The sequence below is a fragment of the Euleptes europaea genome, chromosome 7 (assembly GCF_029931775.1).
Source record: "Euleptes europaea isolate rEulEur1 chromosome 7, rEulEur1.hap1, whole genome shotgun sequence".
In the NCBI taxonomy this organism is placed as follows: domain Eukaryota; kingdom Metazoa; phylum Chordata; class Lepidosauria; order Squamata; family Sphaerodactylidae; genus Euleptes; species Euleptes europaea.
Genome location: NC_079318.1, coordinates 80,233,579 through 80,375,330, shown reverse-complemented (window position 1 = coordinate 80,375,330; position 141,752 = coordinate 80,233,579). Strand labels below are relative to the sequence as shown.

The 141,752-nt window shown below is 47.2% G+C and overlaps 6 protein-coding genes and 1 non-coding gene across 7 annotated transcripts in view; 1 reads left to right on the top strand and 6 right to left on the bottom strand.

The window, feature by feature from the left end:
• The window catches only part of LOC130480808 (uncharacterized), an 18,101-nt gene extending 14,199 nt beyond the window's left edge, over positions 1-3,902 (bottom strand). Inside the window, exons 1-2 of the mRNA XM_056853431.1 lie at positions 3,742-3,902; positions 897-1,052 (exon numbers count right to left, since the gene is read on the bottom strand). Coding sequence (XP_056709409.1) covers positions 897-1,052; positions 3,742-3,902 — 317 coding nt within the window. The remainder of the gene's footprint in view (positions 1-896; positions 1,053-3,741) is intronic.
• A 21,870-nt stretch (positions 3,903-25,772) lies between these two features.
• On the bottom strand, positions 25,773-42,638 carry BRMS1 (BRMS1 transcriptional repressor and anoikis regulator). Its single transcript, XM_056852931.1, has 11 exons — positions 42,566-42,638; positions 39,487-39,672; positions 38,021-38,111; positions 35,890-36,017; positions 35,550-35,629; positions 32,198-32,294; positions 31,817-31,909; positions 31,500-31,564; positions 30,255-30,294; positions 27,046-27,184; positions 25,773-26,010 (listed from the first exon to the last, which is right to left on the bottom strand). Exons 2-11 carry the CDS (start codon positions 39,611-39,613, stop codon positions 25,893-25,895), a joined length of 978 nt encoding a protein of 325 aa, XP_056708909.1. The 5' UTR covers positions 39,614-39,672; positions 42,566-42,638; the 3' UTR covers positions 25,773-25,892.
• Positions 42,639-44,757: 2,119 nt separating this feature from the next.
• B4GAT1 (beta-1,4-glucuronyltransferase 1) lies at positions 44,758-46,241 on the bottom strand. The gene is made up of 2 exons (XM_056852924.1): positions 45,178-46,241; positions 44,758-44,949 (listed from the first exon to the last, which is right to left on the bottom strand). The coding sequence occupies exons 1-2, from the start codon at positions 46,234-46,236 to the stop codon at positions 44,758-44,760; spliced, it is 1,251 nt and encodes a 416-aa protein (XP_056708902.1). The 5' UTR covers positions 46,237-46,241.
• Positions 46,242-47,062: 821 nt separating this feature from the next.
• Positions 47,063-47,144, top strand: TRNAS-GCU (transfer RNA serine (anticodon GCU)). The gene has a single exon. It is a non-coding gene; the product is annotated as a tRNA-Ser (tRNA).
• Positions 47,145-55,338: 8,194 nt separating this feature from the next.
• On the bottom strand, positions 55,339-97,262 carry SLC29A2 (solute carrier family 29 member 2). Its single transcript, XM_056853430.1, has 16 exons — positions 97,236-97,262; positions 93,725-93,832; positions 92,074-92,088; positions 86,289-86,530; positions 78,858-78,902; positions 72,230-72,311; positions 70,050-70,234; positions 68,446-68,585; positions 66,985-67,119; positions 66,145-66,242; positions 64,098-64,182; positions 62,498-62,673; positions 60,590-60,695; positions 59,421-59,506; positions 56,857-57,056; positions 55,339-55,450 (listed from the first exon to the last, which is right to left on the bottom strand). The coding sequence occupies exons 1-16, from the start codon at positions 97,260-97,262 to the stop codon at positions 55,339-55,341; spliced, it is 1,842 nt and encodes a 613-aa protein (XP_056709408.1).
• Positions 97,263-102,420: 5,158 nt separating this feature from the next.
• On the bottom strand, positions 102,421-107,638 carry NPAS4 (neuronal PAS domain protein 4). Its single transcript, XM_056852921.1, has 8 exons — positions 107,394-107,638; positions 106,862-107,013; positions 106,389-106,491; positions 105,598-105,847; positions 105,320-105,429; positions 105,057-105,195; positions 102,788-104,106; positions 102,421-102,537 (listed from the first exon to the last, which is right to left on the bottom strand). Exons 1-8 carry the CDS (start codon positions 107,566-107,568, stop codon positions 102,509-102,511), a joined length of 2,277 nt encoding a protein of 758 aa, XP_056708899.1. The 5' UTR covers positions 107,569-107,638; the 3' UTR covers positions 102,421-102,508.
• Positions 107,639-135,732: 28,094 nt separating this feature from the next.
• Positions 135,733-141,752, bottom strand: part of MRPL11 (mitochondrial ribosomal protein L11) — a 17,330-nt gene continuing 11,310 nt past the window's right edge. Inside the window, exons 4-6 of the mRNA XM_056852781.1 lie at positions 140,572-140,665; positions 138,230-138,389; positions 135,733-135,841 (exon numbers count right to left, since the gene is read on the bottom strand). Of these exons, the coding sequence (XP_056708759.1) occupies positions 135,733-135,841; positions 138,230-138,389; positions 140,572-140,665 (363 nt within the window). The remainder of the gene's footprint in view (positions 135,842-138,229; positions 138,390-140,571; positions 140,666-141,752) is intronic.

Below are 141,752 nucleotides of genomic sequence, written 5' to 3'. Positions count from 1 at the left end.
TAATAAGGATTAAAAGGGATGTAATTGACCAGGTGATGTTACTGATTTCCATGCCATACAATGCATCAAGGCATATTTCTACATATTAAACCCTTATTAAAGGAACAGGACACTTTTCTCCAAGCCAGTTGACAATCCTCCTTGGGATCAATATAGGGTCAAGCTTCTGCTGATGGCAGAAGAACAAGGGCAATGAGACGGCAACCAGAGGAGGGATTCCTGGTGTTTCAGGGGATGTGAAGGCTAGGTGATTCCATCATACCCAGTGAGGGATGTGAGGAATTGCTCATTTCTGTAACCCAATACTACGGCCTGCCTACCAAGTCATATCTTGTGAAACTGTAACTCCCGTGAGCAAGATCGCTGGAGAGACTTGTGGAGATGTGCTTTGCACAAGATCAGAGGCCCTGCTCTGTTAATTGCTACTCAATATTGGATTAGGATCCAGGAGACCCAGGTTTGAATCCCCATTCTGCTATGGTAACCTGATGGGTGGCCTTTGGGCTAAGAACTCCCTCTCTCTCAGCCTAATCTACCTTATACCATTGTTAGCATGAGGAAAGAAGCAAGGGAGAGCAATATTGTAAGCAGCTTTGGGTCCCCATTGGAAAGAAAAGCAAGGTATAAATATAGGGTTGCCAACCGCCAGGTACTAGCTGGAGATCTCCTGCTATTACACCTGATCTCCAGCCGATAGAGATCCATTCACCTGGAGAAAATGGCCACTTTGGCAATTGGAATCTATGGCATTAAAGTCCCTCTCCTCCCCAAACCCCACCCTCCTCAGGCTCCGCCCCCAAAATCTCCCACCGGTGGCGAAGAGGGACCTAGCAACTCTATATAAATCTCTAAAATAAATCTGAAATAGAAGTGAGACTCAGCCTCAATCAGCTCACCTCTGGTTTGGCAGCTCCAAGCAGGTTACATCGGCCTGAAGAAATACCACATTGGGTCGGTGCCCGTTCTCCTTCTGGTTATGTGTGACAAAGCTCTCCATGAAATCCACAGCTGTGGTGTGGTGTGCCAGATCTGCGAGAGGCCCAGTGAACCGCCTGGAGAAAATAAAAGGTTGAGGCAGGAAGGGTCTCAGGAATCTGATAGGAACATCTCTAAAACATACACTTGGACTGGGCGATAGAGTGTGGGAGGCTGATCACCCTCCAAAGCCACCATTTTCTCTAGGCAAACTGACTTCTATGTAAGTCTGGAGATCAGTTCTAATTCTGGGGGAAAACCCAGACCCCACTTGGGGTAGGGTTGCCAACCTCCAGGTACTGGATAATAGGTTTATGATACCTCTTGATCAGTAGTATTGCACGGGTGGGCTTGGAGGAAACCCATTGTGCAATGGCAGGCTCCTGGTTCTGAAGAAAGCTGGACTCAGTCCTAGACCCTGTTTTCAACATAGGCTTGCCAACCTCCAGGTACTAGCTGGAGATCTCCTGCGATTACAACTGATCTCCAGCCAATAGAGATCAGTTCCCCTGGAGAAAATGGCCACTTTGGCGATTGGACTCTATGGCATTGAAGTCCCTCCCCTCCCCAAACCCAGCCCTCCTCAGGCTGCGCCTCAAAAACCTCCCGTCTGAATCCATGCCTCTGTTGGGGGCTCCCGTCTCCTCAGTGGCACACAGTGCCTTTTATTATCTTTGGCTGGTATGACAACTATGTCTGTTCCTCAAAAAAAGCATGTCTGGGCTACAGTGATCCATGACCATCCAGGTTAGATTAATGTGCTTTGCGCTGTGCTACCTTTGAATAGGAGCCCCGTGGCGCAGTGTTAAGCTGCAGTACTGCAGTCAAAAGCTCTGCTCACGACCTGAGTTCGATCCCAACGAAAGTCGGTTTCAGGTAGCCGGCTCAAGGTTGACTCAGCCTTCCATCTTTCTGAGGTCGGTAAAATGAGTACCCAGCTTGCTGGGGGTAAAGGGAAGATGACTGGGGAAGGCACTGGCAAACCACCCCACAAACAAAGTCTGCCTAGAAAACGTCGGGATGTGACGTCTCCCCATGGGTCAGGAATGACCCAGTGCTTGCACAGGGGACCTTTACCTTTTACCTACCTTTGAAAAGTGACTGGAAACTTCAATTACTTGAAAATGCAATGGCCAGCTATTTTGGGAGAGATATACAGAGATCATAATCACCACTTTGCTGAAAGATCTGCGCTAGCTGCCTGTTGGTGCCTGGGCACGTATCAAAGTGCTGGTTCTTAAGGCCGTAATTGGCTTGAGGCCAGAGTACTTGAAGGAGAGCTGCCTCCCAAGAGGTTAAGATCCTTTCCTCAAGCCCTGCTCTCCACGCCTTTCCCTGAAGTTGTAGTCAGGTGGCAAGCAGATGCAGGACTTTTGCAGTGGTGACACCATACCACTGGAATGCCCTTCTCCTTGAAGCTCATCTGGTGCCTATGTTACTGGTGCCAGGCCAAAAAATATATGTATTATTTTTTTTAACTCAGGCTTTACCTGAAGAGTCCCATCATATTTCAGCTGTTTTTATGATGTTTCTAGCCTGAGAATCGTTTTATGAATATAATTTTAGGCTGCTGAATATTGTTGTTTTTATGTCTTGTTTTATTATTGATAAATTCTCATACTGTTGGTTTTGTGATTTTATAACATTATTTTTTGCTTTGTGAGGGGCCTAAAGCAGGTCTCTGGAGAGGCAGCACAGTTATCTTCTAAAACATCTAATCTACTACTGAACTACAGCCACTACTGAAGCATTACTCAAAATGACAATGCCTCTGTACATGTACAGAATATGTTCCCTTCCCCTCACTACTGAGAAATATCAGCAAAAGCAAAATATTCTAAGGCTGCAACAGAAGTTTCATGGATACCGTCTGCAGGGCCAAATCTACGGGGGGCAGGGGGGCAGCTGCCCCAGGTGCGGGCAAAAAACGGGCAGCGGTGACAGCAGCCAGGTCAGAGCATGCAACATGCACACAAGCCGTGTGGCTCCTAGCAGGGCCCAGCTGGGTGGCAGAGGAGGGCCACTGTGAGGTTCACGGCATGCCAATCTTGGCCAGCGCGCTCCCCTCTGAGCCCCACCTCATCACCGGCAGCCCCACCCTCTCACTTTCCGTTTCCCAGTTTGGGGCAGCCCAGGGATGCCGCTGGGCAGGAAGCAGCACAAAAGAAGGAGGGGGACGCTTCAGCTGCTCCCTCGGCAGCGCCACATGATAGCTTGAACGGGGTAGGGGTGGAGGCAGTGATCTGTGCATGCGGTGCAATGATGTCACTTCTGGGTATACCCTGGAAGTAGGGTTGCCAGGTCCCTCTTCGCCACCGGCGGGAGGTTTTTGGGGCGGAGCCTGAGGAGGGCGGGGTTTGGGAAAGGGAGGGGCTTCGATGCTATGGATTCCAATTGCCAAAGTGGCCATTTACTCCAGGCAAACTGATCTCTATCGGCTGGTGATCAGTTGTAATAGTAGGAGATTGCCAGCTATTACTTGGAGGTTGGCAACTCTACCCAGAAGTGCCAGCATTGCACTGGGATGTTCTAGCACTGTCCCTCCTGTCCCCAAACCTCACCCTCCTCAGGCTTCGCACCCAAAACCTCCCGCCGGTGGCAAAGAAAAACCTGGCAACCCTAGAGGCATCTTTTTTTTTTTTTGCCACCTTTAAAAAATAGGTAGATCCATCCCTGACCATCTGGGCTTCTCTGTGCAGGAAGCAGGGCCTACTTGTTGATAGTACCAGCCAGAATCTCCCTGCCTAGCCCCCTTCTACCTCTCACCCAATCCCAGCTCCCAGCTCCAACACGACTAGCCCTTCCACACAGGGCAAAAGGGCGAGGATCTCCGCCACATCCTCCTGTGTGAGCTGTTGTGCGCTTGAGTCCAACATCATTTCTTCCAGCGAGGACGCCTTTGAGTGTTCTTGCCAGAACCGGCGCATCAAGAAGCGAGGGGAGGTGGATTCTGTACTGTCTGTGCATAGAGAAAGAGGCAAAATTCTTAATATTACAATGGCCAACTCCGCCGCCTTCACTTAAAAATCTGATCCAAAAAGTTAATCCAAACATTAGGACCAGATCAGCCCCAGCCAAGCAAAATGCCTGTGCAAAACAAGTTTTCCAGAACCTGGAAATTAAAAAAAAAATTATTCCAGAGTTTTCCAGCATCTCTATTCTGTCGTGACATTTTTATTCTCCTGTCAACACCCTACCACCACTGCTTCTCCATGCAAACAAATGCTTCATCTTTTGAATTTCTGCCTAGGCAGCTGCTGCTAATTGCACATGTGCCCAACTAGGCAAGTTTCTGGAGAGGTGCCATATCCAGTCCCTACCGCCTTCGCTGACTGTTACGGTTCAGTTGCGGAGTAATATGAGGTGTGGCTCAAACGACTTGGCTTCCCACATCTAAGGGCTCAGCTCCTGTCAGGGTTCAGATCAGTTTTCAGTGCCAGGGCTTAATGCTGGACCAGGTGAAATAACTGCACAAAAACAGTAACCTCTGAGCGTGCACAGACAGTATTTTTCCTTTCCGTTTCCCCCTGCAATCAGAATCAGCAACAACCTAATGTGGGAAGGGAGGGCAGGGCTCCCTGGCTATGGAAGGGGGGTGGGTGGGATGGGACCCTTAAAAACAAAATCACTGTGCTATTAAACAGGCACAAATTCAAAGCAACCACTGAGAAAAAATAGGTACAATATAGTCTTGGATCGAGGGTTACATTTCCCTCTGTCCAATATGTCCTTTCAAAGAAATTAGAAATATCAACATTTACAAACCATAAGTGAATGAATACTATATAATTCCATAGTGATGATACATATCTATATCTAACCTTACAAAAAATTTTAAAAAATAAAAGAGAAAGTTCTCTCCATGCAATTATTATACTGCCAAAATATTAAACATTCCTAATAAGACTTTAAGATACATCTCAAAATTGCTATTTGAGTTTGGTTTGACTCTAACCCATTAATTTATAAATGGGCATCATCTTTGAACAAAGAGAGCCCGTGGAAGTATTTCCCTGTTTTTCATCTGCTGGGTAACAATGATTTTTTAAAATAAAATAACTGTCTGCAAGTAGATGAAACCTGTCCAGCATTTCTGTGAGGAAGGCGATTTCCTCGCACAGACCTTTCAAAAAATGTCCTAAGTAGTGGACATTCTTGCTTTCTTTCGTAACCCTCAGCTGTTTCCCACCTGGGCTTTACCTTTGCCTATATCCTTCTTACAGATTATCCGAAGCCTCCCTTCTCTCAACCGAGGGCATCCTAAAACCCTCATTTCTTTTGGCTGACTTGGGAGGTGTACGAGAGACAGTGACCCTGATGCTATTACCGAGGGTTCTCTCTCCCTTCCGAGCACAAAGGAAATCAGCGCGAAAATCCCATAGCCTCATTCTGCCCCCCAACCTGGCTTTCCCCCAAATAATTTTAAAAGGAGACCCTTGTCCATGATGGCACCCCCCTCAAAAAAACAGCTGACCACCCCCAGCAGCCTCCACTCACTCATCGCCATGAGACCGGTTTGCTCCTTCTGAATGCTCCCTGACCCCCCACAGATTAATCATTAATTAACAATTATCCTGATAAAAGGGCAGGCTCGCAAAAGACAGAATCACCCGCTTATCTGAATGATCTTGCCTGGAGATCAGTTGAAATCCCAGATCTCCAGCCACCACCTGGAGATTTGGTAAACAAAGGTTAGCGTGCTGTAGGATGCTCAGCAAACTAGAAACAGCACTTCACAAAGCTGGACACAATGATTATAAAGTAGTGGTATTTAATAACATATCCACCACTGGTGGATTAAATACCACTACTTTATAATCATTGTGTCTAGCTTAGTGAAGTGCTGTTTCTAGTTTGCTGACCACCTGGAGATTGGCAACCCTTGGGAGGACAGCGGTGTACTCGGTTGCTATATTGACTATTTTCCTCTTCATAAGAGAGGAAGCCAGCACTGATGTCCTATAGCCTGTTCCTTCCATGCTGCTTCTCCAACAAAAATAATTTGAGCAGGCAATTTTGGGGCCCTTCAGGCTCCTGATTTCAGAATTGTTCAGAGGTTAGGGTTGCCAAGTTCCTCTTCACCACCGGCAGGAGGCTTTTGGGGCGGGGCCTGAGGAAGGCAGGGTTTGGAGAGGGGAGGGACTTCGATGCCATAGAGTCCAAATCATAATTGAATTGAGATTCTGGCAAATTGAATTGTTTGAAGTAGAGTGAGGAGAAACTCTTAGAGCTTTTATTTTCAGCCTGGACCCCCCCCCAGGGTTGCCAGGTCCCTCTTCGCCACTGGTGGGAGGTTTTTGGGGCGGAGCCTGAGGAGGGCGGGGATTGGGGAGGGGAGGGACTTTAATGCCATAGAGTCCAATTGCCAAAGTGGCCATTTTCTCCAGGGGAACTGATCTCTATCGGCCTGAGATCAGTTGGAATAGCAGAGATCTCCAGCTAGTACCTGGAGGTTAAGATAAAAAAAATACCTGTGCTGTAATTAGTTTTCTCTAGTACCTGGAGGTTGGCAACCCTACTCAGAGCAGAGGTTCTGCTTCCATTTTTCTGATTTGCACCTCCTATATCTGCTCAAACCCAGCAGCCCCTACTACAGAGTGGGGTCAGCTTGCTCCTTCCAAATGCTCCCTGGTACCAGAGATTAATCATTAATTGACAACTGTCCTGGTAATTGGGAGGGTTAACAACAAGTAGAATTGTCCCTTAATCCACGGTAAAAAAAAAAACACATTCCAGAGGGATAGCCACATTATTCGTCTGCAGCAAAAATAAACAGTTTTATGGCACTTTCAAGACTAAGCAGATTTTAGTCCAGTACAAATGTTTGTGGACTACGACCCTTTTGACAAGATGGGCTCTCATCCACAAAAATGTATGCCGGAATAACATCTGTTAGTCTTTAAGGTACCCCCAGACTGCTGTTTACCACTAACACGTGTGATCTGCCTTCCATCCAAATGCATGGAAAATATATTTTTTGTTGTGGATAACTTAACCAATCATTATTATAACTGTCATTATTTAGTTGCATTTAAGAGGGGGGGGTAGGGTTTCCAGGTCCCTCTTTGCCATTGGCAGAAGGTTTTTGAGGTGGAGCCTGAGGAGGGCAGAGTTTGGGGAGGGAAGGGACTTCAATGTAGGGTTGACAACCTCCAGGTACTAGCTGGAGAGCTCCTGCTATTACAACTGATCTCCAGCCGATAGAGATCAGTTCCCCTGGAGAAAATGGCCGCTTTGGCAATTGGACTCTATGGCACAGTTCCTCCCCTCCCCAATCCCCGCCCTCCTCAGGCTCCGCCCCAAAAACCTCCCACCAGTGGCGAAGAGGGACCTGGCAATCCTGGGTGTCCAGGCTGAAAATAAAAGCTCTAAGAGTTCCTCCTCACTCTACTTCAAACAATTCAATTTGCCAGAATCTCAATTCAATTATGATTTTTAACAATACTCCAGTTTCTGGTTATTGCTATATTAGGTAGATGTCAAAAGTACAGATTCTTCTGGCAATCTGACATGTGATATCATTGCCTTTAAATTTAGAATGCAATGTTTTAAGCAGAAGAAATGTGTAAGGAATGTGAAACTCCAAGGCAAAGGAAAATCCCACAAAAGAGGAGGGGAGGTGATGATAGGTATTTGGCGAGAAGAGATCCCCCCCCAAAAAAAAATATATTTTTCAAACACTTTGTTGTGCAAGGCTGAAATTAGACCCAGAACCTGTTTGTAAAAGAAGGGAACATATGAAGTTATAACAACAATAATAGTTAGCATTTACTTGGCTGAGAGTGTTCAAAGTACTTTATATATGTTACCTTGCAACCTTACAACAACCCTGCGAGCTAGTTTTTTCCCCCATTGCAAATTGGTAAACAAGTACAGCTTGCCAGAGGCCCCTTGTGTGTCAGTGGCAGATGTAAGATTCGAACAAGGGATTGAACCAGCCACTACACACAATTAATTAAGAATACCTCTGAATGTCTCTTGCCTTGAAAACCCTACCGGGTCACCATAAATCAGCTGTGACTTGATGGCATTTTCCTCCTCCTCCTCCACCATCTCTGAACATGTCCACGTGCCCCCCAAGTAACAGAAGCTATACGTGGGACAATCCTAATGAGTGTGTTATGGGGGTTGGGTACCATTTGGATTTTACCCATTGGGTCCCAAAATTGTTTGAGCCAAGCTGGCTCAGGTGTCCTCCAGACACTTCTTTTTAGGAAAAAAAAATTGCAGCCTGTTCTTCGCAAAAGGTTATTTTTAATTCAAACTAACTGTATTGCTCAGCACTATCTGCACTATCTGCACCCCTGATTGGTGAGAAATTCCAGAGCCCAGGTCTATGGAGTTTTGTGGCACAGTGGTTGGATTAGTGGGCAAGGATCTGGGAGACCTGGGTTCAAATCCCACCGTGCCATAAAACTCTCTGGGTGACCCTGGGCCAGTCACATACTCTCAGCTGTTATAATGTACACTTGGGAAGAAATATGTATACTACATCTCTGAATCAGGTCCACTTCTTACTTGGGTCCAAATTCACTCTGGAAAAGGTATAAGGGGGGGGGGGAAGAGAACCCAATCTTCCACTATCTCTCCTGTTCTAAAGGAGCCACAGGTTTACATTTTAAACTCCAACTAAGTGGTATGCCATGTATACTTTGAACGGATCTTTAAAGGGGGGAGGGGTGAAGCTGAGGCAGGTGTGGAGGTAGGAATTAGCAGAATAATCAGATAAAGTTTATTGAGGGAAACCGGGGGTACAAGTATGTAGTCAAAGTAATATTGAAATACCGGGGAGGAGAAGCCAAGGACAAAAAAATACTGAAATACGTTACAGCACTGAATAACAAAATGCCTGCAATACCCATAACATAGTTCCAGTGTCCACACAAAACAGCTGTGCAACATGAACCTCAGAGAACGGCAGGGACAGGGAGGAAAGAACAGAAAGCAAGGAAAGTAGAAGGAGACCTATACAAAGCCAGAGTTCCAGAAAGAATTGCTTGGCAAGGGAGCCAAGTAAGAATCTGGATAGTGATCTCCAGAACAAACAGAAAACTGAAAAGCCCCAGGTTTACTCCCAAGAATTCAGAGAGGATCCAGGGAATTTTTGTTCCCACATCTCTGATTCCTGCTTTGAAGAAGAAGAAGAGTTGGTTTTTATATGCCGACTTTCTCTACCACTTAAGGAAGAATCAAACCGGCTTACAATCACCTTCCCTTCCCCTCCCAACAGACACCCTGTGAGGTAGGTGGGGCTGAGAGAGTGTGACTAGCCCAAGGCCACCCAGCTGGCTTCATGTGGAGGAGTGGGGAAACCAACCCGGTTCACCAGATTAGCCTCCACCACTCATGTGGAGGAGAGAGGAATCAAACCCGGTTCTCCAGATCAGAGTCCACAGCTCCAAACCACCACTCTTAACCACTACACCACGCTGGCTTTTGACCTCTAGACTTCCATCCTTCTCAGGGGAGTCTTGGCCCACCTCAAAAAAGTTCTACAAAAGCCCAGCTTTTGCAACTGCTCAAGAAGGCTCAGAGGATGAAAAAGTGAAGCCTGGTACTCCAATGCCCGCCATGCCCCTTTCTGGGGCTGGGATGTCCCGAGAAGGGTGCCGGCCCAAGTCAGAACCCTTATTGTGCAACTCTGTCTGTTCCTCTTCCGTAACACGTAGCAGCTGACCCAAGGAGGAGACAGGGGATATATTGAAGGAGGCCCCAAACTGATGCCCGGCTTCCCTCTCCTTGGTCCCACCATTGCTGCAGGGCACGTGGTAGGCCTCTGACCACACAGTGGCTTGTGAGGAAACTTGAGGTGAAGGGTGACAGTTGGAAGACCAACTCCCCCCACAAGAGACAGGAACCTGGGGTGGTTTGGGTGGATTCTTCTTCTTCCAAACTGGAATAGGGGGTGGTGGGGCAGCTGGGGGGGACAGGGGACTGGCCGCCTCGGTGGACACTCGGACCTTGATGCTGCTTTTGAAGTGTTGACGCCGGGCACCCACATCCCTGTGCGGCATTCCAGGAAATGACAGGTCTCTGGTGGGATCTGCAGAAGGCAACTGCTTGCGGTTCTGTCCTTGAGGGTTATGCCGAGAAAGCAGCAAAGGGTCTGTGCCCACACTCAAAGGGGACACCAGTAGGGTTGGCTGGGCAGGTTCCCTAGTATTGAAGGATGAGCTCCAAAATTCTGGAAGGTGAAGGGAAAAAAAGCAATAAAGGGTTGTTAAGACTAGAAGAAGAAGAAGAGTTGGTTTTTATATGCCGACTTTCTCTACCACTTAAGGAAGAATCAAACCGGCTTACAATCACCTTCCCTTCCCCTCCCAACAGACACCCTGTGAGGTAGGTGGGGCTGAGAGAGCTGTGACTAGCCCAAGGTCACCCAGCTGGCTTTACGTGGAGGAGTGGGGAAACAAATCCAGTTCACCAGATTAGCCTCCGCTGCTCATGTGGAGGAGTGGGGAATCAAACCTGGTTCTCCAGACCAGAGTACACCGCTCCAAACCACTACTCTTAACCACTACACCCCGCTGGCTCTCAATTACTTCTAATTACTTCTTTGGGACTAATTACTTCTATGGGAGGAGGGGGAATGGAGGCAACTTATCCCTTGCCTTCCTGTTGCCCTTTTAGCCAGGCCAGGAAAAGGAAATGGAGAGTGCATGGGACATGGTTGCTAGGAAATCACCAGAGAGCATCCACCCTCCCCCAAAACCCATCTGGTTCAATCCCAACATGCGGTGTGTTAGGAAAAATGTATCCCAATCTCCTGGTTTTACTTGAAACAAGAGTAGAGTCTTACTGATCAGGAGAAAAGCAGGATACGTATATTTTAAATACAATTAAATAAATAATAAAAAACAAAATAAAAGCATTGTGTGATTACGGTATGTATAATTCTGTGTTATTAATATTAGTATTCATTGTAAATAGACTTGAATGTTGATGTATCCAGACTGAGGGGAAGGGGATAGTTTGTAGGCTATTTTACTAAGTCAGACCACTGGTCTGTGTAACCAAGTATTGTGTACTCTGATTGGCAGAGTAACCAACCACGCTAAATCAAATCTTTTTTACTGGAGACTTAAATGCAAAGCACATCTTGTTCTACTGAGTTCTGGTCTATTCTCACAATCTATACACATTACAATCCATCTAGATCAGTACTGTGGCTCGGTGGTAAAGCATCTGCTCTGCATGCACAAGGCCCCAGGTTCAATCCCCAGTATCTCCAGTTAAAAAGATTAGTCTGTAGGTCTAAAGACTCTGAAGAGCCGCTGCCAGTCAGAGTAGACGATACTGCCATTGACAGACCAACGGACTGTCCGACTCGTATAAGGCAGCTTCATGTTTATGTTTAAATGAGCCTGGGGTCTTCGGCATGCAAAGCAGGTGCTGTACCACTGAAATGCAGACCACCTCCACGGTGCCCGCCAACATCTTTTCCGGCGCTTGCCAAGTGTATTTAGGAAGTAGGTAGAGCTAGGTAGGGCTTTTACCCAGCAAGGCTTCTGATTGGCCGTGCAGATTATTTAAAATGTTGCTTTGGCAGCAGCTGCCACCACATCACAAGGATCTGCACTGTGTGACTGAAGCTAAGCTGTGGCAATCATTTTGTGGCTGGCTCTGCCTCCTGAGGCAGCCATTTTGTGGCAGCCATTTTGTTGCTGCGCCCACCGTGCCGTGTCAAAATTCCAGATATGCCCGCAGGCTCAAAAAGTTTGTGAACCCCTGGGTTACACAGTGAATATGTGAGAAAGTGTAAGGAACTGTTACAGTCTTATGACCAGGTCTTGCACAAAGATACCTACCAAGTCCCAAATGTGCGATGGCCTCCAGCTGTTGGCAGGATGAGGCCTTCCGGATGGGCTGGGGAAGATGCAAAGGGAGAGGGAGGATGTCCCTAGGGAGGGAGGGCGGAGGGAGGGGGAGACAGAGAGAGTCTGAGATGTAACCTTGACAAGCAAACATACACAAACTAAAGTTTACACATGTGATATTTGTTCAAAAATCCAAAATTTGAACTGCAAATTAAAACAGGAAATTGACACACACACACAAAAATTCCTAAAGCTTGATTTTGGTGGAAAGCTTTTTGGTTTTTTAAATGAATCTTGAGTCACGTTGGTCAACATATATGACAAGCATATGAATAGGGTTGCCAACCTCCAGGTACTAGCTGGACATTTCCTGCTATTACAACTGATCTCCTGCCAATAGATATCTGTTCACCTGGAGAAAATGGTTGCTTTGGCAATTGGACTCTATGGCATTGAAGTCCCTCCCCTCCTCAAACCCCGTCCTCCTCAGGCTCAGCCCCAAAAACCTCTTGCCAATGGTGAAGAGGGACCTGGCAACCCTACATATGAAATCAGAAATTGCCAAAATCAGCAGTGTTTTTAATATGCTGGTTTATTTTTTTAACAAAACACCTTAACCGAACAGCATTCAAAACGGCACATCGCTATAAAAACAGCTTTGTGGAGACCAAATGCTTTCAGTTTTTTCCAGACTTTGGCCAAAAATGCATGATCTCTTAACCCACTTTATTCCCCGTTTCAGCCAGGATAACATTTACCCGGGCTGGGGGGGGGAAACTGTACGCATTACCTTGAAAAGCAGGGATGCAACTGTGTGCAAATCCATCCATGTAAACAGAAAGTGCGGGAGACATGAAGTTCCTGTTTAGTTTGGCACACACCTCAAGCCCCCAGTGATTGGTCATTTCAAATTAACCAATGAGAGCCTTCCCTGCCCCAGGAAATGACCAATTACCGGGGGCAGGGGTGTCGCAAGCTAAACAGGAACTGTGTACCTCTCCCGTACTTTCTGTTTACATGGATGGATTGGCACACAGTTTCGTCCCTGCTTTTCAAGGTAATGCGTACAGTTTCCCCCCAGCCCGGGTCAATTTGATCCTGGCTGAAACGGGAAATAAAGTGGGTTAAGGGACCACGCATTTTTGGCCAATGTGTTGGAAGCAGCACTGGAAAAACTGGCTTGAGAATCCCCACTCCCTCTCTGGCCCCTGCGTGCCCAGTTACAGCTATAGCCAAGCCTCAGCCCTAGGGAGGGATGGGAAGAAATGGCTCCAGGTAGCTTCAGGGCTGGGGCTGCTCGACTGTTACTCACTGTGTTGAGCAGTAGGTGGCGATGAGATGCAAGAGGCTGGGAAACTTCATGTCAGAGCCCTCTAGTGAGATGACTGGACACAAGAAGAAGAAAGTGAGCAGGTCAATCCTATATGCCTACATTCCAAATTGACTGTCAAGTGCAAACTGTGTGGTTAACAGGTGCTAACAGGTACACATGATCTGCCTTATACTGAAAAGTGAAAAAGCCTCATGGTAAAAGTGCTTGTAAAAAAAGCCAGAGAAAAGCTGAGGAAAAAATCGAAGCTACTTCTTTAGGGGGCAAAACACGTGCGGAAAAGGGAAAAAAAGTCAAAGTAGTTTCAGCCCAAAACTGACAAACACCACACGTGCGGAATAGGCCAGGATTTACCCGCACTCAGACCTTAAACTAGCACTAAAACATATACGCTAACCGAAATTTTCTTTTGAGAAAAATTTTAAATATTCACTGAAAATGTGAATACATGCCCAGTTACCAACTATTTGATATCTGTCTATGATATCCTATAACATTTCTATCCTATATGACACGTTTATCCAGCCATCTTCCTCCCAGCACACAGTTCTCCCGTCTGCCATTTTATCCTCAAAACAATTCTATAAAGTAGGCTAGGCTGCATCATGGTGCAGTGGTTAAAATATGAGATTAGGATCGGGGAGACCCAGGTTCGAATCCCTGCTGTGCCATGAAAGCTCGCTGGCTGACCTTTGGCCAGCTACCCTCTCTCAGCCTAACCTACCTCACAGGGTTGTTGTTAGGATGAAATGGAGGAGGGGGAACAGCATTGTAAGCCACTTTGGGGGACCCAGTGGGGAGAAAACTAGGATATAAATATCTAAATTAACACATAAGGTGACCAAGTGAACCTTGTGGCTGTTTGGGTATTTGAACCTGGGTCTCTCAAAGCCTAACCCAACACCCTCACCGCTGCACCACACCAGATTCTGCCCCAATTGAAACTGTACAGTTTGATATCTGACAGCACTTAACAGAAATATATAAGCATATGAAGCTGCCTTGTTTACTAAGTCAGACTTAAGAACATAAGAACTGGCTCAGTTCAGTGGTCCCTCTAGTCCAGATTGGCTGCGCTGAAATTTTTCCTATGACATACAGGAAGGAGCCCTGTTGGTTTTAAAGGCGGATACCCTTGTAAACTTTTACAGGCATCTTCTTCTCTTTCTGCCCCCAAAAGACCACACAATGACTCCCTAAAGACCATGCTGTCCTTACCTGTAGGCTCCTGGTGGAGACAATAGGTGGTCACGAAAACTGGAGATGAATTGTCTGGGAGACGTAGGCAGAGAACCTGGCATTGACGTGTGTTTGATCTGCGCACCAGAAAGGTCTGGGGGAGGGAGGGAGAGGAGCAGAAAAGGGTGTGTGTAAGGTATAATATGAGGAAGAAGCAGAGTCGGCAGAGCGCATAAAGAACAACGTTGTAAGACCTGCACATAGAAGATGGGCGTCTAGAGTGGAAAAAAACAACGGATTCATTCTGCTTTGCACACACCCTTAACCTTCCCAGATTAGGCCAGCTCTGCAGGGGGATAAAGAGCCATTGAAATGGCAGAGTGCTGAGGTGGCAGAACGGACTGTCCCACTTCAGAATGGAGGGCTGCATTTTTCAAAGTTCCCCTTCATCCATAATTGTTTGAGAGTAGAAAACTAGGGCAGCATGCAAAGGACTAGGTTAGACCCTTTCTCACTGATGCACTTAAAAAAATAAAACCTGCAGGGAGTTTTTAAAAATGTGATCCCCCCAGCCTGCTGTCTGAAGTGGAACAGCCCTTTCTTCCACTTCAGAGTTCTACCATCTCATTATGCTGCATGCGTAGATCTGGCTTGAGTTAATTGGGCACAATGACTCCTCCCTGGCTCCATAGTCCTGATCTCTTCCATCAATAAGCAAACCTTGAAAAGAAGAAGAGTTGGTTTTCATATGCCAACCTTCTCTACTTTTTAAGGAGAATCAAACCAGCTTACAATCTCCTTCCCTTCCTCTCTCCACAACAGACACCTTGTGAGGTAGGTGGGGCTGAGAGAGTTCAGAAAGAACTGTGACTAACCCAAGGTCACCCAGCAGGCTTGGTCTGTAGGAGCGGGGAAACCAACCCGGTTCACCAGATTAGAGTCCACCGCTCATGTGGAGGAGTGGGGAATCAAACCCGGTTCTCCAGATTAGAGTCCACCATTCCTAACCACTGCACCACACTGGCTCTTAATTGTATATTCCAAACTGTCTGTCAAGTGCAAACGGTGTGGTTAACAGGTGCTAACTGGAAAGTACACATGATCTGTGTTATATTCAGGCCCTTGGTCCATCAAGGTCAGTCTTGTGTACTCTGGCAGTGGTTCTGCAGGGTCTCAAGCAGAGAGAGGTCTTTCACATCATCTTCTGCTTTATTCTATTTCCTGGAGATGCCAGGGATCTTCTGTGTGCCAAGCAGATGCTCTGCCGCTGAACCATGGCCCCTCTCCTAAAGTAACTAATCTACATTAAGGGACCTTGAGTATGCACTTTTAAATGGGGAAAACTGTGCTTCATTTCCAAAAGGGAGGATGTTAGAGCCCAAAGCTCACCATGCAAGCAAGGCCTTCCTAGCGGGCTGCTTAGGCAGGGGAAGACACTCTGCACATGGTCTGTTATTTACATTTTTAAACTGTCGGTTCTTGTTCTTGTCAACTGCTTTGTGAAGTCTTGTAACTGTTCCACTGTTCTCTTTTAAAATAAGCAAACCAACACAAACGGCTCTAGGGTTGTCGACTGACCAGAACCCCAGTCCGGCTTGCCCTGGCACCTTTAACAGCGGCTTGAGGTGCCCAAAGTCAAGCAGGGAAAGCTTTTAATAAGGATAGAAATAAGCCGTGCCCCCTGCCAATGTCCATTGATCCAGCCACTGCAGCTGCAAATGCAGAGGCTGGTTATAAAAAAACAAACCAAGAGCAACCCAAGAGGGGAGAAATTTCACCTGCTGAAACTTCCTTTTCCACAAATGTTTAGAGGCGCAGAACTCTTTGCCTGGTGGTTGCCCAGTTTCCCTGGCTTAAATAAAGGTCCACTTGCAGGGAGCAGATCCAAGATTTGCCACACTCCAGTTAGCAGAAGTCCTACAGACATTACTACTGTCCCACTGTTAACTTCTAGGTTGATACTTGCACAGTGTGGTGTAGTGGTTAAGAGCGGTGGTTTGGAGCGGTGGAGTCCTATCTGGAGAACCGGGTTTGATTCCCCACTCCTCCACATGAGCGGCGGAGGCTAATCTGGTGAACCAAATTTGTTTCCCCACTCCTATACACGAAGCCAGCTGGGTGACCTTGGGCTAGTCACAGCTCTCTCAGCCTCACCTACCTCACAGGGTGTCTGTTGTGGGGAGGGGAAGGGAAGGTGATTGTAAGCCGGTTTGATTCTGCCTTAAGTGGTAGAGAGTGTCGGCATATAAAAACCAACTCTTCTTTTTCTTATATGGGAGACATATACAGCCCTGTATAAAAACTTGAGACAGTCTTACCAGATGTTGGTGTAATTGGTAATATATACAACTTATTACATGCCTGGTCTGTTTTATATTGCCTGTATATGTATATATATATCTGTAAATGTGTGCATGTTTTACATGGGTTTCAAATAGAACACTGAGGAAGGCCATATAGGCCCAAACGCGTTTGGCATGTGGTTATAGATATTAGCCTTAGGAAATGCCATTGTGCTGTTTTAACGTTTTAAAATAATTTTAATCTTGACATAGCGCTTCTAATAAATTATATATTTTCATTATTGATATATTTTTTTCATCCCACCCAACCTTGGGTACCCAGCTTCTAAGGCTAGCCAGGTGTGCTGAGCTGGCCAGTGGAAGCCTCACACTTGGATTCCTAGAAGGCCTGCCTCCAATTACAGATTGCTGTTACCAACTTTTTTCTGGTAGGGCTCCTGTGCCCTCATGGAGTTTCAGCTTACTTGTCTCCTCCATTCTATGGAAAAGGAACATGAACAACTTTTCTGTCTGTCATGTGACATTTAAAAGGCGCAGGAGCCCCAATTGGAAAACAAAGCAGCAACCTCCTCCAAGTGGTGCCTAAAAGCTGGTTGTGGCAAGGCTGGGATAAAGTTCCCACCATATATTTAACCCCCTTGTGTTTTTCGTAGCTGTACAGGAATGTGAAGTTCTGCAGGCAAAGTTTGCTCTGGGAGTGCATCATACACTATGGGAAGTTTTAGTTGTTGGGTTTTTGCCCATCCCATGGCTATTACATGCACAAGAAACCTGCTGAAAAAAGAAGTGACAGCCCTACTCAATGGAGACAGGATCAGCAGTTTGCCCATGTTCAGAGGCACACTTTACTATTACTATTCATCCCATCCCCAGGCCTCGCCCACACTTGCTAGCCAGAGCTCTGGCATAAACTGAGGGCTAGTGCAGTGTTGTTCTTGGGAGTATTGGACTAGGAACCTGGGTTAAAATCCAGATTCTGCCACAAACCTTGCCAGTGTAACTATCTCACCGGGGTTGTTGTTAGGGCAACACGTATACTGTCCCGAGCTCTTTAGGGAAAGGGCAAAATAAAAATGCACTAGAATCTAGGTTGAAAAAATTAGCCCTGTCCATCCTCACCCCAGGAGGTTCACGTTGCAAAATGTGAAGGGCTGTAGCCGAATTGATGCCCATCTGGAGCCAAATGGGCTGGGTGAGCCGCAGCCGGCCCACCAGGCTGATGTTCCGTGGAGATGACTGTGCCTCATGCCGGGGATTGGCATAGGGCTCAGGATAATCATAGATGGGATTCCGAGTCATCCTGAATTGGGAGAGGAAAGGGAAAAAAACGTCTTCTAAGCACAGGGAGGAGCAGTAGAAAGGACAAATTAGCACTTGGAAAATGGTTGTTTACGTTCACTGGCTGTCAAGCAGACAAGCAAAGGCTTGATTTCTCTCTCCCCAGCCCCCCACACTCTAGGCTTGATTCGTAAGCATTGCAGGCAGAAATCCAGCAGATGCAGATTTCTCCAACATGGAAACATCATGCAGGCAGGAGTAGGACAGAAAGCACCTGTTGCGTATTGTGCAGGCCATGGGGCTTATTAAAAGGCACAAAAGCCTCGCTGGCAGGAGTGGGGTGGCTGCCACCCTAAGCATGGAGGGGGCACAGCTGGAAAGAACATGAAATGAAAGAGCCGGCCCCGAACTGTTATAAAACACTGCGGGGGCGAGAAAGGTGGAAAAAAAAACAGGGCATGAATCAGCTCCATGGCAGAATGCCATGGGTGGCTGCAAGATGAGAAGAAGAGCGCAATTTTAGCACATCGCAGCCTTGCCCATTTTTGCCCCAGATAGACAGAATGTGCCAGCCTCCTGTAAAAGAGGAGAGGGGAAAGGCTAAACTCCTCTGACCTCACCCCCCAAAAACAAAACCTACTTACCTGAAACTATGTCCCTTATTTCCCTTGCCTCCCCCACAATCCACCTTTGGACTAGTAGGTTCCTCGGGGCACAGATCTGTCATTTCTGCTTATCTAAACCTCTCGAGTGGCATGTGCATGGATGGCCATGTGGCTAATAATAATATTTAAGCCTGCCTGCCTCTTGCACCACATGGGCAGCACCTGCCCGAGAAAGGTGGCTTCTCCAGAAGTAACTGAATTTTCCAGCCAAGAATTCTTGACTCAACCCACTGGCATGCCCTGCTGGCACCCCCCCCCCTCACAGGGCGAGGCATCAGACCCAGCCCAAAGGTGTCATGCAGAGAAGCACATCAAAAGAGAAGGGGGGAATTTCCTCCCATCACCATGTTTGGGGGTAGCAGGGACAGAAATCCCCAATAATAATTAATCCCATTTCCTTCTCAAGAACCCAGAAATCCTACTCCCTCTCCTCCAAACCATAGCCACTAGACCCACCATCAGAACCTAGAGCCCCCCACCTCTGCAAATTATTAGATCCCACTCTTGAGAAATTTAAAAATCATCTGGTTTCTACCCGTTCCTACTATTCCATACCAGGAGCAATCGGGATACTTAAAACAACAGACGATGGGAGAAACAGAAGAAATGGAACTGAAGACTAAGTGGAACCCATACATTAATTGGGTGAAAAGAGGAGAAGCCAACGAAGAGACTTTAGTAAAACTAAAAAGGCTATGCTCATGGCTGAAAATATGAAAATATTATATTATGGATTGGTCCGTGGGGGGAGGGAAAGGGGGGGGAAGGGGGAACTTTGTATTGGAAGAAGGAAAGTGTAAATTGTAATTATAAAGGTATAGAGATGTAAAATGACCTCCAATGCAATAAAAAATATATTGAAAAAACAACAACTAGGAGCAATCTGCCCATAACGACCCTCTAAATTTCACATTCACCATCCCTGCACTGTGGGTATTACACAACACCCTTCTCCAGAAACACGTGCAGGGGGCAGGGAAATCATAAATAATACGCAAACCGACCCAGGGTCTCAGCAGGAGTAAAGGCTCCCAATCCTTCCCGCACCCCATCAACAATCAGTACCCCCCCCCCCAAACTCACCCACCCAACCGGACACTCACGCTCGTCTGCTCGCGGCAGCGCTTAGACCCCCGGACTCCGCATCGCCAGGCTCCTTCGGCTCTAGCCCTTAGGCGGCACTGCCCTCCCCGGAACCAGGATGCGCTCAAAGGGGAGACCTGCCGCAAGCAAGAAAATCGGCCGCCCCGGGAAGGAAACCGGCCCCCGCTCTAAGGGAGGAAGTTTGGTAAGTCTGCAGACCCAGGTCAGGAGTTCCTCCTTTCCAGCCACCCCCCGCGGGGGTTCCCCTCTCTGCCCCAGCCGCTCCCTCTCTCCCTCCCTCCGGCAGCGTGCCGCTTCCCTCCCGGTCCCTTCCCATGTGATTTCTCCGCCTTTGCCCTCCTCCAGGCTGCGATCCAAGCGGAGGGCGAGGCCTGGCTGAGCGCCGGGAGGGACAGGGCACCTGGCGGCGGGGGCTCCCGGTCCCAGGGCTCGTTCGCTTTGAAGGCTGGGCCACGGAAAGCGCCGGCAGTGCGTGCATCAATAGAAGAAACAAAGTATCCACAGTGCTCAAGCACACCACGTTCATCATGACCCCAAACCAATAAAGATCATAGATTTCTGATACCTCTTGATCAGTAAATTCACAGTGGGTAGTCCTGTTAGTCTGTCTGCAGTAGTAGAAAAGGGCAAGAGTCCAGTAGCACCTTCAGGACTAACAGGAATATTTTCTGGTAGGGTATGAGCTTTCGTGAGCCACAGTGGACTCTTGCCCTTTTCTACTCTTGATCAGTAGTATTGCACGGGTGGGCTTGGAGGAAACCCATCGTGCAAAGGCAGGCTCCTGGTTCCGAAGAAAGCTGGACTCCGTCCTAGACCCTGTTTTCAACATAGGCGTGCCAACCTCCAGGCAGTGAGCTGTGGCACACGAAAGCTCATACCCTACCAGAAAATATTCTTGTTAGTCTTGAAGGTGCTACTGGACTCTTGCCCTTTTCTACTCTTGATCAGTAGTATTGCACGGGTGAGCTTGGAGGAAACCCATCGTGCAAAGGCAGGCTCCTGGTTCCGAAGAAAGCTGGACTCCGTCCTAGACCCTGTTTTCAACATAGGCGTGCCAACCTCCAGGCAGTGAGCTGTGGCACACGAAAGCTCATACCCTACCAGAAAATATTCTTGTTAGTCTTGAAGGTGCTACTGGACTCTTGCCCTTTTCTACTCTTGATCAGTAGTATTGCACGGGTGAGCTTGGAGGAAACCCATCGTGCAAAGGCAGGCTCCTGGTTCCGAAGAAAGCTGGACTCCGTCCTAGACCCTGTTTTCAACATAGGCGTGCCAACCTCCAGGCAGTGAGCTGTGGCACACGAAAGCTCATACCCTACCAGAAAATATTCTTGTTAGTCTTGAAGGTGCTACTGGACTCTTGCCCTTTTCTACTCTTGATCAGTAGTATTGCACGGGTGAGCTTGGAGGAAACCCATCGTGCAAAGGCAGGCTCCTGGTTCCGAAGAAAGCTGGACTCCGTCCTAGACCCTGTTTTCAACATAGGCGTGCCAACCTCCAGGCAGTGAGCTGTGGCACACGAAAGCTCATACCCTACCAGAAAATATTCTTGTTAGTCTTGAAGGTGCTACTGGACTCTTGCCCTTTTCTACTCTTGATCAGTAGTATTGCACGGGTGAGCTTGGAGGAAACCCATCGTGCAAAGGCAGGCTCCTGGTTCCGAAGAAAGCTGGACTCCGTCCTAGACCCTGTTTTCAACATAGGCGTGCCAACCTCCAGGCAGTAGCTGGAGATCTCCTGCGATTACAACTGATCTCCAGCCGATAGAGATCAGTTCACCTGGAGAAAATGGCCGCTTTGGACATTGGACTCTATGGCATTCAAGTCCCTCCCCTCCCCAAACCCCACCCTCCTTAGGCTCCGCCCCCCAAAAATCTCCCGCAGGTTGCGAAGAGGGACCTGGCAACCCTATTTCAACACCAGCAACGGTGTAATGATTGAGAAGGTGTTTAGGGACACTGGCCAAAGCCATAAGTTGGCCAGAGGTGCAAAAATTTATTTCAGAACAAAAATTATTTATAGTAGTAAAAAAACCAAACTATCTATCTGCAGAGGCTTGATGTGGGCAGCAGGCCGGGCACAGCAGTCTCATTATGGCCACTGGATGGCTCTGTGTTGCAGCTCTGCTAACCCCCCTCTCAGCCATTGTACTTGGTTACCTGCTGATGGTGGGGGGCAAATTGGGCACATAGTACTGGATTTTCCTGTAAGCTTCAGCTTAGAGCAGTCTATCTGAGCAGGCAGATTTTGAAATTTCAGCAACAAAGACCTTCAAGATTCATAATCATTCTTAACTCACTTTGGAGTTGATTCCCACATGAGAACTGGGAACTTGCCACAAGGATAGAAAAGGCTAGTTATAAGCCATATTCTCAAACTGTTGAATCAACACAGAAGTTTCTGAGCATGTGTAAAGTGTTTTCCTCTTAGTGTAAAAAAAAAAGGCTTACACCAATCTGGAATTAGGGGGAAGGCCTTCAGGAAAGCTCTAGTCTAGTGCCTTTTGTTTTGGAAATTCAACACCAGCAGTAGCTCACTGCATACCCTGAAGGCAACAAAACAAAAACCCTGGTGTTTTGACTTATAGAATCCTCTAAAACCTGTTTAAAAAGTTGGGTGGGATGCATGGAAGAACTGGAAAACAAGCAGGGACTTGCTGCTAATTAAACCACCCCACTCTGCTAACACCTGGCATTCTTTTAAATACCATGACTCAGCTTGGGATACAGTGAGAAGAGGTTATCCCTGAGCATGTGTAGAACGTGCCTTGTTTCCATCACAGAGGGACTGCGTCAGGAATTCAGGGTTCTTACAGCACAAAGGGCGATTCTACACATATTTAGGGCCCCATTGCCTTTTAGAAAATTAACTCCTTCACAGTTCCTCTTCCATTAAAAAACAAAGATCACTAGAATTGAAAAAGAAGAGGAGTTGGTTTTTATATGCCGACTTTCTCTACCACTTAAGGGAGACTCAAACTGGCTTACAATCACCTTCCCCTTCCCCTCCGCACAACAGACACCCTGTGAGGTAGGTGGGGCCAAGAGCTCTAACAGAGCTGTGACTAGCCCAAGGTCACCCAGCTGGCTTCATGTGTAGGAATGGGGAAACACATCCAGTTCACCAGATTAGCCTCCTCCGCTCCTGTGGAGGGGTGGGGAATCAAACCCGATTTTCCAGCTCAGAGTCCACTGCTCCAAACCACCGCTCTTAACCACTGCAGGGAAAGTAGGAAAAGAACCCAAGTATCGCAACACTTTTAGCAGCAGCAGCCAGAAGGCACTGCCCTTTCCACGTTCAATGGCTGTCCCATCCGTGTGGCAGCCTCTTCCCCTGCAGCGTATCCAAAGCCCCTCTAAAAGTGACTCTAGGGGCAGCTTTTCAGAGTTAGGGATGCTCCTCTCTTCCACTCCAACATACTAGAACAATGCAGTCTGAAAGCAGGGATCTTTGATAAGTACCTTGGGAACAGATGAAACCTAGCATGTAAGTGTCTACAGTGTGGGAAATGTTCTTTAATTGTTCTTCAATGATGCCCATTGAGAGCTAGCGAGGTGTAGTGGTTACGAGCAGTGGTTTGGAGCGGTGGAGTCTGATCTGGAGAACCAGGTTTGATTCCCCACTCCTCCACATGAGCGGCGGACGCTAATCTGGTGAACTGGATTTGTTTCCCCGCTCCTACACAGGAAGCCATCTGGGTGACCTTGGGCTAGTCACACTCTCTCAGCCCCACCTACCTCACAGGGTGTCTGTTGTGGGGAGGGGAAGGTGATTGTAAGCTGGTTTGATTCTTCCTTAAGCAGTAGAGAAAGTCGGCATATAAAAACCAACTCTTCTTCTTCTATGCCAACCTACAGAAAATGCTAAACACTTCACTGCTTCCCTAGAGAAGTTTTCATTTGCAAAAATGAATGGGACCTTTCCCATGCCAATATGTTACTGCTAGCTGGGGCAAAAATGTGAAATTGGTTGATTTTGGAGGGGTTGTTTTATATCACACTTGCTTTTCTGCTTACAGGAGGAAAACAGCCAGTGGCTGTACTTTATAGATATTAGTAAACAATGCACCACAGTGTCCTAAAAGCCCTCAAGCCACATTTCTATAATAATAAAGTGCCATCAAGTCACAACCAACCAGTGGGGTTTTCAAGGCAAGAGATGAGCAGAGGTGATTTGCCATTGCCTGCCTATGCGTAGCAACCCTGGACTTCCTCGGTGGTCTCCTATCCAACATTACCAATGCTGCTTAGCTTCTCACTCTGACAAGGTCAGGCTAGTCTAGTCAGGCTGCCCACAGCACTAAATATTCCGCCAAAAAAAGCACAGCTGGCAGGGATGACTTCTGTCCCGGAGATCTGACTTAAGGATGGACTGATTTGTATCACTGTTCCCATGGGTCCCTTCATGTTTCCTAAAGGGCAACGCATACTAACTGGTTCATCTAAGCCACGGAACTTGGTGTTCTGAAACCAAATAAAGCATTTTTTTCCGGAGGGATAACATTATATAACCTAATTAAAAACAATTTAAGAAAACGCAACATCCTGCAGCACTGTCCATTAAGCAAAAGGCGTTAGTTACTGGGTAGAAGAGTTTATTTTCAGAGAGGAAAAGAAAAACGTTCCTGTTTGTTTAGAGAGTCAGTTGTTTTCCATTTAAGAACTGAGCAAAACGGTGGCACTTAGTAAAAGACTGTATAAGCAGGAGTATGTGAGATTGTTGGGGTAGCAAACAATCCTTTTAGGAATAGACAGAAGAACAACTGTAGGCCCTGGGGGCTAGATCCCTGTCGATACGTATTTCCCCCCATGGTTCTTTCTGGCTCTTATCCCAAGGGGGGAAACTAGCACAGTCTGGGAAAGGCTGCCAGGAGATGCCAGGGCTTCCTTCCTTCCCCAGCTGGTGCCCCACAAGGTTATCAAAGGACCATAATTCCTTGAGATGAAGATGGGAAGCCAGACATAGACCTTGCCAGATTTAATTTGAGTTAGAGAAGATGAATACTGCATGGTGTGGCGGTCAGACTGATTGGGGGGAAGGTTTGGATCCCTATTCTGCCATGGAAGATTGATGAATGGCATCCTCTCACAAGCAAGGCCACCTCACAGGATTGTTGTTGTGAGCAAAGAAAACTTTAGCTGATTCCATTGAGGAGAAAAGTGGAGTATAAATATCTAAATACATTAAGTTTTTGAACCCCATGGTATATGAACACAAGAGGCTTGTGTTCTGAATCAGACCATCAGTCCACAAAGGTCAGTATTGTCTACTCAGACTGGCAGCAGCTTTCCAGGGTCTCATTGAGAGGTCTTTCACATCACCTGGCCCTTTCAAGTGGAGATGTCCGGGATGGAACCTGCATGCCAAGCAGATGTTCTGCCACTGAATCATGGCCTCTCCCTGCATGGATTGTTAGGGGGTTGGATCCTATAGCATGCACAGAACTCAAAAGAGGCATATCTTCCCTTGCCTTCACCCAGCAGCCCCTAAGGCTTCTCAAAAGGCAATTCGAGGGGTTCCCTTGTAGATTCAGTCTCTCAAGAGGGTGCCAAAGTGGCTGTGCCATTTGCGAGAGGCTCTGCAAAGATGGCATCCATTAAAGAAGACAGGCACTCTGCACATGCTCACAGCACTCTGGTTCAATATAACCAAAGCTAAATGAAATACTACTAGCGCAACCGACAGTCTTTTTGGGGGCGGGCCCTAGGAAGGGAATGGTCTGAGAACATCTGCATGTGCTATTTGGCAGAACAGGTAACGGACTGGTAAACGGCCTGTGATCTGCACCCCTGGCTTCCTCCTCTCTCTCCATTCCCAAAGTGGCACTCCTCATTCCATAATACACAAAAACAGCAAAGTCTGAATGAAAAGCAAAGGGCAGGGAGAAGAAGAAAAATCTCACTTTGGTGTTTTATTGGAAGTCTCTTCAGAAAGAGGAGCTGCTGCCGCACACAAATCCACGCTCCTTCCCAAGCAGAGGAAGAGCACGCTTGGCAAGCACAATGAAAACTGCAGCAGGAATGGCAGGGGGGGATTCCACACCAGGGGCTCGATCCATTGCTGCGGCCACACTGGTAACCGCAGTGTGCTACCGGCTGTAGGGTTTCTCTGTTCTCCCCAGCTTGGACAGGCACAGGGAAGAGCATCTTGCTGCTTCAGGATCCTTTGGTTTCCTCGGAAACGCCTCACTGGTTCCAGGAGAAAGAAGGGGGAAAGCGCAAGTCCACAGCCCGATTGGGTGCTAGGCTTTGTGCACGGAGTATTTACCCTTCTGGAGCTGGGACACGTAGATCTTGGTTTTGCTGCCGTCTTCCCTGCGGAGCCAGACTTCTCCAGTGCTGATGGCTGTGATCACAGCCCTAGAGGAGAGGGACAAGGGGCAGCGGAGGTGAGCAAAAAGAGGGTCTCGGAGCAACCCAAACATCAGCCTGTTCAGCAGGAGGTGACTCTTCTTTCTTCAGATTCTTCTACTGCTTCTCTGAACCCTTTGTTCAACTCCCCCACCAGGCAAGTTTTACTTTGTGCAGAGACCGCTCTCTGTCTTTCTGGCTCATGCTATGAAGTGCCATGGAGAAGAAGAAGAAGAGTTGGTTTTTATATACTGACTTTCTCTACCACTTAAGGGAGACTCAAACCGGCTTACCATCACCTTCCCTTCCCCTCCCCACAACAGACACCCTGTGAGGTAGGTGAGGCTGAGAGAGCGTGACTAGCCCAAGGTCACTCAGCTGGCTTCGTGTGTAGGAGTGGGGAAACAAATCCAGTTCACCAGATAAGCCTCCGCCGCTCATGTGGAGGACTGGGAATCAAAGCCGGTTCTCCAGTTCAGAATTCACCGCTCTTAACCACTACAAGTAACAGCTGCTCAGAACTGGCAGCCCTCTAGACAGAGGAACTGTTAGTAACTAGAAGAAGTTTTAAATGGAGGGCTGATTGAATTCATGCCTGTTTGAAATGATCCATGCTTGATTTAATTGTGCTTTCTTTGAACCAATGTGCAGCCCTAGCTTGCGCCCAGCGTAACCGATCGGTATTTCATGAAATGCTAAGCTGAAGGCACAAGCGTGTGGACGTGGCTGGGTGTGACTGTGTCCACTCGAAGGCTGTGCAAAGACAAGCTTCAAACAAGCAGAAGAGTCTGTCCCACTGTTTGTAGCGAAGACAGACTATGAAATATTTTTTCAGTCTGCAGAGAACTCAAAGGCGTGATAGACTTCTCCCACCTCAGCCCTTCTACTGTGGTGACTTGGTTATTTTGCAGTGGTGGATCGGGCCCCTCTTTGGAATTCTCCTCCTTCCGTGTGGAGGCAGTCTCAGACCCAGAGAGGCTTTCTGGCTGATTTAGCCCAGCCTCCCCCTCCCCACTTCAGCAGCTCCCCTTGGTGGGCACTCACTGGATGGGCGCCTCCTCCCCAACCTGCAAGGAGATGCTCTGCCCTTTGATGTAGACCTCACTTTCGTAGTGGAGGTGGCCGTCTTCACAGTGAGCCGAGAACAGGGCCGGGGACGGCAGCTTCTCCGCCTTCACTGAGCCTGGAGGAAGGGAAGGAAAAGCAGAAATCGAGGCTGCTAAGGTGGTGGGCAGAGAAAGCAGCAGTAGGTTCTAAGGGATGGGGAAACTGGGTGCAGTGGGAAAAGGAGAACGGAAGAGGAGAACGGAAGAGGATGCCAGAAGGTGGGGGGGTGGGCAGGCTGTTTGGTACTGGAATATGACAAGTAACTCGTTAACCTTAGTTCTGCTTGTTTAGTTGCCAGTTGAAAAACTTCCATTACAGATGTGAAGCATCTGGATGCCACAAAGAGACTCCCTCCGGTGAGAAGTGCCAGTTGTTAGTGTGAACACAAAAAGGAAACTTGTGGCATCTTAACAAAATTAAACAAGAAAAAAGGAAGTATTTCTTCACACAACACATTGTTAAATTGTGGAAGTCCCTGCCCCAGGATGCGGTGATGGCTGCCAACTTGGAAGGCTTTCAGAGGGGAGTGGACATGTTCATGGAGGAGAGGGCTTTTCATGGCTACTAGTCAAAATGGCTACTAGTCATGATGCATATCTATTCTCTCCAGGATCAGAGGAGCATGCCTATTATATTAGGTGCTTTGGAACACATAAGAACATAAACATAAGAACATAAGAAAGGCCCTGCTGGATCAGACCAAGGCCCATCAAGTCCAGCAGTCTGTTCACACAGTGGCCAACCAGGTGCCTCTAGGAAGCCCCCAAACAAGACGAGTGCAGCAGCACCATCCTGCCTGTGCTCCACAGGCAGGATAATACTGCAGTCGTCTTGTTTGTGGCCCTAGAGGCACCTGGTTGGCCACAATTTGAACAGACTGCTGGACTTGATGGACCTTGGTCTGATCCAGCACGGCCTTTCTTATGGTCTTAAGAGTCCAGTAACACCTTGAAGACTAACAATATTTAGTCCAGCATAAGCGTTTATTGCATCTGTTGAAGGGAGTTCTGACTCAGGAGAGGCTCCTGCTGCAATCAGTTTTATTGCTGGTTAAGGTGCAACAAGGACACCTGTTTAATTTTGTTGCAATGGACTAATATGGGCCGCCCCCTCTACAATGAACGACTAAAAGATTCGTGGTGGTGGATGCTTTCATGGATTAGGACCCACTTCATTGAGAAACACAGACGGCAACCCTAAATGGGCTGACTACAGAATTAGTTTAAAACGAGCTATCTTGAATGTCCCGTGAAACATGCAGAAGGCAGCATGCAAGGACGTTCGATTAAAACAGCATGTAAAAAGATCAGCGCTGACAAGCAGTGCAAGAACTGTTTAAAACCAGCAACCACCCAAATAAAGCAAAAATCTAAGATCGACAGTAAAAGAAGCATCCAGCGCTGTAAAAAAGCATAAAAGCAGCATCATGCCTTTTAGAACAACTGTCAGTCAAGAATCACGAGCTGTAAGACTCCCTTAAAAATTATGTAAGAAGATGACTATTTTTTCTTTAAAGCTAGGGAAGAAGAAACATTTCTTCCTGGTGCCAAATATAAATTGCAATTTGCCACTAGGCAAACTGCTGTGGAGAGCAAGTTCTCGAAGTCTGGGTGCCACAACAGAGAAGACCCACTCTCTGGTTCTCACGCATGTTGCCACAAACAGTGGGGGGCACATAGAGCAGGCCCTCTGCAGAAGGCAAAGGCAAGATGCCCCCCTCTTGTTTCACACAGTGCAGGGTTTTAAAAAGATCAAACTTTTATTTAAGTTGAGAAGCAAAAGAGGAGCCAGTAAAGATTTTATATCCTGCAAGCAACCGCACTGCTGTGGTTTGAACCAGATGACATTTCTGGACTGTCTTCAAAGGTGGCTCCATGTAAAGTGCATGGCAGTAGTCCAGCCTGAATGTAATTAGCCGATGGATTAACTGTGGCCAGTCTCAAAAAAGGGCCACTGCTGCTTCAAGGCACTATACGCTACAGAAGAGACATGTGCCTCCATTTGCAGACCTGGGACTAATAGCACTAAGCCCTGAAGAAACAGAAGCAAATTTGCTGATAAATTTTAGTTGAGCAAAATCGCTGAACTAGAACTTACTGGCAAGCATGATTCTGTCTGCTGAAGTTGTTCCTTTCTATTACTTGCCCAAAATTATACTAAAGCGAGAAAGATTGTGTGCGATCACCAATTACTTCTGGCATGAATGGTGCTACTGTTTTGTCTTGTAAACATCTGAGCATTGCATAGAAACGATGCAGGCTCAACCTCTTGCCCAGTGTTACAATTTTCTCTCTCCCTACCCATGTACAAGCATTTGCCAACTGAGCGTAACACTTTTTATATCTGGTAGTAGATATATCCTGCATATTTTTCCTAAAAATGTCTGCCACAATAAATCTATTACTCTTATAAATGCCACAATACTCCCTTTTTTGTTTTTGCCAAGACAAACATGCTTAGTTCTTTGGAATCCATTACTCCAGGAATCCATCCACCTTCAGAGGACAGGCTTCCCAGCTAATGAATTCCAGAAATCATTCTCGCTACAGACATGGGGGTGGGACTCAGGAACAGAGGAAAGGATGGCTTTTAGGTGGCACGGTACTTAAGGCGGTGTGTGCTCTGCATGTCTAATACCCTCCCCATCTGCATACCAAAATAAATCCGGTAAACTAGCCTTGTTCTCTTGTGCATAAATTTACTTTGCTTCCAAGAACTGTCATGTTCCAAAGGACTGGGCATTTTTGTGGAGAAAGGAGTAGCAGGAGCATAGGACGGAAGGAAGATTTGGGGTGCACACACTACGATGGGAGGAAAAGCTGCACAGGGCCCCCAAAGCAACCTCCCATCCATCTCTAGTCATCTCAGAATTCCGCAGACACTGTCCACAGATTTCCCAAGTTCACCTTCGTAACCATCAGGACTAGAGGCTTGCTTTAACAAAAGAAAAGAAACCCAAGACCCTGAGGAATACTGCATTCGATGCCAAGATAAACCATCCAGAGATGGCCCAAGAGACCTGTGGGAGGGCAGTTGCAACTGGGTCACTGCTTTGGTCAACCAGAGCTATGTATTCTCCCAGACATGCTAATGCTTGGAGCAATACCTCGCAAACCAGGGAACTAGGGAAAGAACAAAGCACTTGCCTTCTATCTTCCTCTTCGGGGGGGACGCTGCGGCTTTAGCCTGGGAAGGAAGAACCAGGTAGTGAGAGGGAAACCCTTTGATGCTGTGCAGTTGCTACTGTCCTCCGCTCCAAGGCAGAGACCCAGCCTGATGAGTCAGATAAAGTGGAAGGGGAGGAAACCCAGACTTCAGATCGCTTCTGCTAGCATTAGAAACGGGCTATATTAAGAGCAGAGCATCAAAGTGTAGCTGAGGAACTGGGAAGCCCCCAATCTGAATCTCATTACAGCCCCAAATTCACTAGTGGGCACTTGATCTCTCTCATCCCTGTAAGGATATTAAAATAATTAGAGATATGCCTGGAACAAGCAACATATATCCTCACTATTATTATGTTATATATATATATTAGAATCCTTACTGTTACATTACATATTATAATAACTAAAAAAACGATTTCAAGCTTCACAAAGAGATTTGCTCCTCTAACTGCACGTTTAAGCTTCCTTTATACGAATCCTCACTGGTCCAGGAGGTCCTTTCAGAATTAAACATAGCTGAGCTGGATTTTTCTAGGCAATTTCCCAACTGCAGACAAGAACACACACAAAGCTACCTTCTATTAAATAAAACCGCTGGCCTACCAAGGTCGGTATTGTCTACTACTCTGACCGGGAGTGGTTCTCTAGGGTCTCAGGTAGAGGACTTCTTCACCCCTACCACCTGATACTTTTTAACTGGAGAATCTGGCCACTGAACCTGGGGCCTTCAGCATGCAAAGTCAGATGTTCTACCACTGAGCCATGGCCCTGCCCCATGCTGCATTTCATAACAGAAGAAGAAGAGTTGGTTTTTATATGCCGACTTTCTCTACAGCTTAAGGAAGAATCAAACCGGCTTACTATCACCTTCCCTTCCCCACAACAGACAATTTGTGAGGTAGGTGGGGCTGAAAAAGCTGTGACTAGTCCAAGGTCACCCAGCTGGCTTCATGTGGAGGTGTGGAGAAACAAATCTTGTTGACCAGATTAGCCTCCGCCACTCATGTGGAGGAGTGGGGAATCAAACCCGGTTCTCCAGATCAGAGTCCACTGCTCCAAGCCACTGCTCTTAACCACTACACCATGCTGGCCCTCTGGTCATCATTTTAAAAACAAGTATACAGACCACTGGGCCTCCCTCCTCCCCTCTCACAGCATTTAGAGAAGTTCAAAGCCCTGTCCCCCACCCAACGCTGCAGAGAAGCCACCCATTTTCCAGCTCACCTTTTTGATGGCCGTCCAGTCCTCCATGATGTCAATATCGTGCAACATGTAGACAATGTACGGGCGTGGGAAAGGTGGGTTAAGGGTGTGCCACTGCACCAGTTGCCATGATACATCTACTGACTCCCCCTCCTCAAAGCTGTGGCCAGTCTTCTAGCCACTGCAGCTTCTCTCACCTTCGGCCATGATAAAATCCCCTCTTCCAAACAAGCATGGAAGTTGCCCAAGCCCTCTGCCCCACCTGATCCGGAATAGTGACCATCAGCAGTGGCTCCAAACTCAAAACCATCTTTTGGAGTTGAGGTACAAAAGGATATCAGATACCAATGGCGGCTTCTTCCTCTTGCCAGGCCGGAGAGGGTCCCATTCCTTCGTGCTGTGCTTTGGTCGAAGTTTGTCATCCCACCATTCTAGGAGAAGGAATCAGAGAAGGGTTAACCGGGGAGGGGAGAGAAGGAGACACCCCAAAAGGGACCCGACTGTTTCAGAACTCGAATGCTCATTCCCATATGCCTGGGAATCCCGGTAATTGTAATTCTGTAAGGGGGGGGGCTATGAATCCCCAATGGAGAATTCTTGCCACCAATATGAAACTACAATTCCCTGGGTTCTTTTGTTATCCCTTTATTAATTGTATTTATTTATTTATTGGGGACAGTGTGTGTTACTGTGAATAAAGAGGGCATCCCCTTACTGACCTGAGGTCAGGCCCACACTGTGCCTATCATCTTCCAAGCGCTGGATCCTTTCCAAGAGGTGCTCCTGAAGGGTGTCGAACAACAGCAGCTTTTCGCTCTGGGTGGGGAACAAAACACAGTTCGTCTTTTCTTTTTTACTCCTCGTTGTGGCTTCTACTGATTCAATGCCCTGTGGTGAAACATCCAAAACTGATCTCCAGCTGTATTAAAGTAAGGACTACCCAGTGTTTCCTTTGCCTAGGCTTCTTGCCATTCCAGGGGACATGTGAGTTCCAATCAGTGCTAGAATCAGATTCAACTAACTGTTACTACAGTTACCAACAGGCCTGGAGAAAAAAACATCCTGTTCCTTTAAGAGAGTCTTTAATGTGTAGAAATGGGCAGCTTCAGCTTTTAACAACATGGAAGAAAATAATGTCACCTGGTAAATAACATCACATTGAGCCTCTATTAAAAGGGCAGGATATGTTTCTCCAGGCCTGTTGGCAATCATGTCACCTTGTCTACTGCATGAGCAGCTATTGCTTTTTTTCTCTTGGATACAACCAGAGAGCTTTTGCACTAGAGGATAAATCGGCATTTATACCCCTTTACTACGTTCTTATATCTGATAGGATTGGACGCCTATGGGCAATTTGCCTTTTTACCCAACCTTTCATCTCCCCTGATCCATTTTGAACTAACAACCCTATGAGGTAGGTTAGGCTGAGAGATTAGCTCAAGTAAGCTTTGTGGCCAAATGTGGATCTGAACCCATGATCTCCCCAGTCCAACATTCCAACCACTCTACAACAGGGGCTCTCTGACAATCTGGGTCCCTGGCAGAAAATCCTTACAGCAGGGGTGGGGAACGTCAGGCCCAGGGGCAGTATAATGCCCGCGAAGTCATTTGGTTTGGCCCTTCGTGGATCCTGGCAGATCTCTAGCTCAGAAGGATTTAAGATTGGTGATCCGCCCCCTCCTGAGGACAGGAATAGCCTCTATTCAAGGCGGATGTTTGTTTTGCCAAGAAAAGGAACCTTTTCCCCCCTTGCGGAAGAGTTGTTAGCTATGTAGCTGCTAGGACCGCCCAAGAAACTGTGTTAACCCTTTCCCACCCGGGCCATGGAGAAACGTATTTCCTCTGTACTACAAGAGGGCTGGGGGCGGAAGTGGCGAATGGCCCGTGAATAATGCTATAAATATCCAAATGGCCCTTGGCGGAAAAAAGGTTCCCCACCCCTGCCTTACAGAATGCTGACACTGGAATTTCTGTGGCGCTCACAAGACCCCATTCTCTGTGTAATCAGTTTACTTTAGCTGGGCATCCTGCTTGTGAAAGTTTACAGCAGTTGCTCTTGCAAAACGTCTCTGTGGTGAAGAAACCAAGAAGCTCCCCTTAAGTCGCACACTGACCAAAGGTAGTTTCTGCTCTAATCAAGCTGATTACAATATGCATTGTACCTGTGCATCCTGAGTTCCTTCTTTACAACACCCCTCCCACCTTCTGACTGGGATATGACCCATGGAGCTGCTTTATACTGTTATCAGGCCCTTGGTCCATCAAAGTCAGTATTGTCTACTCAGACTGGCAGTGGCTCTCCAGGGTCTCAGGCAGAGGTCTTTCACATCACCTACTTGCCTAGTCCCTTTAACTGGAGATGCCGGGAATTGAACCTGGGACATTCTGCATGCCTATATAAAGACTCAGGGATCTCCATTCCTACTCGTATCTGACCAAGGGAGCTTTGACCCCCAAAATCTTGTTGGTCTCTGAAGTGTTACTGGACTTGAATCTAACTGATCAAAGGTATATTTCAGGAGAGAACTTGAAACGGGAAGATCCCTCTCCCCAAACCCAGGGCTTTCCACCCGCTGAAGAGCTGCGGACTTTGCCATTGCCATCCTTCATTGGAAAAGACGCTGGTCAACAAAAAGCAACGCTCAGACTTCCTACTCTACGAGATCCTTCTTATGTGTTATATGCCAAAGAGTGTTTCAGGTGAGTAGCCGCATTACTCGGCCATAGAAGAGCAAGATTTGAGTCCAGCAGCACCTTAAAGGCCAACAAGATTTACAAGGTATAAGCTTCCGAGTCAAAGCTTCCGAGTCAGATATCTGATAAAGGGAGGTTTGTTTCTCAAAAGCATATACCTTGGAAATCTTGTTGGTCTTTAAGGTGCTGCTGGAGTCCAATCATGTCAGAGACTGTTTGCCAAGCTGACTAAATGTATTCTGCATGCTCACATGTTTACATTCCAGCCTGGTGGTTGGTGGTTCTTGCACTCACTTCCCTTTGGGCTCAGATGCCCTCCCCAGTGTTAGCCTCAGATTGGGAAAAGAGGAACTTCAGTGGAACAGGCTTCCTCGGGAGGTGGTGGGCTCTCCTTCTTTGGAGGTTTTTAAGCAGAGACTAGATGGCCATCTGACAGCAATGCTGATTCTATGACCTTAGGCAGATCGTGAGAGGGAGGGCAGGAAGGGATGAGCCAGTGCTTGGCTCTCATAGCCCTTTCATACACGCCCAGGGTAATGCCGATTGCCACTTTGGGGTCTGGAAGGAATTTTCTTCAAGGCCAGAATGGCCAGGGATCCTGGAGGTTATTTTTTTTTGCCTTCCTCTGGGCATAGAGCAGGGGTCACTGGGGTGTGGGGGGAGGTAGTTGTGAATTCCCTGTGTTGTGCAAGAGGTTGGACTAGATGACCCCTGAGGTCCCTTTCAGCTTTATGTTTCTGACTAAGCTTTATCTAAATGAGCCTCTGCCTAGCTGTGTTCCATGAGTGGGGAGGTCTGTGGCAACAAACTGGGTGCCTTCAGGCCACCGGCTGGGAGACGGATACTACTCCTTTCTTACAAAAGTGACCTGGTTATCCTGCACAGAGCACCGTGAGTCGCTGCCTTCAGAAGATGGTGGCAGCTGGGCCTTCTACTAAAAGCTTCTGTGCTTCCCATGTGTTTGCAGGGAGGGGAAGAGCCCTGCTGAAGCAGGAGAAGAGGCTGTCTGGTCCAGCATCCTGTTTCCCACCGTGATCAAACAGATACCCTGGAAAACCATCAGTAGAGACACAGAGGTCAAAGACGACCCCTCCCCCTGGGCAAATGGTTTCTCAGCACAGAAGTTTTCCTTTTTCTGGAGCCTCCAGAACAAGTTCTGTGAAACATGAAAGCTAGCCCATTTTAATTGGTCCTAATGAAGAAACCAGGATACCATTCCTGTTTGAATTTCTTTTTGGCTACACCTATCATCAACCGAGAAAGGAGAGTTACCCCCACCTCGCCCCTGAAAAAGTGATAATGAAATAACCCTCCCTGCTTTGCTTCAGAGGGTCTGAGAAGAATTTTTTAAAAAGACAAGAAGGGAGGGGGCCCAACCTCCAGATGCTGCTGTGCTCCCTGAAGTTCACACCGATGTTTGTGATTAATCACCTCCAGGCAGAGGTTTCTGTAGATCCCTACGAAAACAAGAAGGGTTAGAGACAGGCTGACTGGGGCCATCCCTGAAACCTTTTGCCAATATCACGTCCCAGCCGTGGAAAGGAACTAGTTCCTCTGAGTGCAGGCAGAACATATACACTTCCATCACTGTTACATAACAAGACCAGCTTCTCTCCTTTCAGAAATTAAACATGGCCTCCATTCTCAAAGGCCACCATCTAGAGCTCCTGCCCCCATGGCCGCTGCCTGCCCCATGGCTAGCAAGAAGACTGCTCACCGGCCACTTCGATCCGGATCTGCATGTGGTTCTGTAGGACCCCCAGGGGGTCCAGATACTCCGCTGCTTTCCCAAGCATCACATCCTCCAGTTTTATCTTCACTTGACTCAGGCGCTCCTTGAAAAGCCTGCAGAAGGGCAGAGACACATTCACCTGACCATCTTATGGAAAGGGTTCCAAGGGGTGTGTGTATGGGGAAGGGGCGTAATACGTAGACTTGCAGGGGGGAAAAGCTTCACCTGCTTTTCTGGTCGGCTACATGCCTCTGGGAAGCTCATAAGCAGTACATAAAGGAACACCCTGTGGTCTGTACCCATCATCTTGTGCTCAGAGATATTACTGCCTCTGAACATGATGGCCCATAAAAACATAAGAAAGGCCCTGCTGGATCAGACCAAGGCCCATCAAGTCCAGCAGTCTGTTCACACAATGGCCAACCAGGTGCCTCTAGGAAGCCAAAAACAAGATGACTGCAGCAGCACCATCCTGCCTGTGTTCCACTGCACCCAATATAATAAACATGCTCCTCTGATACTAGAGAAAATAGGTATGCAGCATGACTAGTATCCATTCTAACTAATAGCCATGAATACCCCTTTCCTCCATGAATATGTCCACTCCCCTCTTAAAGCCCTCCAAGCTGGCAGCCATCACCACATCCTGGGGCAGGGAGTTCCACAAGTTAACTATGCATTTCTAACTATCATGGATAGTAGCTATAATCCACCAAAAATCCATCTAATTCTTTATTAGAACTGAGATCAAACCAAGATTCCACCTAATGCAGGATTCAGTGTTCCACAAGGGGCAGCCAGGTACCCAGATGGGCAGGTGGGGGGAGGGGAGCTTAAACACAGGTCATGGTTCTGACAGTTATCATTTGTAGTTCACCTCTGGCTTGTGGTACTGCGGCCTTTGTACAGGGAGTTTCCATTATAGATACTTAAATCCCACATTGAACAGCGTAGCCAATACCAAATTGTATTTATGAGTCCGTGTCTTTTAAAGGATCCACAACAACAAAAAACGAGGGGGGGAAACCACCCACGCGAGGAGAACGACTAGTTCTTCTGAACACGAGGGAGAAGAACAGACGGGGCAACTCTGAATGAAGCCAGGAACAGATGTACAGTGGTGGGTCGTTGCCCGCCTACCTGCTGGCCACCCTTTGCTGATAGATTCACCCTCTGTGAACATATCTAATCCCTAAGTCAGAGTCTGAGCACGGCTGGCAGCACTGCTGAGACCTCCTTGTTTGGGTTGCCTCTTGGGGGGCTTCAGCAGATAAGCAATCAATTGAATTCCAGTCAGCAGCACAGCGTATCGCAGCTTGCACAAGCCCTTTGCTAATAATGGCCATCAAAATAAAACAGGTTTTATCTGTGATTTGCTGAAGATGGAACTTTGAATTAGAAGGAAAATGAAGGACCCCCAACTTCAAGTTGTCATTAGAATGTGAATGTATGTGTGGACCTTGCAGGGGAAGACTGGTAGCTGAGACCTAACTCCTTTCCCTGTCTACGAGTTCTCTCCTTTAAATGAGGCCCTCTCCACCCATTTTAACTGATCCCTCCCTTGCTGGGCTAAGATAACTAGAGTAGAGTGAAGATTTACAGGGGAAAATGGGCAATTCAAGCAGGGCTTGGGGGCCAGTTGTGGCCAAGACTGGTGTCCTGAGTAACATAAAAAAACAGTCATCCCTTTTACATGGGCCTGCCCTGAACCTGCAGTACAGATTTGTTTTGGACCCTATAGAATCCTTGGAGATGGCATCTTGTTTGCACACTGAAGACAGCCACATTTTTAAAAAGCATGTGCACACTGAGAATAACTGGGGTTTTATTATACTCGGTATGTTTTTTCATTTGGAATTGGAAGCCACAAGAGAAAGGCGTGGTATAAATATTTTAATTAACAAATATGGGAGAAGCGCTCTCCTTACTCACTGCTGCAGGCCCAATCAAAATCAGGCTCGTTGTAGGGCCAAAAGAAACCTCAAGAGTTCCAATTTAAAAAAATCCAGGATCTGGAGTAGTTTGACCCTTCCTTGGAAAGGGGGATAACTCAAAGTTGTCTCTGTTAGGAAGCTTGGAAGTTAAATCGTGAAGGCTGGAGAGAGGGGCCACTCACTTTTCTTTGATTTCAGAGAATTCCTTCTCCAAGTGCATCATCTCATCCACGCACTCCGAGCGACGTCTCTCACAGTCCTCTTCGTCCATCTCTGCAGACAGAACAGATGACACGTGGAATCCTGTCTGTTCTCCCACTGCCCTGGGCTTGGGGCGCAAGAGAATCCCCCCCCCACTTGCTATTGAGAAATTTCTTTAAGCACGGACAACAGTGAAGGCAAGAAAGAGGCAGCAAGCTTTTGAGTGACACAGAACTCTTCCCACTTCAAATACGAAGATGACTTCAATGTAATCTGGATGCTTACTAAATTGTGCCCACCAACACAGTTGACCCATTTTGATAGTTATTGTTTGGACAAAATGAAGAAATGAAGAAAATCACAAATACCATTTTGCCAGTCCCAGTGGATGAAACATTACAGTTAGTTAATGGAACGTTCCTAAGTGAACACAACAAGGGAGTTTTGAGAGGTGCTCTCAAACATGGCAACCATGGGACATGAAGTCCCTATGAAGAAAGACTACCCATCACTCCCACAAGCTTCTAGTTCTCATAGTTATAGAGGCAAGAGGGCAGTTCCCAATTGAAGTGGAGGGGCTGCAGCAGCAGCTGTCCTCAAAGCTAGCTGGTAGAGAAGAAGGACATGAGGGAAAAACAAATCTCTTTTTTTCCTTCCCATAAATGACTTTTGTAGGCCTCAAGTTGTCTACGTGCATATTTGAAAAACCAAAGGCAGTCTGGGTAATCTTTTAGGACACTTCCTAGTGTTGTAGAAAGACCAATAATGTAACAAGCCAAAGCACAAAACAGCCATTTTGCAGACAATCAGCAGTTTTGCTTAATCCCAAATCAGGGAAGCTCAATAAAAGTGAAAAACCCGAGTAAATACAGGCTGCAGACTTCTGAAGCCTTAGCAGGTATTGGTCATAAGAACCCTGACTGCTATTAACTGAAATGAGTCCTTGATACAGGCTTGGATTCTGCTGCCAAAGCGTTATGGAAGATTTACAAACATTACAACTTCTCCGAAGTTTAAAACAAAGTGCCCACAGACAAAGGCTGGGAAAGGTGAGGTTGCATGGTTGCTGGGAGGGCTCAACAGAAGAGACACCACTATCAAAGCCAAATCTTAGACTGTACAAATGAATAGGGATGTTTTGATATGAGAACAGTAGGGGGACAGTATGGGTGATGTTGTTTTTGGATGATTACGTTGTTACTCTGCCTTTCTCCCGTATGGTTCTCATGGCAATGCACAGGGTAGGGGGATCATCCCAGGAAGTCTCCATTCAGGTCAGCTAAGACGTGCTTAGTTTCAGCAAGGCTGCATCCTGCCGCTTCCAACTGTACCCTAGGAATGAACCTGGGATCTTCAGCACGCAAAGCAGGTATTCTTCCATTGAGCTACTACCTTTCTCTTCATTCCCAAGAAATTAGGCTGAGGCTGTTTTGCCCCTGCCAGATACCTGAACTCTCCTCTTCTGATTCTGACTGGCTGGCGCTGCGCTCATCCTCGCTCTCTTCTTCGCCATTCATGTCAGCTGCTGAATCTCCCTCTGCCTCCATCTCCTTGGGCAGGGGCTGGACAGGCATGGTGCGCCACGGAGGCAGGGTGCCGAAGTTGAAGCAAAGGAGTAGAGAAAACAGCCAACCTGTGATGGAAAGGGGGCGTGAACAGAACTGAATTATTATCCTTACAACAAGGTCACAATGTACTGCATCTACAAGTGGACGGGACAAAGTGCAGGTATGGGCCCTGTCCACAGCATTCAGCACTCTGAGAATATCAGCTTTTGGTTTGTGCTTTTTAAAGTTTCTAGTCCTTAAGGCTTCCAAGGGTGTCATCATCAATACCTGGTAAGTTATCTTCTGGCAGGACATCAGAACAACTTTTTCCGTTGTAAAAAATGGGCCTTCAGCATCCTGCAAAGTCTTTGCCTACACATCTCACCTGCATCTAGCACAAACATATCTGCAAACATCCTTAATGTGGAAAACTTGTGCAGCCAGCTTTTCTTAAGCCAGAATTTGGGTTTTCATTCTGAAGGATGCATGGGCCTCATTAAGTGTCTGCAGGGCAAATGAAAACAGATGCAGAACTGAGCCAAACAACACCCATCTCTCTGATGCAGGCTGATGCTTAGAGAACAGCTGAGCATGACACTCACAGGATAAATGGCAGGCCCACTTAAAAGCCCAGCTCTGCCTCCTGAGGCCTGATTTAAACATTATGCTGGAGGGAAGGAGAACATTGCATGTGCAAGCATCCTACTTAAACTGCACTGCTATGCACAGTAGCTCCATGTGCAAGTTTAACAAGCCAGTTCAATGCCCATCCAGCCTGTGGATCTCTGGAGGGCTAACATACAACAGCTGATGGGACACTTATAGCAAGATGCTGCCTCCGTGCAATGTCCCAAGTATGTTGTCCTTGCCTCTCTACACTGTGTTTAAATTGGACCCCAGGTTTCTCCAGAGAAAATTGGAAAAGAAACAGAATCATCATAGAATCATGGAAGGGGGTCATACAAGCTGTACAAGCTGCCAGGGTGCAGAGGTCCAAGTCTCCACGCTGTTTTTGCCCCCTCCCACTAGTAGGTATCTTTCGTGCTCCCAGAGATTAGCCTTCTTCCTCTGCAGTAAGAAGTATAATTAAGCAAAAGCAACCCCCCTGCTATTCGCCTAAATATCCTAGACTCTAGTCTGCAGTCCTCCAGCTTACCTATCAGAACATCATGGGGGACTCTGTCAAAAGCTTTACTGAAATTGAGGTAAACAACGTTGAAGGATAATAAAACAGAAGTCCAGTGGCACTTCAGAGACTAACAAAATGTATTCAAGCATAAACTTTGGTGAGTCAGAGCTCACTCCATCAAAAGCCCTTCAGTGCAGCTATTGAAGGAAACTCTGGCTCACAGAACCTTATGTTGCATTAAAGTGTTAGTCTTTAAAGTTAGCCTTTATTTTGCCACTACAGACTACGCATTTGGAAAAAGTAAGCACGAGCTGCCTTACTTTTTCCACCATTTCTCTCTACTCAGCAGCTGTCTCTAAGAGCTGGCACAGAAAGAGTAGGGAAATTAACTGCTAAGCAGAGAGAAACAATAGCCAAGGGCCAATCTACTGGTCTTGTGGGAGATTCATGATCAGATTTCCTGATGTGTACTTGAATATTAAAAAGGAGCGAGGGCAGATTGAGGATGTGGATCAGGGCTTCCCTTTCACCACACACCAGTTCCTCGACAGAAGTTGACTGTTCCCCGCCCCCCAGCTGCTTACGTTGAACACATGAAGCTGCCTTATACTGAATCAGACCCTCAGTCCATTCAACTCAGACCTCCAGGGTCTTAGGCCGAGGTCTTTCACATCACCTACTTGTCTGGTTCCTTTAACTAGAGATGCTGGGGACTGAACCTGGGACCTTCTGCATGCCAAGCAGATGCTCCACCACTGAGCCATAGCCCCTCACCCATGTTAAGGAAACACTGGGCAAATGCCTGTGCTTGTCTCTGTCAGAGGAAGACTTCCGAATTCTAAGCAGGCAGAGCTTGGTTTCTAGGGATGTAACACGTAGACTGGCTATCCCTCCTTCTAACAGTGCCACCCAAACAGCAGAAAAACCAACCCACCTGTAGGCCTACCACTCTGCGAACCCTCCTGTTTTTCTCACTGCTTGGAGGGCTTTATGGCAGAAAAGTAAGGCTCTACCTTTCAAGCCAAAGAACTAAACCAAACAGCTGCATGGCCGCGGGATTTAATCCAATAGAGTGTCTCTCCCAGGAATGGGGCGGTGGGGGGAGGGGGAAGCTGCCCCTATTACATTCTTGCCAGTCAGGCAGCTGTTCAAAGCCCGGGTGCTTTGGGAAGTGCAAAGGATGGAGATCCTCTCTGCTTTTCTTTTACATTGCACATAGATTTATGGAAATTGGGCTGGGGCTCACCGAAAGAACCCGAGAAAAGCCCTGCAGGATCAGACCATGGGACCGCATCTACCTCCTCGGAGCGGCCAGGCCATGAGGACACAGAAAGCCGGCGGGTGCAGAGGTCAAAGTCTCCCAGCTGGTTTTGCCTCCCCCCACCGGGGTATGTATCCTTCGTGCTCCCAGAGACTAGCCTTCTTCCTCTGCAGTAAAAAGTATAATTAAGCAAAAAGCAAACAGACGCATAAAATCTCGTCCCCCCCCCCCCAGCTTGCTTGGGAAGAGTCGTTCAGCTTAGGCAGGAACCAAGGACAAAAAACTTTTTCCAAGCTCCTCCCTCAGATTGCAATGGATTCAACCACTCCCCGGGGACTTCCACGGGGAAACTCGCTACTGGACACCTGGAAGAGAGGAAAGGAACTCTTTTCCCATCTACATCGCTCATACAGCTTTGGGCTTCATAGGGAAGAACCAAACACAGGCACGCCTCTCCTTCCCTTAACATCACAATGGTCTGACCCACAGCTTTCCCTCCAAATCGGAAAACGCATAAGACTGGAATGGGCGGGACCATCCTTCCCCACAAAAGGGGGGGTGATAGGAAAAGAGTCTAGACCCTTCATACCTGGGGGAGGGGCTGAGGAAGGCACAAACCCCGCTCTAGCTCTCTTTAGCAACCGGAAGTAGTTCTCCTCAGCCCCGCCTACCACCCTCAGCCAATCAGAGCAGAAAATGTGTACGCTTAATCGGCTCGGTTTGCTTCGATGAAACTCTGTGGTCTCCGCGAGCGGTATTGTGGGAAACCGGAAGTAAGGGGCGGAAAGGGTTCCCATGGCGACAAGATACCAATGAGGTTAGCTGTAGAAATGCAAGATTCTAAACGTGTGCTGTAGAGTCATCGCTATGGTAAATAAAAAGCACATGGATGTAAAGAACAGCAGCCCTCGGCCGTTGTTCACAGCCTTGTTCATTTATTTTAATTTGTACATATTTCCTATTATACCGGAACAAAAAGTGAGGTTTCCAAATGTGAGACGTGAAGTCCGGTGCACAAAACCCGCAAGAGTTCCAAAGGCTTAGCTGAAATAAAGAAGAAGGCTAAAAGAAGGGCTAATGAGAAAACTGGCGAGAGTCCTGAGCACCCCCACCCCACAAGAAGGCTGTAGTTGCCATGGAGACCAGGAGCATCCTCATTCTATCCACCCCCACACCATCTGTGATGCTGTTATAGCCTACCACAGTGCTTCAGCAAATCAGTGCTGTGTCCTGCTGTGAAATTACTAGCTCACCCAAAGCCCAGCAGACAGAGTAGGCAACACAATCACTCTGAACATGGTTGAGAGTTGCAAGGACATCATTGCAGGTTTTGAGCCACAGATTTCTTACCCTTCAGTGCTGGTCAGCTGAACTGGATTTCTTCTACGTTGCAATTCGGAAAGAAGGAAAGAAGAGCAATAAGCTGCTTCAGTGCTGTGGATGGTGTTTGCCACCACAGATGTGTGGAAACATCCTTCATGCACATTTCCCCAAATTCTAGGAAATGGATTAGATTTTTCAGAAGAGCTAGCTCTGACAACAGCCCTTTCATTAAAGTGTATATCCTCACCACTGCCAGCTGTTTATAACACTATGCCATAACTACTTATGCTCTAATACTTGGTATAAAGTTGACAGGAATAAAACATTTTAAATCCAAGTATTTCAGTTTAATTTGTTTGCAAACTGCAGTTTTTAGTGGAAATAAATTATCCCCTCCCCACTTCCAGCCTCAGGAAGTACATCAGTGTATTTACTCCCATTATACAGAAAAAGAAGCTATCAGCTTGAAAAGTAAAGTCAGGGACAAAAATCAACAATCTTGAATTGTGTTTCAGTTTCTCCACTTCCAAGTCACCACACCTCACTCTCCAGCACTTTGACCCAAATCCCTATGGCCTGCCCCCATCTCTTAAGCACCATAAAACATCAGACCTCATTCCACAGGAAGAAACCTGCCTCTTATAGAGGAGGCCAACCAGGCAAAAACAGACAGAAAAGAAGCATCAAACGTCTGTAAAAGCTAGTGAGAGGAAAGTGTGGAGCCTGGTGTTTGTTCTCACAATCAAATTGCAGAGGTTGTTAGCACAGATTTCTTGTCCCAAGGTTTGTTATCATAAGGAATGAGGAATTCCAGAGTGAATTAGCCAGAGTCCTGTGCTGGGTATTTCACAAGTAAATGTGTTTCTCAGTGTAAAACAGTAACCACCCAACAGTAACAGTCCTACAGTTGTTCATCCCAGATGTGAACTCACAGGGAGGTGAACCAATCTTAAGTCTTGTCTGGGGTTAATTCCCAGTACAATCCTATGCACAATTAACTTCAGTCTGATTGATTTCAATAGGTTTACACTGGAGTAACCGCATTGGACTGGTATGTCAGATTTCAATTCTGATTTACCCCTGTAATGCAAAGCCAGCATAACTGATCTGTAAACAGGCTCTACAAAGTCAGCTGGGGTATTCTCCAACCTGACAGAAACCAAGATTCTTATGTACGGAAGGGTCAGGGCGTGTGTATGTGCGCAGACACAGATTCCCCAAAATAAAGCACGGATATATTCAAGCAGCAACAAACTTCACTGGAGAAAGTGGACAGCCTGGCAACTAGGCCTCCTCCCTCCAACTGGCACGGGAGTGGTTCTGCAGATAAATACTGACAGTTAGCATCAGCATCCTGAGTTGGACATTTCTGTCGAGGCAGTGTGCAGTGCTAGATTCTCTCCCCCCACCCAGTCCAAAACAAACTCAACACAGTCCCCCTCAGAAGTAGATACAAAGTCAGCACCGCCTTGGCGAGGTGGGGTATCTGTTCTTGAGTTCCTGCTTGAATTGTCGAAAGAGCACCTTGTTGCGCTGGTTCTCAGCATCCTTTTGCGCATGGAACTCACTGGCCACCTTGAAGCCCTTGTGCACCAGAAACGCGTTGCTGAGCACCAAGAAACGGTACCCAGCCACGTGGAGCTCACAAGCCTGGTGGGAAAGGACAAGATAACAGCAGCAGAGTTCAGAGGCTCTCCCCTAATCAAGAACATGCAAGAATAACCCGCATGCACTCTAAAAAGCTTAAGAAGTGTACCTCAGGCTGTTCATATAAGGATCCCCCTTCCCCCTAGGTCTGGCTCAAATTAAGCTTTGCCACCATCCCAACCCCAAAACTACACTTGGCCTCTTCACCAAGATGACCACTGGGGTAGATACCTGACTGATGCGGTTGAAGCCATACTGCTTGAAGCGTTCGTCATAGGGGGGCACAGAACTAGCACCAATGTAGAAGGGTTCCCATGGGTCCCTCCACTCCACTTCATAGGCCACACGTAGGGGGCTGCCCACCGGAAGATTCAGCCAATGGGAGTAGTTGGTGGGTGCTTGGCATCTGGGGCAAAGCTCTTCATAGAAAGGCCGGATCTCTCCCACTTGGTACAGCTGCAGCAGCTCCATTTTGGTTTCAGGGATGCGGCGAGTATGGCGGATCTCAAAAGCGGGCACAACGAGGACCCCTGGAATCCCCTCATCAGCGACTCTGGGTAGTGCCAGAAAGGCCTCCCGTAGCCCCTCGCTGGGCACCATGTCCACATCCACCACCAGCATCCAGTGCCCACCGACAGCTCTCCGTGCCACGTTGCGAAGCAGGTTATTGGGATAGGAAGCGTTCACAACATCCATGGCATAATTACGCTGCCCAGCCCCTACCCGTGCCAGCTTGGTGAAGACATCGCCACAGGCTTGGAGCCGGGCAAATTCATCATGATCGTCTAGCTCAGGGAAGGCAGCCACTTGATCGACATGGCACACCAGATGGAGACGAACCAGCTGACGGATGGGTGCGCATAGGGCTGCTAGCGCATATACCATCGCTGTGGCGAGGCGGACTTCGGTGGAACTGGGAGCAAAAAGGGCCACGGAAAGCGGGCCTCTCCAGCGTTCCACCAGTTGCTGAGCATGATGCAAGTTGCTGAGGCTGGTGTGGGTGACCAGCACCACATCCTGGCTGCGCTCACCATCCCAGGTGCCACGCAACATGTCCTGGTAGATGCGGTACTGCCCGCTGGCATCCAGGCTGCCCCGGCTGGCCAGCACCTGCTTGAGTCTCTCCTTGTGCCCGTCGCTGGGCAAGGACTGGCGCCCTTGGAAAAGCTCTGCATAGCGGGACCGCTGATCCTGCCCATGCAGCCCCGACAGCAGGGCCAAGTACAGCAGCTGCAAGCCGGCCACCAGCGCCAGCGCCGCCACCAGCACCTGGAAGCATGAGCACTGCATGGGCAAAGGGTGTATGTACACAGTGTGTGGCCGGAGTCGGGGGGAGGAGTCTCAAACCTGGCCCCTCAGCGGTGGCTCCTTGCCTTCATTCCCTTTGCAGCGCTGCAGGGGTCCCACCCTGAAGAGTCTGCAACGCTGCATGAGATCTAGCTGGGGAAAAGAACCTTGCAAAGCAGGTGACTGCACCGGCGGGCAGCTGTTTTTCTTCCTTCGGAAGGTCTGCGAGTTTCGGCACCAGATCTGCCCGGGAGGGGGCGTCTTTCTCTAGCGCCCTCTGCTCAGGAGGAGGACGCATTGCAGCGGAGGAGGGTTGCGACCTCCGCACACACACGCGCGCACGTTTTTGCACCGCGCCTCCACCCCTCCTGCACAGTTCTTCTGCACGGACAAACGCCGTCCCTTTGCTCAAAGCAGCCGCTTTTCAGGTGCAGAGTTTCCCTCCGTCCCGCCCAACTTTCTTTTTCTTCTTTTCATTTTGAGGCTTTGGTTGGTTGGTTTGTGCGTGTTGGACATTTGCAGAAAGTGTGGCGGGGGATGGTGGTGCGTGGCATCTGCGTTAGGGGAAACTGAAAGTCGTCGCAGGAAGGGGCCAATACTTGGAAAAGGAATTTCTCTACCAACAGGATAATAACTGTAGACTAAAAGAGCAAGAGTCCAGGAGCACCTTAAAGACTAACAAAAATATTTTCCGGCAGGGTAGGAAAATATTTTTGTTAGTCTTTAAGGTGCTCCTGGACTCTTGCTCTTTTCCACTACTGCAGACAAACACGGCTCCCCACTGTGAATTAACTATAGACTAGGTTGAGGGAAGCGCCTGCGCCCGTCCGACGAGGTGGCCGAGTGGTTAAGGCGATGGACTGCTAATCCATTGTGCTCTGCACGCGTGGGTTCGAATCCCATCCTCGTCGCGCTCTTTTGAGTAGCAGGAAGTTATAGCCCGTTTTCCGAATAAGGGAGGGGAAACGAGAAGGAAGCGCCCCCCTCCCCCCCTATTCCTTTGAGCTTTAAGAGTCATTCACTACGTTTGGTCAGCTCAAGAAAGAGAAAAGGTGGGGGCGGGACCGCTCTCAGCAAAGGGAGACTGCGGTGCGACCCAAAGGAAGTTGGTCCCCCAAATCTCAAAACTCAAGAGGCGGGGGGAGCAAACGCATTTTCCGCAGTAGTAGAAAAGGGCAAGAGTCCAGGAGCACCTTCAAGACTAACACGAATATTTTCTGGTAGGGTATGAGCTTTCGTGAGCCACAGCTCACTTCTTCAGATCAAGAAGTGAGCTGTGGCTCACGAAAGCTCATACCCTGCCAGAAAATATTCTTCACAGTGGGTAGCCGTGTTAGTCTGTTTGTAGTAGTCAAAAAGGGCAAGAGTCCAGTAGCACCTTAAAGACTAACAAAAATATTTTCTGGTAGGGTATGAGCTTTCGTGAGCCACAGCTCACTTCTTCAGATACAGCTAGAATGTGAATCCCTTGGTCTTTAAGTAGAGGAACAGTATGTAAATGTGAATAGCAGGCTTGATTGGATTAGGTGTGATATGCAAAAGAGTCTGTGATGTCCAGGGGAGAGATGGGTGTGGAGAAATCAGCATTGGTAATGGGCCTTGAATGCAAGGTCTTTATTCAGCCCAGGTAAATGCATTGACTTTAGTTTGAATATCAACTGTAATTCAGCAGTTTCTCTTTCCAATCTCCCTTTAAAATTCCTTTGTAAGAGAACTGCTACTCTTAAATCTGCAACAGAATGTCCTGGAAGGTTGAAATGTTCACCCACTGGTTTTTGAATATTGTGGTTTCTGATGTCAGACTTATGTCCATTTAATCTTTGTCTAAGAGACTGACCTGTTTGTCCAATGTAGATTGTGGAAGGGCATTGCTGGCATGTGATGGCATAAATCACATTAGAAGATGAGCAGGAATATGAACCAGGTTTAAGGTGCTACTGGACTCTTGCCCTTTTTGACTAGAAAATATTCTTGTTAGTCTTTAAGGTGCTCCTGGACTCTTGCCCTTTTCTACTACTGCAGACAGACTAACACGGCTACCCACTGTGAAATACTTTTGCACTTATGTAGTGCTTTTAGTGGACTCAAAGCACAGCAGCCCCATAAAGTAGGCGATATCAGTTTGTGAAAACTATGATTAGTTGCTTTTCCCCCTCTAGTCCCACTTATTTCCTCCCACAGAATCCTGGGAATTGTAGTTTTCTTTTGGCAGGGTGTACTAAGCAGGGTCAGCCCTGGTTGGTATTTGGATGGGAGACCACCAAGGAAGTCCAGGGTTGCTGTGCAGAGGAAGGCACTGGCAAAACCACCTCTGTAAGCCTCTTGCCATGAAAACCCCAAAAAGGGGTCGCCATAAGTCAGCTGCGACTTGAAGGCACTTTACACACATACACATACCATCCCCTTCAGGAAAAACTATGATAAGATTTACATTTGTAGAGTAGACAGGCTGTCGTTTTCAGGGTGTTGGTGTTGTTCTAGGGCCCACGTTTCTGCATTTTTGTAAATCAGGCTCTACAGTAATTACTAAATAAACGGGATAGGACTACACTGTTATTTCTAATGCGTTCTCCTCCAAAAGGACGGTCACTTGTAAAAAAAGGGTGCCAGCGCTGGAACTGGGAAATTTCCATATATAGACTCACTACTAAACCTTGTTGACAGAACTGGGGAGAGACGTCCTTTTGCTGTGCTTTACTTTCTGAGACATCCACCGTAGAAGTCAGATCCTGGATGCCAACCTAGACAGACTACAGGGCCGACCCCCACCCCACCGGAGATTCTTGTGCTGGAATGAGAAAAAAGCAACCAGTCAACTTTCCAGTGTCCCCCCTTCTCCCCCATTGAACATGGAGTAGGCTGAGAAGGGAAGCATTTCTAAGAGCTTGGAGATATTGTTAGGTCTTCTATTGTTTACGGATGCCCAAGTGGTGTCTTCAACCAAAGCCCTTGCTTTATGCCAGCATGTGCCCCTTTGTGAAGGTATTTACATACTTTCTCCACCTTTTAAGGAGAATCAAGCTGATTTACAATCTCCTTCCCTTCCTCTCCCCACAACAGACACCTTGTGAGGTAGGTGGGGCTGAGGGCTCTAAGAGAAGTGTGACTAGCCCAAGGTCACCCAGCAGACTTCATGTGTAGGAGTGGAAAACAACCCAGTTCACCAGATTAGTACCCGCTCTTGTGGAGGAGCGGGGAATCAAACCCGGTTCTCCAGATTAGAGTCCACCACTCTTAACCACTACTCCACGCTGGTTCTCATGGCTGCCCATGGTTTACTGACATCTAGGCTAAACAACCATACCACATATTATACAAGGGACTGCCTTAGAAATGCTTTTGGAAATTTCAAGTGGTCCAGAATGCAGCCACCACCTTATTAAGGACTTTCATGAAAGACTGGAAGTGGCTTCCATACAAAACACCACCAGGCCACAATTCAATGTGCCAATTTTTAACTACATGATCTGGGAATCTTCTCCTGAAGAACTTGCCCCACACCGCTGAGATCTTCATAGGAGGCCTTCTTCCCTAAATAAAGGAGATGCCTCCAGAGAACGGGCCTTTCTGTGGTTGCACAGAAGGAACGGTTGGTTCTGCAATCCAAATCCTATTTCATTGTTTATTGAATGTCCCATCTGGATTGTATTGACTCACTCTGTGCAATCACCCTTGAGTCCCAAAAAGATGTAATGTAAATAAATAAATGCCTGGCTAGTATCCTGTCCGTTAACATGTTCAGTGCCAGGCAAACACTGTCCTGCGTCTTCCCCTACTCCCAGCCTTTGATGTCAGGGGTTTTTGTTTGCTTTTCCAAAGAACTTTTTTTCTTTGTATAGGCTCAGGCTGCCTCTCTTAGGCGTATTTTATATTTTTTGAAATCTTCTGATTGCAGTGTATTGTTTTCACTTCTGCCTGCTGCTTTGTACCAAGTCATTTTGAAGACTTATGGATAGAAGTATGGCAATATACATTTTTAAACATACATTTTTCTCCTAGAGCAAAGTTGCTAATATAGTAGGAAGAAAAAGATGTTTTTTTTCCTTAAAAAAACAGAAAAGGTTTATTGAATGGCAAAAATAAGCTAACTAAACTTCTTGGAATTGTTCCACATTTTACATGCAGCAATTTTTTTTTAAAAAAAGGATGAACACAACCTTAGAATAGAGGTTTACCCTTAGGACTCTTCTTGGATTTCCCCACCGCCTAGGGCCAGGCTCTTAATACAAAAAAAGTCGAAAAGAAGTTGTTCCACAAATTACAGACGCTGCAAACAGTAAAATACACTAAAGATAAATATTTTCACAATTGCTCTGTGATCGTTCATAAAACTAGTATTAAAATCAATTAGTTATCTAAAGGAAAGTCTATTTACAAATGAAATGTGAGCAATTCAGTAAGTTTTCTTTTCATAGGATTAGGCTGTTTAACTGATCCCATGAAAAAAAAATTGCACCAGGGCCTATTTTATTTTGGAGTCCAGGGGAAGGATTACAACATGTGAACACCATAGACATTTCCTCTTTTCTTGCAAAGAGATTTTTGTTTTGCATAAATCAAGGCATGAGCAGTTGTGCGAACTCCACCAAAAGAGGTCAGGAAGTTATCTAAATCATAAGCCAGACCTAAGCACCTTTTACTCAGAAGCAGAACTCACTAATGGCTGGTTCTTAGATGAGATTTGAGATTGCACTGGTGAAAGAGACAGACAGGTATTACACAGACACATTCATTGGAGCCCAAGATGCAGCTTCTGTCAAACTAAGGGCTCTTTTATATATCACACTGTTTATGGATCCACCCCAGGTCCTGTCAAGGAGACATGCACTGGGAATTCCCATCAACAGTACATGTATAACCCGCTGGTTCATGAAAGTTTTCCCAGTGGGAAAAAGGTGGCTCCCCAGGGGCATTTCAGGTCAGGAAAATGGGATGGAGAAGGTGCTGTGGTCCTGATGTGCTGCTCATGTGCTGTGGTCCTGATTCAAATCAGGCTCCAACATGACTGAGAAAATAGAGTTGCATACCTGTAACTGTTGTTCATCGAGTGGTCCTCCTTGCAGGCACACGTGGGAACTGTGCATGTGCATGCCAGCTGGCTGGCACATGCACAGTTCCCATGTGTGCCTGCAAGGAGGCCACGGAGATGAATCTTACATTTCAACAGGAAATCATAATCATGAGTGGTTAAGCCCTTGAGTTTCAGCTACAAACCTGGGTTTGCTGTCACAATGTGTGGAGGCCCTTAACTCAATAGGATTTACTCTCAGGTTGCATTTTAAGCAGCTGCCTTTTGTCTAAAACAGGGATCACTTTCATGTCAGGGAGATTATACAATTCAGCAACCAACTGCTCAAGGGCCAGCTAATTCAAAGTGGTGAATATTGTATTGGAGGATATTTAATCAAACTAAACCAGGGGTCCCCAATACGGAGCCCCAACATGCACCCACCAACACCTTTTTTGATGTCCGCCAAGTGTTTTTAGGAAGTGGGCAGGCCCAGGCGGGGCTTTTGCCCACCAGAGCTTCTAGGAGGCTTTGTAGATGTTTAAAAACATTGCTCTGTCAACATGCAATGTCACCACATTTTCAAACATGTTCATTTAAAAAGGTGCCCTGTCAAGCAGAGCTTCTGCCTGAAATGTTGAAGGATTATTATTAGAGTCCTGTATACCTCACTCCTTGACATTTTGTGGTTGGCTTCACTTCCTATAGCAGCCATTTTGTGGCTGCCACCACCCTGTGTCAGAATTCCAAAGTGCCTACAGGCTCAAAAAGGTTGGGGACCTCTGGACAAAGCATTGCTTCTACCCATAACCGACACCATCCTCAGCAATCCAATGAACCCACGTACCCATCGGAGGGGCTGTGGCTCAGTGGCAGAGCCTCTGCTTGGCATGCAGAAGGTCCCAGGTTCAATCCCTGGCATCTCCAGTTAAGGAAAGTCCCCCCACCTGAACTGCTGCTAGCCTTGGTAGACTTTGATGGACCAAGGGTTTGATTCAGTAGAAGGCAGCTTCATGTACCATGGACCTGGCCCCTTCTATTACAGCCACAGACTTGGAAGGGTCTGTGAGCTCATCTGCAGAACACCTGCTTTGCACACAGAGAGTCTCAAGTTCAGCCTCCAGTTAAAAGAATCTCAGGTAGCAGGGTTGCAATTGGTGAGCTGCTGCCAAGCCAAGTCAAAAGGGCAGACACATGCGGGCCATTCTGATTTTGTACCAGGTAGCTCCAATGCCTGCATCCTTCCAAAGCCAACATGTTCACACAGTGCTTTGCTAAGGATTTAAAACCGATTCACGTCTTTGTGTAGCTCCGTGTTAACAAAAGAGCTTTCACACTTCTTCCTAGCGAACAAGCCCGGGGGTGGGGGTGGGGGATGCTAGACACTGTTATAATATGGCAATAAATGAAACGTAGGCACTGAAAAATATTATGAGCTGGATTTGACCCATAGGCCACTACTGGTTAAGTCCTCACCTAAATAAAAAAATGTCCAGTGGCACCTTAAAAAGACCAACTTTTATTCCAGCATGAGCTTTCATGTGTCAGAGCTCATTTCTTCAGATGCTCTGCCTCACGAAAGCTCATGCTGGAATAAAAGCTGTTAGCCTTTATGGTGCCGCTGGACTTCTGTCTTATTTTGCTGCAATAGACTGATATGCCTGTGGCGAGAATTATTTTATATTAAACATTGGTTTGGCTTAAGAAGAACCAATTTTATTAATCTGTAGCTTATTAATCTGTAGCTTAGAAGCCATATGAAGACCTGACTTTTAGCTGACCCCAGCTCCAATTAGGATCTTGACCCTAAAGGGCATAGGAGATTGCATTGCTAGGAGCTAGTCACCCAAAGCACATTAAGTGCTCCAAGTCATGCTTAGAGTAACAAGGTCATTTAAACAGGCAGCAAGATTTTCTGCTTACGAATGAAGGAAATTGTTTTTGTACACTGGGTGATGGGTGGAACAGGCAGTTTATCAGAGACCTGTGTAGAAGATTCTTGTATGTATTTTGCATGACCAGAAGGGCATGCCCTTGGCACAAAAGGAATTGCATATAACCGTTTTCCACACCCTCGCCATTTTAATATTAGTTCCACTGAACCCTGAATCTTGCCTTATTGAAATAACGGTTTGCAACAAGCTCTAGGCCTCTGGAAATGCTCCTGGCCAAAAGTTCACTAACTATATGATGACCTCCTTACCTCAGTAACCTTAAAGGGATTAGCTTCGAGTAATCCACTTATCCTATGTAACAAGACAGCCAATGTTTGCTGTAAAGATGCTGTCTCCAAGATAGAATGTATCATTGTCTCTCTTTCTTTTTTGATCTCATTAATCTTGGTATACCTTGCTTAAATTCCATTGTCTAAAGTATTGATCAACCTTGCTATTCATTATGTGTCTTTCATAATAAAAACCTGAGAGCTCCACTCAGATGGCAGAGCTGGTTCTCTCACCAATCAAAATACACTTGTGTGTGTTTTCCCTTCAGACCTGGACATGGAAAACTTATTTTGGAACAGGATATTTCCAAAAAACCTATAGCCATGATTTGTGAAAATCATCTCCTGAAGAATTTGGGAGGAGGGGGTCGTTTGAAACCCTCTCTCACTGTTTAGGCTATAAAAAGCTAGTCCAGTTGTCCAGTCGGCGTCCTTCCCAGGGAGAGACCACTCTCTTCTTTGGAACGACCTCAGAGCGCTCTGATTAATTGTTTGTTTGTCTGTCAAATTGTATGTGGGTCTGTAAAATTTTGTCTTATATATTTAGTCAAGTATTATTTTTCTCTTTGCCTTATAACTCTTTGTAAGTTCAAATAAACCTATATTCTTTACTGTTATATGTCTGAGTAGTCTAAGAGTACAAGGTATGTCTTTCCTATCACATTCTCTGGTCCTCGCTTTTGGTGAGTAAAGCAGGCAGAGAAATTCCAATTATAAAAAGAACCGAGAAAAGGGAGAAGCAGGGAAAATTCTCCCATCAATGCCTACCCCTAGGGATAAATCAAAACAGGCAGAGAACATCTGTGCTATGAACCTTCACCTGGAGTTTTATGGGACACCCAAACCTTGCTTTCTATTTACACTTCAAAACAAGACACTGTCCCTTGCCAATTCTAGGCCTCTTTTTGAATCAAGATTTCACTCCCCTTGCTTCTTTCCATCTAAACTCTGAATATTTTACTGCTCTTGATGCACCCTACAAAGCCATCCCTGGGCGATGCAGAAATGGTTTCGCTTCTGGACTTCCACCGGTTCAAACTTCAGTGAGGAAAATTATACCAGGAGCCCAAGATGTGCTGGCCTACGACCGTAACAACAATAAACTAAACTAAACTAACAGGAGCCCAAGGGCACTGCTTTGCTCATTCATTTGTTCAGAACTGGGAAAAGCTGCCATAGGATTTGCCTTTGTCTTGAAGACAATTTACTTTTCATTCAAGTAGGGCACGTTTCTAGTTCTGTGGTTACAATAAAAGTGTTTATAACTGCGATGGCTCAGTAATAAAACAAGCAAACAAACACACACACACACAGGTGAGTGGGTGAGGTTTTGGGTTGCCACAGATGGGAAGGAGTGCCGCCTCCATCCCTTATTTTAACACTGACTTCATTATACACATCGTTAGCCCTTCCCTGCCCAGAGTCATCCTTCATCACTGCACTCCACATAGCAGTTTGTGCGTTAGAAAACAATACTTCCTCAGCTGGAAAGCAAAGAGAAAAGTCCGAGATGGAGATATTTCTCATGAGGTCTCCCAGTCTCACACAAGAGGGAGTAGCCTCAGCCGCCGCCTTCTTCCCTGAGCAAATCATTCCCCCTTCCCGTCTGAAAAATACAGGGCTCTGTCAGAAAATACATTCAGGCTCCTGGTGTAATGAGAAGGTGGCTGGGTCAAACACCCCTCCACACACACACATACACATTTTCCCTTTTTTTGGAAGACTGTTGGGTTGCCCCTCTAGGGAAACATTAGCTGCCATAAAGAGGGGGCCTGCAGCAAAATTGGGGGTGGTGGTGAGGAGAGCTACCAGCCTCTCCTCGAGGCTTCAGGATGAAGAAATGCCAGGCTGCGATGGGATGGACGGTGCCCTTTCAAAGCAAGGCTCTCAGGACGAAGGACAGCCCAGCCCCGCAGGAGAGGCCCAAAGCCAGGAAGAAGGTCATTATGGCACCTGCCAACTCACTCTCGTGCGGCTGCACCTGTCTGAGGAAAGAGAGAGAAGGCATTAGTCTCACGGGAAAGGCCCCACCCTCTCATTCCACACCGGAGAGGAAATCAGTGCTGGAATGGAACCCAAATGAGAGTTATTAAAAATAATGTTCTGCTTTTTGCCATTGAGTCACAGCTGACTGACAGCGACCCCACAGGGTTTTTAAGCCCCTACCTTCAAGGATGGCACACATGGTTCTCCCGTCCTCTGTTTTGTCTTCACAACAACCCCATGAGGCAGTCTACACTGAGGTCATGATTGGCCCAAAGTCTGCCCAATTAGCTTCATGGCAAATGAGTATTTGGACCTGGGTCTCCCCAGATCCTTGTCTGGCATGCTAACCACTAAACCACGCTGGGATAACTAAGCATCAACAACCACACATTAATAAATAAAACTTTCCAAATGCACTGCTGACCAACTCTTTTTAGAATTAATAAAAAGTGGACAGCCTGCCTGAAACAGGAGGGGAGGGGAAAAACTAATATCTGAACCAGCATCCTATTTTGTCAAGTATTATGGTAGTTTTACTGACAGACCCAACTCCAAGCCCCACACATAAAGATCACACAGCTACTGAGCTGACCTTGAGTAAATCAGTCGCCCTCAATCTCTACCTTAGTCAGCACAAAGGGCTGCAAGGAGGACAGAAGGTTTTTAATGCTTCTAATTGCTTATTACAATTTCTGGGGTAGGGGAGGAACAGAGCCGATCAACCTGCTCTGTCCAGAACACTTGGCCACAGCTCAGTTGCTCTGTGCACGATGCTCTGCAAAATATCAGCTGCAAGTCCGCTAATGCTATTTAGTTAGCTTCTGACACTCTCCCTGTTGTGAAGCCTCTGAGTGAATTGCAATAGATTTAAGCTCTTCTGCAGGTTAATATACTGTGGTTATTATAAAAATACATCTTTATTAATCTTGTCTATAAATTTAAGATAGGCAGACAAACCAGTACCTCTGTGTACATGGCAGAATGCAGTCCTTTCCCTACTGAGAACTACAACCTAGAGTCTGATCTGGAGAACTGGGTTTGATTCTCCACTCCTCCACATGAGTGGTGGAGGTAATCTGGTGTACTGAATTTATTTCCCCACTCCTACACATGAAGCCAGCTGGGTGACCTGGGCTAGTCACAGCTCTCTCAGCCCCACCTGCCTCAAAGGGTGTCTGTTGTGGGAAGGGAAGGAGATTGTAAACCGGTTTGGTTGTTCCTTAAGTGGTAGAGAAAGTAGGCTATCAAAACCAACTCTTCTTCTTCTACAACCTGTCCCAGCATTTCCAAGCACATACACAACCCAGTGCCTTTCTTCTTTAAAGGGAAAAAAATAACCATTGAGGCCCCAACGTGCACTTCACGTTTTGTCTCTCCCTAAAAGACTATTCAATTCTTCACTCACCTGGGTGCCAGGCACATGGAGAGGGAGACGAAGTAGCCATTAGAAAGCGAGAAAACAACCATGAAGAGGATGAACCAGGCGTCTTGGTGGAAAAGCACAGGCAGGTAAGAGCGCTGAGGGATGTTGCAGAGCAGGAGCAGCGGGATGAGCAGCAGACGCAGCCCCACCACGGCAGGGAGCAGGGGCAGGTTCTTCTCGGGCTGAGGAGGGCAAACACATTTGGCGCCGATTACTCCTGTCTAATAGGCATCTGTGGCCGCAATTCACTTCTTCAGAAATGGGACAAGAAACAAAGTACAACCCGCCGCAGAGTAATCGCTCCAGTGCAGATCCTGTCCCTGAACAAAGCCATCACTTAACCCCACAGGACTACAGCTGAACATCAAGAAAACAAAAGTAATGACTACAGGAGAATTACTCAACTTTAAGGTTGACAATGAGGAAATTGAAATTGTTCAAGACTTTCTATTCCTTGGCTCCACCATCAACCAAAAGGGAGACTGCAGCCAAGAAATCAGAAGGAGATTGAGACTGGGAAGGCCAGCCATGAAGGAGATAGAAAATATTTTGAAGTGTAAGGATGTGTCACTGGCCATCAAGACTAGATTAATTCATGCCATCATATTCCCTATTACTATGTATGGGTGTGAAAGCTGGACAGTGAAGAAAGCTGATAGGTAGAAAATAGATTCCTTTGAAATGTGGTGTTGGAGGAGAGTGTCACGGATTCCATGGACTGCCAAAAAAACAAATCAGTGGGTTATAGATCAAATCAAGCCTGAACTGACTCTAGAAGCTAAAATGACTAAACTGAGGCTGTTGTATTTTGGTCACGTCATGAGACGACAAGAGTCACTGGAAAAGACAGTCATGCTAGGAAAAGTTGAGGGCAGCAGGAAAAGAGGAAGACCCAACAAGAGATGGATTGACTCAATAAAGGAAGCCACAGCCTTTAACTTGCAAGATCTGAGCAAGGCTGTCAAAGATAGGACATTTTGGAGGACTTTCATTCATAGGGTCGCCATGAGTCGGAAGCGACTTGACGGCACTTAACACACACAAACAACATACATGGCTGTGGTCAGGCATCATCAATCACCATGGTTTGTCCAATAAACTTGAATTAATCTATCCAATGTAAAGTAACACAATCTTGCTTGCGTGTAAAACCCAGTTTTTCTGTCTATCAGTCATGTGTTTATTGTGCATGGCCATAGGCCTTTACAATCTAGACAATATTACAAGTTAAAATATAAAATCCCTTAAAAGTCGTAAGATTAAAATACATCAATTTGGCTCCTTTCCTCATTCAGCGGCTTTCTTTGCCCTAATTTTCCTGGCTGCTAGGCCGTGAAGAGCCATTTTTCGGGAAACAAAAGGGTCGATATCAGAAAACAAGAAAATTAGTTTGTCGGGATTAGATAATGAGTGTAAAACGGAAAGAATATTTACCAGGAACTTATTCCGAGGTTCGATGTAGAGGGCAGGCCAGGAGGTAATGGGGTAGATCTTCCACTGAGCTACCACATATATAGATACATTGAGCCCAGGGTTTTTTCCAAAAGCAACCAGCAAGAAGCTCCGTGGGCATAGTTTGAAATCACAGTGATGTGAGAGCTGCTCTAAGACTATAAGCTGTTATATCTACCAAATAAGAAGCTCTAAAACGATCTTTTTAAAAATCATTTTATACCATGGGGCCAGTTTTTCTGTTTCTTGCCTCCTCTCCCACCTTCCACCAGCTGGGCGGACTCTGTTCCTATAATGCTGTGTATGTGATCAGGTGCTGTGTATGTGATCAGATCCTTCTTGTATTTTATGACCCTTTGAACCCTTTTTATTTACATATCACTTTTCCCCCCTTCTGTACTCTGTGTGTGATGAAATACATTCTCGTCCACATAAGCATCTGCCACAATAAGCCTTTGAAAGGTGCCCTGAGCCTCTTTCCGACTTCTGTTGCAACAGAAGATTACGTCTCTGGGATTTTTGCAGGCTTTTGGCTTACGCTGCCTATTCCAGCCTGAAATGGAACCCAAGTTGGGACTGTGGCTCAGTGGTAGAGCATCTGCTTGGCATGCAGAAGGTCCCAGGTTCAATCCCCGGCATCGCCAGTTAAAGGGACTAGGCAAGTGGGTTATGCAAAAGACCTTTGCCTGAGATCCTGGCAAGCCGCTGCTGGTCTGAGTAGACAATACTGACTTTGATGGACCAAGGGTCTGGTTCAGTATAAGGCAGCTTCATGTGTTCAAGTATGGAAGTTCACTGGGTGCTTGATAAGCATGCACTTTTCTGGGGGAAGGGGCTGTGGCTCAGTGGTGGAGCATCTGCTTGGTGTGCAGAAGGTCCCAGGTTCAATCCCCGGCATCTCCAGTTGAAGGGACTAGGCAAGTAGGTGATGGGAAAGACCTCTGCCTGAGACCCTGGAGAGCTTCCGCCGGTCAGAGTAGACAATACTGACTTTGATGGACCGAGTGTCTGATTCAGCATAAGGCAGCATCATGTGTTCAAGTAGGGAGACGCCAGCCCCACTCACCCACCCTCAGCACCGCTCCATCACTTACCCAGAGAAAATAGGATGTAGCGCTACGGCCTAGCCAGTCCATGACGTTGAAGAGAAGGAAGCAGCAGACCGGTGTGAAGAACTTTCCTGGGTGTGTGGGAAAACAGATGAATCATTAAAACAGGGGAGTGAACCACAATCTTTACATGAAACTGAAATCCAAATCTAATCCGGGAACTGGCTCGCTTAAAGACACGGTTCCCTGAGGAGGAGTCTGGGCCAGCAAAAACAAGCACCTCTATTGGTGCAGGAAACTGTCGCTTCCCAGCATTTAAACAGGTAGATGCAAATCACTAGATAGCAGAGATTTTTCTCCCAGCAAACATGCCTGCTTCCCATGCTTGGCTGTGGGGATGGCATTAATGTGAATACTGCAGAAGACCAAACTACCAGTTAAGCTTTTTAATAAGTCTGCTCGGGGGTAATTAAGCCCCTTTCTGGAGTTGCACATGCATGGGGTACTGCAGGTGGAACTGCACAATGTGGCAAATAAGCCCCCCACCCCCAACTCATTAGAAAATGTAACATGTAGTTTGTTCCATCTCACAGAGAAGGAATCTGTTAGAGGTTGTTAATGGGCCTGTGTGTTCTCTGTGTTTTAATGCCCAGGCATGTTGGATTGTGCAACTTGGATATATTTACGCAAAATATATATATTTGCATCCCTTTGCATATTTCCCTTCCCTCTTTGCAGTTGCCTCATGAACTCTCCCTCCCACTGATTTTTGTCACTTTCGGTCATTTTTTCCTGAAAAGAGCCCAAAGTGGCAAAAACCGTGAGATGAGGAGGAGAAGGCTTCCATTTTTTTCATCCTCACACCTGTTTTATCACACATTTGGCCCTCAGTTAAGGTCTTCGTGTCCCACCAATAGCTTGGAAAACATTAAGAACTAAAGTGAGTAAGCCCTCTGAGCTTTCTGAGGTTACTGCTGAACTTTCTTATCGTTTTCATTTCTGCCATTTTCTACTGTGACTATAATTATCTTTTTACATGTAATGGCTTTTTGTTTGTTACCTCTACACTGGTTTATGAAAATGGAAAGGAAAGGAAATTAGAATTCTTGGCTCTAACCCCTCTGTACCACCCCATTCCTTTGCAGAGACGGGGTTGCAGCTCTCTGGACCAGCCCTCTTCATCCCACCCCCCTCAAAAGGTGCCCATCACTCACTCCAGGTTTTGTTCTCGGATACGCTGGCCACGCTGGCGGTCATGGCAGGAAACACAGACAGGGTGGCAGAGAAGACCAAGACAATACACAGGGCCAGCTGCCAGATCTAAAAGAGAAGGCAAAGTTAGTCCTGGCTCTCACTGAGGGGGCCCACCAGAGTTTGGGCTGCACCACTTCAGATGGCAGAGAAAGGGCCAAACTATATGAGACAGAAGTCCCTGGGTTCACCCCAGGGACGCAGCACCATTTTAAAAAGTGAGCTCCCAGCTGGGATCTCCTTTAAACTGTGCTGCAGGCACCCCTGGTGCCATTTTGGGTTGGAAAAATGGCATGGGGGGGAAGGATAGGACCTCCCCCCGCCTCACACTACAGTGGTCCTGACCAGAATCAGGCCCCCACAGCACAGCTGAAAGGAGTTCCTGGCTGGGCGCTCACTTTTGAAAATGGCTGTGCATCTCAGGAGTCAACCTGGTGGGGTGCCTATCTCTTATAGTTTTGCACTGGGGCTCCCATAATCTGAGGTTCCTTCATACAGTACCCCTCATACAGGAAACCAGAAAATCAAGCAGAAGGGCAGGGATGGAGGTGGGGAAGTCCCTGCTAGGTAGCTTGCAGCAGCTGAATAAGATGCAGCCAAGTTTGTTCTCCTCTGCTCACTGGTACTTAAGGCCTGGGTTGGCTAGAAGCTTGGGCCAATGGAAAAGACCCAAAGGACTTGTGCCTGGAGTTGGACACAAGATCTGCTGAAAAAAAGAGGGACAGTAACTTTTTAAAAATTGTACATTACTTGGGGTCCCTATTGGGCAGAGAAGTGGGATATAAAAAGTAATAAAAGGGCTCTTACCCAGACAACATGGCATTTTGAAAATATATATATATTTATACCCCGCTTTTCTTCCCAGTGGAGATTCAACATCTTTCTTCTCTTCTGCACTTTACCTCAACCACCCTGTGAGGTACAGTTAAGTTGAGAGAGAAAGCGTGATTGGCCCAAAGTCACCCAAGTGAGCCTCCAGGGTAGAGTGGGGATTCAAACTCGGTTCTCCCAGATCCTAGTAGAACATCCTAACCACTGCACCACACTGGTACTTTTCTGAGAATTGTTTTTCTATGGAGGAGCCATCAAATTATATAAGCCCATACCTGCTGTGTGAAACGGTGTACCAAGATAGAGGCTTACTAAGTTGGAGACACCTAGAAAGAGCCCTACCCAAGCAAAATGCTTCATTCTAGCCCCACCTTCACCAACCCAAGAAAGAATCTGTTCGACGTTTCAGCTGAGTAACATCCAGGCAGTGAGGCCCAGGTCTGGAAGCTATCGAATCTGCAACAAGGGTTCCCTTGTCCCAATATAGTTTTGGGAACAGATTCCATTTTGGTGGCAACTAACTGATGCAGGAGTGAAGCAATTTCCTCATCTATGATAAGACAGCTTTCAAACATGAACGGGAAGTTGTGGCTGGGAGATAATATTTTTATTTTCTCTGCAATTATACTTCCTGGCTAATGGGAAATGCACTGAGTGCTACCTGGCTGCTGGAGTACAGGCAGCATTCAGTGGTCTTCAACCTTTCCAGACCACTGAGCAGCAAGAACGTGTCTTCAGAGTCATGTGGCAGAAAGAAGAAGCACAGCTAGACCAGTGTCACGGCCAGCACTGTGAGCAGCAGACTGCCAGGAAACACCAGCTGAGCACCCAGAGGTGTACCATAGTGAGGAACAAGCCAAGGGTCAGAACCATGGAAGAATCTTCTCTACAGTTGAGTGACCTCGCCTCCCTGTCCTGTTATAACAGGCATAAGCCATCCGCAGCAGGAGAAACTGATCTTGCTTCCCAGGAGGCTGTTTCCCCTCCCACGAGGCACCCAGTTTCCCACCATGTCCCAAGTTGCTCCCCTCAATTCCTACCTTACTAAGCACACCAACCAATGATGGCTTGGGGGTGGCCAGCCCAGCCCCGTTTGTTGCGTTCATCACTTTGGGGGAATTCTTGACTTCTATCTGCTCCGGAGCGGAGATCTTTCCATTGCTCACGTGTAGTGGCTCTTCTTGGGAGCTGTGCAGCACAGCAGTGGCATCCTCCTCTGGAGACACAAAGGCAGAGAAAGTTCCTATGATCAGGGCAGGCTTTCAGGACATGTCCCCTCCCCCATATCACCACCGGCCTCTCTTTAGCTGCCAGTCTGATGCACAGACTGGGCACCAAGGTACGTCTCACTTTGTAAGACAAATTCAGAAATATTAACTGGGTGCCTGCCTTGCCTGGCTTCAGCCTGCCTGCTTACAACATCCCTGCCTTATTCACCCTGCCCAAACCCATTTTTCCCTCTACTGTGCTCTGACCCAGATGGCCCAGGCTAGCCAAATCTCATCAGCTCTCAGAAATTAGGCAGGGTCAGCTTTGACTACTACTTAAAACATAAGAACATAAGAAAGGCTGTGCCGGATCAGACCAAGGTCCTTGAAGTCCAGAAGTCTATTCACACAGCGGCCAACCAGGTGCCTCTAGGAAGCCCACAAACAAGATGACTGCAGCAGCATTATCCTGCCTGTGTTCCACAGCCCCTAATATAATAGGCATGCTCCTCTGATCCTGGAGAGAATAGGTGTGCATCATGACTAGTATCCATTTTTACTAGTAAATTTTTTCCCTTTTAAAGAAAAACTTGCATCTTTCAAATAGTATATTTCAAGAGTCCCCAACGTGGTGCCTACCAACTCCTTTCCTGGTGCCTGCCAAGTGTTTTTAGAAAGTGGGTGGGGCCAGGTGAGGCTTTTGCCCAGCAGAGCTTCTGATTGGCCATGCAGATTTTTTAAAATGTTGCCTTGGCGACAGCTCCTGCTGTGACTGAAGGCATGCTACAGCAGCCATTTCTATGGCTGGCTCCGCCTCCTGCAACAGCCATTTTGTGTCTTCGCCCGCCACCCGGTGTCAGAAATCCAAAGGCGCTCACAAGCTCAAAAAGGTTGGGGACCTCTGGACTATTTGTAACACGGAATCATTGCAAGTCAACTTTGCAGCCTCTTTCTACGGCCCAAAACAGGTTAAAATCTAAACAAATACAAATGAAAAAGATAGGTGCTGCCGCTGGGGACTGACTGGTACACAGCTAGGGTTGCCAGCTCCAAGGTGGGAAATGCCTGGACATTTTGCGGGTGGAGCCTGAGGAGGGCAGGGTTTGGAGAGGGAATGCCATACAGTCCAATTGCCAAAGCGGCCATTTTCTCCAGGGGAACTGATCTCTGTCGCCTGGAGATCAGTTGTAATAGATCTCCAGCCACCACCTGGAGGTTGGCAACACCATACACAGCAGCAGAGCATGTCAGCAAAGGGGAAGCCAATTATGGCCACTTGCAGAAGAAAGACCTTTTATATTTGTCCAGCGTCCAAAGCAAACAGAGGAGGGGCTTCTACATAAAGGTAACAGGGGCATCAACCCCCTCCCCCGTGAACATTTCAAAGCGAAGTCCCGCAATCCCGTTTCCTCTTTCCTTTGATGGTGCCCACCTGGGGGGAGAAGCCCAGCCTGGGTCTCCAGTTCGTAACCTGGATCTTCCTGGTTTTTCTTCTCCAAGTAATGACGGGCAAAGGCCTGCAAGGAAGGAAGGACATTAGGCAACCGCCGCCAGGCTACATGCTTTCTTTCACCCCCTTCACCTCTCCACAATCTGGTGATACGTTACACATACAACATGGACCATGCATGTGTGTGGGGTCTGTGCAGGCAGGCAGTGGGTCCTCATTATCTGCACACTTCCGATTGCACCTTAAATGGAGAGTTAGTGTGTGTGTGGGGGGTACCCAGGGTAATAACAGCAGCAATGGTGACATTTGCACAGGAACACAGGAATGAAATTCCTCCTCAGCCACAAAGCTGACCCACCTTGCAGGATTGTAGTGAGCATAAAATGGGATGGTAGAAAAGGGCAAGAGTCCAGTAGCACCTTAAAGACTAACAAAAATATTTTCTGGTAGGGTATGAGCTTTCATGAGCCACAGCTCACTTCTTCAAATACAGCTAGAATGTCTAGAATGATTCTAGCTGTATCTGAAGAAGTGAGCTGTGGCTCACAAAAGCTCATACCCTACCAGAAAATATTTTTGTTAGTCTTTAAGGTGCTACTGGACTCTTGCCCTTTTCTACTACTGCAGACTAACACGGCTACCCACTGTGAATAAAATGGGATGGTTTGAACTTTTTAGTGTTAGAAAAAACGAAGCCAGTTCAAAAGTGGCCTGCTTAAGGTTCCCAGATACCATCAGGGCCCTAGACAAACCGCCCTTTCTGCTCCCCGTTATTGCAATAAAGGATTTTTACTTCCAAACTACTAAGGTGTGCCTCTCGTCCGTCTAGGGCCCTGATGGTATCTGGGAACCCTTAAGCAGGCCACTTTTGAACTGGCTTCATTTTTTCTCACAATAGGAAGGGAGAAGATGCAAACCTGAGAACCCAGGGGTGGGAAAAGACAGAAGCAACAGTAAAACCGAGCGAATCAACAGGTTTGCCCGCTATAAAATACTCGCGCACATTAAAATTGCTCCCTGCCAGCTTCGGTGCAGTCATTCAAAGCTGACTCAAGTGCGAGAGGGTTTCCAGAACGCACTGAATCTCCTGACATGGCTGCTCAAATGGGGCCCCCTTGAGCAACTAGAAGATAGAACTATTTAAGTTCATTGCTCTGCCCCTTCCAACAACACACTTATTCCCTCTCCCAAGGGTTCTCAGAAAGCCACACGCTCACACCAATCTCATTTCAGTGCCAGTTCCTGTCCCCAAACTCAAACAGAAGAAGAGTTGGTTTTTATATGCTGACTTTCTCTGCCAATTAAGGGAGAATGAAACCGGCTTACAATCACCTTCCCTTCCTCTCCCCACAACAGATACCCTGTGAGGTAGGTGAGGCTGAGAGAGAATGACTTGCCCAAGGTCAGCCAGCTGGCTTCGTGTGTAGGAGTGAGGAATCAAACCCGGTTCTCCAGATCAGACTCCACCACTCCAAACCACCGTTCTTAACCACTACACTACGCTGGCTCTCAGAGAAACCCACACCCTCTCATATTTTGCACAATGACCCCCTCCCCAAGCTGGCTGTTGCGCATCCTACATGAAGCAGGGTGATTTAGCAAATGCAAGCCAACGCTACTGGCTTGCATGCACCAATTCACACAGCAGAACCAGAGCTTCGGATTTCAGCACTGGGGCTATTTTAGCATGTGTGCCTGTGTACTCACACGCATGCAAAGGAGTGCCAAACTTTGCACATCTTACCAAACTACAGAGCTGGCCCTACCGTTCAGCAGAAGCAGGCCCTCGGACAGCAAATTTGGAGTGGCATGAAAGGGCAGAAGTCTGACTGTGGTTTAATTTAATACCATGTATATTTTTTTTCTTTACTTGGATCCAGGAAACAGCATTTGAGTTTTCCACCTCAAGGACCCCAGACATCTGGGGCCAGTCCTTTGGCACTCATGCACCTCCTAGGACGAGGCCACGAATCCCTTCCTCCCAAGCAAACTGCCCCCCCTCCTTATAGCTGGGAAGGCTTCGCCTCACCTTGTGGGGTAGCACGAGGTAACAGATGATCGAGATGAGTGTCCCAAAGCAGGGAGTGATGAAATAGCTCAAAGCAGAAGTCTGAGCATCGACACCACCTGAAAGGCCAGAGGAAAAGGGGTGGGGGTGCACAGACACCAGACGCCCGTCTCCCGCCCGCGTGCCCTCTCTGGCCTGGTGGGCGAACCCTTTCAAGGAGCAGAGCATTTAGTCAAAGCTACAACTTGCTCTCATTGTCCTATTAGAAAAACAGACCGAGGAATGGGTCATCATCTGACTGTTGCCTTTGAGGCTCACCCAGCCATCAGACGACGCTATGGAATGTTCACAAATATTCTAACCGTTCAGGGTGGGTTGGCTCTGACAGTTTGCTGATGAGTGGGTCATCTCTGGTATGGAATCTGGATGGCAGAACAGACTCACAGGGACCTTGGCTGGGGCGAAAAGGAGGAACAAAGGCATGAGGGTTGAGCAGGTAGGGAGCTTACTCAACTGGTAGCACAGTGAGAGAAGAGCTGCACAGGTGGAGGCGGTAAAGATCCAAGTGGAGGGGGGGAAGAGGTAAAAGGAATGGAACAATCCAAGCAGGAAGGGGGACTGCAGGAAAAGTTACACACATTCAGGGCCTAGGGACAAGGGTGCCTATTTGCTCTTAGCAGGAACGGATAGTCAAGGGAGACAAGGAGGCCAGGAGAATGGGTAGGGGTCACTTTGAAGGAAGCCATGGCATCTTGGACTGCACAATGGGCCTCTAGTTCTTGATCCATCAAACTGAGACCGATGTTCCAGGGCTTTCCGTCACTGGCCCAGCACCAGATGCCCCGCTCCCAAGGTACTCACTGGCCATGGACAGCAACATTGCGATGGCGGCGAACGTTCCTGCCATGCCCTGGCCGCTCAGGAAGAGGGTGCTGAAGCTCTGCGGGAAGGACCCCAGCTGCCCAAAGAGGCTGCCTTGCAGGACGGCACAGAAGGCTGGCGCAAGGGGGAGAAAAAGACCACCAATCAAAACGTCAACCGTAATTAGGTCCTTGCTGTTTGTGTTGCCATGGAAAAGCAGTGCAGGAAATTGAAGACCACAGATGAAAACTGTCCCCTTCAGTGAACACATGAAGCTGCCCAATACTGAACCAGACCCTCAGTCCATCAAAGTCAGTATTGTCTACTCAGACCGTCAGCGGCTTTCCAGGGTTTCAGGCAGAGGTCTTTCGCACCACCTTCGTGCCTAGTCTCTTTAACTGGAGATGCCAGGGATTGAACCTGGGGCCTTCTGCATGCCAAGCAGATGCTGTACCACTGAGCCACAGCCCTTCCCCAATCAAGTGTTCATTATCCACTCTCTTTAGAAAGATTAGAGTGCCAGGAAAGAGACTCCAGAGTAAACTGTGCCCCTGTTTGGTTTGGCTGATCTGAGAAATCTCTGAATGTTCAGAATTCTTAATTTAGTATTAACATAGTTGACAAGAGTGTGTTACTCAACAAGCATTATATTGTTAGCCGGCCATTAGCCCAGCCTGGCGATTGAGGGTGGGATATAAAAAAACAAACAAAGTTTAAAAATAACAACAACAGGGCAGGATTCAAGCCTTCCTGTAAGCCCATTCCCATGAGATAGGGGGTGGGGAGATGGGCATGCTTGATACCTATTTACTTGGCAGTAAAGGAAATGCACTCTGCACATGCTCGCAGGCATGTTGTTCACTCGCACGCCCCGCGACTGAACCCAAACTCTGAATGCAGGTTCCACAATTGGATCCGCCCACCCACTGCCGATCACGCAGCCCACCCAACCCCTGACAACAGAACTGCATGACAAGTGCTGCAGAAACTGCTGCACATTATTTATTATGTAAGGGAAAGCTGTGCCTACTGAATTTATTCTCGGCATGTAGCTGTTAAAGACCAGGAGGGAGGGCAGCAGCTTTATCACTGAGCAACCGCACCGCATCAGGAACAAAGGAAAACTCTACCCACGGCAGCTGGAAGATAGCATGGCCTCTTAAACCAAGCCAATAACTGAGTGGTGAATCAGAATCTCCCCAAATTCGAATCTTGCCTCTGCCATGAATCTGCAATTATGGGGAGGGGGATTCTACCTTCAAAGGTTGTTGTGCAAAGCATTCTACAAACGCTCAGGAAATGTTATGTTTAGCACATGTTCTAAGGTTTGGATTGCTTCCCAAGGTGTTCCCTGTGACAGACATCCAGGAGTCTGGTTACCGACGGCAACAGAAGTCTCCTGCTGCTGCTCTAGCTGGGCTGGAGGGAGAGGGAGAGATAGACCCCAGATCACTCACTCACAGTTAATGAACCAGACACTCGCCATGGTGATGGAGAAAAAGCTCTGGGGTGGCATCTCCACCCAGACGAGGGTAGCTGTTAGCGAGAAGAGAAACAGGATCCCAAAGAGGCTGCCCAGAACGCGCACTTTGTCTGGAATGCTGGGGGGGGGGGAGGAGAGAAGAGACAAGAAAGAATTGCAACACTTCAAAAATCGTTTGCTGTTAAGTCACATCTGATTTATGGCAACCTCTTTAGATGGTATGAATTCAGTCAGGGAACAGAGGAGAGGCTGGCCCTGCCTCCACCTCTTCCAGTTAAACTGGGAGCCAGCATGGTGCAGTGGTTAAGAACAGTGGTTTGGAGTGGTGGACTCTGATCTGGAGAACCGGGTTTGATTCCCCACTCCTCCACATGAGTGGCAGAGGCCAATCTGGTGAACTGGGTTTGTTTCCCCACTCCTACACACGAAGCCAGTTGGGTGACCTTGGGCTAGTCACACTCTCTCAGCCCCACCTACCTCACAGGGTGTCTGTTGTGGGGAGGGGAAGGGAAGGTGATTGTAAGCCAGTTTGATTCTTCCTTAAGTGGTAGAGGAAGTCGGCATATAAAAACCAACTCTTCTTCTAATCATGATTGCTGGCTCATGAGCATAGCACCTATGTGCATAGGGCTGTACATGCCATTCCTCTTTATTAGCAATGCTGCTTTTTCAAGCATTCCTGATCATGGGGATGGCATCTACATGTGTATTTTGTGCGTAGATGCCTTGGTCATGAGTTAACAATCACACGTAGGTGGGGCCAGTGCACATGCCCCCTCCCCCCTGTATGTATGTTAACATGCACATGAGTCACACGTAGAGAGCTTTATGCGACTTACTACTACCGTGACCTTTACTGTTTGTCCTCCTCCCCCATACGCACCCCCATGTTTCCTGTTACCCACAAACATCAAAACACAAAGCTCAAAGGGACTGTATGAACAGATAACAGATATGAGCTGGGATGGGAGAGTCCAGACTTCAAGCCCCACTGCAAATTTCTGAGCATTCAGGACATTTTTGTAATTTTTACAGCTCTACCAGTTAAGCTGATCTTCTGTGATCCACCAGCAAAGGTTCTGGGAGACCTAGGTTCAAATTATACTTCTGCTACAGACTCATTCTCTCCAGTCTCAGAGCAGCATGCCTATTATATTAGGTGCTGTGGAACACAGGCAGGACAATGCTCCTGCAGTCATCTTGCTTGTGGGCTTCCTAGAGCCACCTGGATGGCCACTGTGGGAACAGACTGCTGGACTTGATGGACCTTGGTCTGATCCAGCATGGCCTTTCTTATGTTCATCGCACGGCTTTCGCCAAACACCTCATTTTGCCCTTTGTACAATGGAAAGGGTAATTGTTATAGCGGAAGCCTGAAAACAAACACAGTCCAGACTTTACAACTGTGGTTCATTTATATGGGAGCTTAACTCGGCAGGGCAAGTGTGTTTGTAGAGAACAAAGTGGGAGAGGCAGACCTGGAGGAAAACAGAATGTGTGGCTGGAGAAAGAAGAGTGGGAAGCCGACCGAGAAGTGGGAACGCGAGCTGAGATTAAGTAGCCTGACCATGGCTGTTCTCACCATTGGTAGAGGAGGGAGTTGAGCAGAGTGAAAAGAAGCAAAGGCAGCTGGGAGAGCAGAGCCAGCCAGTTGCTGAAGTTGAAGTCGTCGGTGCAGGGGGCTGTGGGTTCAAGGCCAGGGATGGTCCCATTCTCATTCTCTTCAACAGCAGAGAAGTTGCCCACGATAAGCCGAGACTGGAAATACTGTGGAGAGGGTCATAATTGGCAGGGTGGTTACATTTACACACACACACACACACTCAAAAGAGAACAACTGCAGCTCACACTTGCCCAAGAACCGGTCCCTTGAAACCCAGGATAAATGTGATTAAAGGGGGGGGATCTGCTTATGCCCAGAGGCACTTCATCCTTACTTTGCCATAGATTCCAGAGCAGTGTGGCATGCAAAATAAGGTCAGGGCTTGACTCCTTGGGATGTTCAGCTCAACACATGCTCTAGCTGTATTCCTTTGCCCCTAGAACAGTGCTCATGTAAAGGAGCTTTAAAATGAATCAGACCATTGATCTATCCAGGTCAGTATTGTCTGACTGGCAGCTGCTCTCCAAGGTCTCAGGCAGAGGTCTTCCACAACACCTACTACAGCCAGCATGGTGTAGTCATTAAGAACAGTGGTTTGGAGTGGTGGAGTCTGATCTGGAGAACTGGGTTTGGTTCCCCGTTCCTCCACATGAGCAGCGGACTCTAATCTGGTGAACTGGGTTGGTTTCCCCTCTCCTACCCATGAAGCCAGCTGGGTGACCTTGGGCTTGTCACAGTTCTCTTAGACCTCTTTCAGCCCACCTACCTTACAGGGTGTCTGTTGTGGGCAGGGGAAGGGAAGGTGATTGTAAGCCAGCTTGATTCTTCCTTAAGTGGTAGAGAAAGTCAGCATATAAAAGCCAACTTCTTCTTCTTCTACTACCTAATCCTTTTTTCAAAAAAACTAGAGATGTCCGGGAGTGAATCTGGGACCTTCTGCATGCAAATCAGATGCAGTGCCACTGAGGAACAGCCCCGCCTCTCCTCAAGTTCCTTTGGAACACAGCCACAATTAGGGATTTTGGCAGGATCTCTGGACAACTTGCTACCAAACAAAACAGAGAAGCAAAGGAATGTAAGCAACAAAACAGGCCAATTTTAGAAAACCTCAGAAAAGCAGAGTTTAAATAAACAGGATTGCCCATATTTTCAATGTGCCTCTAACTTAAAATTTCCTAGTTGCCAGTTTATGCATTCCAAAAAAGATCCATAAAAGGGCAGGGTTTATAACAAATCAAGAATGAGTCAACAACCCACAAGCTGATCAAACTGAATCTAGTCCCGCTGGGCATTTCTGTAGGCCCATCAGCGACTTCCTTAACCTCTTGTTAACGCTTGCCTGGGAAGGCGTAAGAACATGCAGTATTTTCCTTCTGTGCTCTCCGCAGCCATTCCACCAGATATGTGCTGAGTATCATGATTGAAACTTAATTCCCAGGCACTCGTGGGCCAAATTCGGATTGGAACTGCTACACGTGGAGAGAGAGGGCTTAAGCCTCCCCACTCCATGTCATAATCCTAACCCAAAACAGCCCTGGGGAGTCATTATCTGCCTCTTTGGAGAGGTTTCCCTCAATGGAGAAAACAGAAGTTCTCTGAGGCCACTTCAGGGCAGGAAAATGGCTAAGGGAGAGAGCCAGCGTGGTGCAGTGGTTAAGAGTGGTGGTCTGGAGTGGGGGACTCTGATCTGGAGAACCAGGGTCGATTCCCCACTCTTCCACATGAGCGGTGGAGGCTAATCTGGTGAACTGGATTTGTTTCTCTAGTCCTACACATGAAGCCAGCTGGGTGACCTTGGGCTAGCCACAGTCTCTCAGCCCCACCTACCTCACAGGGTGTCTGTTGTGGGGAGGGGAAGGTAAGGTGATTGTAAGCCAGTTTGATTCTTCCTTAATGGTGTAGAAAGACGGCATATAAAAACCACCTCTTCTTCTACATTTAGAGCCTCCCCATGCTAAGGTGAAGTCAAGGGTTCATCCAACACAGCAATCTGTGGAAGTGCAGAGTAGGGCCCTGGCTTGCTTCAGGATTTTAAGACAAAAATTATGGTCGATGCAGACAGAGGAACAAAACTGGACTGAATCTGAGTAGGGGCAGGGCCCAGGAAAACAACTCCCCATCTTTGTTGCCCAGAAATGTGTTCTTAGTAAAACACTCACCGGAATAGCTGTGATGAAGAAGTTCCAAGGAAGGAGAGTCCCCAGGCCAAGGAGGAAGAAAATTATTGCCACGCAATGAAAACTGGAGATGGGAGGAGAGGGCACAGCAGTTAAAAGGATTTCAGGCCTTGGCTGGTGTTGCGTTGTAATGATGTCACTTCTTTTTTCTTGATGAGTTTGCAAGTCAGTGTCACTTCTTTTTTCTTGATGAGTTTGCAAGCTGACTAAGAGATTACACTCCTGTGGCTTAGAACTGCCTTTATCTTGGACAGTTAGTTGGAACAGTTACAGAAAAATACTTGATTAATTGCTTTTTAAACATTGTGACTGGCCTTCTTATCTTGCTATATTAGTGATTGGCCATTTGCATTTATGATACTTATCTCTTATTTAGTGGTAACCAATCGGATATCTAGAAATAACCACATGATTGTGATCAATCTAACTTAGAGAAAGATAAGACTGACATTTTTCTATAAATATGCATTCTTGTGACAAGCAAATCAGATTTCTCGGGCTGGAAGTCTTAGAAGAAGAAGAAAATGTGAGGTCATTTGGTGAGATTTTGGGTAACCTGGGCTTTTTTGATAATCCCTAAAAGCAGTGAGACAAAAGCTGAAACCTAACTTGTTTTAAAACTCTCATAAACTATAATATGATTAAACAATGCTAGGAACGCTGATAATTTTACCATTCATTTCCACAGTAATTTTGGAGTTAATTCTTTTGAGCCTTCCCCCCCCCCCCCGTCTTGCTCAATAAAAGTAATCTTTTCCTAGTTCAACAAAAGATAAAAGTTTATGCAAGCGTCCTGTTTATGCTGGCTAAGAGTTCAAAAGAATGGACTCACTCCCTTGATTCTGCATGATCAGAGTTAGAGGCAGAAACGTTTCTCTAAGGTGATAAACCCCTGAGATTCTCCTGACTAATCAGGTTTTGCACCGGCACAGGCTTCAAAACTGCCTAGTGCAGAGTCTTCAATAGGGCACGGAAGGCAATCTCTTGCACCATTGGGGAGATGCATAAGCTCAACCACAGACTTCATTAGCGTATTACATGTATACACCGTGTCTGACAGCACAAAATCACAACAAAACCCTAATACTGAAATGATAGTTCTATTCTTTTTTTAAAAAAAATTTTTTTACAGAATAAAAAGAGGGAAATAGGGAAATAGAAAAGTAAAAATTAGGACAGTCTCATGTTCCGTGACCAGGTTCATTCATATCCCATCTCTTACCCTCCATATCAAACTTAAAACTTTATAAAACAAAAAGCATTAATAATACTTATGTTCATTATCTACTCCTTTGGCTTTTACATCATCTTTGCATCTACTTTATCTTTGCATCTTATTCATCAAAACTTACAATTTTAATGTAGTTGATAAATACTATTACACTCTATTATAGTTAAGAATAAGTTAGCTTTATGTATTTGTCATCACCCCTGATTAACATAATCTTTGTTTAATCCAATCAAGTTTATACATTTTATCACCCGTATCTGTCATGAAATGGTTGCCATCTTTGATTATAGTCCTCAATCATCCTTTTTTGTACTAGACTCGAAAGTCTTGCCATGTTCGCGAATTCATGAATTTTAGTGATCACTAGAATGGACGACAGTTCTGTTCTTAAAGCTAAAACAGTGGTATGTATCCTACAGTCTACTTCTGTTAAAGCTTTCACTGGAAGGGTTTTTTAAAAGCTGCAGAAAAATGTTGCGAAAGAAAAAACCTCATTGCATTCAACGGCCTGTTTCCGCTTCTGCAAAGCGCAGCATTAGAGACAGAATGTTATATATGTCTGGGCATTCATTTTAATTTATAACTTATTAGTGCAGTTAAAGAATGCATTTTCAAAGCAGGAGATGGTAAGAACCCAGCCACTTGCACAACAACTTTTGCATTAAGACAACATTGATTTATTTTGAGGGGAACTCGTTAATGTTTTCTTGGATACACACCAGGACATAAAACAATTTTTTAAAAATCTCAGGCTCTCCAGCAACCCCAAGAAGAATTTTGCCTTTTAAAAGTCAGAAACGAGCAAACCCAACAGATGTGGCAGCCAGAACAGGGTATCTTTTGAACATGAGGAAGAACTTCCTGACAAGTTAGTGCGGTTCCTCAGTGGAACAGGCTTCCTCAGGAAGTGGTGGGCTCTCCTTCTTTGGATATTTTTAAGCAGAGGCTAGATGGCCATCTGACAGCAAGGCTGATTCTATGACTCACTATGAATTTAAGCAGCTCTTGAGAGACAGGGCAGGAAGGGATGAGCCAATGCTTGGCTCTTGCGGCCCTTTCTCACATGCCCAGGATCATAGAATCATAGAGTTGGAAGGGGCCACCAGGGTCATCTAGTTCAACCCTCTGCACAATGCAGGAATTTCACAACTACCTCCCGCCCACACCCCCAGTGACCCTTACTCCATGCCCAGAAGATGGGCCAAGATGCCCTCCCTCCCATGAACTGCCTAAGGTCATAGAATCAGCCTTGCTGACAGATGGCCATCTAGCCTCTGCTTAAAAACCTCCAGGGAAGGAGAGCTTACCACCACCTAAGGAAGCCTGTTCCACTGAGGAACTGCTCTGACGGTTAGAAAATTCTAACTCTTTTGATATAATTTCAACCCATTGGTTGATAATGATGATCGCCACTTGGAGTCAGGAAGGAATTTTCCTCTAGGCCAGATTGGCCAGGGATCCTGGAGGAGGGGTGGGCATAGAGCACAGGTCACTGGGGGAGTGGGGTGGGGGAGGTAGCTTTGAATTTCCTATATTGTGCAGGGGGTTTGACTAGATGAGCCTTGGGGTACCTTCCAGCTCTATGTTTCTATGAGAAAACACAAGAGAAAATATCCAGGAGGTGTTCATTTAAGTATTCTAAACCATGCCTCTTAGGCCCTTCAAAGGTCAACACCAGGGCTGCTGTCTCATGGAGATAATTCTCTGTGTCGCTTGTGTTGCTGCTGCGAATACAGAGGAATCTGCAGTGGCGATGGAGCATCCGCACAAAGGTTTCTGCACATTTCCCTTGCCTCAATCCTCTGCAACTGCCCCCCCTACACTGCCACTGGAAGAATTTTTTCAGGCTGTTTTAAAATTAGGAACTGCTAAATAGCTATAGCGCTAGAACCATCTATTGCCATAATCTACTAGTTCCCACCTTTATTTAAAAATAAAGTGAGTCTCTAGCCCTTTTCATTATAGAGGTCTAAAGTAAAAAGTGCCCTGACCTGGATGGCCCAGGCTAGCCTGATCTCGTCAGATCTCAGAAGCTAAGCAGGGTCAACCCTGGTTAGTAATTGGATGGGAGACCACCAAGGAATACCAGGATTACTATACAGAGGAAGGCACTGGCAAACCACCTCTGTTAGTCTCTTGCCTTGGAAACCCTACGGGGTCGCCATAAGTTGGCTGCGACTTGACGGCACTTTACACACACACACACACACACACAAATTAAAAAGTACACTCTGCATCTTTCCCCTTATAACTCTATGACAAAAGGGGCTAGGACAAACTTTTTTTTGAAAAAAAGTGAAAGCTGTGAACTAGTAGAGCATAGCAATAGCTTGTTATAACATTATTGTGCTACAGCAATGCATCTCTTTGCAATTTTTTTTTTAAAAGCAACCTTGAAAAGAGCACTCTGGAAAGGCAGCCACAGGTACCAAGTTAAGGAAAACGGCACCAATGTGGGCAGGCCCTGCAAAAATGCACATCTTCCTGTCTACACAGTATCCGAAGGCACTCTGATATTTCCAAAAAGATAATTTTCAAACAAGGTTTGGGAAATATCACAGCAATGTGGGGAAAAACACAAAAGCAGGATAAATATAACACAACGTCATATGGGTACTCCTGAGAACTGTCAGGAAGCCAAGGCTGGGCAAAACGTCTGTGTGGAAACAGCCCAGCACTTGGGAATGGGCCTGGATACAAAATGGTGCTCCATGTAGACCCACAGAGGTAAGCATAATATGATCTTTCTAGCTAGAATCCATCTGGATCAGACACACATCACAAGTATTTTTCAAAGGTGGCCCCACAGACAACACAATGTCCAGCCCACCCTCAAGGTCACCTTTGCAAAGAGAAGGTAATCTGCAACAGATGGCAGGTATGAAAGGGGGGCTTAACCCTTCCCCTAGGGTTGCCAGATCCCCCCCAGCCACCAGCAGGCGGTGGGAGGGCAGAGATGCCAAATCCAGGTTGGGAAACACCTGGAGATCTGGGGATGGAGCCTGGTTGGGGGGACGGACACACAGGGACTTCAGTGGGGTACAATGCCAAAGAGTTTATCCTCCAGAGCATCCATTTTCTTCAGGGGAACTGATCTCTGTGACCTGGAGATCAGCTGTCATTCCAGAGGATCCCCAGGTCCCACCTGGAGGATGGCATCCCTATCTTTCCCCCCACAGCCCCTTCCTAGCCTATTTCTGGCTTCACAATCTGGAAACTGGGTGGAGGAAAAGTAAGAGGGAAACAGCCAAGGAGCGAGAAAGGGACAGAGAGATACCTTTTCAAGAGGAGTTGCCAGGGATCAAACCTGGCACCTTCTGCATGCCAAGCTCAGGCTCTACTGCCAAGCTACAGATATTCCTACATTTGGGGAGGGCAGGGAATATTAGTGACTCCAGGGATTCAAGCAAGAATGGTCCAGTGAGCAACCTGGACCTAGCATGATGCCCAGGTCTCCCCCTTCCCCATATAAACTTCTGTGCTCTTGCGCAGCTCTTGTGCATGAGAGATTCCAGGTAGATAACCTGTGGAAGGGCTAAAGAAGGAGGGAATCCCCAATTTCTGTCTCAGATGTGTCTGGGGATGAGGGGGGGGTGTCCTTTTTATTATTCTCCAGCTTGAGACATTGAGTAACAGGAAGGTCAGCAAACCAAACATCCCAACACATTAAAATTAACCCCGGGGTTGCAAAAAGGCTGGACGTGACATTAAAGCTTTTCTGCTCTCCTGGAAAACTGAGCCACAAGGCAAGGAGAGAGGGTTACAAACTGATGATTTTATTTATTTACTTATTTATTCAAATTTATAGCCCGCCCTCATTCCCAGCCAGGCCGAGCTCAGGGTGGGTAACAACCTCTAAAATACATAAAAATCCCATAAAATATCAGTTAAAACATTGTCTTATAAAACCATAAACAAGGTGGCCTTAAAACAACCCAGATGCTACCATGGACCATATTTCGGCAGGATAACCCCCACAGATACCAAGAGTGAGGGGAAGGATGGGGAGGCCAGCAACGATGGATAAACTTGCGGCTGCCCTCAGTTATAGGCCTGGAGGAATAGCTCCATTTTGCAGGCCCTGCAGAACTCCTTAAGGTCCCTGATGTCACTAGGAAGACTATTCCACCAGGCCAAGGCCAAGGCCATGGCCGAGAAAGCCCTGGCCCTTGTTGAGGACAGCCGCACACTCTTTGGGCCGGGAACCACCAGCAGATTACTATATGTAGAGCATAAAGCTCTTTGGGGGGCATAACAGGAGAGGCAATCCGGTAGGTACACTGGTCCCAGACTGTGTAAGGCTTTAAAGGTCAAAACCAGCACCTTGAACCTGATCCGGTACTCCAGCTGGAGCCAGTGCAATTGTTTTAGCACTGGTGTTATATGATCTTGCAGCAATGGAGGGGAAGCCGGCTTTTCCTTGACTTGCTTACCTTCCCCCTCCACACAGAAATGCTGTGTCTTGGCAGTGAAGGAAGGAAGGGCAGAAACCACCCCCACCCAGCTGGCCTCTCTCACTCGTGGCTAGACCGGAAAGTCAGGTTTTGGGGAAGTGCAACTCATCCAATACTTCTAATCCTAAATCCGCGCAATTCAAACGTGAAATACTCTCCTCCACCCAAATACATACCTGACAGCACTTTTATTTTTGGAAAAAGGTATTTTGCAAAAACAACCCTTTGAGGGCATTGGAACGCTTCCGTAATTGGTCTAAGTAATGTTGGGCAGCAAGCGAGCTTGCGCTATGGCTCGCTGGTAGAGCACCTGCTTTGCATGCAGAAGGTCGGCGGTTCAATCGCCAGCATCTCCAGTTATAAAAGGAGCAGGTGTCAGGTGATGAGAAAAATCTGTGCTTGAGACCCTGGGGAGCTGCTGCCAGTCAGAGTAGACAGTACTGACCTCAACAGACTGGTCGTCTGACTCAGTAGAAGGTAGTTTTATCTGTTCAATTAAAAAAAAACACCTTCCACTGTATCTTCATAGCAAGGCTATATTATGAAAGATAGTGCCTGGCCTAAGGTAAGCTTCATAGCTGAGTGAGATTTTTGGTCCCAAAACATTTCCAACACTCTGTTCACTATACCTCCGGGCTCCCAAATAACCTCAAAAGAGTCCTATGTAACTCAAAAACTCACATCTAGCATGATCTGATCCACAAAAGCTGTCACCCACAAGCCTCTCCATACATTATAACACCCCTACGCAGAAGGCAAGGGGCCCAACAGAGGCGCTCTGCACATGCACAAAGGTACCTCCTGTTTTTCACGTTCCAAAATTCACCCTTGGGACTTTACAGCCAGCATGCAAGCCCAACGAGGTCCCCACCACTCCCAAAGTAAATCCCTCCCAAGCTACATCGAATGCAACTCTGTTACTCACGAGTCCTTTGGGGTTCCCTGAGAGGCCATCAGGAAAGGTTTATCCCTGTGTGGGAGGCAGTTCACGGTGTGGGAGTCTCACCTCTGTCAAATTACAGCTGCACCTGTTAAGGCAAGAACAGAAGAACTAACAGCAAGTCTAACTCTAAGGGATGGAAAAATCCAGCTCATGGCCACCTCCGAGCATATAAAAACTCCAGCTTTCAAAGTCAGGCTCATGCTCATTGTTGGGACGACTGAAGAGCCAGCCAGCACCAAAACCCAGTTGGAAGGACAAGAAAGAGCCCCTAGAGTACCATCTGGAACCCACCTCCCCACAGAAGCCCCAACCCACCAGTGCCAAGGCACAAGTCTTTTCAGAAGCCCACCTTCCTAATCTCAGCCGTAACTGTTCATAAATTAGAGAAATGCACTCTGCACTAGCTCAGAAACACTCTTCTGTGCTACTTCATATATTCCAAAGCTGAGCCCAGATAAATTAAACCCAGGGCTGACTCCTGATCAATTAAACCCCTTTGCCCACATGACTTCAACCGCTCAGACGGAAGCCCAGAGACACCCTCTTCTCGCAAAAATCACAAGGAAGCTCCCGAAGTTGCTTCAGAGTTATAATTCTTATTTTGAGTCAGAGTTCACTTCATCGGAAGTATGAAGTATTCAACCATCAGGCAACTCTGATTCACAGCTTACGCTGGAAAACATTTTGTTAGTTTTTCAGGTGCCTCTAGATGCCTGTTTAATTTTGCTACCACAAACCAACGAGGCTGACCCAATGGAATCATCAAAGGAAATGGATACTGAAATGGATGTGGAAATATATAAAACTTTGACCTACATTTAAATACTCAAACACAAAACTAGGCAGAGAAGAGTTTTGCAAAATATGGTGGTTTTGCAATGACAAAAACAGGAGTAAGCACAATATAGTACAAAAGGGGGAAATCCAGATGTTGAGCCAGCAGATCACACTGGAAAAAACAGTCCCACTCTTGTGCACACAGGCAGGGCATACTCCAGCTGCTCTCACCACTGAAGAAAGACTTCAGGAGACATTCCACCGATCACAAAATATGTATTAGCTACCTCTTAATACACATAATTCTGCTTTTAATCAATGCAGGGGCACATAAAATCACAGAAGGGGACACTTTTGAACATATGCAGAGTTACTTACCTTACTGTTTCACTGAAGGATTATTAGCAGTGAAGAACACATAGAATTTGAAGGAAAAGGCCATTGGCACGTTATTTTAAGAACATATACCATGCTGGATCAGCCCAATGGTCCGTCTAGTTCAGCGCCTGTTTCTTACCATAGCTAACCAGACTCCCCAGATGACCCACAGCAGGGTCACAAACTCCTCCCTATTGCTGTCCCCCAACAACTAGCATGAATGTTGGTGGAGGTTCCATTTAGCCAACACGATGAAGAGCTATTGATGGACCTAGCCATTGGTGAATTTATCTTGTCCCTTCAAAAAATAATGCCGGTTGCTAGTGCTATATCCTGTAGCAACAAGGTTCGTATTTCTATGGAGACCCATTACCCCAAGATCTGTTTCCTGGCCAGTCACCACTCATTCACATCTTATCAGTATATATGTAAAATTCGGATTTTTGTCTCCAGCGTGCATTACTTTACACTGAATCTCATTTGCCATTTTGTTGTGCCCACTTACCCAGTACAGAGAGATCCTTTTGGAACTCTTCACAATCCACTTTGGTTTCTCCTGTCCTGAATAATTTGGCACCTTTTGCATACGTGGCCTCTTCACCGCTCACACCCAATTCTCCATCACGGATGAAGGAATTCAAATAGCACTGTTCCTTACACATCTCCTTGGGGGGCCCGGCTGCTTGCTTCCTCCATTGCAAGAACTTGTCTGTGTATTCCTACTCTGTTTTCTGTCGTTCAGCCAGTTACTAATCCATGTGATCCTCTGATCTCAAGAGTGCTACGTTTACTCAAGAAGCCTTGGGGAATGGACTTTGTCCAAAGCGTTTCTAGCGTCTACCGGCTTACTCTTGTGCACATCATGTTAACATACTCAAACAACTGAAACAGTTGATGAGGCAGGACCTCTTTGGAAATGGCATGCTGATTGTTCCTCAGTAGAATTTGCTCCTTTGTGTGTGTGTGTGTTTTGCTGTCAAATCACAACTGGCTTCTGACGATCTCGTAGGATTTTTCAAGGCAAGAGACATTCAGAGGTGATTTGCCACTGCCTGCATCCACGGCACACCCCTGTGCTCCTTTACTGATTAAATAATTTTATCTTTTATGTAAATGCTGGGCTAATCAGCCTGTGACTTCCTGGATACTGCCCCCACCCCTCATCTACAACCCCCTTTTTCAAAATCTGCATTACCTACAATCGTTACTTTCCAACTGCTAGCAGAGAGGGCAATTTTAGTGAACGGTGCTTATTACTGCTTGGAGACAGTTTAACATCTGAGTTCCTAAAGAACCTCCAGGTATGTATGTCATTAGGACCCAATTTTTAACCTGTCAGTGCTGGATTATCTTGTCATCACCTCTATTCAACAGACATCCTCCTCAAAACAAAAACAAAAAAGGCAGTTCCGACTTGGGTCACCACGCTCTGTCTTCCACAGTGGAGACCGAAGTTTCCTCAAATCCTCGTGGCCACATTTATCTTTTAAGGCAACTTCTATTTACATGAACGCTGAACGGCAGTCACCTGCTTCAGCAAAGCTTAGATTTCATACCAAGCTCTGAGCACCACTCATGACCTAAGTCTGAGGTCACCTCTTTCCTAGTCAGGTCTGAGACTAACCGTTCCAAGAGGCACAGTCGGTTATAGCATCTTTAAGTTAAGAACGTAAGAAAGGCCCTGCTGGATCAGACCAAGGTCTATCAAGTCCAGCAGTCTGTTCACACAGTGGCCAACCAGGTGCCTCTAGGAAGCCCATAAACAAGACAACTGCAGCACCACCATCCTGCCTGTGTTCCACAGCACCCAATATAACAGGCATGCTCCTCTGATCCTGGAGAGAATCATAGAGTTGGGACCACCATGGTCATCTAGTCCAAACCCCTGCACAATGCAGGAAATTCACAACTACCCCACACACACACCCCAGTGACCCCTACTCCATGCCGACCTTCTGGGGCAACAGAAAACAACCCGGCACCATCACATGCTACGCTGAAACCCTCAACAGAGTAACATCTGAGGCAGAGCAGCAGAGGGAAGGGAAAGTACATATTAAAGTTATAAGCCACTTTGAGGTTCTTGTGCTCAAAAGGGGGCACGTCAATCTAATGAATAAATAAATATTATTCTTAGAGTTCTGGTCAGGGGGCTGATAATACTAGGGATGTATTAAATTTCTTTCTGGGCCTGCTATGCCCAATGATAGTAACCCTGTGGTGGAATTTATTCCTATTACATATTGTCGAAGGCTTTCACGGTCAGAGTTCATTGGTTCTTGTAGGTTATCCGGGCTGTGTAACCGTGGTCTTGGAATTTTCTTTCCTGACGTTTCGCCAGCAACTGTGGCAGGCATCTTCAGAGTAGTAACACTGAAGGACAGTGTCTCTCAGTGTCAAGGGTGTATCTTGATACTTACAGGACAATGATTAGCACATTACTTTTGCAGGACAATACTCAGCTCAAACCCAACCCCTTTCTGACTATATATTACTCTTCCTACACCCTTGACACTGAGAGACACTGTCCTTCAGTGTTACTACTCTGAAGATACCTGCCACAGTTGCTGGCGAAACGTCAGGAAAGAAAATTCCAAGACCACGGTTACACAGCCCGGATAACCTACAAGAACCAATATTCCTATTACGTATTCTAGTTTATCAGACTCTATGCTTTCTTGGCATACTGAGTTACACTCCTCTCAATATATCTTTCTCTGGTCTTTCTATAAAGTTTATATCCACAGATGACCATGTCTCACTGATTTCCCCCTCCCCATTTCTTCCAGGTTTCTGAAATGCAAACTATATCTATGCTCGCCTGTAGTATAAACATTCTAATTCCCCCATGTTTGCTCAGAGGCATCTAGCATTTGCACAGAAACACCTGTACCTTGTTTCCCCTGCCAAGCTTCCTTGGCAGGCATATTTTTTCCCTCCCACAACCCTTTTGGCTTTTTTTTTAAGCGGCTGTTATTTCCTGGCATATACTCATTGTCAAATTCTAGCCTGTCCACATTTAGATGAACCTGAACATTTCCCTGGACATCCTTTAAGGATGAGTCATCCCAAACCGGGGCACCCCAGCTGCTGTTGTTTTTTTTCCATGGGAGTTACTTTAAAAGTGGCTCTGCAACATTTTAGAGACTTAAATGCCATTTCCGCTCAAGTGAAGCATGTCTGCTATGTACAGGGTCAGCTTGTCATAAAGGTTCCCACGTGCCCAGCATGGAACAGGTTGCATTTTTTAATAATACTACCTTGGAGGCCCTGGATGTTCATCGTTAAGCGGGACATTCTCTTCCAGGACCACTCACCTACACTCCTCAATGTTGCTGGTACCACCACGCACCACAACTGCCGATTCCTCCCCTGCACTACTCTATCAGCCTATCCAAACTGCACATGATGCACCTGACAGGCACATCACCACGAGGTCAAAACATCCACCAGAAATTATGCCTCCCTGATTATGGACAAGCCCCAGCCCTGCCACCGACCCCACAAAGGAAGTTACCAGTGTGAGTACACTACAGTCCCCAGATTGGGTCTGGGTCCTCACACTACGCCAGTTGTACCACAATCACACATGAGTTGTGGGTTCTCCTTAATTCCCGAATGTGCAGTGCGTAATCAGGACCGTGGTGCATGTGGAAGAAGGGCTTCAGCTTTCCTACTACTATTACTTCTGCAGCCTGTAACAGTGTCAGGAGCTGCTATTGGGTCTCTTGGGGAAACTTGCGCAAATCCCAGGGAACATGCGGGTCCCTCTATATAGACCCCCAGGAATAGTTTCAGGTAGGAAAATGGTGCACAAAGGCCCTGTGACTGTGGTTCTGAACCTAATCAGGCGCTGCACACACACACCAAACCCAATCTGCATACTAGAATCATAGAGTTGGAAGGGACCACCATGGTCATCTAGTCCAACCCCCTGCACAATGCAGGAAATTCACAACTACCTCCCCCACACACACACCCAGGGACCCCTACTCCATGTCAGAAGATGGCCAAGGTGCCCTCCCTCTCATGATCGGCCTATGGTCATAGACTCAGCATTGCTGACAGATGGCCATCTAGCCTCTGCTTAAAAACCTCCAGGGAAGGAGAGCTTACCACCTCCTGAGGAAGCCTGTTCCACCGAGGAACTGCTCTGTTAGAAAATTCTTCCTAATGTCTAGACGGAAACTCTTTTGATTTAATTTCTACCTGTTGGTTCTGGTCCGACCTTCTGGGGCAACAGAAAACAACTCTACACCCTCCTCTATATGACAGCCCTTCAAGTACTTGAAGATGGTTATCATATCACCTCTCACTCTTCTCCTTAATATGTGGATTCCTTCTCTTTAACACGTGAAGATTCCCACCCCGCTTCCCTCCCCTTCCACTTGTTGCCCTCCTATGCCAAGACCCTCATCCTCCATGACAGCACAGGAGCTTCTGGCGGATGCCGGACAGCCCCGTCCACATACCTCTCTCCGGCTCTCTCGGGTCCTCCAAGTCAGCAACCTCAGCCTCGAGGGAACAAACTTGTTCTGAGAGCCAGGAGCTCCCTGCCTTTTGCACACATCCAACACTTCTGCCCTGCAGGGAGATACTCATACATGTGACCCTGTGCCATGCACGACTTGTCCCCACCTCCTGCGGGCCATCTACTTTCATCACTGGTTACATCTTGGAAGCATTTTCACTTAAAAGCAAAGGGATTTGACTCCCGCTGTGAAGTTTTTTCCTCAGATTTTGAATAAAGAGAGACTGCTATCCTGGCCTTCTGGCCCTGCTGCTGAACTTGCTCAGGTACCTAACTCACCTGTCCCTCTTATCATGTTCAGATTCTTTGTCACAGGTGAACACATGAAGCTGTCTTATACTGAACCAGACTCTCGGTCCATCAAAGTCAGTATTGTCTACTCAGACCGGCAGCTCCTCTCCAGGATCTCAGGCAGAGGTGTTTCACATCACCTACTTGCCTAGTCCCTTTAACAGGAGATGCCGGGGATTGAACCTGGGACCTTCTGCATGCCACGCAGATGCTCTACCACTGAGCTATGGTTCTTCTGTGTTCACAGGGTTGTATCTTAGGGAAAGATGCACTGGAGTGACCTCAAAATTCTATTCTCCCTTTCCCTGACAATCTTAAATTTGGGGAGAACGAGTTGGATGAGAGGCCAGGAAAAGCACTCTGCAAGCGTTCAGCGATACAACTTCCAGGGCCCTACCCTGGCACTGAAAATAGTTTCCAGGGGTTGACCCCTGGGTCCCACAGATCCCCGAGAAACAACTTCCTCAGCAAGTCTGAGCAATCTCCGTCCCCTTCCCTAATCCTGGCCTTCTAGGTCTCACACCCCAACTCCTATCAACCTAGGGTTGCCAATCTCCAGGTGGTGGCTGGAGATCTTCTGCTATTACAACTGATCTCCAGGTGATAGAGATCTGTTCCCCGGGAGAATATGGCCACTTTAGCAATTGGACTCGATGGCACTGGAGTCCCTCGCCTCTCCAAATCCTGCCCTCCTCAGACTCCACCCCCAGAATCTCCAGGTATTTCCCAACCAGGAGTTGGCAACCCTATATCCGCTACAGCACTGTGTAAACCGCAGCCAACCCTGCTTCGGAGTAGCTCCCTTTGGAACCTGTGGCGGAAAATGCGTTGGAAAAGCCAGCCGTCCCACCCTCGGTGCCAGTGGCGGACTGGCCAGAGTGTCAGCTTGCCCGATGGCAAGCGGGACCCCTTAAACATCAGACAATACGTTAAAAATGTCAATGACCTTTTGTGTGTGTGTGTGAAGTGCCGTCAAGTAGCAGCCGACTTACGGCGACCCCTTTTTGGGGTTTTCATGGCAAGAGACTCACAGAGGTGGTTTGCCAGTGCCTTCCTCTGCACAGCAACCCTGGTATTCCTTGGTGGTCTCCCATCCAAATACTAACCAGGGCTGACCCTGCTTAGCTTCCGAGATCTGACGAGATCAGGCTAGCCTGGGCCACCCAGGTCAGGGCCAATGACCTTTTAGCAGCTTGAAAAAACAACAGAAGTTCCAACACTATTACTGCATGCGCCTAAAATCTCAATTGCACCTTTTTCCCACTTTTTTTTTGGGGGGGGGGGAATTTTATTTATTTGTTAAAAAAATTAAACGACAGCCTCAGAGTTGCGGGTGGGCCCCCTTTGTCTCCCGGCAACCAGTATGTCCAGACCCAGCCCGCCCCTGCTGCCCCCCCCCCCGCGCATCCTTCCTCCAGCCGCGCGCCCCTTCGCACCCTCGCCGCCCGGAGACGCTTTTCAGATCTGGCCCCCGGGGGAAGAAGGGGGACTCACCGCCCGAGGGGGGCCGCGACCCCCGGCTGGGGCTCCGACCCAGCCCCGCCAGCTCCATGAAGCCGGACGCCCGCGAAGCAGACCCGCCGACCCCCGAAGAGCGCGTCCTTGGCGCGCCACCGCGGCCGGGGAGGAGCAGCGCCGCGCGCCCGCGTCCTGCGGCAGGCCTCTCTCGGCCACCTGGCTGCAGGGGAGGGGGGGAGGAGGAGGGGGAGGGAAGGGAAGGGAGCAGGAGGCCCGCCCCCCAGCCATCGCCCCCTTCCCTAGAGTAGGTCTGCAACTGGTTGGGCATGCCGGATCTCAGGCCTGGAGAAGGCGAAGGGAAGAATGCCCGGGGAAGGGCCGGCGCCAGTCACTTTTACGCACGAGGCAAGGCTCGCTGCTTGTGCCCCACCCCATGGTCCACCAGTTTTCACGAACAGATCTCTTGTAGAAAAATAAAAGCACAAAACTTTTTATAAGACAATTTATGTTTGTTCAAGACTTTCTATTCCTTGGCTCCACCATCAACCAAAAGGGAGACTGCAGCCAAGAAATCAGAAGGAGATTGAGACTGGGAAGGGCAGCCATGAAGGAGCGAGAGAATATTTTGAAGTGTAAGGATGTGACTCTGGCCACCAAGACTAGATTAATTCATGCCATCGTATTCCCTATTACTGTGTATGGGTGTGAAAGCTGGACAGGGAAGAAAGCTGATAGGAAGAAAATAGATTCCTTTGAAATGTGGTGTTGGAGGAGAGGGTTATGGATTCCGTGGACTGCCAAAGAAACAAATCAGTGGGTTATAGATCAAATCAAGCCTGAACTGACCCTAGAAGCTAAAATGACTAAACTGAGGCTTTTGTATTTTGGTCACGTCATGAGACGACAAGAGTCACTGGAAAAGACAGTCATGATAGGAAAAGTTGAGGGCAACAGGAAAAGAGGAAGACCCAACAAGAGATGGATGGACTCAATAAAGGAAGCCACAGCCTTCAATTTGCAAGATCTGAGCAAGGCTGTCAAAGATAGGACATTTTGGAGGACTTTCATTCATAGGGTCGCCAGCGACTTGATGGCACTTAACACACACACATAACATACACATAATTATGTTCCATAGTACGGCACTTTACACGCACACACACAGTTGTGGTACTTATAGGGTTGCCCACTGCCAGGTAGTATGTAGGAAAAAGGCACCTCTATGCTAGTACCTAAGGTTTTGGAAATCGGCAGAGATGCGAAAAGATGTATACAAAGTGCAAAATTTTATAATGCTACACGATAACGCAATACACTATATATACACAGATGTAATACTAACAACACAAAGAAGTGCATCACCAACAAGCAGCCAAAGAACAATATACAGTCCCAAGTTTGTACAATCCTGCACAAGGTAAGTAATAAACAATCCCTTGAAGGGTAGGTGTATACAGTCAACACTGGTCCCACGAAGGTTTCCACAAAGTGGAGGTGTAAACCGATGGGGATACAGCCGTTTCGATTTCTTGTATTAATCTCTTCTTCAGTCCCCAAAAGCAGCTTACTCTCACTTCAAATACTACTGCCTGCAATATTATTTTGACCAACGTCAACCAGTTCCACGCAGGGATACAAAAAGTGTAGCGAAAAGTGTAGCAGGGACTGAAGAAGAGATTAGTATATGAAATCGAAATGGCCGTATCCCCATCGGTTTACATCTCCACTTCGTGGAAACCTTCGTGGGACCAGAGTTGACTGTATACACCTACCTTTCCTTGTGCAGGATTGTACAAACTTGGGACTGTATATTGTTCTTTGGCTGCTTGTTGGTGATGCACTTCTTTGTGTTGTTAGTATTACATCTGTGTATATATAGTGTATTGTGTTATTGTGTGTGTGTGTGTTAAGTGCCGTCAAGTCGCTTCCGACTCATGGCGACCCTATGAATGAAAGTCCTCCAAAATGTCCTATCTTTGACAGCCTTGCTCAGATCTTGCAAATTGAAGGATGTGGCTTCCTTTATTGAGTCAATCCATCTCTTGTTGGGTCTTCCTCTTTTCCTGCTGCCCTCAACTTTTCCTATCATGACGGTCTTTTCCAGTGACTCTTGTCGTCTCAGTGACTCGTATCGTGTAGCATTATAAAATTTTGCACTTTGTATACATCTTTTCGCATCTATGATAACTGCCAGGTAGTGGAAGATCTCCTGCTAATTCAACTGATCTCCAGCCGATAGAGATCAGATCACCTGGAGAAAAATGGCTGCTTTGGCAATTGAACTCTATGGCATTGAAGTCCCTCCCCTCCCCAAACCCCTCCCTCTTCAGGCTCCGCCCCCCAAAATCTCCCGCTGGTTGAGAAGAGGGACCTGGCAACCCTAGGTACTTATCTTAAAATAAAAAAATATAAATTGTCAGTTGCATTTTTTTCAAGAAACTAATCGGTTTAAAACTGTGCCGCTCAGGCCAGTTCTGCGCCCCTCTGAGGTCTAGTTTGCCTAATGGTAGCACCGGCCCTGGCCACAGGGCATGTGCGGAATACTCTCCCCCTCAGTGCTGGGTTCACACATGTGCTTGGTTTCTGGATGCTGGCCACGTCCACTAAGGCCAATTATGCACGGGAGGTTTTTCCTTGGATTTGCCGCTCTTCCAATGCACATTTTCCCCATCCAGATTCTCCAAACTCAACAATAAGCCCCCATGCAAAGTTTTGAGAATTCGGATGGGAAAAATATGCATCAAGAGAGCAGCAAATCCAAGGCAAAACCTCCCATGCATAAATGGCCTAAATCTGTTTTGAGGCCTTCCTATCTTGCTGTGTCTGTTCTTGGCGCATTCATTCCGGATGGTGTATAGGGTTGCCAACTCTGGGTTGGGAAATATCTGGAGATTTGGGGGGTGGAGTCTGAGGAGGGCAGGGTTTGGAGAGAGGAGGGACTCCAATGCCATAGAGGCCAATTGCCAAAGCAGCCATTTTCTCCAGGGGAACTGATCTCTTTCACCTGGAGATCAGTTGTAATAGCAGGAGATCTCCAGCCACCACCTGGAGGTTGGCAATCCTACTGGTGTAGTCCATCCCTGGAGGGACAGGCCTGTGTGACTCCATCTTGCAGGAGCGTATCTTCACATCCAGTTCTCCAGCGGTGCTGGCAGGTGTGCAAATTACCTGAGTTCTTCCCATAGGTATCTTGTAGAGTAATTCCTGTGCAAGCAGATGCATGTCACCCAGTCCTCACACCTGTGCTCAGTATAAGGCAGCTTCATATGTGTTCATGTGAAGCATGGAAAGTATGTGATTTACTAGCATATCCTCACCCCGTGCTTCCAGGTTTCATGCAAAGCCATACTGCTCATAGGGTTGCCAACCTGCAGGGGAGGTCTGGAGTTCTCCTGGGGTTATAACTGAACTGCAGATTATCCAAGTCAGTCCCCCTGAAGGAAAGAGCAGCTTCAGAGGACAAACTCTAAGGTATACCACTGAGTTTAGGGAAATCTGCCCCCTCCACAGGAACCACCTCCACCAAATCTCCAGGAATTTCCCAGGCAAGTATTGGCAGCCCTATACAGCCAGCCCCCTTCCACACACCCGTACACAGCGGCAGAATGGTTGTGGGATGTTGGGGCTAGAACGTCAGACTGGGGAGACCCAAGTTCAAACCCTCCCTCAGCCATGAAACTGGGTGACCTTGAGCCTGTTGCACTAACCTATTAACCTACCTTACGGGGTTGTTGTGAGGAGGATGAATTGGAGAAGAACCCTGTGCACCACCCTTGGAGGAAGGCAGGGTTTAAAATGCAATAGGTAACAGCACAACTAGCAAACATTCAACAAGAGTGGCTTCTCCCAAGGCTCTGTCCACACTAGAAGCTGGTTGAAATTACGGCCTGTCAGAATAAAAGAAGCCCACTATTATTGGGGGACAGGTGTGTCTTTCTGAGCAGGCCCCAGCAGCCTTCAGGGGGAAACACTCTGGACAATCTCAGAGGTACTCTCCCAATGTCTCAGGGCCAAACCCTGCCACTGGTTAAAATTTGAAGTATGGGGAAGGGATGTTATGTCCTTCATCCCTCTAGCATGATCCCATATGGAAGCCTCTCATGAGTCCACTGTCAGTACCCCAGTGAGAAAAACACCTCTCCGGCCCATACTTAAATCAGTGTCTTTGAGAATGTTTCATTCTAGAATCTTTTACGAAAACAATAGACAAGTTAATAGTCTGCACTGTACATGTCAGTCGTTTTACCAGAGCAAACTAGAAGAGGTGCTTTTGAGATGTTTCCCAGGCATAGGAAAATAGCAGAGGTTCTGAAAGAACAGAAACAGCCGGCCTTTACTCCGCAGAAAAAAAGAAAGGGATGAGATAACTATTTGTGGTGGTTGTGTTGAACCTGACCTTTTTTCAAAAGCAAAGGATTTCTTTGTTTTGGAGAGCAATGCATTTCCTGCTCACCTTTCTTCAAAGAGCTCAGAGTGATGTGCTTTCCCCCATTCTCACAACTATCTTGTAAGGTAGGTTAGGCTGAAATATGGTGACTGTCCCAGTGAACCTCATGGGAAAGTGGAGATTTTCACCTGGATCTCCGCAATACAAACCCAACTCTCTCTATGCATCACTAGCGCCAGAAAGGAATATAAGAAGAGCCCTGCTGGATCAGACCAAAGTCCGTTCAGGTCAGCACCCCGTTTCTACCAGTGATGACTCTGGAAGGTTACAAGGAGACCATGAAGGCAATAGCCTCCCCCAGGATGCAATATTCAGAGGTAGACTGCCTTTAAAGATAGAGTTTCTATTGCTCTACCATTCTGTCATGGATATGCCTTAACCTTTCTGGAGCTTTATAGGCTATTGGCCAAAAGAACATTTACACATTCTAGTAGCAGCTGGGCTGTGGCTCAGAGGTAGAGCATCTGCTTGGCATGCAGGAAGTCTCAGGTTCAATTCCTGGCATCTCCACTTAAAGGGACTAGGAAAGTAGGTGATGTGAAAGACCCCTGCCTGAGACCCTGGAGAGCCACTGCAGGTCTGAGTAGATAATACTGACTTTGATAGACCAAGGGTCTGATTCAGAATAAAGCAGGTTCATGTGTTCAGATGGCTTTGGTGACTGCACAAGCAGGGAAAGATGACATCAGCCTTTTCCTGGCTATACTATCTGGTATTCAAAGGTATGCTGCCTCTTTACAAGGAGGTTCATCAAGTGAGCCTCTTTATATGGAGGTTAATCAAAGCCAGAGTTGGAATGGGTGATGGGACAGAGGCTGTACAAACTGGCTGGGCCAGTTTTAGAGGAAAAGTACAAACAATCTACTTTGCTGAACTTTGAGCACCATGCCACTTCATATAAAGCCCTGAACAAAGATCAGAATTTTGCGTATTCTCAGCCTTTTCTCAGGCCCACAGCTTAACTGAGAGCAGCTGAGCTGGTCAGTTCAACCCCAACAGCCTGCCTTACATCTTTCTTCCCTACCCTGTTTTTGCTATGGGAAAGCAGCAAAAATAGTACCCAAACACCATCTCTCGTTCTCTCGCTATTTCCCAGGAAACCAAATATGTGTGGCCATGAACCGAGATTAGATCAAATGCATAAAGCGTTTCATGCATAAAGCATTTCGTGCCCCTTTTTGGTCAGCACTGTGGCTTCACATGCAGGAGGCAGAGCTTGGACCAAGAACCCAGTTTGCCATGCCGGGCCTTCACCTGCCCCCTCAAAACCCTCCTTTTTCAGGAAGGCTTTGGGACAAACCCTTAGTCACCCTTACCTTCATCTGCTGAAGCTGGAGGGCGAGAGATTCAAAACAGATAAAAGGAAGTATTTCTAAGAATCTTTTCCTGAGAGTGATCTATACAGAAGAGATTGCAGCAGGATTCTGAGCCCGCCTGCTTAGGATGGCACTGTAGGTTCCCCACACCCAAGAAAGAGCAACTAAATCTTTGGCCAAAACCTGATGCTCGGGCTTCTTGGTGGGTGAGGGGCGGTCTCCTAGTCCTGGAGTGTGCAATTGGGGGAAGTCCAATTGATTTGCAGTGCAATCCTAACCAGAGTTACACCCTTCTAAATCCATTGAAGTTAGGGTTGCCAGGTCCCTCTTTGCACCGGCAGGAGGATTTTGGGGCACAGCCTGAAGAGGGCAGGGTTTAGGGAGGGGAGGGACTTCAATGCGATAGAGTCCAATTGCCAAAGCTGCCATTTTCTCCAGGTAAACTGATCTCTATCGACTGGAGATCAGTTGTAATAGCAGGAGATCTCCAGCTAGTACCTGGAGGTTGGCAACCCTAATTGAAGTGAATGGGCTTAGAAGGATGTAACTTTTTTTAGGATTGCACTTTTGGAGGAACAGAGGAGTGAAGCTTCAAGTTCTTCTTCTGATTCCTTCTGTAGCGGAGTATTGATTCAATACCAGATTGGGAACCAGGGAAGGGTATGAGCTTTATCAGGGGCCAGAGACCAGCAGCAAAGTTAGGAGGACATCTGCTCTGCCTTGAATTGGTGTGCAGAAGAAAGAATTTGGGGAGGTGCCGTTTATCATGCGGGATTGCACATCCCCTCGTCAAGGAACATGAATCTCACTGCCCTCCTTTTTTAACTGGTTCATCGAATCATAGAGTTGGAAGGGACCACCAGGGTCATCTAATCCAACCCCCTGCACAACGCAGGAAATTCCAAACTACCTCCCCCCCACACCCCTAGTGACCCATACTTCATGCCCAGATGGCCAAGATGCCCTCCCTCTCATGATCTGCCTACGGTCATACAATCAGCATTGCTGACAGATGGCCACCTAGCCACTTCTTAAAAACCTCCCTAAGACGGTAGGGTTGCCAACTGACCAGGGGAGGCACCCTGGGCTGTTTTTGTGTCTTTAAATGTAGCTTGGTCAGAGCAGGGAAATCACGAGTAGATGGAAGACCTACTTAGAGTGGATATCAATGGAAGGAAGAAAAGACATTCGGTGGAAGATACAGACTTTGTGCCCGTGGCTGGGGTTAAGAGACTAAAAATTATAAGGAGAAGGAGTGGGGCTAGGGAGGGGGAGGGGAGGGATGGAAGGGAATGAGAAAAGTACGTTATACAAACAATGTATGTAGAATAAGAAATAAATATTGAAACTTGTATAAAAAGAAACAATAAAAAAATAAATGTAGCTTGGTCCACAGGAATCAGCTCTCTTGTCATGGCAAGGAGATCTGTAGGATCACTCATTAATGTCTTCGGATCCTAGCCCTGTTGAAGGCACATAGGAGCAGAGACAGGTTTGGAAAAAATAGGCTTCTCTCGCTTTAGATATTAAGGCAGTGAAATGACTCATAAACTCACAAACCTGAGAAACCCTTTTTACTGATGGCAGATGTTGCAACGAAGTCCCCCCGCCCCTTATCCAGGGTCGAGCATGCAGTGTGCACCCTCCTTACCTTAATAATGGCTCCCAGCACGCTTTGATCCGCTGCAGAGAAAAGGAAGCTTCCCTGACCTTTGTCGGGTTTCCTTTGTATTTTCCCGCCAATCGGATACGTCACAGGCTGCGGGGAAAAAAAATACATACGCCTCAGCACCAGCAGAGGGCGCTAAAACCCCTTAGATGGCATTTCAGAGAACAGGTGACTATGAGCTTTTTTTGCCGGAACAGGCTGGAGCCCAAATCCAGTTTTTGGGCCTCCCAAACAGGGCTTTAGGTCTCCTCCTCCTCCTCGCGCTGGTCGGATTTGATAGTGGATTTATTTATTTTAGATCTTTTTTGGTTAAGGAAAAAAAAATGCATTTGCCTTTGGCTGAATTACAGATTAGCAGGAGAAGAGGCAAAAATTATGCAATGAAGTAATGCGCCCCAGCAGGGATGAAGGCAGCCTAAGAAGGCAGGTAAGAGATCAATGAAATATTTTACAGCTCAGCTTCTTACAAAAAATACATTCATGATATACATTTATAACCCTACCGGAAAATATTTTTGTTAGTCTTTAAGGACTCTTGCCATTTATAACCTTGTTAGGTTGCCAATAGGGTTGCCAACCTCCAGGTACTAGCGGGAGATCTCCCGCTATTACGACTCATCTCCAGCCAATAGAGATCAGTTCCCCTGAGAGAAAAGGGCCACTTTGGCAATTGGACTCTATGGCATTGAAGTCCCTCCCCTCCCCAAATCCCGCCCTCCTCAAGCTCCACCCCAAAAACCTCCCACCTGTGTCGAAGAGGGACCTGGCAACCCTAGTTGCCAACCTCCAGGGGGTAACTATAATAAATGGCAGCACGTGGCTTCAAAGATAATATAATGTGAAATATACCAACTGGAAAAGAAAACAATATTATAGAATATAATCTGTTTTTTGGAAAATCCAATTTTTTTGGATTTCCCAAAAAATAGAATTATTATATTCTATAATATTGTTTTCTTTTCCAGTTGGCATATTTCACATTATATTATCTTTGAAGCCACGTGCTGCCGTTTATTATAGTTTCTACTATTTCCAGCATAGGTATTTTCTTCTTCCAGTCCACCAACCTCCAGGGGGTGGCTGGAGAGCTCCCTGAATTCTGACTGATCTCCAGGCTGCAGAGATCAGCTCCCCTGGAGAAAATGGATGCTTTGGGAAGGTGGACTCTGTGGCATTATACCTTGCTAAGGCCCTTCCCTCCTCAAACTCCAACCTCCCCAGGCTCTGCCCTCAAAACCTCCAGGAATTTCCTGACCTGGAGCTGGCAACCCAGTGGAAACCCTAAGCAGTTTATAGCATTGTTCTCCCCCTCCTTCATTTTACCATCACAGCGACAACTGTCTTCAACAGCAGCCACCCCACAGGAACCAATGTGGGACAGCGGTTAGTTTCAGATTATTTTCTGGGAGACCCAGGTTCGAATCCCCACTCTGCTGTGTAAGGTCACTGGGAGACTTTGGGCCCGTCATGCACTCTCAGCCTAATTTACCTCACAGGGTTATTGTGAAGATACATTTTATTTCATTTGTTTAAGATGTTTTTATGCCACTTTCCCACCCAATCAGGCAGCAAACATAAAAACATTAAAACACTTAAACCATTAAAAATAACATTAAAAAATATATAATAATTCAATAAAAACACATAAACAACACCAGAGCGGGGGAGGAGGGCCAATAACTGTTGTGGCAGGCACACCAAATGAAACAAAAAATATGGAGAAGAGGTTGGTGATGTAAATTGCTTTGGGTCCCGATCGTGGAGAACAGCAGAGTATAAATGTAAAAAATTAACAATATAGCTGAAGACAGGGGACAGATAGGGCTACCAATAAGTTGGGAAATTCCTGGAGATATGGGGGGGTGGGGTGGGCAGGTTTTGAGGAGGGGAGAGAGATAAGTGTGGTATAATGCTATAGAGTCCACCCTCCAAAACAGCCATTTTCTCCAGGGGAACTGATCTCTGTTATCTGGAGATCAGCTGGAATTCCAGCTTCTCCACATCCGATTAGGATGTTGACACCTGTAGGTCCAGATAAAAGACAGATGGGTGGGTGGGAAGGAGAGACAGAAGCAAGGAAAGTTGAGAATATGGGGGCTTCCAGGAGGAGAGGAAAAAGAAAAAAAGTGTGAGGAAGAGAATACAAGGGAAAGTGACGTGTGTCCTCCCCGCCACACACAACTCCTTGTGGGTTCCCACCATGCAACTCAGCCTAGCCCAGCTTGGCTGGTACCACACAACTGGGCCCAACCCAACAATTGGCACCAGGATACTTGGGCAAAGTTTTCCTGGGAGAGGCTGTCAGGGGGGAGATAGGAGGGAAAGCTGAAGATGGGGGGCAGAGAAAGGTAGGTTGGGTGGTGGATGGGAAGGAGAGAAGAAAGCAAGGAAGAGAGGCTGTGGGGGCTGCCAGGAAAGGGAAAGAGTAAATAGTGGGGGAGGGTTGGATGAGATGCCCCCCACAAGTCCTCTCAGGTCCTCCATTTGTCATTAATATATCTAATTCTCAACGTGGCCAAATCTGTGAAAAATCCAGAAATTGGAGCCATGAATAGGCAAAATAGGTCATTCTACAAAAATGAAAAAGTCCCAGGTTTGCTGAAAAATCTGAAATCTAAAAAAGAAAAGAAAATTGGGGCATTAAAACCTCCCCAAATAGTAGAAGCAGCACCTGTAATTTTAAGAAATGGGTGCCCTCGGTGGCAGTTGCTAGGCAATCACAATAGTACTGCCAGCCTTCAAGCCTTGGTTTCTGTCAGCAAAAGGCAGGGAAGGAAGTAGAGCCCTTTCCAGGGCTGTTCTGGGCTTTGAGGGAAAGCTCATTGGGGCCAGATCTGGCAGCAACCACTGGGTGACTTGTTACAACCCTATTTGCATGACTCACCCAGGTAGGGCTGCTTGCTACTGTTCAACAGCAGCCATCCCAGCAGCCAGTGGGGTATAGTGTTGGTTTGTGGGTTGGTAGGAAAGAAGGAAGCAAGGAAAAGTGAGGTTACGGGGGGCAGCCAGGGGGAGGGAAAGAGGCAATAATGTGGGAAAGGAGGATGCAGGGGAAAATGAGGTGACTTTGTAGGTTCCAATACGGCATAGTGGTTAAAATGTTGTACTTGGCCTGAGGAGACCCAAAGTGAAATCCTCCACTCAGCTATAAAGCTCACTGGATGACCGTGAGCTCATTCTGCGTTAGCTTAACCTACCACACAGGATTGTTGTGAGGATTAAAAGGGAGGAAGGGAGAAGCACATATCCCATCCTGAGCTTCTTGGAAGAAAGGCAAGATAAAAAAATGTGCTAGATAGGTGTCACGTGCATATTTAGTATTCTTTAATTATATAGAACAATTTGGGACCCTCATACCTATGGGACTGCCCCTTCTGTTACAACTCCTGCGCGCTGTTCGATCATCTTCTAGGGGCCTCTTGCAGGTGCCTGGCCCCAGGGTGGCTCGGTTAGCTGTCACCAGGAGAACGGCCTTCTCAGTTGTGGCCCTTACACTGTTGAATGCACTCTCAGATGACATCCGTGCCCTGCTGGACTTGTTTTGTTTCCGCAGGGCTGCAAGGCCGAATTGTTTAGGTTGGCCTTTGGAGTGTTGTCCACAAGTTTGGGTTGTTTTATTAGTGGGATGGCGTGAGCTACATGTTTTAATAGTTTAATGTTAATATTTTATATTTGTTAGCTGTTTTATGTTGTTTTTTAACTCATTTGTACTATTTTAATGTTGTAAGTTGCCACGAGACCCTTTGGATGAGCAGTGACTTAAAAAATGAATGAATGAATGAATGAATGAATGAATAAGTAAATAAATAAAAAACATAGGCCAAACAATCAGGGATCTCATCAGAGCTGGACAAGAACTCAGCCTGAGACCCAGTACTTGAACTAGGTGAGAGTAGGCAGCTTCATCTGTTCAGTGCCCTCCACTGCCGTTTCGAAGCTCCTCTCTGTTGATGTGGCAGAGTGGAGGCCACTGTATGAGAAACGCATGGGGGCTGTGTGTCTCAGTGGCAGACGTGCTTTACCTGCAGTGAGTCCCAGGGACAGCATCTCCAGGTGAAGGGTTTCAGGCAGCAGGTCTTGGAAAAGACCTGTATTGTTCCCTGCCTAAGACTACTTTTTTTAACCAAGTTCGGATTCAGGGTGATTTACATCTGTTAAAATACAGCGTCTCATCTCAAATAAATATCATTAAAATCAATAATGTATCTTGATAATTAAACAACTAAACCAAAGAGTCCAAGGGGGCCTGTAAAATTGGTACTGGCGGTGTCTTAGCCAGGTGGAAAGGCGGCGATTGACTAATGCAACAAATGCCAAAAATAGGCAGGTGGCACAGTGGGTACAGGGAGGCCGATCATGGTGGAACCATTGCGGTCCTCAATCACGGGCCTGGCGGAACACCTCTGTCTCACAAGCTCTGCGTAACTGAGCTAAGTCCCGCAGGGCCTGGGTCTCAGCTGACAGAGAGTTCCAAAAAGCCCTGGTCCTGGTTGAGAACAGCTGGATATCTCTCGGGCTGGGGATCTCCAGTAGGTTGTTATTTGATGAGCGTAATGCTCTTTGAGGGGTGTATCGGGACAAAAGTCCTGGACCATTTAGGGCTCTGAAGGTCAGTACCAGAACCTTGAACTTGGTCCGGTACTTTGGAGAGCTGCTGCTTTTGCGAGTACAGAATGCTGAGCTTTACAGGCTAAAGGCCTGACTCAGTATTTAGACCTTGCTTTTCTCCCCAAGGAAGACCCAAAGCGACTTACACTGTCATCCTCCTGTCCTCCGTTTTATCCTCACTACAGGCCTGTGAGGTAGGATAGACTGAGAGAGAGTGAATGGCCCAAGGTCACCCAGTGAATTTCCGTGCAAGACTGGGGGTTCAAATTTGGGTCTCCCAGCCCCTAGTTTGACCCTTTTACCACTACATCACACTGTCAGCTTCATCTGTTCATCCAGCTCTCCTTGTGCACATGAAAATGGATAAATAATCATCTGGATTTTTTCCATACCAGTTTGGCCCATTATTTCTCATCTTACCCCAGTGACAAGGAGACCAGCTGCACCCCATATTTCTAAAGGTTCTGACCAAGTCCACCCCACCTCCAAATCCTTTGGTCTTTCTTCGTACATCATGTTCTCTAGACCTGTTTAATTGCTTTTCTCTGCTCTTCTTCAGCCTCTTTCCACTTGCTTTCTCTGCATGTGTATATTTTAAGTAATCAAAGATCACACCAGTGCTGAGTGAAAGCGGAGAGAATGGCACCTCTGTCTTAGTCTCAACCCCCCATCTCATGGTTGTTTTTCCCTTACTATAGCACTACTCTGCAAAGCTGTTTTTGAAACTCCCCTGTTTGGGTAATGGCCAGTGGCGTGGCGTGGTGGGGTGCGTAGAGCGAGATTCTGATTAATATAAACGTCCAACCCACAGTTAGAGTAAGAATGCAGGAATAGAGTAGAGTAGAGTATAGAATAGAATAGAATAGAATAGAATAGAATAGAATAGAATAATAGAGTTGGAAGGGACCACCAGGGACATCTAGTCCAACCCCCTGCACAATGCAGGAAATTCACAACTACCTCCCCCCCACACCCCCAGCAACCCCTACTCCATGCCCAGAAGATGGCCAAGATCCCCTCCCTCTCATGAACTTACCACCTCTCAAGGAAGCCTGTTCCACTGAGGAACTGCTCTGTTAGAAAATCCTTCCTAATGTCTAGACAGAAACTCTTGATTTAATTTCAACCCACTGGTTCTGGTCCAACCTTCTGGGGCAACCGAAAACAACTCGGCACCGTCCTCTATATGACAGACCTTTGAAGTATTGTGTTGTTGTGTTGCTAAGAATTAGAACTGGGAAATCCCAAGAATGAGAACTGGGAAATCCCAGGTTCAGATTTCACCCAAGTCAAAAAACTCTGTATGGCGTTAGGCTAGCCATGGTTCTCTGAGGCTGCATCTGCAACACGGGGGATAATAGTTTTTATAAAGATCAGGTTATGTGAACTGGAACAAATCATCCCGCATCTTTGTAACTTCCTTTGTCCATATTCCGTATCCTTGTTTTCCATTGTGGCCTCTCTCATCACTTGTTCCCCCACAGTCTGATTCTGGGTTGTAAACTCTGTGGGGCAGGAGCTTTTGTTTATGTTTTCATGTAAGCAGCCCATGGATTGATGAAGGCTCTGCCCCGGAAAGAAAGAGCCCAACAAAGTGATTTCTTCTGTCCTTCTTGCTGCTTCACAGTCAACTTGACAAGGTGCACAATCCCCCCTCCCCCAAGTAAAGTTTTTACTTTTTGGCTGTTTAGAAGACTATAGAGGGGAACCACATAGTATAAGCATTATCTGTTCTTAATTTATATGTACTACATTTTTATCATTCCCTTCTTTTAAGGAATTCTCCCCTTTGCTCATTCCGTCTGACATTGATCCTGCAAAGTAGTTTAGGCTAACAGAGAATGACTGGGCCAGGACCAACCAATGAGGGTGGGGATTTGAACCCCAGTCTCCCCGCTCCCAATCTGATGCTCTAACCACTACACAATCTTGCTCTCCTAACGTAGCAAGTGTGTCAACCTGTCTGTACACTTTAATCCATGTATCTGCCGTAGTCACAGCAAAATATACAGTTGTGTATTTTGCATGCATGGTGGTGACCATAACTGCAGTTTTCCCCTATACAGATATTATCTCCATGTAGTCACATATATCACAAGAAGAAATTTCTGCTGGACCCACAAACACAATTTGCTTTTGGTTGTTGTTAAGTATAAGAGACGCTACTGTGCAGAGCCTTACGCTAATAATCCATATGAAATACTGTCTTATTTTTCTTTTAATTCCCCCAATGCTTTGAGATATCAATAATACACGTTATGCTTTGTTTGTACTGTTGCTTAAAAAAGCCACTTTTTCCCCTTGTTTTTTTTTAATTTTCACTTTTATTCAAAAATATTCACATTCAGACCCAACATAGGTCAAGAATTTGCAGCACAAAGACCCCATACGTAGTACACAGAGCTCCAGTAATATACAGCTACAAATGTGCTTACATTTCTGTCTTCTTTTTTATAAAAGCAAATCCAGTCTTCTTTTTTTTACAATTGTACATTATTATTATTATTTTACAATATCCCACATTCTGACAATGTGAGAACTCATTAAAAAAATTCAGAGGATTCAATCCTGATACTTGATCGTAGATAATTCTACAGAGAGTGATAGAACCACTCCAGACACAGGGAAGTGGCACACAGGTTTCAGACGTTTTGCTCTTGAACAAGGAAGGGAGAAAAAAGAGAAGCGCAGATCTCCATTATCTGACCCATAAATTTGCATTCAGAACAAATGCTGGGACAGAATCCTGGAGAATTTCACATGCTCTCTTACAGAACCATTTCTTTTAAAAAAATTATATATCTAGATAGCAATCAGTATTTATATATATATATATAAACATTTCTGTTCCGTACCATCATCTGGACCAGTATATCTCCCCAACTCATGGCTGCTGTTCATTGCAGCATGGCTGGGGAGGACATTTGGGGTTCTAAAAAAATCATTCCAACTAGCTCACACTGGGATCCTGCAGAAACAGGAAATACTTTGTTTTGACCAGAGTGGGTGAAATCATGTTATGAGCAAAATATATCTGTATATTCTGCTGAAAGCTAGTAAGAAATATCTGGGGAAGTTGGAGCTGGCAGAGAGATATCGAAGCCTAAATTTTCAGTTAAAGGGGCACCGTTCCCAATTCAAATCTATCACAACCCACAAGGATTCCTGTGGATCTCTTTGTCTGGCCTACACAGCAGCATAATCCCATTGGTCCTGATGCTGTGGCTCAGAGTAGAATCTGTTATGATGGTCCAACAGAGGGGACTTCAGGAACGCACCATTCGCCCTTGCTGATTTGCAGCTGGAAGGCCGGTAGGATGGGGTTCCACTCTGGGTATTGCTCCCTTGATCCTTAGCAAAGGCTACTCATTCATTTGGTAACAATTGTCACAGGCAATCTCTCTGCCAGGTCTGACATTCATCCCAGCGGAAAAAAATGGATACAATGGGTGTGAACACAGATGATCATGGAACTAGAAATGGGTTCATCTCCCAGAGCGGCTCTGAGAAATTAAAAAAAGGTCACCAAAAGGAAACGAATAATAACCACCACCCCGTCAGAACTTGGGTGAGTTAAAGCTTAAATGGTTCAGATTTCTTTGGGAACAGAAGAAAAGCAGAGGATAGCAGCAAGAAAAAAAGAAAGCAGCGGCGCATCGCCAGCCATTGGCCCTTACTATTGTAGGTTCTAGTACCACCTACACATTCTGTTGTCTGGGCGGGGGATTGGATGGGAGAAGATGAATCGTTCCCGAATCATGCGCAAAATGGCTGCCCGGGTGCTTTGCTCCAACTGTGCGTTGAATGCCCTTGGAAGCAGCCAAGGCGCAAGGGCCCCCGCCTCAGACTTCTTAGTAAATTACATACAAGGTTACTCACTACGAGTGAATACAATAACATGTGTAAGTCCCCTTACAATGGTCCTTTCCTTAGCTCTGATCAGCTTCGATGTCTCAGAATCAAGATAACATTTTTTTTGTTTTTGTTATTTAAAAAAGAAACAACAAAAAAAGTCCTTCCCCAAAAAACCCCATCTCAAGACGCCGGGTTGACATCCTCTTGGTTCACCATTAGAGTGAATTCCAGGGGGTTTGGCAGAAGAAAATCCTTGGGTTATGACAATATGCCATACTCGGAGAAGTAAGTCACGGACTTATTTCAAAACGAAGGGTCACTTTTGCTTCCATCTGTAGAAGGAGACACAAAGCAAGGAGATGGTAGGTTAGTAATCTGACCATGTTTTCAAATTCACTTTAACACTCATAAAAGGCTAGACTTTTGTTGTCTATCGTTGTGTGGTCAGTTGCAGAAGGACTTAAATGCTTGCAGCATAGACCATTTCTCCCCACCTTCCCTTTGCTTTATATGACAAGTCCAAAATTTTAAAACTGCGCTGTCAGCCCTTTCCCTCCTACCAAGCCCAGTTCTGATGCTTACCTTCATGAAAGCCTTCTTGCATATGGCTCTGGAGTTGATACAACTCATCTAACCCATCACAGGGAGAGTTTGAGGCACGTGTCTCAAAGGCTGTTTCATAGGAGGCCAGTTCTTCCAAAAAGCATCGCTCTTCTGGAGGCAGGTCCATGCTGGGCGAGGGAGCCAAGGCTCCTTGGCTACTATCTTCGTTGTCCAAGCTCACTGGACTACTGACATTCCCACCGCAGAACTGGTGGTGAGGGCACCTCATACCTGTGCCACCTTTCTCGAACAGAGAGGCAGACAGGTCTTGGAGAAGGGTCTCAAGAGCATCCTCTTCCAGGAGATCTTCCTCTGGACAGGTCAACAAGGAGAAGTCAACACTCCTCCAATGCTTTGGAAGCTGGAAGTCCAGGCATGCTTCAGGGGTGGTGGCCACTGCAGAGAAGTCAACAGCGACCTGGGTGTTCTTGGCCAGCTCTCTGGATGGGATGGAGCTGAAAGCTTCGGCCAGGCTGCTGATCTGCTGGGCCAATAGTTTGATCTCATTCTTCTCTTTTTCAGAATATCTGAAGAAAGTCTGTTTGATGGGCGAGGCTTCCGGAGTCAGGATCCCCTCAGGCACCATGGGCACGTCGATATAGAGGGGACCTCTGATCTCAGGCAAGGTCATGACGGTACAGTCCCCATTACCAGGGCTGTCCGGGGTAGGCGGTAACTTCTCATAGAGAGCACTGCATTGTTCCTGGGTATAGAACAGCTCAGAGGAGGTGGTGGTGGCGGTGGTGGTAGTGGTGGCGGCGGCAGACGGAGCAGGGGCAGTCACTGGAGGCAAAGTCCCTGGGGCGGAGCTCGGGGTGTAAGACTCCTGGGTTGCGAAGAGGAAGGCAGAGCCCTGGTGGGGTGTATAAGGAGGGGTGCAGACAAAGTCTTTGGAGGAGCCACCAGAGTTGTCCCTCCTTGAAGTCTGGTTGTAGCCCGTTGGTACAATCACATAGCTGAACTCTGGGCCTTTGCCAAGAAGGCTGAGCGTGGATCCGGGGGCCTCCTCCATGGAGGAGATATTTCCGGGCTCCATCATCTCCTGGGGCAGGCCGGCAGAGGTTGTCTCTGTGAACCCTGAAGGGCAATCTGTGCCCCCCACGGCACTGAAATCAAATGATGGTACAGTGACGCTGCTGGTTGGGGTGCTTGCCATGGGTGTGAAGACTTGGTCAGGGCTGGAGAGCTGTCCTGGAGACAGAAGACCTTCCAGGAAAGGTGGTGTGCTTCCAAGGACATAGGCCACTTGGGTTTCTTCTGTGGTCAGCTGCTGCTTGAGGCACCAGGCTTCAGAATCACTGCAAGAGTAAAGAATGGGGAACTTAGTTCAGCATTCTGGGAGACCCTCAGCAAAACATAGGCTGTTGCTCCTGCTCACTAGCTTACCCCCCCCCCCCCATTCTTTCCCTAATCCCAGGCTTTGATTTGTAAACTCCTTGCAGGCAGGGAAGTGACTTTTTTTTGCATAGTAAACTTTGTAAAGCTCCAACGGTCTGTAAAACTCCTACTATCAATCCTCCCTGCCTTGTTTTCCAGAACGCTCTTGCTGCCCATTCATTTTTAATTATTTCTTTTTAAAAAAATTTTGCTTATGAATTCAGGGGCGAAAACCCCTAGATTAAAATGAAATAAGGTGGGGAATCGGATGCATCTCTGGCTGCATGGAGAGACACCCCACAATATCTCTTTTCAGACTCCACAGTAAGTGGTTTGTTCCCGTTGCTGTCTCTTGCTTTTCCAGACCTTCCAGTCTTATTGGCGATTCTGGAGGCTGCGAGCACCTGTTTCTCCATGTGGCCAGAACAACTGCATAGCAGATTTGTAAGCGGCCACTTGTCTGAGGTGTCTGGGCCTGTGATAAAGTTTGTCCCTCCCATGCAGCAGCGGCCCTACAGAAGGCGAGTGGAGGTGGCCATGCTGAGGGCAGTGCAGAAGAGGGACAGTTTTGGCCATGCAGCACAACCCAGTCTCATGGACTTCTAGTGCTCAACGCATCTTCAGACGTTGTACCTTCGCAGTTCTTGGCAATTTCTGCCTCATCCCTTAACTTTTCCCTAAGCTTCTTCCCCCCACCCCACAAGAGCCCTTCCCCCAATTAACCTGTCACCAAACAAAAGGGAAGGAGGACTCTAATTGCAAGGATCGAGGAAAAGCCTTGACAAGTCTACCTGTTGCTAAGCTTATCAAGAACCATAATTTGTCTCCATGCCCTCCTGCCCCGGTCAAAAAGAGGTTCTCTATCTCCTACCTTATGATATAGCTGTGGCAAGTGATAGGGACTTCTGTATTCTCCAAGCGGAGCAGCGAGTAGATCCATATCCAGTTCAGGCCATCTTTAGTTTGGAGCCGGAGGACCATTTCAACTTGGGTTTCGTTTGTGTCGCCCACTGGAGAAAGAAGCACACAAGGAGACATTTAGACCATCGGCCTCACTGAAAGATGCAGCTGAGTTGCTGTTTCCTGGGACACAGCAAATGGAGGGGGGTGGGATAGAACAGCGGGGATACTCACACAGTCGGTAATGCTGGGCTGAAGCATGACTGAGATCTTCCGGGTGGACCAGGCTGTACCACGACTTGCATAAAAGCTCGTTTTTCTCATAGCCCAAGTGGAAAATTACACTAGAAAACCAGCAAGATCAAAAAGAGGTCAGTGCTGGCCAGTCAACAGTTCACTGTCTGCTAACTTGGCTAATATCAGGCTGCCCTTCATGCTGCACCCTGGGGTGCCCCCACTTCCTGCCAGCCCCCCCTCCCCCAGGCCCTCACATCCGCAGAGCCCCTTCTCACCTTTCTGATATGTCCACAATGGCCAGATCTTTTGTGTGGCGACTCTCAAACGAGGACAGGAAGAGTGAATTCTGACAGGTTCTGGGCTTGGGGTCCAGAGGGGTGCAAAAGGCAGTGAAGACCGGGTTAGTGGACCAGTAGGAACCAGCTGGGGGCTGGTGGAACCTCCCTCGGATAAGGACTAGCTTGTTTCCTGCACTTTGCCGCCGGATAGTCTTGGAAGTGTTAAAATGGCAATGGAAGAGTCGACCTGGAATGCAATAAGCGTTGGAAAGGTCAGGAAAGAGAGCCATGGAAATATCAGCTGCTTAGTACATTCACACTGCTAACACATTTTCTAACAGAAAGCACAGAAGGTTCTGCTCTGCTGGGGTTTGGCTTTTTGCAAGCCGTTAGCTTTTTAACATGAGAAGCATTTCGGTGCTCAAATGTTTGTTTTTTTAAAAAAAGAGAAATTTGGGGACTCAAACCTTGTGACCTAGAAGCTTTTTCCCCCAAACCCCAGTGTGCAGAAGCTGACTTTGGTGGCTCGGAGGTGAAGGAAGGCTGTCTTGCTTCTATAGTTACTTCACATTAGCCAGGACTGAGACAAGGCATTGTGGGGGGGGAGTGCTGGGACTGCCTTGGCAAGTCTTTGCTTGAATTAGGCTCAGCTGGATATGTTTGTGTTCTCATGCCTGCTGGTCAACGTTTACATCAACTGTCTCTCTGGTTTGGATTCCTTCCTCTGCCACAATTCGTCAGTCCCTTACATTTTAATAATACAAGCCCAAGTTACTGAAAGAACTTACCGGTATCTATTGGAGAGGGCAGGGCCAGCTGGTTCCTCATCACAAAGTGATCCGTTGGATCAATAATGTCATAGATGCTGTCCCCTTGGGCAACCAAGTCCACCTGTGGTAAAAGAAGAAGGACGTCAGGTGAGATTGAGAAATAAACACTCTTACATCAAGCACTGTGGTACCACAGTTGCTAGTATCAAAAAGAAACAACATCCAGCAGACGTTGATAGGCAGATAGATAACTGGTACTATTATATTAAGTAAAGATAACTAGTATTACTAAATTAAGTAAAAATTATCAAAAGCTCTAGATTAAGTACTCATGCTGTATATCTAGTTTAATGACTACCAGTGCCTGAAGCACTTTCAAGTTGTTGCATAACTAGGTGTGTATCCAAAGGGTAACTCCATCCCTCCACTTTACTGGAGAGACTGAACAGTCTCTCTCTCTTTCTCAACCCCTGAGCTGGTCAAATACTTACCACAGAGTGTCCCAGGTGCTCGGCAACATTTTCTGACACATAGATGAGTTTGCCCTCTCCGGTGAACGCCAGAAGGAAGCCCGGAAGCGACTGCATGAAATCGTCCAAGTCCTGGGAGGAAAGCAATCCCTCCAAGCCTTCTGAAGTTGTACCTGTTGATAAAGAAAAGGAGAGAAATCAGCAATGGGTTGTTGTTGTTTTTTAGAATCATGCCTCATGCTAGAATGCCCAGCACAATAGAATAGTGTGGCTGAGAATCAGCAGAAAATTATATTTCAGCACCGGGGACAGCAACTGTCACGGACTACCTTTAGCTGGTCGTTTCAGCACCCGAGACAGCAGACTCTTCCACTGTCCCGGTTAGGTCTATTGCTCTTTCAGCACCATGGAGAGACCTGTTGGCTCCCTCCATCCCAAAGACACTTCGTTCCTTTGGACTCTACCTCCCAACTTCAGGCTTTAACTGGTGTTCCCCCACCTCTGGCGACTCTTTCCCCCTCAAGCCTTGTCCCCTATCAGCCAGTTAGTTTACCTTTGGAGAAAAAGATGGATTTCCGAGTGTAGATGCACGCCAAAGACATGATGTGCAGGTACGACAGCCGGAGTTTATCCCCTTCAGCTATGGGCAACAGGTCCTTAAGATTCCTGATTTCCGCATTGATTTGGTCTCGCCGTGCCTTGGAGGCTCCCTTCGTCGACCGATACATCTCGGCTCACGAGGATCCGCGTGGCTGGCGCTCCGGCTCCCTCGGTCTCTGTCTCTCTGTCTCCCAGATGTCTGCCCGTGGATCTGGTTGAGAACCACAGCCTGCCTCCCATCTTTTATAGGCTGTCGGGAGTGTGGGCACTGGCATGTTAAGGAAAGTGGGGCGGGAAGATTTGTTCAGATCAATGGAGGGACACGGCTGTGGAGCCGCTCCCCCCTCCCTTCTTTGGGCTTGGGGGAACCCAACGTCACTGGCTCCTGAATGACGTGGTGAGAATGGGGGGGGGAGCGGAGGAGGCAGCCAAAGAAACACTGCACCGAATTAGGAGATAAACCAGACAGAGGAGACTGTCGGAGTCACAGCTCCTAGCCTGCCTCTTTTTCTCTCTTCCCTTTACTCCAGACCCAGATATCAGCTTTTGCTCACTGATGTCTCTCTCTTCTCTCTTTCCCCTCCCCACAAAAAAATGTTTGCTTTCTGAACTCCTTCATGAGCATTCATCAGTTCTAGTTTTTTAGTCTTCCCTCCCTTCTCTCCTTTCTCTTCCTTTTTTTTGTTTCCTTGCACAAAACTGTTTACCTGTTATACTGAATCCTTCCTCACAAAATCGTTTTTCTTTTTTTCCTCCCTTCACTTCCTTCTGCCTCTTCCTTTTCACCAAAAAAAATATTTATTTCTCAAGCCTCTCCACCACTTCTCCAAAACAGAAAACCAGGGCCGGGGTAATGGTGGCAGGGGGGAGAGAGAGAAATGCCAATACTGATGGGTTGTTGTACAAAAAGTAGCTGTGAACTGCAGTTTCAAAAGGTGTGTTTATCTTATACTCTTGCCTGGCTCTCTCCTGTCTTTTTTGTATATGGTGTTTATTTCTCTAACCATAGTCTCTTTGTAATGTTGTAACAAAATGTACCGATGCGGCTTCTTAAAAATACAAATGTTTGATCTGTGAAAAACATCCAAACCTGTTTTCTTTTGCCTTGCCTCCCCCAACCCTGGCTTTTTATGTTTGCCTTACATATTCTTACTGTCCCCCCCTTCTTTTTAATACAGGCCAAGCACACCCTTATATAGGATTTCTCTCCAGGAATTCTGACTTCTGACACACAGCAATCTGTAGAGGGTGAGTTCCCTTTTTTTTGTCATCCCCCCCGCCTTTCTTCAATAAATAAATTTTAAAAATGATCTTAAGTAACACTTTTTCTATATGGAGCCAAAAATAGATATTGGGAAGAAAAGAAAAGAAAATGTGCCTTTTTTTGGCTCTATTGTTGCCAGAGCAACTGAATGAAGAGTGACAGCTCTCTGTCTCCTGTTTTTTAGCTGTTCTTTTTTTTTCTTCCACAGGGGTAACCTAAATTAGGTAGCTGGCTTTTGCATAATCTCTCGCTCCATATAAGGAAAGGAAGTCGAGATGGTAGGAGGAGAATAACCCTTTGTGGCCTGGATGCTTCTGCACCTGTCTGAGGCTCTGCCAAAGGATGCATCTGGCAGGAGGTTCTTCTTTAGGGGAAAGGTTTTAAGCTGCAGAAAGAAAACAAATTTGACCAGATCTAAGTTGATGCTATATTTGTTTTTCTTTCCATCTTCTTTTATTTGCTGCGTTGTATTTCTTTTTATTTTTTAAAGGCAATACTGAACGGCTCCAGTGGTGGTGGTGGGGCACTAGTTCCAAAGTGGAGAATTTTCATCACTGTTATGCAATGGTAGCTTTCTGCAATGCAGAAAGCTCTGTTTATGCAACCAAGTTGTCTTGTGATAATGAACCTCTGAAAAGTTCCCTCAAACTCTGGTTTTATTTATATGCTGAAGGGATGATGTATGTGTATGTATGAGAATGTATGTATAATCAGAGGACGAACTTATCTGGGGGGGTGAGATGCAGTTAACCTGGGAGTAGCTCTCTTCTCTCCCATCCTCAGATAAGTGAGCACACTGGCAATAGATCCCCTCTACTTTGCAGTGCTGGATGGAGGGTAGAATTTCTTAGAAAGACACAGTGACCTGTGAATGACCCAGGAAAATCAACAAGATTGACCCTACTTTATTCCTTAACTGTAAAGAAAGGGGGTTATTGGTGCTGAATTCTTGTAGGAATCTAGATAGCATTAACTGTTCTGACCTGTACTGCTCCAAAGCTCTTAGGGCTAGATGCCAAAAAGTAGGATCTGCATTCCTGTGAGAGCACCAGTAAGGCCTGTCCTTCTCATGAGGAGATGGCACTGTCTGTGGAGGAAAGACCCATTAGTGCTGCTCGTCACGATCAGTAGGATCACAGGCGTTTGCAGTGGCTTCAGGGTTTTTTGCTGTCCCAGGCAGACAGGCGAATACATCACAGGCGTTTCCCCAGAACCTCTTGCAATGGCAGTTCTGGGGCACACCCTTGAGGAAGCCAGTGTGGCTGAAAATGGCACAAGAATTGGGATTTACCAACTTTTTCTTGGCATGTCTGCCTAGTCTGACCAAGATGTGGTGATGACTGTGAAATGAATGGCCTTTTTAAAAGATGGGGATATTGCCTGGATTGAAATTCAGAATATTCAGGGAAGGGGCTGTGGCTCAGTGGTAGAGACTCTGCTTGGCATGCAGAAGGTCCCAGATTCAATCCCCGGCATCTCCAGTTAAAGGGATTAGGCAAGTAGGTGATGTGAAAGTCCCTGGAGAGCCGCTGCTGGTCTGAGTAGACAGTACTGACTTTGATGGACCAAGGGTCTGATTCAGTAGAAGGCAGCTTCATGTGTTCAATATCAGGTGCCAGGATGAACAGTTTGGGGGTGGGAGTCTTCATGTCCTACTTGTGAAGTTCTAGAGGCATCTGTCTGACCACTGGATTAGAAGGCAGTTCTTATGTTTCAATGGGAAAAGGAGGAGTGGGGAGAAAGGAAATGAATCCATCTTGTTTCATTGTTTTCCTTCTAGTAACACAATGCCATAAATAAGCAGCAGGACACACACCCCACCTCCATTTGAGATTTTTTTCTGCCATTAGGAAGTCCCATCCTGCTTTCTCAAGGAACATATTCCGTTCCAGGTCACCCCTGCCAGGTGCCCACCCTGTATGGCACTGAGCTCTGCTGTTGAGTGGGCAGGACCAGAAATAGCAAAGAGGGTCTGTGGAGCAGGGGAGTGGGTAGAAACAGAGCGCTGAGTGCTGTATAAGGAACAACTGTGGACTTTTGTCAAGACAGGCCATCTGCTCCCGCAAAAAAAAGCAGTGAGTCTCCATCCGCACATACCGTAAGGGACATAGGTTTTAAAAGGCACATTTAATGAAGATTGATTTGCGGTGAGGGAGGTGGCAGAAACACACATTTTAATCATTTTGTTTTGTATATTCTGCATTCACATCCTGTCTGAGCCCCTGAGTCTGACACTCTGGTCTGTTCTGCAGGAAGAACAGATAGGATGGTGGGCGGGGGAGGCACGGGCCTTTGAACTAGTCTAAGTAAGCATCACAAATCATCCTTTGGCTAAACACCCTCTATTTTGTCACATACTTCCTCCATGGAACTTTTGGCAGCCTACACAGTTCACCCCTCCTCCAGTGTAACCTCTCGAAAGCCTTGCTCAAGAGAGAGTGACTGGCCCCAGGGCACCAGTGAGCCAAGGCTGCCAACTCTTCACCTAGCTGCCTCTTTAATATCAGTTTGATCTGTGAGCAATTGTCAGGCTGTGTTGTTTAACTTCACGCCGTGCAAAGCTTCAGCTGCCCATTTCCACACCTTGAAGAAGAATGCACTGTCGAATCGCAGTTGACTCTTGGTGACTCTTGGTGAACTGTAGGTGTTCTAGGCAAGAGAGGAAGAGAGGTGGTTGGCCATTGCCTTCCTCCGCATAGCAACCCCAGCCTTCCTTGGTGATCTCCCATCCATGTTCTGACTATGGCCGACCTTACTTGTCTTCTGAGCCCCAGATGAGCTCAAGCCACACTGGGCTATTTGGACTGCTTGAGCTTCTGTTAAAGGGGTAGGACATTTTTCCTCCTGGCTGGTCAGCAACTTTACAGTGAGGAAGAAGAAGAAGAGGAAGAAGGAGAAGAAGAAGAGTTGGTTTTTATATGCAGATTTTCTCTACAACCTAAGGGAGAATCAAACTGGCTTACTATCACCTTCCCTTCCCCTCCCCACAACAGACACCCTGTGAGTGGGGCTGAGAGAGCTCTAAGAGAGCTGTGACTAGCCCAAGGTCACCCAGCTGGCTTCATGTGTAGGAGTGGGGAAACCAATCCAGTTCACCAGATTAGCCTCCGCCGCTCCTGTGGAGGAGTGGGGAATCAAACCCGGTTCTCCAGATTAGAGTCAACCGCTCCAAACCACCGCTCTTAACCACATTGCTCTACACCACACTGGCTCTAGAAACTGCCAGAGGGAGCTTTGGCTCTTGAAAGCGTATAACCCCAGAATCTTGTTGGTCTCTAAGGTGCTACTGGACTCAAATCTAAGGGCCGGAGGAGAGAATTTCATACCACACCAAGATGTGGGAGCATAAAATAATACTGACAAAAAGAAATTTGAGCTAGGTAGAATTTCTAGCTGTGGGGTGGGGGTGGGGTGTCAAAAACCCAAAACATTTAACAGCAACTTGATCTGCGTGCCAGTCCAAGCTGTTGCTAAAGACATGGCAGCAGCGGGCTAAAGAAAAACTGGCACGATTCCAGCAAGGAATTGGGTGCTGTAGATAGGCCTGAAATTATGTGTCCTTTCAGAAACATGGGAATCCTGAGCAAATCTATCAAGCAGGGTTGCCAACTATGGCTTGGGAAATTCCTGGAGAATGTGGGGGCACTGCCTGGGGAGGACAGAGTTTGGGGAGGAGAGGCAGCTTTGCAGGGATATGCTGCCATAGAGTCTGCCTTCTGAAGCTGCTTTTTCCTACAGGGAAAATGATCTCTGGAGTCTGAAGATCCATTGTAATTCCAGGAGAACTCCAGGCCCTACCTGGAGGTTGGCATCCCTGTGTTCAAGGTCTGGAGCTTCAGCCGGCAGCCCAGAATTCAAATAGATGACAGAATCCAACCAGCATCAAGATCTGATAAGGTAAAGTAAGCCAGTCTCTGTCACCTGGATATATTATGGATGCTACTACTGGCACAACCAATTTGGTGTCATTACACTGCATTAAATAATTCCCAGTGTGATTTGCAATATCTACATTGGGGTAAATTGCTCAAGAGTTAAGTAGGCTCTAATGTTGCATCTCTTTCTATTTGTAGAGCAGAAGACCTGTCTCTCTCTTAAGTATGAACTGAAAAGCATTGGGCCCCTGTCTGGCTTCGCCACCTACCACAGTATTCCAGCAATGGGCACCGTTAAGCTTGATAAGCACCTGAATAGGTGAAGCAAAAACTGGCATGCAGGCAAAGTGGGGCTTCAGTTTTGTGCATAGTTCCCCCCAAACAAGCAGATTCAGTTCTTAATACTTTTACTTACATTTGCTTAGGACGGTGGCCAAATGCTAAACAAAAGGAAAGGATGCTGCACCCATAGTAGGGGAAAACGCAACAGGCAAAGCCAGATAGATTCCATATAAATGCAATCAATAATTCCCCGTGCTCTTCACTTCATATTTGGAGACAGACACAATTCTTCTCTACCAACAGACCAAGATGCAGCTTTGGCTCCTATTTGACTCTTGAGCAATTTATCCCGATGGAGATACTGTGAATCACTCTGAAAATTATTTAATGCAGTATAATGACACCAAATTGGTTGCGCTGGTAGTGGTGTTCGTAATGCATACAGGTGACAGCGACTTGTTTTCTTTGCCTTAAGAATCTGATCTCTCTCTTTCTCGAAAGCACAGAGTTCGTGCTCTGAGTCTGAGCAAAGAGCTTCCCAACTCTTGAATGGGTACAAACTCTACAAAGTACTGAAGCCCCACCCATCCTGGTTGCCAGTTGCTGCTTCACCAGTGCAGGGGATAATGCTGTTTGGACTCTGAGCTTCCAGCTGAAGCTCCATCTCTTGGAAGCCCTCCTCAGAGATCCAGCATGGTGTGGTGGTTAAGAGCAGTGGTTTGGAGTGGTGGACTCTGATCTGGAGATCCGGGTTTGATTCCCCACTCCTCTACAGGAGTGGCGAAGGCTAATCTGGTGAACTGGATTTGTTTCCCCACTCCTCCACATGAAGCCAGCTGGGTGACCTTGGGCTAACCACACTCTCTCAGCCCCACCTACCTCACAGGGTGCCTGTTGTGGGGAGGGGAAGGGAAGGTGATTGTAAGCCGGTTTGATTTTTCCTTAAGTGGTAGAGAAAGGCCGCATATAAAACCCAACTCTTCTTTTTCTTCTTCAATCTTTCCAATTTCTAAAACAACGTGCACTTTCAGGCCTGTTTTCCCAGGCTTCAGGCCTAGTTACTCAGACCATATTGGGAGGAAAACCTTACAACTGACATGATTCTGACAGCAGCTTGGGCCTACCATTACATTCTGCAGGGCAATTGTGCATGGCATGTAACTTCAAGTCTGTTGGGTAACTTCAAGTCTCTAGACAAAGCTTTTAGTCACCTTAGTAGGCTTATGCATTGGAGTCAGCCAACAGCATGGGTACCGTGACTAGCCAGGGCAGACAAGATGAGTAAATGGACAAAGCTCAGACCCAGGCTGCGGTGATGATGACAAGAGATGTAGGCTTGCTGCAGCGCTGCCAACACTGCAGGGAATCCTTGACTCAACTTTGCCATCCTCCAGGGCAGCAGCCCATTGGGAATCTTCCCAGTCGGTCAAAGGGCCAGACAGTTCCTGCCTGGGCCTGGCCTAACCAGACGAGGCAAACTTCTGGGCTTCTTGAAATTTTGCTTGGCAGCACTGAGTGGGAACAGGAGAGTCCCGATCAAGGACTTTGTGGTTCTAGTCCCAGTAGCTCCCTCTCAGCTTTAATCTCCCCAGGGCCTAATGCAGTAGCAGCCAACTTTCTTGGCAAGTGGGGCCACCACTTGAGAGCCAGCGTGGTGTAGTGGTTAAGAACGGTGGACTGTAATTTGGAGAACCAGGTTTGATTCCCCACTCCTCTACAAGAGTGGCAGACTCTAGTCTGGAGAACCAGGTTGGTTTCCCCACTTTTACACATGACGCTTTCTGGGTGACCTAGGGCCAGTTACAGTTCTCTCCAAATTCTTCCTACCCCACCTACCTCACAAGGTGTCTGTTGAGGGGAGGGGAAGGGAAGGCTTTGAGATTCTTTTAAAAGGTAGCAAAAATCAGGGTATAAAAACCAACTCTTCTTCTTCAAAGAATGAATGAGTGGGACTGTGTTGTGTTTTACAGGAGGCCTATGCAGCCCAACATATGGGTGGAGGAAATGGGGGAGGAGAGGTGGAGCTTACTAGTTTAGGGGGGAAAGACAGCTAATGGGGGAACCATGTTAGAGGTTTAAGCAGTTGTGCATAGGGTGGTTAAACTGGATAGAGGGAACTTTTTTTGGTTCTCTTCCAAAGTACTAGAACTCAGGGACATCCAATGAAGTTGATGGGCACCATATGCAGGTCAGACAGAAAGTACTTCACACAATGCTTAATTGACTTGTGGGACACACTGTCACATAATATACTAGCTTAGATGGCTTTGAAAGGAAGTTAGACAGATCCTTGGAGCTGTCTACGGACAGCTATTAGCCATGATGGCTAAATGGGACTTCCATATTTAGAGCCAGTATACCTCTGGCTGCCAGTTCACCAAGCAGGGAAGTTTCTCAAAAACTGGCTCCCACCCCACCAGTCCTTTTAAGCTGCAAGTATATATATATGAGAATGAGGGTAGTAAAAGATATTGTGGGCAGATAATTTTTTGGGACTTGCTTGCAAGACTTTGTAGGGTCTTAAAAGGGACAGGTCCCTACTCCAAGAACTTTGCATATCAGTAGCAGGGTTGCCTATACTTTTCAGAAGAAGTTCTTCAGAAGAATTTAGGGGAGGGGCTGTGGCTCAGAGGTAGAGCATCTGCTTGGCATGCAGAAGGTCCCAGGTTCAATCCCCGGCATCTCCAGTTAAAGGGACTAGGCAAGTAGGTGATGAGAAAGACCTCTTCCTGAGACCCTGGAGAGCCATGGAGAGGGGCCGTGGCTCAGTGGCAGGGCATCTGCTTGGCATGCAGAAGGTCCCAGGTTCAATCCCTGGCATCTCCAGTTAAAGAGACTAGGCAAGTAGGTGATGTGAAAGACCCCTGCCTGAGTCTCTGGAGAGCCGCTGCCGGTCTGAGTAGACAATACTGACTAGGATGGACCAACGTTCTGATTTCAGTATAAGGCAGCTTCATGTGTTCATGTATGTATGAGTAGCAACAATGGGAAACTTGGGTCCTCCTGCCCTGCTTGTGCATATTATGATTGGCATCTGAGTGGCCACTGTAAGAAAAATGAAGCTGGACTAGATGGACCATTGGTTGAGGTTTCTTATTAACATAGTTCAGTAAGATCTTTCACCTTCCACCTTGGTCACATGGCTAGATGTTAAACCAGGCACCAAGAGCTTGTCCTGCCGAGAATCCCAGAGGATGGTGCCACATGTCCCTGTGTGCGGCGCTGTCTCAGAGCTGCACTGTTGCAGTCTCTGGTGCGCAAGGCACACACCAGCAGTCGCCACAAAGCTTCTTTTGTCAGGTCATAAGGGCAGTAGCACCAGCCCTCAGTAGCCCAGCATACCTAGCAGCCAACTTGTTCATTGGGACCCATCGTGGCCTTGAGCGTCAGCCAGGAGCATGCCCTTAACTCTTCCAACCATGTGCCAGCCTCAAGCAAACCTTGGCCAGAGGCCTGTTCCAAAGGACCTTCCTACCTTCAGACCATTCTTCCTCTGGAGCAGGGTTCCTCAGTGTGGTGCCTGTAGGTGCCATGGTGGCCTCCACTACTTTCTATGGCACCTATTGAGCTTTTCAGAAAGTGAACATATGAACCTGCCTTATACTGAATCAGACCCATGGTCCATCAAAGTCAGTATTGTCTACTCAGACTGGCAGTGGCTCTCCAGGGTCTCAGGCTGAGCTCACATCACCTACTGCCTGGTCCTTTCAACTAGAGATGCCGGGGATTGAACCTGGGACCTTCTGCATGCCTAACAGATGTTCTACCACTGAGCCACAGTGGGTGGGGCCATTGTAAGGCAGAGCTTGTGACTGGCTGCCCTCATTCAGATGAAAGGGTTTTCCATAGCTGCAATAGCAGGTGCAGCCGTTGTAGGATCAGGAGGTCTTGTAAGTCCCTAGGGCTTTCCTTAGCCAGCATGTGGTTCCATTCCCCCTTCAGGCCTGACCAGCTGTGGCCATGAGCTTCTTTTGGTAAGCAGAGAGGGAGCTGTGTTCTAGTCTTAGAGTCCAGGGATCTGGGCTGTCACATGAACACTTCTGACTAGATAAGTGTTCAGAAGCAGAAGCCTACCCTCTCCATCTCCAGGCTTGCTGTCGTCCTAGGAGCTGGACTGTGCTTCCAACCAAAGTACAGATAATACTAACCTTGACAGACCAATGACCAAACTCTGAATGAGGCAACTTCATGTGCTCAGTGTGGTTTCCATGCGATTCGCAGAGTGAGGAGGGAGGGATTGTGTTTGGCTCTGCCTCCTGTGGCACCCATTTTAGATTTAGCTCCTCCTACAGTGGCCTTACCCCATCAAAAAATCCCCCAAAGCCTGCAGGCTCAAAAAGGTTGGGGACCCCTGCTTTGGAGGTTCGCCAGCCTCCAGATATGAACACTATTAGCCCATTTGCAAGACCTTAAAAAAAAATTGGAAAGCCCTGGGCGACAGACCAAAGCTGTTAAGAATTGGAGTTTTTAATCACCAGTCATTTGTTTTTAATTAGTATTTCTATTAACTGTATACGCTTGTGATTCCTCAGCATTGCCTTTAGAACGGGGCACATGTAGAATTTTGACCAGAGAAGTCAATTCTGTATTATTGACTGAAATGTCAGAAAGAAGGGGAGCGCTGGTAGTCAATGGCGGCTGCCTGCTAACCCAATAGAAGTGCAAGGACTCAAGCTTGTCTGGAGCAAAAAGCCCCACCCTTTAAACCCTGCTCTGCATTTTTTCGGGGGAGGGGAAGACTTACACTCTGTGCATGATCAGAGGCGTGATTCTTTATTACTTAACATGTTGCAGAGTTTATCCTGGGTTGAACTCCGAACAGGTTGTGGGGCTAAGCCTTGGCTGAAATGAAGACCTGTTAAGCCTATCCTTTTTTAAAAAAAAAACAATCTGCTCTGTAGTTTGAAGTGTGCATGTGTGTTTAAGTATGGCGGGGGGGGGAGTCCTAGCGAAGAGGAGGGTCTGTCTAAAAGAGCGGCAGACAGGAGGGCTGATGTGCTTCCAGATTACCCTAAATTTGAGTGAATCAGAAAGCAAATGTGATAGTGATTCATTGCCCTTCGAGCACCCTCTGTGGATTTGGGGAAGGAAAGGGCAGAAGGGCTTGTGGGGGGATTGGGTTGATGACTGCAGAACTACTCATAATGGCAAAGCTTCCAAAAGCCTTCCCCCCCCCCCCCGCCTCAGGTCTAGAAACCTGCTTGGGCATCTTTCCCTTCACCTCTTCCCTGCTAATTTGGGTTCTGAATCAAGAAGCTAAAAACAGCAACCCGGTGGCTAAATATAGCCGGCCTGGAGTGCGCACGATGGAGCTCCTTTGCTTTGCAATTCAGCTTCTGTAATGCACAGTCCCTTTGCTGCAGAGTGTGGGGGCGGCCAACAGCGTCGCTCATAGCTGAACACTGCAGTGGGGAGAGGGAAGAGAGCGAAAGCAGAGGAGGGCTCATTGAGGCTGTATTTTTACCCCAATAAGGGATTTTTTTAATACATATATATTTAATACATATATATATATATATATATATATATATATATATATATATATATATATATATATATATATATATATATTTGGTGTAAGAAACTGTTTGTATCAAAAGTGACAGACATACCAATACCCTGCCTCTCGTGAAAGGGATGAGATGTGTTCTGACCCGTGTGGAGTAAAAGAAGAGCACATTCTGCTCTACCATACGCCAGCATAGCAGCATATGTGCTGGGTGGTACTGCAAAGCATAGCATTGCAGTAGCACCCAAAAGACCCCCGTCAGTCAGAGGGGCCTCACGCATCAATGCATTCTGCCATATCTCTCGGTTCTAATATCCTGCTGCCGTTTGTTCACTTAGGCCCCGCCTCAATGGGTGTGGCTTGGAGCAAATGAATGAGAGGGAGAGTACATTCTTATTCTTACCTGTCTTCACCCATAATACTAGAACGCGGGGTCATCTGCTGAAGCTGGAGGGTGAGAGATTCAAAACTGATAAAAGGAAATAATTTCTTTAGTTAAATTGTGGAACTCACTGCCCCAGGATGTGGTGATGTCTGCCAACTTAGAAGGCTTTAAGAGGGGAGTGGACATGTCCATGGAAGAGAGAAGTATTCATGGCTACTAGTAAAAATGGATACTAGTCATGATGCATACCTATTTTCTCCACGATCAGAGGAAAACACAGGCAGGATGGTGCTGCTGCAGTTGTCTTGTTTGTGGGCTTCCTAGAGGCACCTGGTTGGCCACTCTGTGAACAGTGTGCTGGACTTGGCGGGCCTTGGTCTGATCCAGCATGGCTTTTCTTATGTTCTTAAGAGGGGCAGAGCTCTAGCCCCCTTGGGGACCTTTCCCCAACACTTCCCCAGGTGGGGTGAGGGATGTTGATACCCCTCGTCCTGTAGCTAATCACAGTAGCACAGAAGTAGGTGGTTTCAGCCAAGAAGCCATTCTTTCCAATCCATCAGCCTCTCCTACTGTTAGTGCAGGCAACCCAGGCCTCAATATGGAAGGAGTTGTGTGGTTTTGGGTACTTATAGCTTTTCAGGTGGCTCGAGCTAGTGAGCTGATCCATATGATTTCTGAGGCTGAAGAAGAGTGGCTTGCTGAAAGCAATCTAGTGAGTTCATGGCAGGAGCAAGATTTAAACCCCATCTCCCAGGTTACCAGGCAGTCTGATTCTTTGATTATAACACAACAAATATTTGGGGCAGGGGGAAGAGAGGAAACTTCAGCAAAATTGGCCCGATTCTATGTCTCTTCCTGGTGCATGCGGAACTGCGGTTCAGACTGCTTTGACATATGCCAGTCTCCTGGAAACTCCAACTGTTGAGGATTTCAAGATGCAAACTGTCACATTTACCGGGACTGATTTACGGGGTCGGGGGGGGGGGGGGCTTGAAGCAGCAAATGGGAGATATACTTTAGCCACTTCCAGACCTGTCATTACAGACTTATTTTCAGCCTTGGATACAGAAGAAGAATGAACCAGTGTAAGTCAAGCTGTGCTTTCACATGTTCATTTTCTGCACCAAAGTTAGTTAATCGGGTTTTGAACATGTGGTTCCCCCCATTACTAAGGGCAGCTATTTAACAGCCAGCTGAATGCAGTTATTTGCGGTAATAAATATGTTGGTACCACTGCCAGTGAAAAACAGTCCTTCTTAACTATGGTTGCCAGCCTCCAGTGGGGCCTGAGAATCTCCCAGAATTACAACTAGTCCCCAGACTACAGAGATCAGTTGCCTTGGAGAAAATGGCTTCTTTGGAGGGTGGATTCTTCGGCATAATACCCTGCAGAGGTCCCTCCCCTCCCCAAACCCTGCCCCCCCCAGTCCCCTCTCCCAAATCTCCAGGAATTTCCCAACTTCTTCACACATGTGCCTGTATGTGTGAGGAGGCGCATATTGCGTGCACACAGACACATACATGCAGAGTGTCTCCTAGTGATCATCTGAACAAATTCTGCATGGAATTATTTTCTGGTTTCCAAATACATTTTTGCAGCGACTTGGTGAACGTGATCCCCTCCTCCTTCCCCCTGCTCTCTCCCGGAGTCATGTTTGCAAGCTGAACATCCTTTGTCATTCTCAAGGGAGCACTGAATGCTGGCATGGGTCCCAGGGCATGGTCTGAATGCATGTGATGCCCTAGCCTTCCTGATACTCAGGAGGCCCAGTGCTACCCATTACCTGGAATAGAAGACCACTGGGAAACATTCTTTCCTCCAGTACACTGCCCTACACAAAAGGAAGGTCTCCGCCTGAATCAGGCTGCCTTGGTTCAGATCATTTCTGCCATGAACCCAGTAGGTAGCCTTTGATAAAACTGCCTTCTCCCAGATTCAGGACCCCCCCCCTCCAATAGATATCTGACAGAGGAAGCTTTGACCACTGAAAGTATATAGCGTGAAAATCTTTTTGGTCTCCAAGTTGCTAATGGTCCCAAATCTAGCTGTTCTACTGCAGACCAAGATGGCTACCCACCTGAAACTATCCCCCGTGGGTTTGGATCCTTTTTATATCCTTTTGAGTGAAGTGTTGTGGATAGGCTATTGGACTGAGACCTGGGTTCAAATCCATATTCTGCCATGGAGCTCCCTGGCTAATCTCAGCCCGGCCTACCTTACAGGGCTGCTGTGAGGATACACTGGTGGGGGCAGAAGAAGAGACTTTGTAAACCATGTTAAACTCCTTGGAGGAAGGGCAGGATGAAATAATGTATGGGAGCAGCTTGACTATTCCAAAGCACTATATAGTATTATTATTGTTGTTGTTAATAACAATTATGATATTACACACACCTTTGGGCTTCTGTACAACAAAATCTCTCAATCCCTTTGCTGTGCACAAGCCCCCCACCCCCAATCCTCCCCCAACCCTTTCTCCTCTCCATCTCTGCAGTGTTGCTTTCCTACCCTGGAGCAGCTTCCTGCTCTCTGGCTACCCAGCTTCATCCCCACCAGCCCTCACTAAAACAGGACTGGAAACAACCCTCTTGCCTCCAGACACTGGGCCATTTTGCAGCAACAAACTTGGGTTTGCCGCAGAATATACACAAAACTGCGACCTGCCGATGCCACCACCGCCCATGCTCTGATTAGTAGATTTATATGATGCATGTGTTCTCAAACACTGGATTGTTGCATTCACACACTACATTTTTATTTAGTTGTAAGGGCAGTGTGAGTTGTGATGAGGGCTGTTTCCCCCACCCCAAAAAACATCTGCCATAGGGCCTGTTATTGTAGATCATGCCTCAATTCTGCTGTGGTAGGGCCATGGCTCAGTAGCAGAGGCCCTATCTTGCATGCAGAAGGTCCCGGGTTCAATCCCTGGCACCTCCAGGCAAAAGAATCAGTAGGAGATGTGAAAGAAACCCTGGAGAGTTGTTACCAGCCAGAGTAGACGTTACCGACTCTGATAGACCAAGGATCTGACTCAAGAGAAGGCAGCTTCCTGCGTTCAATTTGTAGTAGAAAGTCAGGACTGGAATGGACCTCACCCTTTCCTTTGATACAGGATTTTGGGGCTGAAAGCGCCTTTCTCTGTTTGGTTGTCCTTTCCACCCAGGAAATGGAGCAGGGAGTAGCTTTCTACAGCACCTGGCATTCTCCTGGGCCCCTGTAAATTTTAACCACTGGGAGGGCCCTACGACTGTAGAAGCCATAAAAACTCAGCCCCGCTGATTCTGGAGCAAGATGCAACCATCGACTGAGTCTTCCTTCCTTTCCTTTAGCTTCAGGATGATCACAGAAGAGGCAAAGGCCCTTCTGACAGGTACGGGCTTCACCTCCATGCTGCTGTATCTGAAGCAGGCGACGGACTACTGCAATGTGTTTTAATTTAGGGGGCGGGCATAATACATTCAGTGACGGAGGATGGAGGAGGTTCTTGTGGTGAAAGGAAATCGTTCCAGGGGTTGCAACCTTGTTATATAAAAAAGCCCCCTCACTCGTACTGCCTTTAATCTGTTGCTTTTAATAACCCAGGAGAACAGGCTATTTATATTTCCCCACCTAGCCAGGAGGGACAAAAAAAATTAAAAACCTAGAAAATATGTGTTTTGCAATCATGTTTCCAACAGGGAGTCACAAAAAGGCTTTGAGATGCAATCTGGATCCACTGGAGGGGGGTCACTTTCATACCTTGAGCCACCCGCCCCAAACGTACTTGCAACGGGGTCTTTTTGTTGAATTAGTCTGCTCGCCTTTCATATTTCCTGGCCTAGTGACCCACACATAGAGTTCAAAACAACAACAGCTCTAGTCCTGGAAGACTCTCAAAGGACATTCGCTCCAAGCCCCTCTACAAATCAGGAAAGGTCAAAGGTAAGACCCCTACCCCCAGCCATGGAACCATTTGGGCAATCTAAAGCAGAGGGTAGGACTGAGACAGGGTGGCTGCAGGTGGGTCTAGGTGGCTCAAAGAAGTAAGTCAAACCATATGCTACAGAAGAAGAGGGGAACACATAAAGCTGCCTTAGTCAGATCATTGGTCTATTGCCTGCTCTGACTGGCAGCAGCTGCCCCAGGTAGAGATCTGTAACATCACCCATAACCTGATACTTTTAGCCCAAGATGCCGGGGATATAACCTGATTCTTTTAAGCTGGAGATGCCAGGGACTGGACCTGGGAAATGTTCCACCTGAGCCCCGGCTGTTCTAGGATCCCTGCAAGGAAGTGCTGATTTCCTAGAGTGAGACATGCCAGGGCTGGAACCTGCCTGGAAGGATCACCCCCCACTGCTCTGGAAACCCTCCTGTCATTCATTCCAAGACAATAAGCCTGGCTGTCATTTTTTAATGGTGAGGGAGAGGCACTCTGCACATGCTTAGGTCTACCCTCTTTGCTGTTATTGCCCATATTTCAACGCTGAGCCTGTTGCATGCAAAAGATTGAGTTTAAGCTAGGCCACCGGCCAATCTGATCTGGGCAAAGGGATTCCTTCCCTATCACATAGCTGGCAGTTAGCTGTATCCTGAGTGCTAATCTACACCGAGGGGTTCTCCTTCCCCCCCGAAGAAGAAATTGCGTTGCTATTCAAAATCTTTTCCCCACCATAATGCCTGAAAGGAGGAATAAAGAGGAGAGGGGGACAACATCTTATATACAGAACATAATATCTTCATAACCTTAAAAAGGTCTATCGTTGAAGCACTAGGAGGGACTTCATCTTCGTTAATCAGGCTTGAAGTCTTGGAGATAACTTTCTGTTTGGGACCACTGAAGTTAAGAACTACAGGGCGCTGGGGTCCAACAGATCTCTGTGGCACATGGTGTGAAAAGGGTACTTTGCCCACGCCCGGAGGCACTATATTATTACTTCATATGGTCAAGGCATAGCACCTTGTAGGCTGAACTGTAGCTAATATAGACAGTAAAAATAAAACAATCTTCTGAGGCCTTAACACTCCCCCTCCCACTGACAACCTCTTTCAATAGTTCTCCTTTTTACGCAATCGTAGCCCCCCCCCCTTTGCTGTGGCTTAGAAATCTAGTTATGTTTCAGCCCCTCTCCATTGCTAGCCCCATATTCACCGGTACAGGAAAGGAAGGATGGTGTGAGGATGGGGGGCAGGATAAGAGTAAGGAACCTGTCCAAGCAAGGTCCCCTTCTTCATCGAAAATATCTCAGCTGTTGCCATGGTGACCCACCCACAGCTTCACCGAAAAGTACAAGAGAGAGAGAGAGAGAGAAGGTTTTTATAGAAAACATCAGGTGGGGGGGAGCAAAGGGGGATCATCAACCACCACTCCCAAAGGATCCCCAGGACTTAGCAGGATCCACTGTATTCCCCTGGTGGGGGTAGAGTTTGTACTACAGACCTTGAATGAACCCTGTTGTCAACAGATATGGACCCCTTCTCCTTTATCCCATCATGTTTTTAAGAGCTGTGTGACAGGCACTGCTTGTCCATTCCAGGAACATGTCCGTCTGTTGAACTGCAGCCTGTCATACTGCTGCTCAAAGCACAGCAGCCCTTGTAGGAGAAAGAAAAATACAAATGCGATCTTTTGGTTGTCTCTTCAACAACAAGGTTATTAACTGCTGGCAGGTTTTTAGACTGTCTCAGTCCTTATTTTATGAGTTATGACTGGTTCACAGGTGCCCATAACCTTGCTAAACCGCTCAGTACTTGATGACTTTGTGAACTGACCTCTACCGAAAAGGATGAAGGTTGAGTCCTTCATTTGCAACAGAATGAGATGGCATAGTCTTGAGGTGGTAAAGCACACTGAATAATTTCAGACTATGGAGATGACGAAGAAGTCCTCACATAAAAGAAATATTCCTTGGAAGTAAAAATCTAGTATATCAGGGGGAAAGGTTTGTGCTGGTTGTACTCCCTGGAAGGCTAGTTTTCTACTCGCAGGGAATCATTTTCTAAAAGTGTGATTCCATGCCTGTAGTCTGAAGGGGAGTAGTATTTTCCATCCAAATGTCCAATCACTAAATTGCCATACATTGTTTTCCTCTGGTGCCTTTTGTATCATTAACAGTTTAGCTTGGGGGGGGGGCTGATTCTGAGTATAGAATAACCCTGTGATTTTCTGGGTCCCAGGACACTTGAGAAGTGGTGGGGCAACCAGTATAGGTTGTTCCAACCCAGTTCCCTTCTAAAATGTATTTAGCAATTTCTAGAGGTTTAAAGAAGCCAATGCCATTTAAAATCCAGCAGTAATAACTGTTTCTAAACCCAAGACAGCCTCCCAATTCTGTGTTCCTTACCCCTTTAAAAAAAAACTGGCACCAAGCCTGGTTAAGAATGGTTAGAGAGCTTCAAGGATCCGGCTGCTGGCATTACAGGTTCTCACAGCCAGTGTGGTATAGTGATTAAAAGAACTAGGATCTGGGAGACACGTTCAAATCCCCACTGTTCCACAGAAGCTTGCTGTATGACCTTGGGTCAGTCACATACTCCCAACCTAATCCAGCTCACAGAATTGTTGTGAGGATAAAATAGAGGAGAAGAGAATGCTGTATGCCACTTTGGTTCACTATTTGGGAGAAAAGTAGGATATAAATAAAGTAAGCAATTTAAGAAAGATGTAGACAAGCTGGAACTTGTCCAGTGGAGGGCAACAAAGATGGTGAAGGGTCTGGAGACCAAGGTTGAAGGAGCTGGGTATGTTTAGCCTTAAGAGAAGACTGAGAGGGGATATGATAACCATCTTCAAGTACTTGATGGGTTGTCATATAGAGGAGGGTGCCGAGTTGTTTTCTGTTGCCCCAAAAGGTCGGACCAGAACCAGCGGGTTGAAATTAAAAGAGTTTCCCTCTAGACATTAGGAAGAATTTTCTAACTGTTAGAGCGGTTCCTCAGCGGAACAGGCTTCCTCGGGAGGTAGTGAGCTCTCCTTCCCTGGAGGTTTTTAAGAAGAGGTTAGATGGCCATCTGTCAGCAATGCTGATTCTGTGACCTTAAGCAGATGATGAGAGGGAGGGCATCTTGGCCATCTTCTGGGCATGGAGAGGGGGTCACTGGGGGTGTAGAGGGGAGGTAGTTGTGAATTTCCTGCATTGTGCAGGGGGTACAACTAGATGACCCTGGTGGTCCCTTCCAACTCTATGATTCTAAGTAAGTAAATAAACATCTCCAGTTCCAAGTTGCTGCTGTCGTTTTCCAATCTTCAGTTCCTCTCCTAAGCCACATTAAATGGCTAACAGTGACATCTGAAGCAGCATTCTACCCTTTAAAGCCCACTGACTTAAAAGGGTAGAACTCTATGTAGGATGGTACTGTACTGAGAAGCTGCAAGCAAATATTGAGCTTTCCAGGTACCACCTTGAAGATACGTTTCATTATTCCATACTGCAAACAAATTATATAATTTAGTATTCTTTTAGTAACAGTTAAGGCATTATGTTGTCTTTGGGGCCTATTTGGTTGTGTCTAGGGCAGGTGTGCCTACTGATCCCACCTAATTATACAATGAATAATAATTTTCTAAAATCATTCAAATTAAATTCTGTATTAAAACAATCCCACTCCAGTTTAAGCCTCGGCCTTAGGCTAATTCAAACCAAATACGGGCTTACAGAATCTCTGGACAAGCCAAAAGTAAAACCAAAGAACCAGAATAAATCAATATTGGGTATTAAATTGTCTGAAACTGTGTAGGAGGGGGAAAGGCAAAGAGTCACAAGAGAGATAAATTAGGTAAATAGCAGTAAATGGAGGTAGAGCGAGCCCCTGGTTGGTTGCCCTGAGCTCCTCAGAGGAAGACTGGAACAAAAATGAATTTAGATTGAGGTGGACAAGCTTTTGGGCCTGAGGGCCACCATCTGGGTCTTTCCCAACTTTTGAGGGCTCCACAGTAGATGCCAGCTCTTCCTGTTTACAGCGCAGAAACAGGAAGTAACCGTTTTTGGGGAGCTAAAAAAGCACGCTGTGGACTGAGCTGTGGTCTTCTCTCCCTTCACGGCTACATTAAGGCTGAATTGTTCCTGTGGGGCCTTGGAAATAGAAAGTGGTGAGGCTCGATTGCCTGTCGGGCCAGAGACTTGTGATGCTGAACTCGGAACTCCCCGAGTAGAGTTGGGTGAATTTCTAAAGTGGAGGCTGTTGTTTTCTTTTAAGAGTTAAAGTTTAAAAGGTGTTCTGCTGAGGCTAAATTCTGAGGAACTTTAGTTTGTTTTTGTGTAATGCAGAGGTTTGCATTGTAATACGGCCTTTTTCTGACTTTAGATCTTTTGTGATAATTTGTGGGGGTATTTGCCCTCGGTATTGCTTTGTTGTATGTTAGAGCTTTGTTGGCCACTTTGTGTTGTGAAGAAGAAGGGTTAATTTTTATACCCCGATTTTCTCTACCGAAAGGAGTCTCAAACCAGCTTACAATCACCTTCCCTTCCCCTCCCCACAACAGACACCTTGTGAAGTAGGTAAGGCTGAGAGAGTTCGGAGAGAACTGTGACTAGGGTTGCCAGGTCTGGGTTGGTGAAAAGCTGGAGATTTGGGGGGCGGAGCCTGAGGAGGGTGGGGTTTGGAGAGGGGGGGACTTAGAGTCCAATTGCCAAATCAGCCATTTTCTCCAGGTGAACTGATCTCTATCGGCTGGAGATCAGTTGTAATAACGGGAGATCTCCAGCCACCACCTGGAAGTTGGCAGCCCTAACTGTGACTAGCCCAAGGTCACCCAGCTGGTCTCATGTGTAGGAGTGGGAAACAAACCCGGTTCACCAGATTAGAGTCCGCCGCTCATGTGGAGGAGTGGGGAATCAAACCCAGTTCTCCACATTAGAGTCCACTGCTCTTAACCAATGCACCACGCTGGCGGGATAAACATTCTCAAATAAAAGAGAGTGCGGAATACGGCACTTCATTTAACTGTTTTTCAGAAATCCATTAGCTGATGCTACAATCCAGTAGCTTAGGGCTGGGCAAAGAGGGATTGTGGACATTGAGGCCAACAATATGGACAAAAATTTTTTCCTGCTCCCATAGTAGATAGGGTTGCCAACCTCCAGGTACTTAGTAAACTAGAGTTAGCTTGCTGTCAGTAAATAAGCAAACCTCCAGGTACTAGCTGGAGAACTCCTGCTAATACAACTGATCTCCCGCTGATAGAGATCAGTTCCCCTGGAGAAAATGGCCGCTTTGGCAATTGGACGCTATGGCATTGAAGTCCCTCCCCAAACCCTGCCCTCCTCAGGCTCCGCCCCAAAAACCTCCCACTGGTGACGAAGAGGGACCTGGCAGCCCTAATAGTAGAGGTTTATTGGGATGTTATTAATCTCTATGCCATGAAAAGCTTCACCAGCCCATTTCCACACATTCAGCCCCTGTCAAAGGGACAGGGACTATTTTTCTGCAGCTTTTTGGCAAGCCTGCTTGGGGCATAATTTCCCCCACAGGGTCTGATAGATAGTAATACAGGGTCAGGCTTGTAAAAACTAGGTCTGGCCCAACAAACATGAGCAAGTGGCTAAGAGGGACTCAAAAAGCTTCCTGTTATGGTTGCCTGCCTAGGTACCATCTCCTGCTATTACAACTGATCTCCAGCTGATAGAGATCGGTTCACCTGGAGAAAATGGTTGCGTTGGCAATTGGGCTCTATGGCATTGAAGTCCCTCCCCTCCCCAAATCCCACCCTCCTCAGGCTCCACCCCAAAACCTCCCACCAGTGGTGAAGAGGAACCTGGCGACCCTTATTAAATTGTGATTGTCAGGTGCCAGTTGCACATACCTGAAATAGTCAAAAAGGGCAAGAGTCCAGCAGCACCTTAAAGACTAACAAAAATATTTTCTGGTAGGGAATACCTGAAATAGTTAAAGGAGAATTCATGTGTCCAGGTTTATCATTCTGCAGTACGCAGTGATGACTTGCCTGTCTGGATGAGCCATTTTAGGCCCATCAGCTTCTCCAGGTGAAATTTCCACTCCCCCTGCCCTCCCTTCAATCACAAACGCATTTTGGTGGCGTTCATCCTAGCCCAGAGCTGCACACGGCGGGGACTCCTTCGCTGCATTTTCTCCCCATCCCTTCATTAGTCAACCTTCCATGACTGGCAGCTGAGTGTACTAACTGACTCCACTAAGACGTGATGCTTTTGACGTTGTTGAGGGATATATATACATATAAAAATTCTAGCAATGGTGTTGCCGTTTTCCGACCAGCTCACGCACACGTGCAAATAGACGCTGCAGAGACACGCATGTGCCAGCCCAGCCAAAGATGCCACAGGGGGAAAGAATAAGTTATGAGTTATTTGGGGAGGGGGGCTTTGTGTGGCTGGGTGGTTTGTAGGGCACTGCAGGGGAACGCTTTTCCAGGCCCTGTCCCTGTTATCCTGCGGCTTGCTCCAGGAAGCTACCAGTGGGGCTCTGTCCCTTTAAAACTGGCAGAGGAGCTGCGTGGGGGTACTGACGTGGCTGCATTCTGCCTTTCGCTGCCAAAATAGGGAAAAGGCTGAAATGCTTTAAAAGGAAAATCAGCGGCACCAAGCAACCAGGCTCTGACATCACTGCCACCCCCCTCCCCTCCTTCCTTGCCGCCTGCATCACGTTGCCACAGCAACAGCGTATAAACGGCATCCAGGGCATGAATGCTTTTTAGTGGCATCTCAGGGGTGGGAGGAGGAGCGCTTTGGTTTGAAATGCATCCATTCAGTCCTCTCTCTCTCTCTCTCTCTCTCTGCAATGAAGTTAGCAAAGAGAGGATGCAGGCCAATGCCAAGCTTGTCTCAGGCCCCACTATCTAATCCCCACCACCACCAAGCCTGCTCACCCGCCACTTGCAAACCACATCCTGCAAAACACCGTGGGAACCTCTCAGAGGATTCTTATTCAGGGGACAGCTGCTTGCCATAGCCAGGCTGAACAGTGCCAAGAAACGGGGGCTCCTGCCCTACACGAGGCAGCCAGAGAGTGAGGCAACTTGAAACCAACTCTGCTTCCTGCAGGGCTTCAACAGAAGGGAAATTTCCCCATCACTGTGCCTGTGAATTTCTGCCTGTTGTAGTGTTTTAAGAAACACTGCCAGGGATAATGGAAAGGTGGCTACCCTAGCCTAGGAGTAACACCCAGGGCAGTCTGTACAGCACAGGCAGGAAGACGGCTGTGGGTCAGGGGTAATATGTCCACTTTTCATGCAGAAGGTCCCAGGTCTGATCCATTAGAGCTGCCACCTCCAGGTAGGGAAATTACTGGAGATCGTGGGGGTGGAGCCTGGGGAGATAAGGGTGTAGGTAGGAGAGGGACTTTAGCAGGTATAATGCCATAGAGCCCAACCTCCAAAGCAGCCGTTTTCTCTGGGGCACTGCTCTCTGTTGTCTGGAGGTCAGCTGCAATTCCAGGAGCTCTTCAGACCCCAAGGAGATCAGTGGTCCTTGGTATTGCCAGTTTTTTAAAAAAAGGATCTCAAGGAGAAGCAGGAGCCAGAAAAACTGTTCTCTGTTTTAGCTGCTGCCAATCAGAGCAGAGAGGACGGAGCTAGATGGACCAGCGCAGAGTTATCCTTCAGTGGATGCTTTCATAAGTGGAAAGTGGCCTGAAGCGTTGGATGGCGAGGTTCTGTAATCAGGATGTGGCATCGAAATGAGAGCAATGGGGAGAATGGGATGTGGGGAGCTGGCGTTCAACTCCTCTGGCCATACTGTGGCTCAGCTGGCTGGTATGTTGCAACCTACCAGCGTGGTGTAATGTTCAGGATGTTGGAGTAGGATCTGGGAGACCCAGGTATGAATCCCCGCTCTGCCAGGAAAGTCTGCTGGGTGACCTTGGGCTAGTCCCCCTTCCCCCCAGGGTTATTGTTGTGAGGATGAAATGGAGGAGAGGAACACTGTTGTAAGCTGCTTTGGGAAGAAAAGTGGTGTATAAATATATAAATAAAATATTCAGCAAGGGGAGCAGTTTGTGGTCCCGATTGGATGTATCAAAGGAGAGGTTTGAGGAGAGGGGGTGGCATTTGAATTGGGAGGCTTTAGCTTAAAGGAACCGACCCTTTTGACAGGTTGCTGTGGGCCAGGAGAAGGACGCAGCTTGAAGCTGGCTTATACTCAATCAGACCATTGATCCATCAAGGTCAGCGTTGTCTACAGACAGGTAGCAGCTGTCCAGGATCTCAGGCAGAGGTCTTTCACATCACCCACTGCCTGGTCCTTTTAACTAGAGATGCCAGGAACTGAACCTGGGACCTTCCGCATGCCTCCCCTTCTGTTGGTCTCCAAATTGTTCAGTTGCTCCAAAGAAGACTCCCCTAACTTCCTCCCTTCCCCCTGCTTTCAATCTGCCGCAGTCAAGCTCCATTCATATAGCCCTAGCAACAGGCATCTGGTATCCTGAGGAGCATCGCTGGTTGCTATGGAAATGCTGGGTACAAGAGAACGGGTTAGAGGGAGACCATCAGGTGGATCAAGGAAAAGGAGTTTGGGGTGTCACAGAATTTTAGGAGGGCATCCCAACAGGTGTCCCGAGATGCTCTATTTCTCATGTGAGGGGGTAAGGGAGCCTGCCAAACCTTGTACAGGAAAGGAAGTGATGAATGGGTTCAGACCTTCAATAAAATACAGCTCAGTCCTGACACCTTCTGGATATTCTGTGCTAATTCACACAATTATTCTGGCGAAGAATGTTTGGATGCTAATAATAATCGCTAGAGAGGTGGTAACTAATAATATGATGCTAATAATAATAATCTGAGAGGCGGTAGCTTATAATGGGATGCTAATAATAATGTGGACAGGTAGGTTGCCTAAAGCCTGTTGAGTTTGTAGCAGCAAGAGTTGAATTTTACTCAGCCCCTAATCCAGGGTTCAGTCATTTACAGCTGTAGAGCAAAGCGTGGGTCAATAGGGAGCCAAATATGGTTCTTTAGAAAAGAAAATGAAATATTTATGTTAAGATACATTGAAAGGTTAAGGTGGGAGAGTAACCAGCATGTGCAAAGAATGGCAGCCAAAGGTTGTTTTAAATAGGGCTAAAGGGCTTCTTAGAAATGCTTTGCAGAAAAGGAAATGATAAGAAGTGATCAGCTGCCAGGAATACATGTGCAGTCAGACTTCTGCCAGTGTACTAAAAACAATTGTGCAGGGTGCTGCTACATATATTTATCACTTATTGTGAGATCTCCTCGTGTGCCGCTTCCTAATAAACGACTCACAACGACCAGCATTTGGGCTGCAGCAACCTTATCAGTAATGTTAAGCTGTATACTTTAAGTTATGCAAGTGAACTTGCTCATACTGGCTGTTAACCTCTGGCTTTAAATGTTGACGTAGTTTGCCTTTTTTTAATTCTACAGTGTTGCTGACCCCTGCACTAGGTCTGTCCCCTCATCAGTCCTACACAAAGCCTTAAGCAGGTAAACTCCCATGCGGTGCTTGCTGGGAAATTCGGTGCCGGTTACTTGAGCAAGACAAACTAGGCGCAGGGGGGAGGAGAGAAGAATCCCCTTTAGGACCCCCACCCGATGGGCTAGGGCATTACTTCTTTCCCAATTCCAAAGGTGTGCAACCATATCCAATCTTGTGATCTACCCCCAACAAAAACTTCATTAAACTGCTTGCATGCTGACCAATACCACACCTCTAGATGCAGCAACAGAACAGGATAATGTGGGGGCTAGGGGGACAGTGTAAGGTCTTATGTGCAAGAGAGCTTTTCCTGAGAACAGGTAAAATAGGCTGAGAAACCCTCAACTCAAATCTGTCCCTACAACCATGTATTCATCCTGTACAAGTCACTGTTTTCAGAGCAGTGCATGGGGCAGAGAGTGGAAAGAGAGAACTTCTCCCTCTCCCCAAATACTTGAACTCAGGGACATCTAATGAAGTTGATGGCCACTAGATTCAGGATGGACACACTGCGTGTGAGTAAAATGTGGAATTTGCTGCCTGAGGATGTGGTGATTTGGTGATCTTAAAAGAAGATTGGATAGATTCATGGAGGAGAAGTAGCTACTAGCAATGGTGACTAAAGGAAACCTCCATGTTTGGAGGCAGTCAACCTCTGAATCCCGGTGCCAGGAGCTGACAACAGGGCTCTATGGCCTGTTGTAAGCCCTCCAGAGTAACTGGTTGACCACTGTGTGAGATGTGATGCTGGACTAGATGGACCACTAGTCTGATTGTCCGAGGGGGTGTTATGCTAGCTTTAAACCTATCCCCTTGAAATGTGGGGAATAATACTGGCCTACTTTACAGGGATGTTGAAACCACTGAGATGATTAGAGATGTGATAGAACTGCTGCTGCTTTTTGCACACCCATTCCTTTGGCTCGCTCTATACAATTGTTCCTTTTGTATCTCTCTGGGTGTGTGTAGGAAAATGCTCGGTGTGCATCTGAAGTAAACACTAATCCATGAAAGCTTATGCCCAGAATGAATGAGTTTATCTTCAAGATGTCACAGAACTCCTGTTTTCTTTTGAAATTTATGGCAGTGACTCTAAATGCTTCATAAATTCTTACTATTAGGACTGCAACATTTGATAATTTCATTTATTAAAGTTTTAGCTTAGTTCAAAATGTGACCCTAAGCAATTGGTAACAGATTTTTTAATTGAAATAATTAATATGAGTACTTTCAAAACCAAGGAGGGCGGGCACCATCTTAGAAGATGCATTCCTCTTTCACTAGGGGAAAGCAACTTTAGATATGGTGCCTGCTGTGAACTGAGTCACAAGGAAAGGTTCCACCCCTTCAGGACTGTTTTCTTATGCAAATGCATGCAGATCAATGCATTGATTAAAGCCCATTCCTGACAATGGTAGCTGAAATGCTATTCTTGTGTGTATGTCATGAGAAGCCCACACCATCCATCAGCAGTGGGGCTGTGGCCTCTCAACGCCACCCCATAGACAAGCTCTGACATCAGATAGAGATGGGGGGTTGTCAAAGATGACTCTTTACAAAATGAGCGCGCACATGAAGCTGACTTATACTGAGTCAGACCACTGGCTCTATCGAGGTCATTACTGGCTACTCTGACCTGCAGCAGAGTCTCCAGTCTTTCAGATCACCTCCTACCTGATCCTTTTAACTGGAAATGCCAGGGATTGACCCAGTGATTTTCTGCATGCAAAGCAAGTGGACTACAGAGGAGCCACAGCGCCTCCTTACTGTTGCCCCGTCTTCCCCTTGATTGACAATAGCATCATGGGGCTTGGTCAGAAACAGCACAGTTGGGCGATGAAATACAGGATGGGCAATGGGATAAAATGTTCTCCTGCCTTCTGCAGCTGTGCAAGACAGCCTGAATATGAAGGGCTAATTACCGCCAAACTGAGTGCAACATGGGAAAATCCATCAAAGGTGCAACGTAAGGGCTAGCTTCAGCAAAGCTCCACCCTTTTCCTAAGGAACCTGGAAACAAGAAGCTCAGAGTCCAAACTAGCCATTCCTAGTTTGCAGCAGGAGGAGGAGTTGGTTTTCATATGCCGACTTTCTCTACCACTTAAGAATCAAACCAGCTTACAATCGCCTTCCCTTCCCCTCCCCACAACAGACACCCTGTGAGGTTGGTGGGGCTAAGAGAGCTCTGAGAGAACTGTGACTGGCCCAAGAACACACAGCAGGGTTCATGTGGAGGAGTGGGGGAAACCAACCAGGTTCACCAGATTAGCATCCGCTGCTCTTGTGGAGGAGCGGGGAATCAAATCCGGTTCTCCAGATTCGAGTCCAACGCTCCAAACCATCACTCTTAACCACTACACCACACTGGCTCTCAGGAGTCACTGTGGCAGGTATGTTCTGCTTATACGTGACAGCATTATGTGAAGCTGCCTTATACTGAATCAAACCCTCGGTCCATCAAAGTCAGTATTGTCTACTCAGACCAGCAGTGGCTCTCCAGGGTCTCAGGTGGAGATCTTCCACATCGCCTACTTGCCTAGTTTCTTTAACTGGAGATATCGGGGATTGAACCTGCATGCCAAGCAGATGCTCTACCACTGAGCCACAGCCCCTCCCCTGATTGGGTGCCATTGCAACTGGACCCTGAGGATTTGAAGGCACTTCTCCTCCCGCTTGTCCCACAGCTGCCTAGAAATTTGACAAGGGGCCTTTGGGTCCGATGCCTTCTTGCCCGTGGCAGACTGTAAGACTGTTCCCTACAGGTGGGCCTCTGTTGAAGTGTGTTAGGTTGCAACCAACTCTGGGCAATTCCTACTGCTTGTTATGGCCATTGGCATAGTTTTGTTCCATTGTAACACTCCTGATCCTTATTGTTCGTTTTTTGCTCATAAGCTGGATCCAGAGCTTCTTTGGTGAGAAATGGGGCAGCAGCTGCCTACCGTAACTACCTTTCTGGCTGTTAACAGTGAGATATAAACTTGACGTCTCTGAATAATAACCCACCAAAGATCAGAAAAAGAAGAAGAGTTGGTTTTTATATGCCAACTTTCCCACTTAAGGAAGAATCAAACTGGCTTAAAATCCCCTTCCCGTCCCCACAACAGATACCCTGTGAGGTAGGTGAGGCTGAGAGAGTGTGACTAGCCCAAGGTTACCCAGCTGGCTTCATGTGGAGGAGTGGGGAAACAAATCTAGATTAGCGTCCGCCACTCATGTGGAGGAGGTGGGAATCAAACCCGGTTCTCCAGATCAGACTCCATTGCTCTTAACCACTACAGCACGCTGGCACATCCTGATCCCCACCTTTGCAGACAATGGGACAATGCACATAAAGACAATGGAACACCCAAGAGATTCACGAGATTTTAATGAAAGGGACACCCAGTCAGTACATCAAGACTTACAGCCTGGGACAGGCCCTACCAGGTACAACACCTTCGCCCGCCGCTTAAGTGTGAAACCACTTATCTGGCCATCAAGCAGTCCTTAACTTCTGGTACCCAGGGAATGGGAACAAATTGGTGGTTGGCAACACTGGCCCCGTCGAGTTGTCCGGGGCTTTGACTCTCAAAGAGCAAGCATAGGGACTCATTTCTTTTTCCCTGCAGCCTCCAGCTCTGCCTCAATTTCTTTGGCCTCTGCTGCCAGCCTCTCTTCACGCTCCTTCAGGAAGGCGCCATAATCCTCTGCATTGAGCCTGGGAGGGGAGAAGATAAGAGATTGTTGCAGCTGCTTCCTCTGTAACAAGCCCCCCACCCCACCCTTTCAAACTGGCCTGACTATGGGACTGCTGCTTTCTCTCCGCCCAGAATTCTCCCTGCACCTTTTCTCTGCCAGTTGGCAGCAGCTGCGGGTGGCCTCTCTATTTTGGCTTTCATAGAATCATAGAGTTGGAAGGGACCACCAGGGTCATCTAGTCCAACCCCCTGCACAATGCAGGAAATTCACAACTACCTCCCCCCACACCCCTAGTGACCCCTACTCCATGCCCAGAAGATGGCCAAGATGCCTTCCCTCTCATGATCTGCCTAAGGCAGTGATCAGCAAACTCATTAGTCAACAGAGCCAAATATCAACAGTACAACGATTGAGATTTCTTTTGAGAGCCAAAACGCCTTTTAACAACCATTCATGCACGGGAGGTTTTGCCTTGGATTTGCCGCTCTCTAGATGCACATTTTCCCCATCTGCATTCTCAAAACTCTGCAGGGGGGCTTATTGTTGAGTTTTGAGAATCTGGATGGGGAAAATGTGCATTTGAGTGGCAAATCCAAGGCAAAACCTCCCATTCATAAATGGCCAATAACCCCACACGCAGAGTTTTGAGAATCTGGATGGGGAAAATGTGCATCTGAGTGGCAAACCCAAGGCAAAACCTCCCATTCATAAATGGCCATGCACAAAGAGGAGAAAAGCGATCGTCACCTGCACACGCACCCCCCCACACACACACACCTGGTGCCCCGCAGCCACGCCCGGCCAAAAGTTCTCGGACTCCACGAAGCCAGCCTGGCCGCGGCAAGGGAGACTCCAAAGAGGAGGGTGGGGCAGAAGGCAGCGCCCCCGGCCCGCTCTTCCCCACGTCCCCGCCCTGCCCCACACCTACCTCGGCCGCAGCCGACTCCCCGCGGCTCCTCGCCTTCCGGCTCCAGGGGGCGTGTACCAGCCAGCCATGGAACACGGCTGGCTACTGCCCTGGTCTTTCCGGCAAAACCCCAGCCTGCAAGCAGAAACAAACTCTCTGCTGCTGCTGCCCCCGCCTCCCCCACCCCGGCCCCCAGGTTTTCTGATGTCCTGGCCCAGCTCCTGTGCCCTGAACTGCAGAAATGAGGCGGGTGAAGCTAACAGGGGAAAGCAGGACAGGCAGTCTCTCTAGTGTTCTCAGACTCCTTTGCAAAGGCCAGTTTGAAGGGAGATCCCCCTCAGAGCAAACTCACCCAGTTTCTAAAGTCTGCCCTCTAATCAGATGGAGTTTGCGGAAAAAGGAGAGGGAGACCAGAGCAAAGGAACAACGGTATCCGTAATGTGCATCTACAGAGCAGCAAACCCAAGGCAAAACCTCTCGTGCATCAACGGCCATGCACAAACGAGAAGGAGAAAAGCTATCGTCACCTGCACACTTACACACACACACACAAGGTGCCCCGCAGCCACGCCTGGCCAAAAGTTCTCGGACTCCACGAAGCCAGCCCGGCCACGGCGAGGGAGACTCCGAAGCGGAGGGTGGGGCAGAAGGCAGCGCCCCCAGCTCGCTCTTTCCCGTGTCCCCGCCCTGCCCCGCACCTACCTCGGCCCCAGCCGACTCCCCGCGGCTCCTCGCCCTCTGGCTCCAGGGGACGTGCTTCCCCAGTCCTTCCTCTGGCCAGCCGGCCCGGCCTGCCCGGCCCGCGACCCCACACCTCCGCCCCCTGGCGGAGGGCCACGAGCCAGGGGGGAGCAGAGGTGAGGCGACAGCCGCCCGCCCGCTCGCCGCCTCCACCTGCAGGGAGGAGCCGCAGCACGCCTCCTCCTCCTCGAGAGCCGCACTCAAGGGCCCAAAGAGCCTCATGCGGCTCGTGAGCCGCGGTTTGCCGACCACTGGCCTAAGGTCCTAGAATCAGCATTGCTGACAGATGGCCATCTAACCTCTGCTTAAAAACCTCCAGGGAAGGAGAGCTTGCCACCTCCCAAGGAAGCCTGTTCCACTGAGGAACCACTCTAACAGTTAGAAAGTTTTTCCTAATGTTTAGAAGGAAACTCTTTTGATTTAATTTCAACCCGTTGGTACTGGTCCAACCTTCTGGGGCAACAGAAAACAACTCGGCACCATCCTCTATATGACAGCCTTTCAAGTACTTGAAGATACCACCTCTCAGTCTTCTCCTCTCCAGGTTAAACATACCCAGCTCCTTCAACTTTTCCTCACAGGACTTGGTCTCCTTTCATCTTTCCTTAAAACAGCACAGAAACACAAGGGCCCCCGAGGCCCTTTGAAACACATTGCTTGTGTCCCCCAAGAAGACAAAGAGAGGCTACTTGTCCTCTGACTTGTTGATCCCTTCCTGTCCCCCCCCCCTCAACACACAGATGTCCTAGAGATACTTACTCTTTCACCACCTTGATGCCCAACGATCGGGCAGTTCCCATGAGTGATCTGACGACCTTCTCGAGTGACATGTCATTCACTACAAAAGAGGGGTCCTGAGACTTCACCAGGGCGATTTCATAGAGGTGCTTCAGAGTCACCATCCCGGCCACTTCGTGCCCTGCAGGAGCGCACAGATTATGCTAAACCAAGCTGGCAACCTAATGGCGGAATCTCTCCCATGATGCAAATCTGCCTAGCCCCCGATAGTTCCGTCAAATTTAAATCAAGATGTGGAAAAGGTTTGGCTCACAGTGTCACCTGTGAGGAAAAGGCATTCTCCCCATCCACTACAAAATTAGGGTGGGGGGGTGCGAGAGAGGACAAGAGATTCCACACAGTGTAATTCTGCGCTGAGTCCTGGGGTTTCCTATCTTGTACTCAACAGCGAGTGCTCACTAACTTCAAACTCTTTACTGGAGCTTGACATTGTCTAGCCATTTGCTAAGCAGGCTGGCTGCATATTGCAAAATACATTTCCAGCCCCTGAAACATCATTTGGAAAACAGAAAGTTAGCTCTGCCTAACAGGTATCTTCTTTCCCCTATAATGGCAGTAAAACCACTAAAAAGGTAAAGGTCCCCTGTGCAAGCACCGGGTCAATTTCTGACCCATGGGTGACGTCACAACCCGACGTTTCCTAGGCAGACTTTGTTTGCGGGGTGGTTTGCCATTGCCTTCCCCAGTCGTCTACTTTACCCCCAGCAAGCTGGGTCCTCATTTTTCCGACCTCGGAAGGACGGAAGGCTGAGTCAACCTTGAGCCAGCTACCTGAACCTGACTTCCGTTGGGATCGAACTCAGGTCGTGAGCAGAGCTTGGACTGCAGTACTGCAGCTTACCAATCTGCCCCCACTCATGTGGTAAATCACAGCTTAATCTACCCTTTGCCCCTGGCCTCAGTCAAATGCAATTTTTGCCTCTTCTGGGCAGTTAAATATTCAGCCACTGCAGCTCTGCATATAGAACTGCCAGGTGGTGGCTGGAGATCTCCCGCTTTTACAACTGATCTCCAGCTGATACGAGATCAATTCACCTGGAGAAAATGGCCGCTTTGGCAATTGGACTCTATGGCATTGAAGTGCCTCCCCAAGCCCCGCCCTCCTCAGGCTCCGCCCCAAAAACCTCCAGATATTTCCCAAGCTGAAGCTGGCAACCCTATCTGCATAGCAGATAAGAAGACTAGTTTCTGGAATGCCTCAAACTCAAATGCTTACATTTTAATTGGAAGATATTCTAATCCGGCCCAAACACATTGTGTGTATGGTAGGGGGAGATTTTAAAATCAAATTTTGTTATTTATTTTTATTTATGTAATTCATTTATACCCTGCCTTTCTCCCCAATGGGGACCCAAAGTGACTCCTGACATCATTCTCTTCTCCATTTCATCCTCACAACAAACCCTGTGAGGTAGGTTGAGCTGGGAGTGTGTGACTGGCCCAAGGCCACCCAGCAAGCTTCCATGGCATGAGAAGGGATTCGAACTTGGGCCTCAACCTAGATACTAGTCTGACATTCTTAACCACTACACCACACTGAATGATCCCAAAGGCCCTCGTAAAAAGTTCTGACTTGCAAGCCCTTTCGAAATGGTAACAAAGACAAAGACGGCCTTAATTCATCTGGGAGACTGTCCCTAGGGTTACGGCAGCTACCCAAAATGCCCATGAGTGAGCAGCAGTAGATTGAACATTTACAGGGGTTGGAACGACCAATAAATGTAGAGAACAGCTGCCGCACAGGCTTTCATTACATCAGCCTTTCTGACCAGCATCACCTGCATCTTGCCTGGCTTCCGTTTCAGCCCAACTAACTGGGGCTTGCGGAAACAATAATTTTAGACCAAAATTATATCTTTTACTCTGGCTGTCTGACCTGGAGGGCCCAGGTGAGTCCCATCTCATCAGATCTTGGAAGCCAAGCATTGCCTGGATGGGAGACCACCAAGGGAGTCCAGGGTTGCCACACAGAGACAGGCAATAGCTAGCCACCTCTGCTCATCTCCCATGGACTCCAGATGGAGTCAGCACAACAGTATTCTGATCCCAAGACCTTCACTGTGCAGATTTTGCCTCCGCTCTTACGAGATGCACAATAACAAAAGGCCTCCTTTGCTACAGTGATTTGTGCCACAACGAAGGGCTGGGAAAACACTCTCAATTCCCAAAAACGAAATGTGTCGGTGCCCAGGCAACCTAGCAGCTGGGATTGTTCCAGCCCCACTGTCCACACGGTTTTAACTGGCCCTCCCCCAGGCACTCCATCCTGGGAGTCAGCTCCCATCTCTGAGCACCTCTCTTACCAGGGTGTGATGCACCTTTTTCTATCCCAGCTGCTGACAGCAGGAAATAGGTGGTGGTGGGCTTGTTAATCTGGATCTCGTATGTTCTGTTGGGCTGCAAAAGAAAAGAAAAATCCCTCAGAATGGTGAGGGAAGGAAAAAGCAGAGTCAGTGGTGCCCCAAAGATCTTGGGCAAAAGTACAAGGACGGTGTGTCAGGTGTCACAGTACAGGCCCATGTGTGCGCACATGCACATGCTGGAGGGACAGAAGGGCATTTCCACTCAAGGAGTTATTTAGGTGAGGAGGCTGGGCCTTTCTCCTTGGAAAAGAGCACTCCATCTTTAAACCCAAATCGTGGCAAACACTGAACACAGATTAGGTCATGGAACAAAGTACTATCCCTAATTCATTGTAGTGGGGAAAGGAAGTATGTAAAACCAAAGTCCCTCCAATATTAGGGTTAATCAATGCAACACCATGCATTTTAAAAGCTACAGGCTGCATTCCAACCAGAATCTTCCTTGGTAGTGATAATTCCAGATGGGTAGCCACATTTTAGTCTGTAGCAGCAAAATACAACAGGAGTCCACTGGCGCATTAAAGAATAATGAAAACTTACTTCAGCATAAGCTTTTAAGAGCCAGGGAGCTCCCCAGAGATCTGTATTGGGACCAGTGCCATTTAACTTGTTCAATTAATCAGGTTCGTTGGAGTGTTTATCCGTCAGATGGATGCTCCTCCCTGTCATGGATATAAAAGCATCATCCTAATGGATATACACTCCAATGCAACTGATGAAGTGAGCTCTAACTCATGAAAGCTTAGGCTGGAATACATTTTTGTTAGCCTTTATGGTGCCACTGGACTCTGGTTTTATTCTCCTTGATAGTGTGCACTGTTGCCCCACTGGAAAGAGCAAAAAGATTGTTATCCTGGATGTTCTTGAAAGAAGCCCATAAGAAAGCTTGTCATGCTCTGTGCCGAGGGAAGACAGGTGAAGCCAGAGCACAGATTCAGGTGTAAAGCAAAAGCAACTGTCTCCTACAGTCAGAACTGAGCCAGGGACCTCGATGACAGTTTTGCAGTTTAATTTTAGGCAGAGGCCTTTCCCAGCCTTCCTGAGGGTACGTTTTGATTATATTCATCACAGGCCAAACCTGAAGCCTTGAAAAGTCACAGCTCCTCCTCTTTAAAACTTTT

What these genes read in the sequence shown, in the direction of transcription:
- B4GAT1 (XM_056852924.1), bottom strand. Translation starts at nt 46,236, where the DNA reads ATGCAGTGCTCATGCTTCCAGGTGCTGGTGGCGGCGCTGGCGCTGGTG. An exon ending in GCTTCAACCGCATCAGTCAG is followed by an intron (nt 44,950 to 45,177) that starts GTATCTACCCCA and finishes CTTTCCCACCAG; the next exon opens with GCTTGTGAGCTCCACGTGGC.
- BRMS1 (XM_056852931.1), bottom strand. Translation starts at nt 39,613, where the DNA reads ATGCCTGTCCAGCCCCTGCCCAAGGAGATGGAGGCAGAGGGAGATTCA. An exon ending in GATCCGGATCGAAGTGGCCG is followed by an intron (nt 35,630 to 35,889) that starts GTGAGCAGTCTT and finishes TTGTTTTCGTAG; the next exon opens with GGATCTACAGAAACCTCTGC. An exon ending in CCCGAAGAGGAAGATAGAAG is followed by an intron (nt 27,185 to 30,254) that starts GCAAGTGCTTTG and finishes CCCTTCCTCCAG; the next exon opens with GCTCAGTGAAGGCGGAGAAG.
- SLC29A2 (XM_056853430.1), bottom strand. Translation starts at nt 97,262, where the DNA reads ATGTCATCTGAGAGTGCATTCAACAGT. An exon ending in TCTTCATCACAGCTATTCCG is followed by an intron (nt 70,235 to 72,229) that starts GTGAGTGTTTTA and finishes CCCTCTCCACAG; the next exon opens with TATTTCCAGTCTCGGCTTAT. An exon ending in TGGTTGGTGTGCTTAGTAAG is followed by an intron (nt 60,696 to 62,497) that starts GTAGGAATTGAG and finishes CTTCTCTTTTAG; the next exon opens with ATCTGGCAGCTGGCCCTGTG.
- NPAS4 (XM_056852921.1), bottom strand. Translation starts at nt 107,568, where the DNA reads ATGTATCGGTCGACGAAGGGAGCCTCCAAGGCACGGCGAGACCAAATC. An exon ending in ATTGTGGACATATCAGAAAG is followed by an intron (nt 105,430 to 105,597) that starts GTGAGAAGGGGC and finishes CTGGTTTTCTAG; the next exon opens with TGTAATTTTCCACTTGGGCT. An exon ending in GCAAGAAGGCTTTCATGAAG is followed by an intron (nt 102,538 to 102,787) that starts GTAAGCATCAGA and finishes CTCCTTCTACAG; the next exon opens with ATGGAAGCAAAAGTGACCCT.